At 40.0% G+C, this 107,903-nt stretch overlaps 3 protein-coding genes across 9 annotated transcripts; all 3 read left to right on the forward strand.

Moving 5' to 3' along the window:
- The first annotated feature begins 5,685 nt into the window (after positions 1–5,685).
- Positions 5,686–15,454, forward strand: LOC105026540 (C-X-C chemokine receptor type 2-like). 7 transcript variants are annotated; one of them, XM_020054592.3, is made up of 5 exons: positions 5,686–5,820; positions 5,961–6,148; positions 11,481–11,794; positions 13,118–13,159; positions 13,971–15,454. In XM_020054592.3, exons 4-5 carry the CDS (start codon positions 13,144–13,146, stop codon positions 15,059–15,061), a joined length of 1,107 nt encoding a protein of 368 aa, XP_019910151.2. In that variant the 5' UTR covers positions 5,686–5,820; positions 5,961–6,148; positions 11,481–11,794; positions 13,118–13,143; the 3' UTR covers positions 15,062–15,454. The 7 variants fall into 7 exon arrangements, with proteins under 7 accessions (XP_019910151.2, XP_019910149.2, XP_019910150.2 ...); XM_020054590.3 differs by having other exon boundaries at positions 5,961–6,140; XM_020054591.3 differs by having other exon boundaries at positions 5,961–6,109.
- Positions 15,455–16,626: 1,172 nt separating this feature from the next.
- Positions 16,627–104,355, forward strand: spegb (striated muscle enriched protein kinase b). Its single transcript, XM_010898053.5, is given in 42 exon segments — positions 16,627–17,822; positions 42,203–42,289; positions 44,446–44,503; positions 45,131–46,782; positions 46,936–47,079; positions 47,337–47,519; positions 53,741–53,907; positions 54,402–54,490; positions 54,786–54,961; positions 55,648–55,908; positions 56,149–56,307; positions 56,707–56,896; positions 64,120–64,349; positions 64,707–64,826; positions 65,410–65,514; positions 65,887–66,093; positions 71,140–71,263; positions 71,559–71,731; positions 71,980–72,092; positions 72,299–72,467; positions 76,000–76,099; positions 78,869–79,069; positions 81,069–81,126; positions 82,390–82,467; positions 82,625–82,797; positions 82,888–82,914; positions 83,189–83,341; positions 83,430–83,472; positions 83,653–83,721; positions 83,810–86,561; positions 86,815–86,967; positions 87,241–87,357; positions 87,486–87,653; positions 90,229–90,351; positions 90,818–90,982; positions 91,311–91,903; positions 91,905–92,137; positions 93,124–93,363; positions 93,887–94,110; positions 95,637–95,712; positions 95,978–96,127; positions 102,410–104,355. Coding segments are annotated over 42 exon segments (10,974 nt in total). The 5' UTR covers positions 16,627–17,395; the 3' UTR covers positions 102,654–104,355.
- On the forward strand, positions 103,789–106,134 carry spegnb (SPEG neighbor). The gene is made up of 4 exons (XM_034286769.1): positions 103,789–103,875; positions 105,244–105,284; positions 105,720–105,814; positions 105,908–106,134. Exons 1-4 carry the CDS (start codon positions 103,789–103,791, stop codon positions 106,132–106,134), a joined length of 450 nt encoding a protein of 149 aa, XP_034142660.1.
- Positions 106,135–107,903: the final 1,769 nt, after the last annotated feature.

Below are 107,903 nucleotides of genomic sequence, written 5' to 3' on the forward strand. Positions count from 1 at the left end.
AGGGAAGGCTTTGGCCTGTGAAATACTTAACAACGTGCTTGACTTTAGAGGAAGGTGGTTTATTGTGGTGTACTGCAATCTCCACTGGCAGTGATAGGAAATGCTGCTTGTTTTGAATCTGTGGTCACTGGGGATTCAATAGGTCTGCAGTTTGGCATTTTAAAACAAGTTGCATGGATGACCATATTTATTACAAGAAATGTTACATATATTATAATGCACATTATAATTAGGGCTGGTTCCAAATGTTGGTACTGAAAAGACTTATCAGCCAGGCTGTATTAGCTCTGCAACTAGTACTAACCAGTGTTGTATAGAAAGCCATTTACCAACACTGCTCTGGTACTACCTAGCTGAACAAATTGGTCCTCGTCGATTTGGCTAGCTACACTAGGTTTACCTGACCAGCCAGCATGTGGTGTTGCTTTGAAGTTGGGTAGCATTTTGTTGAATATAACACAAATCCAACCAATGCAGCTAACATTTTCTTCCAAGAATGGCTGCACAAGGAATTTAACATGCAGGAGAACTAATGTCTGACTGGCTGTGTTAAAGTGAGAACGCGAATCCCACTTCAAAAGCCTCAAACAGGCTTTGTTGAGTTTCATAGCTGAGTTATGAATCCCTTAAAGCATTCGACCACAGTAGCAGCCGAAGATGGTGGTTTTTCAGTGTATGTTTAAACTGCAACATCTGGCCAAGACGTCCGATTACAGCTAGCAATGTGTCGTCTGAACGAATGGTCTTGTGGGTGAATTTTGTCTCTGTGCGTTTCATGCTTGGATATAATTCTAGCCTACTTTTTCTGCTTTACATGGAAGATGCGCATGTTTCGTGGTTCTGGAATGATTTATATGCAGCTCGATCAAAGATCTGTTTGGGAGCCAAATGACAAGTGTTCAGGTCAGTGGTTCCCAAACCCTTTTCATTAACTACCACCTAAAGAATTTTAAGGTGCACTAAGTACCCTTGAAGTACCTATTTTTGAGCATTTTACTAGTTAGCCAATGGTCTCATGAGTCTTCTTGAGTACACCTTGTGGATTAGCCAAGAAGGCCTACCCCCAGGGGTCAACGTACCCCTGGTTGGGAACCACTGATTTAGGTAGACGGAGCCAAGAGCCGACTCACCATGAAGAGATTGTGGCACAGAGTTATGATGACTGGAACATTTTCTGACCCCTGCACTTTCTCCACGTTTTGTTACAGACTGAATTTATTATTGATTGTAAATTGTTTTTTTGGCATCAATCTAAACAAAATACCCCATTAAGACAAAGAGAAAATATTATTTGAAATTCTTGGCCAATTTTTATTTAATTTTTTTCCTTTTATTCAGTAACTTTTCTTGACTCAAATTCAGCTTTGATGCATCCTGTGAATTCAGTTGATAACACATGATTCAAAAAAGCACTCATCTGTCTACAGTATGTTATGTCCCACGCTTCACAGTGTATGTTAATGCAAAACCAAGCCATGAAGTCTGAAGTACTCTCTTTAAACCTTCTGAGACAATAGTGTGGAGTCCTAGATCCAGGTAAGTTTTAAAAAAATTGCTAGATCATTGAAGGTTCCCATGTGCACATAGGGCTCTATCATGAAATGGACGATGTTGGGAATCACGAAGCTTTAGATCTGTTCGTCTGGCTAAACTAATGGGGAAGAAGTGTCTTGGTCAGGGAGGGGACCAAGAACCCAATGGCCACTCTAACAGCTTTGGAGTTTCTAAGCAGAGATGGGAGAACGTGTCAGGACAACCATCTCTGCAGCACTCCATCAATCAGGCCTTTATAGTAGAGTGACTAGATGTAAGACACTCATAAGGGCATATGACAGGCAAAGGAGTGCCTAAGGCAAACGACTAATATAGAATAGCCAATGAAGTAGTTAATATTTTCTGTTTTCTAAAGGCATCATGCAAATGAATTTCTGCAGGACCGATTAATAATATATATACTACCATTTAAAAGTTTGGAGTCATCGAGAAATTTCCTGGATTTTGAAAAAGGACAGTTTTTGTCCATTAAAATAACATCAAATTGATCAGAAATACAGTGTAGACATTACCAGCCGACATCACTCCTGTGTTCCAATGCCATTGGATTTCCAATGGCACGTTTGTTTGCTAATCCAATTTTAGCGTATTAAAAGGGTAATTGATCACTAGAAAAAAAAATTATATCATGTTAGCATTGCTGAAAACTGTTTTGCTGATTAAAGAAACAATAAAACTGGCCTTTAGACTGGTTAGTGTACATTTATGTGCTGTATGTATACATAGTTTACATTTTGCCCTAAATTCATAGCAACTGAAAAAAGTAATTGATAGTTACAGAAATAATAATAACTGTCCTGTTTCTTTTAACAGAAAATTGGTCCAAAGTGAAATGTAAGATATTTTTATTTGTCTGTTTTTAAAGTGACTCCAAAAAAGGTGATCTTCAAGGTTTTGACAATGGTTTGGTGATCACTAGACTGTCCACTGGCCTACTAATTTCCTCAAAAAAGGTGCAGGTGCAGCGGTCTGGACAAATCCACTGAAATTGTGCAAAATGTTCTATACATAAGCATCAGCATTTAAGCATCAATACTATACTCTGGACAGTTACAATCTAAGTCAAGCTATTATTTCATTGCATTTCATCTTAATAGCCTATCAAGTACCTCTGAACAAGGCTCGACATGGAATCAGAAATGTTATACCCACCAGTGTGTCTTTAAAGCTGTGTTACGTGACATGTGAGGTTTGTTCATGGGAACACCATGGCAGGAAATGTGAGGGTGGGAGGCTTGTGTGTAAACACACTGGTCATGACCCAAGAAGTTCCTCAAAAGATCTTTTGAGGAAGATTCGTCTGTGAACGAATGGTCTTGTGGCTAAATGTTGGGAACCAAATTGTGTCAGTAAAAAAAGTAATGATTAGCTTTTTTTCAGACGAATTGGAGAGAGTATTGGGTTGTATGCAAACATTTCCTGTAGCATAATGCCAGGATAAAAAGCAAGTACGATTTTGCCTCTATTTGCGTTTCATACTTGGATATAATTCTAGCCTACCTTTTCTGCTTTACATGGAAGACGCCCACGTTTCGTTGTTCTGGAATTATTTATATGCAGTTTAATCAAAGAGCTGTTTGGGAGCCAAATGACAGAGCGTTTAGTTCAGTGGTTCCCAACCTTTTTCATTAACTACCACCTAAAGAATTTTAAGGTGCGCTAAATACCCTTGAAGTCAATGGTCTCATGAGTCTTCTTGAGTACACCTTGTGGATTAGCCAAGTAGGCCTACCCCCAGGGGTCCACATACCCCTGGTTGGGAACCACTGTTTTAGGTAGACGGAGCCAAGAGCCGACTCACCCTGAAGAGATTGTGGCACAGAGATGTTATGACTGGAACATTTTCTGACCCCTGCACTTTCTCCACATTTTGTTACAGACTGAATTTATAATTGATTGTAAATAGTTTTTATTTGGCATCAATCTTAACAAAATACACCATTATGACAAAGAGAAATTCTTTGCCACTTTTTTTTAAATATTATTTTACTCTGAATTCAGTTGATATCACATGATTTAAAAAGGCACTCATCTGTCTACAGTATGTTATGTCCCACGCTTCACAGTGTATGTTAATGCAAAACCAAGCCATGAAGTCTGAAGTAATCTCTTTAAACCTTCTGAGACAATAGTGTGGAGTCCTAGGTCAAGGTAAGTTTTAAAAAATTGCTAGATCATTGAAAGTTCCCATGTGCACATAGGGCTCTATCATGAAATGGACGATGTTGGGAATCACGAAGACTCTAGATCTGTTTGTCTGGCTAAACTAATGGGGAAGAAGTGTCTTGGTCAGGGAGGGAACCAAGAACCCAATGGCCACTCTAACAGCTTTGTAGTTTCTAAGCAGAGATGGGAGAACGTGTCAGGACAACCATCTCTGCAGCACTCCATCAATCAGGCCTTTATAGTAGAGTGACTAGATGTAAGACACTCATAAAGGGCAAAGGAGTGCCTAAGGCAAACGACTGTAGCGCTCCAGCCCTATACTACTGTTAAAATAGTACTATTCAACTTGCTATTTACCAAGAGGCTGAGCCCCTAGTAAGTTAGCAGTTTGTGACATAAACAACTTTCATGCAAAAGTATAATATTCAGACTTTACCAAACTTAAATGAATGTGTCTGCACATTAGCATAAACACAAAGGAATACAGTGGGCCCACACTCACGCACTCGACTCTCCCAACCCTACGTTGCAGGCCTGATGGGCTACTCCGGTGCGCAGCCACTTAAGTCCCGGTAAGTCTTCGCCAGAGGAACCCTGGGTTTTTTCCCCGGTCCCTACAGGGCGCTATCTGGTTGTGGATTCGCGGAGTCGGTGCTCGTCACAGCTGGCTGAAGCTAGCTAAACTATAGTTCCAACTTCTCCTCGGCTAAACTTCTATGCCTAGCCCAACGGAAAGTAACCCACTAACCCCTTTTGAGTGGTTACTAAATACAAAACAGAAATTAGAACAGCTACATCTGGTAACACACACCTAACTATAACTTATAATAATATAATAATTCAAGTAAAACCTCTCAAAGACAAACTCATCAAAAATCTAATCAACCGCCGAAAATCTCTCCACTCCTCTCTGTCTCTAATCTTCCCTCTTTTTCCCAATCCCACCTCCTACGTCTGTCTCCGTACCTGATCGACAGGGTTTTGACCAATAGTAAATTAAACTATTGTTCCTAATGGAGTGGGTATGCTTAATCTATTTTATAAAAATTAGATCTCCTAACACAAACTATGTAATGAACCTTTTAAACACTTGTATATATAAAAATGTATATATATTTTTATACAACTTATATTAATTTCCATAATACATTTGAAATGGACTATTATCTTTCTATATTCATATTAACTAAAATACTGTTGTTGTTTTTTTGTTGTTGCTTTGTTTGACAAGTAGTAGATAGTACACCTGGCTACACCCTCCCCTGTTTAAAGGTTTAGATGTCCTCATCAAACTTACACCTCCTAGAGAGTTCTTATTCTTCAGACATCAGAAGGTGTTGTGGGTGAACACAACACATCTGGCCCTTGCATGACACCACATAGTGTTACAATGACTTCTCTTTTCTTCTAACACTGCATAGCCCTTCCGCCATGTATAATAGCTACTGGCTGATCAGTAGGTAAGCCCAACTCATCATAACTCAGACGAAGTACAGGTTTTAACTCTCTTCTTGGACGACTTTCACCACTAATCATTTCTTTTTCCACCGAGGCCAAAGGTACTACCTCTTCCTCTCCTAACAGTTGTGGGATTTCGGTATCTGCTGGGTAGGGCATCATCAACTAGGAAGCCAGCCTCCCCTGTCTCGCACAGTGTTCCATCCCACTTATGTTCGGGGTTTCCACCCTGTTCTCCAGGATCCCTCTATAGCGAAGCCTCTGTATCTTGCTTGTGAGCTTCCTGTAGCAGGTAACTCTGTTCACATTCGTTAGAAACTGAACCTTCAGCGAGCCTTACTGGCTCATGAGTCCAAAGAGCTCCGGGCCAGCTTTTAAGTATTTCAGTCAGCATTTCTTTAACCAGGTTGTCATCCTCCGAATCAGAAGTTATTTCTCCACAATCTTCATTATCCGGACTGATTTGACGGTCCTGTCTCTGTTTAATGGATGTTCGTTTCTCTGGTTACATTGTCACATTTGGTCTTCCCTTGTCATCAGGCAATAGGTGATTTTGATGCAATGTCTTCACAACTCCAATCCCTCTCTCTGGCTTCACCCTATATGCGGGAAGATTGGGCATTTTACCGACCACAACATATGGTAAGGCTTTCCATTTATCCTCAAGCTTGTGTTTTCCAGTCAGTCCTAGATAACGAACTAACACTCGATCACCTTCCTCCAATGTCTGGTCTTTCACTCTCTTGTCATGTAATCTCTTGTTTTTCTGGTGATTCTTATAGGCTGCCCCAGATGCAAGCTGATGAGCTTTCTTCAAATCCAATCTCAACCTTGAAATGTACTGCTGGTAGTTTGCTTCTCCTTTACCATCCGGTGACACACCAAAACATAGATCTACCGGGAGTCTGGCTTCCCGCCCAAACATGAGAAAGTATGGGGAGTAACCCGTTGCCTCATTTCTGGTACAGTTGTAAGCATGTACTAACTGACTAATGTTTTGACTCCATTTATGCTTCTTTTCTTAGTTCAGTGCTCCCAACATGGGAGCACTGAACCCATGTCCCAACAGAGTGCGATTGAATCTCTGCGGTTGTGGATCCCCTTCAGGATGATAGGGCGTAGTTCTTGATTTTCGAATTCCCAGCATATGCAGTAAATCTTTAATCAAACGGCTCTCAAAATCCCGCCCTTGGTCCGAATGTATCCGGGCAGGTAGACCATAGTGGACGAAGTGATCTGTGACAACAAATATGTTAGTGGTTCCCCTGGAGTCTGGCTCCAGAGACAATAAATCAATGCATACTAAGTCTAAGGGTCCACTACTAGTTACCTGATTTAACGGGCAAGACATCTGCCGCAGTTCTTTATATATTGTTCGATTTCGCATGACATCTTTGGCCAATAAAAACAGTCTCTAATGAGCTCTGTTGTTTTGTCGACTCCGAAATGTCCCGCTTCATCGTGCATTGACAGTAAAATCAATGAATGATACTTCTGTGGCAGAACAAGTTGTTGCCGTTCGTTGTTTGTGAGTTTCTTTGTTACTCTGTACAACAATCCATCTTTCATCAATAGTTTAGAATTTTCTCTTTGCAAACACACAATCTCAGGATTTTCATCTTTAGACAAAGATGCCAATTTTCCATGTTTGATAGCGTGTTTCACAATTCCAATGGATGGATCAGAATCCTGTGCGCTCAGGAGGTCTTCCTTACTCCACTGCTCCAAATAACCACTCTCCAGGCATGTGGGAAAGGCATAACACTCTGGGATTGCATCTGGAGATACTCCCAACTGCTCCGCATGTTTGTGCTCCCACTTGCTTGCTACGTGCCTGTATGCTGTGGGGGGTTATCTCTGTCCATTCTTTTGTATCCTCCATTGAGAACCAGTTGCAATACAGCGAGTCAGCGTCAATGTTGTTTCTTCCTGGCCGATACTGTATGTTGAAATCGTAAGTGGCCAAAGCAGCAAGCCACCGGTGACCAGCCGCATTGAGCTTTGCGGTGGTTAACACATATGTGAGGGGGTTGTTGTCGGTCCTCAGAGTAAATCTTGCTCCATACAAGTAATCATGTTACTTGTCTACCACCGCCCATTTGAGCGCTAGGAACTCAAGCTGGTGGACGGGGTAATTGTGTTCAGATGGTCTTAACTTTAGACTAGCGAAAGCTACTGATCTCAGTCCCTCCGGGTATTTTTGGTTCAAAACCGCCCCTAGTCCATGAAGACTAACATCTACATGCAGAATGTAGGGCTTGGCGGGGTCGGCAAAGGCTAACACAGGTGCGCTAGTAAGGCATTGGATGGTCTTCTGGAAAGCATCCATGCAGAACTGATCCCATCGCTCACCAAAAGGCTTAGACTCTTTGTAATACTTGCTTTTGACTCTCAGTGCTTTCTTTCCATGCTGAGTGGGAGGATAACCCTTGGTAAGTTCAGTGAGTGGTCTTACAATAGAAGGGTAACTGGCTATAAATCTATAATACCCACAGAAACCAAGAGACCTCAGTGACTTCAGGTCTGTGGGTTGTTTCCACTGAGCTACTGCTTCCAATTTGCGGGGTCTGTAGCAATGCCCTTCTCGGATATTATGTGCCCCACATACTTCACTTGTGGCTGACAAAACTGGCATTTGTCAATTGAGATATATACATATTTATACAACCTATATTCATTTCCATAATACATTTTAAATGGACTATTATCTTTCTATATTCATATTAACTAAAATACTTAGTACACCAGGCTACACAACTAATATAGAATAGTCTATGAAGTAGTTAAGATTTTCTGTTTTCTAAAGGCATCATGCAAATGAATTTCTGCAGGACCGACTAATAATATATATACTACCATTTAAAAGTTTGGAGTCATCGAGAAATTTCCTGGATTTTGAAAAAGGACAGTTTTTGTCCATTAAAATAACATCAAATTGATCAGAAATACAGTGTAGACATTACCAGCCGACATCACTCCTGTGTTCCAATGCCATTGGATTTCCAATGGCACGTTTGTTTGCTAATCCAATTTTAGCGTATTAAAAGGGTAATTGATCACTAGAAAAAAAAAATTATATCATGTTAGCATTGCTGAAAACTGTTTTGCTGATTAAAGAAACAATAAAACTGGCCTTTAGACTGGTTAGTGTACATTTATGTGCTGTATGTATACATAGTTTACATTTTGCACTAAATTCATAGCAACTGAAAAAAGTAATTGATAGTTACAGAAATAATAATAACTGTCCTGTTTCTTTTAACAGAAAATTGGTCCAAAGTGAAATGTAAGATATTTTTATTTGTCTGTTTTTAAAGTGACTCCAAAAAAGGTGATCTTCAAGATTTTGACAATGGTTTGGTGATCACTAGACTGTCCACTGGCCTACTAATTTCCTCAAAAAAGGTGCAGGTGCAGCAGTCTGGACAAATCCACTGAAATTGTGCAAAATGTTCTATACATAAGCATCAGCATTTAAGCATCAGTACTATACTCTGGACAGTTACAATCTAAGTCAAGCTATTATTTCATTGCATTTCATCTTAATAGCCTATCAAGTACCTCTGAACAGGGCTCGACATGGAATCAGAAATGTTATACCCACCAGTGTGTCTTTAAAGCTGTGTTACGTGACACGTGAGGTTTGTTCATGGGAACACCATAGTAGGAAATGTGAGGGTGGGAGGCTTGTGTGTAAACACACTGGTCATGATCCAAGAAGTTCCTCAAAAGATGAGTGAATAACACCAATCACCCACATATGACCCTCTTCAAATTATCTATGATGAACCCGAATCACAAAAATTGTAGGTTCATGCTATTATATATTTCATGCTATGTATTACAACATATAAAGTAACAGGTTTATATTAAAAATATTTAAGGATGGTTTTCCACATGCATATTAAGGCTTTTTTACACACCGCTCAAAAAATGAAGGGAACATGTAATCATCACAGTATAACACCAAGTCAATGAAACCTCAGGGATATCAATTTGTCCAGTCAGGAAGCATAAGCTTTTGTAAATCAATGTCATCAGTTTTAATGCAAATGAAAGTGACAACAGGTGCACTGGAGAGGCAACAGCAAGACAACCCCCAAAAAGGGAATGGTTTTGCCGGCGGTGGCCACAGACAATTGCTCTCTCCTTTTCCTTCCTGATTGATTCTTTAGTTTAGCATTTTGTTAGTGTCCTTGTCTCTACTGGTAGCATTAGGCGGTGCCTGCAGCCCATTCAGGTTGAACAGGTGGTGCACCTCCTCATGGATGGCACATCCATATGTGATGTCGCAAGAAGGTTTTCTGTGTCTCCCAGTACAGTCTCAAGAGAATGCATGAGACTCCAGGAGATGGGCTGTTACACAAGGAGAGCTGGACAGGGTCGTAGAAGGGCATCAACTCAGCAGCAGGACCAGAATCTGCTCCTTTGTTTGAGGAGGTATTAGATGAGTAGGGTAATAACTTTGAATCTTCAGTTAACGTGGTATATCTGTTAAGTTGGAAATGACTTCTCTGACTGGTACCACCTGTGGTCATTTCCACAACATGGTGTTCAGTTTTGGGAAAATCAAACGTTAAGTGCAAGCTGAATATACTTTCCTCTCAATAGCTTTCATGTTGAAATGTATGGTTTTGAAACAAACTTGTAGTGAGGGTAGAGACCTAAAGTCATCCCCCATTGTTAATAATTAGAACAATCTTGGTGTTGATGCATGAATGTGCTGATTTTGGTTTTGACAGGCCGCCACTATTTGGAATAACTTGGACATGCATCAGAGTTGGAAAAATTCCCTAAACTTCAGGAGGTTAATTGAGACATGATGTTTGTGTTGTCACAATGTAGTTTGGCCATTGCCTGTGGAAAAGTTAATTTAGATATATTAATTTGGGAGTAGTTTCACTGAGCAAGACAACTTTGTCAATAGGTTATATGATTATAATTCCTTCCCACGACCGTGGAACATTTGTTGTTTTTGATTTTGTTTGTGGATGTTGTTTTTATCATTTTCACATTAGTTTTTTCTGAATATCCAGTTTGCGACTCTTTACGAATTAAAAAGATACTTAAAAGAGTTACATGAAGAATTGAGTTTTCCTGTTTTTATAGTTATATTAGAAATAGTTATATCAGAAAATCTCTTAAGGCCCTTAGTAGCTAATCAGAGTGTTTGTCTTATTTGGGTTTTTGGAAACTGTTAGTTTGATGTAAAATCTAGCATGGTTATGGTTGAGTAGAATACATCTAACCATTTTGCTATGGTTTTGCTGAGAAAGAACTAATTTGTTGGGATAGTGACTATGAGAATGTGACTGTTCAGTTTGTTTGTCTGATATTTGATTAGATGTAATCATATTAATCTCATGCATTACGGAATAAGTGAGTAAAAAGGTGCAGGGAGCATGTTTGCTAAGTTTTGTTATGTTTTTATTGAAACTGAGAAAGTAATTCTGCATTTTTTCAGCAAATAAGCCAAATTGACACTGGGTTGAGACTTTCTTTAAAGTAGAGATTTTTAAGAGAAAATGTTAACTATTACTTTGAGAGTTTATCTAGTACAGACGAGAGTTGAAGAGTACAAAAAGATGTAAATTGCATCTGGATTCCTTATTTCCCTGTGTAAAAGTGTAAGATATTTATAGATCAAGATTGGGTCACTCACTTTTAATCAAAACCCTCACACCCTGTTTCAGGACAAGGTCTGGGGAGACAGGACAAAAGTGTGTGGGGGGGGGGGTGTGGGGTGTCATGATTTATGACAGGATTACAGAGTGTCTTTGATATGCTAGGAAAAATAAGAAGAGACTTGGAGAATTTCACATAAACAATTCTCAGTTTATCATCTAACTAGATCTCAGTTAATATATATATATTAACTGAGATCTAGTTAGATGATAAACTGAGAATTGTTTATGAACTACTCTTTGAGAGTGATACTTAAACGTAAGCAAACTATCTTAACTGATGATGAGTAAATGGAACAGTAATAGGAAATTGTGTTCTTCTGTTCTTGTAGTTTTTTTATTGATTTGTTGTTAACCCAACTATAGAAAAGAGTGGAATTGTTATTTTTCACTAGCGGAACAGAAGCACCAGAAAGGTTAAGTGTTTCCACCATACTGTTACAGTTTACAACTGTTCAAATCTATTTAGACAAAGGAAGCAGAAAGACATTGGATATTGAAGTTTAAGTGTTTGGTAGGACTGTGTTTTAATGCATTAACAAGCTAATTTAATGGACATATTTCTGATAGTGTACTGTGCAGTTGCAACTAATCTTCACAAGAAAAATTCATTGACAGGTACAGGACACTTGAAAGCAAATCAGCAATAAGACTGGTTGGAGATCAGAGACTGATTTTGGCTTAAAGGACAATTGTGAGGTGGGCTGAGATAAGATGGATCACACACACACGGACTGTACCGCCACTGCAAGCGGATTCTACTCCCGGTGTGCAGTGCGTCTACAGTAATGGCTGGTTCCTGACTAATTCTAGTCCTGGCAACCCCCAACTGACGGGGGGAGGCTAAGGAAAGCTCCAGTTCTGGACAACGTTTGCTGGGGACGGAAGACCAACTGCACGACATCATGCCACGCTGGTTGGGTCCATACCAGGTAAATCTCATCTGCTGTCCAGGTAGCTGAAAGAGGAACCTGGGGTCGATAACACATGCTACCGGAGGGCTTCAGCGTTTAAAAATTAGGCACGGTGAAATTAAGTAAGGCTAAGAATTGTATCCTTGGAGTTTAAGAATACATGTTATTGGGCAGATTGCCATTTTCTGCATCAAATTATTGAAGGTATTAAACCCAATTTTCCATTTATTAAAGTATTTAATCAGATTATTGAAAATATTGAAATAAATTCCGCATTGGTTTCTCTCAAGGGTAAATGTAATGTAATACTATAAAATCACCCTATTATGAACCGCTTAGCATCTTATTTTTATACTTTGTTTCACTTTCAGTCTTACTGTGGTCACATGTGACAGCTGTCTTGAATGACTCAAGGATCTTGAATGACTTGTCTCATGACCTGGCGTGTATGCGTTCGGGCACAGAAAATATTTTAGTTGCATAACAATTTTTTCTAATATTATGTCTGTTGTGCCCTACCTGGATTAGTCCAATATAAACTCTGTTTTATTTACTTACTAAGTAATTTAGGGGTGCTCTTATCCAGAATCTACAGTATAAAGTTCCATACTTGTCCGTAGGAATCAAACCTACAACACTTGCGTTGCAAGTGTCATGCTCTAGGATCATGCTCTACGAAATAAGCTGGACTTTCGTGGTCTGATCATGCTCAGAGCATTTAGATGGAATTCCCCCTCAGGTAGTAAAAAAACTATAATAAACAATTTTAAATGTTTGGTAAAATAGGTTTCTGTTGTGAAGTACCCAAATATGTCTGTTTTATAAAAATCAGAACATCTGATGTCTGTAGAAAAAAAAACAGTGTTCAGTTCATGTTTGTAGAGTTTAGATATAATGTCCATTGGATAGATCAAATATAAAGGAATTTAACTATTTAAAATACATACTTATTGTAGAAATCGATCACTATAATTAATTAAATGAAGCAATATAATATCCATGTCTCTATTATTTAAATACTGCATGGTTGGTTGAACTTAAAAAGTGAATCACACTGATCTTTTCCAGAGCCTGCAGATTTCCTTTAATATGAATGGTATCTATACACCAGGCACTGTACAACATAAATAGCACTTTTGAAATAAAATCTTATAAACATTGGAGCTTGTTGTGAACTATTCCCTTAAGTTTGTTATTGAAGGGTAAAGCTTGTCACATCATTTACAGTAATTCTAGTTTCAAAAATTTGCTGTGTGTGTGTGTGTGTGTGTCTGTGTCTGTGTCTGTGTCTGTGTCTGTGTGGAATGGGGATGTATTATTCTTGCAACTCTCTTTTGACAGACAACAGTTCATCCATCAAGTGAGATATGATCAACATGACTTGTAAGTGCTTTAGTTCATTCCTATGGCACACGCACACATTTTTAGTGTACATTTTGCTTTGTACTTATCTGGGCATATTGCTGTGTGGTATCTGATGTCAGAATAATTTGGAAAAAAAGTTGTAGCCATTGTCCTGACACTGAATTAACTTTTTAATTAATGCTGTAGAATAAGGATGATGCTCATAGAACTTTCTCAGGCATTTTAATGTCTTGTACAGTGCATTTGGAATGCAATCAGACCCTGTAACTTTTTCAAAATGTTGTCATGTTACAGGCTATTATAATAAATCTACACAATACCTTATAATGGCAAAGCAAAATTATAAAGAACAGAGTTCATACACAATTTCACTGCTAGAATGACCAATAATTGATGGCATTTATCTATGTAGGTATATGTGTGTGGGTGTGTGTTTGTGTGTGTATATAATGTGTGTGTGTGTGTGTGTGTGTGTATAAATTAAGAGACCACTGCAACTTTTTCTTCCCTTTCCAAATACAGTCGAAAAGGAAGGTTTTGAGTGAGGAACAGAAGGGTTAAAATTAAGAGACCAATGCAAATTTAATGCTTCTGTTCCTCACTCAAAACTTTACTTTTCCACTTTTTCGGAAAGGAAATAAAAAGGTGCAGTGGTCTCTTAATTTTTTCTGTAGATATATATATATATATATATATATATATATATATATATACCTTACAACCTTATATATATATAGGTTTTATTGGACATGTATGAGTAAGTGGACAGATAAATTGAATGTGTGGGAAAATGTTTATCAATAAATCTTTTTGTATATCTTTTTTTCAGACCCAAATATTTCCTATCAATTCATTATTGATGATTTTGCTGATTTTTACAATGAATTAAACTACAGTGACTTAAACACAACGTATGAGTTGGACAAAAGTACCCTAACGTGCCAGGCTGCCCCCGTCTCCTCATTTGTGATCATGGTGGTATGTGCCTTCTACATCTTAGTCTTCCTCTTGGCCATCCCTGGGAACCTGTTAGTGGGGCTAGTGATCAGCTCAAGCAAGCAGCCGTTGTCTCCCTCCGACTTATACCTCCTCCACCTGGCAGTGGCCGACATCCTGCTGGCTCTCACCCTACCATTCTGGGCCACCTCTGTGACTGTTGGCTGGGTATTCGGCGACCCCATGTGCAAACTTGTCAGCATCTTCCTGGAGGTCAGCTTCTACACAAGCATCCTGTTTTTGGCATGTATTAGCGTGGACCGCTACCTGGTGATTGTATGTGCCAAGGAGACATCCAGGGCTGCTCGTCGACGATTAGTAAGCTGGGGCGCCTGCGTTGCAGTTTGGTTCATGGGTTGCCTGCTGTCCCTGCCCGGGTTCTTCAACGGAGCCTTCATACCGGATGGCGAGAAGGTAACAACATGCTCCGAGGTTTATACAGTGGGGGACCCTGAAAATTGGAAGCTAGCCACACGGGGGCTCCGGCACATTTTAGGATTTCTTCTGCCATTGACCATTATGTTGGGGTGCTATGGGGTGACGCTGGCTCGACTCTTGCGAACCCGGGGCAGCTTCCAGAGGCAGAAGGCTATGAGGGTGATTGTGGCAGTGGTGGTAGCTTTTCTGCTGTGCTGGACACCCTATCACCTGGCGGTGATGGCAGACACCCTACTCCAAGCGAAGCTGGTGAAGGACGAATGCCAGGAGAGGAGGGCAGTGCACAAAGCCCTATTCGCCACCCAGAGTCTAGCACTGCTTCATAGCTGTGTAAACCCGGTTCTGTATGCTTTTGTTGGTGAGAAGTTCAGGATTAAGCTACTTCAGATGCTCCGGAAAGCAGGGGTGATGGAACCGCGAGCGTCTGTGGCCAGGGCGAGTCGATCCACCTCTCAGACTTCGGAGGCCACCTCTATGTTCATGTGATCACAAAGGGTTTTCCCCTGGTTGTTACTTATGGCACAGGATGTGGACTCACAAGTGCTGTGTGCATGTACAGGAATACAGTTTCACAACTGACCACACGAATGTCAACAATCTGGTATTTTAAAACTCTGGTTTTATTATTATACCTTTATTTTTACAGGCAAGTCATTAAGAACACGTTCTTATTTACAATGGCGGCCTGACAAGTGGAATAACCACTTAGAGGAAAAGGGGAAGTAGAGTTAAAATGACAACAAACATTATAGATACTTACAAGTTAGCAATTACATAAATACAATTGCAAACTCAACACAGTAGACAACAGACCACTTTAACCAGGTGTGTGTATATAGAATTGATAAATAGCTCTACATAGAACTATTTGCTCAAAAAAAAAAAAAAAAAAAAATCTATTTGTGTATTATTATAGATTTTTCCTTTTTCTTTTCCCTTTCCTTCCCAATCCCTTTTTTTTTTATTTTTATCTTTTTCTTTCCTTCCTTTCCCCTTTTCTCTTCTTTCCCCTTTCCTTTCTCCTTCCCCCCTTTGGTATGTCATATTCCTGTGGATGACCGCATTTGTCTATACATGTATTATTTTTGTAGGGGAAGTCACGCTTTCGATCTTCTGCATATTTATGGAAACAAACATTGTTAGATAAATAATACTTTTAAAAATACCCTTTTAAGGCATTTGTATGCTTAGCTTAGATTGACAAGAAAGTTTCTGCTGAACAGCTGTCCTCTGGATTTAAATCAATGCTGCATTAGTACATGTTGGCCAGAGCCAAATCTTAATGTATATATTTATATGTACCTGTATCTGATTCTGATAAATGCACTTTGATAGGGGTAATCCAATTCATTAGCAACTTGTTACTGTGTTGAAGGTGAATGTGGCAGAAAGCTATGAAGAAATTTGATGTTTTTGCTCATTCCACTATGTAGAACATTTCAGTGGAGATGGACTTCAGGTAAAACAGTAAGGTAAAAACATAATCTAGGAAGAGGTAGAGGGCCATTTAGAGGCTCTTACCACTTGTTGCTTTCCTCCTCTTCCTCTAGTATAACTGTTGAAACTCTTCAACATAGCCTAGTAGTACATTCAAAGCATAGTTTATTAAAACTGAATAAGATTGAGAAATGCATGCATAGCATATACAAGCAATTATTGATATCTTTGGATTGATACCTAACCCTAACCCTAACCAAACATGGTTTAAATTGTAGTATTACAGTCTGTCTGCTTGTTACACTTGTATTTAATACTATTTAAATAAACTGGATACCTTTGTTTATACTCAACAGATTTTATTGTGAATGTTACTGCTGTCTACAGTACATTTCTGAGATTTCCTTTGTTTTGGCCCTGTGGCCTGTGAGCTTCTGAATTTGACCTACAAATCAAATGCAATCAACCCCTTCCCCCGTGGTCACTGTGGCATTGTCCAACATGCTCTGGAGAATACATGGTTGGTCAAAAATGACAAGAGGCGGGAGCTAAGGGGAACGGCAGGCATATCAGCATGCAGCTGTCATTTTGATGCTTTCTAGTTCTGTGGCGGTCACTGCCTCTAAGGACTTGCCTGGCAGAGCTGGGGTGAGATCATGAGTGAGAAAGCTTAGCTCTTTTGGGACAGAAGGCAGAGTGATTTTGGTGTGACTGAGCGTGGTGCATAACTAACTGGAAATAAGACATGTTCGTTAGAAAAATCTAATCCTAAAGGTCAAATTGCAAAGGGAATAGGCTTTAACTTATTCTCAACGTGTTCAAGCCAAAGACTGGCTCAAGAGGGCTAAGAAGCACAAGAAACCAACCAGGAAACAGGCAGAGACCAGCAATTTCCAAAAGGCAATACTGGGAGCTGTTAAAGCAACATGATACTGTGGGTCTTGTCCTAAAAATACTGCTGGGTAGGAGTGCATGTACTAGGTGTATCTGATTGCTAGGTAATGATACATTTGTTTTTCCTTTTTTCCCCAATTGGACTTCAAAAGCTGTGTAAAAAAATGTGCAAGCTTGGATACTTTGACGGTAATCCAATCCAATTTAATTAACGTTCATTGGCTTTATGATGTTGATAGCAGAAGACACATGGGTGTTCTTAGCAATACACAAGCCAATTCAAAATACCTTAAAATGTTAAGATATCTTTGAAAGTTAAACAATTGTTAGAATAATCAACATTTTATAGATGGAAACCTACTTGTAACCAGCTCTCAAATCACTCCAGGTCAACTATCTAGTAACTAAAGAAATTAAAGTGCCTAGGAACCATTGGGACACATTTTAAATACACAATTAATGCTATTATAAGAAATCAGCATTGTGACAATGAAGAAGACCGAGATACAAATGACCCTGAAGAAGGGTGCGGATGAGGGAATGCGCAGCGTCCCAAGCCCAATCATCCCACCAAAACGGGCCAAAGCCAACCCTAACCACGGCCAGCCGGCCCCGGACTCGGTCGCCTATGCGTTCCCCTCCCAGACCCCTCCGATTTTTGTACGCAAAATGAGGAACGCTGCTGTGGGGACAGGCTGTGACATCCGCCTGAAAGTGGCGGTGGCTGGAGACCCGCAGCCATCCCTCTACTGGTACCACAACGACGACCTGCTGAATATGGATAACCAGGAATACGGGGGACTCTGGATCAGGGACTGCAAGCCCAGTGATGCCGGCCTCTACACCTGCATCGCCAACAACTACCTTGGGGAGGCGCGAAGTAGCGCTGTGCTTGCCGTCCTGGACCTGGGAGAAGGTAGGCCTAGTAAAGAAATATGGTGAATCGTATTATGTTTTTTGTTAAAAGCTATAAGTTCTTAAAATGTCTTCAAATAATTTCTACCCAAAACATGTACACCCTTTACCAATCTAGGGCATTTTTGGAGTCATGCTTTGCCGTTCCCCCAAACACAACCCCCCAACCTTTAGCACACAACCTATAGCACACAACCACTTGTTTACACTAACACAGACAGCAACACATACTATGAACACAAGCCATTCACACAAATAAGTATTGATTTAATAATAAGTAACACACTTATTTTCAACTATTTAAGTTGTATACCTAAAGAAAATACATAGTGGTTTTTCAGCTGCCCCTCAACTAAAAGAGATTACACCAAATACCAAAATGTTTTTACGGGAAGTTACAAAGGGTACTTCTAGAGAGACAGCTGAAGAACACTCCTGGGGAAAATATTCTGAGATTATATAATTGACCTATATCATTATATTGTATCAAAACAAAACATTTTACATACTGAATTTCTCAATGTCCCAAATAATTTGAAATAAATTGCATTATCCATCCTTTAAGTCATGATATAGCATTAGATTTTTTTGTTTGCGCTAAAACTGCTACACCTGAGACACACTAACTCACAGTAACAATGTGACAATTTTCTCTCTGGAGAGATAGTCCAAAAGGCTTGTGATGTACTTGTAATGGTGGATTTTAGGAAAGTGTTAAACAACACTTATTTACAGCCTGCAGTTACAATGTATTATGATGCAATTATAATAATTTTTACTGTTGACTATATTACCCGTTTATAACCCCTTTATAGTGTTATTGTAGTGAACCTGGCTAACAAACCATTTGGAGTCAGTTGAAATGTTGATTCAGAGACATGACATCACCATGCTTAGAGCAAATCCAGCATTATGGACATGAAATTAAATAGGAATTCATCTTTTGGTTCCACGTAAATGTTGACACGGACACGGTCTTGAATTGAAGGAAAAAGGTTAAAAAAAAGAACACAACAGGACTATTACAGATTTTAAAAAATCCCATGTGGAATCATACTGATAATGTTTACTTGTGGATAATTGTGACTACAAAAACAAGCTCTGCAAGCTCTTTCTATTACATATTATTTGACAATTGGTCACCAACATTCAAAGATCATGAACTTTCCTACATACACCTGCAAAAAAAAAGTCTGAACTCCAGTTGTACTGTGGTTATGTGCATTATTAGCCCAGGTTACCCGGTTTCACCCCGACTAAATCTTAGCGCTTTTTTCATGCCGACAGCAGTGGTAGAAATGAGTTAGATGGACTTTTGGTTGCTTTGGATTGTGTTTCTTAGCTGTTTTAGGTTGATAAAGTAGTAGTCTACTAATGAATTGACCTGTCTATAAGGTTGAATAGAATTATGATTGTTGCATGGCTATGTCTTGTTTAATTTCTTAGCTAAACACATTTTACACAAAAGATCCAAATATCTAAAATCGATGTTCAAGTACACACTAGTCTGGCATAGTCTTAATTGTGAAATCGCTTAGATGTCATGTCGACAGAGCTTGACGAGGCTATGCACTCATTAATATAAACTAAAAATAAAATAAAACTGCTCTATGACTGTTGATGACATCATTAGCCTTAGACAGTCCAGCCTCCTTCTGTTAGGTTGGGCCTAAATATGCATCCATCCTAGTTCCTGAAATTGTTCTGAAAAGTACAATTTGGTTCATATCAGGGTGACAATGTGAAAAGGGCTTGCTGCTTGGTTTTAAAAGCAACAAAATGCCTAAATATGCATAAGCCCTTGTCTTTTGGTTTGAAGCCTGGCCCTATTGTTATATCATATATCAACGCATACGGTGCAGGCTGAAAAAAAGTATGCACCACATCAGAGGAGTTACTAAGATCTCCTGTTCACAATACAGATGATTTTATTGCCCGTATCATATTCTATTTTCTAGGCAGTCATTTTAACAGTTGAAGTTGTTTATGCGGAACAAGAATTCAATGAAACGTTATTATACCTCCTGCCTCGCTCTTGTGATTGTATTACATAATGTGTGACTCGAGTTTCGTGGCTTTGTATGGAAACTACAGAATGTAATTCAAATGTCACATTTGAATTACACTCCGTCCCTACTGCGACAAAGTTATTTTACTCTGCACTTCAGTCCATGACTGTGCCTAGCCCACAGCTGTCCTATCAGTCATTGGGGCAGCCTTAACCCTCTCCCTCTCTTTCTGTCCCCGTCACTGACAACCACCTATTTATACCTAGGAATGTGCCAGGCCTCAGATTTTTGTGATGTTAATGGGCCACAGTCTCTCCAATTACACAGGAAGACATCACAGTTAATAATAGCACCACCCTCTGGGTTCTATTATCAGAACCTGAGTCTGAATGGACAGAGAATGAGCCAACTTTGATTTCAAACCTACGCAGCCTCTCCAAACAACACTAACCAACATCAACGCCCTATTTCTGCCGATGGCGTTTCTATATTTTGAAGATGCCCACTCGGCACCGTGGGCATCCACTATCAGCCTACAAGAGGGAATTTGATTTTAGTTGGTGAGGGTTGGGATGACCGAGGAGCATAAATTCAAAGCACTTTTAAATTTGGCTTTGATAGCTGTTGGCTCACTCCTATCATTATAACATAATCAGTCTCAAAAACCATACCCTAGACCTCAGTGACTAGGATTTAGTTTCAATAGTGGACTCCTTTGGCAACTTTGAGGGAGACAAGCCTGAATGTCATTATTCGAATCCAAAGACAGCAGGCAAAACATTTAAAGTGGTTTAATAATCCTGGATCTAGGTTAACTAGCAAGTTCTTAGATATCAAAGCAGAGAGAGCAGAAGACAGACATGCTAGTATTTGATCAAATGCATAACTTCAGAACTGTGGCTGAGGTAGAAAGCTAGCTAGTAAAAATGTGTATCCATTGGCCAATTCTCATGCTTGCACTCTCCTCTTGTATCTCTTGTTTTATATAATTCTTTACATATTTTCCTACTTCATTTGACAAGTAGGAAATTATATGGACAAAGATTTTGGTGGAAGATCAGTGGGCTGGATTGAAACAAGCAATATACGCATTGACTCACACTATTGGATCACTCTACACCCCATTACCGCTCTCTGCCTCTTTCTTTCTCGTCCTCTCTCTCTTTCTCCCTCTACAAAATTGGAACTTCAGTTGTTGTCGCCAATAGATAGGCCCTGGCAAGGTTTCAATTCTCTTGAATATTTTCCCCTCCATGTCACCTTTTTTTATGTCCACCAATCTGAGAGGACTTGACAGGTGTGTCTAATAAAATAACGTGGTGGAAATCCCCTATGCCGTTATGACATTTGTCCAGTTCTAGTGACGTGAAGTTAGGGGGGAAAAGTTATACTGTTTACTGTTTCAAGCAGGAGGAAGAGCCAAATGTTAATCTGGAAGATACTTGTACCTTGTACGGGCGGGCCCTTCTGTATGGACACAGAACCAAGAAATTGTATTCCTTAACATTATGTTGAATGGGTTAAAACTGAGTTACTACTAGCAATATGAATCAGGCAGAAGACATTTTGAACAGTTAGTCTGGCTTACACTTATACCTGACTGCTGGGAAGGGTATTTTGATATTGATATTTTGATCCGCAAAAGGCACTGAAAATGAAAGGGATGCACACTGCTGGTTAAAACTGAACAAATCATTATATATATTTTACCTATATATAAGTCATGCAAATTGATGAGAAGCTTGCAGAGTTGAGCATACAAATAGCTTTTGAAAATGAATCAGTCAACATTTTCAATAATTTTCTGAGCTAATATTGTACTTACAATAGGCTCCTGTCCATACCAGTGAGTCATGTGGGTCGTGTCAGCCAGACTAATGGATAATATGTAGAACAAATTTCTGACATTGCTCTTTAAAGGTATCATTTAGGACCTTTCTCTATACAGTTAGATGCACTGACTAGCAGACCCTAATCTCTTTTCTAACTAATTCATTTATAGTATTTGATTGATAATGTAATTTTTTTAATTCATAATATTTAATCCCCACACCCATTTTTGCAATTGTCCTCCTGAATGAAATCTATTCATACGTACAAACATGCATACATCCATATGTACGTCAGAAGCAAAACAAAACTGGCTCCATTTTGAATGTTTGGCCAGATTGTGCCAATATAAAATATGATTTGATGGTTTAAGTGTCTGCCTTTGAACACCCATTAAGTGTCCTAGGTCTGAAAGGTTCACCTGGGGCACTTCATCATTCATCAGAAATGTATTTTCAGCTGAAATGTCTCACCTTGCAAACAAATCATTGGTTTAGAAGACAAACTGTGAGTGACATCTGATTGTCACCTATTAAAACAGAGAGCCATGCACCCCATCCCCAAACAACATGCTGCACACCAAAACCGTGTTTTGATTGGGATTGTAATTGGTGGTGATATAGTATGACCTAGAGAAGATGTTTTAAAACAGTCGGTTTTTGGAAAAGCGTGGAATTTTGATGGGATGATCATGTGACTGGAATGCACCATTAAACTGTCCTTGATGATATGGGAAGATGAACAAAGCATTTGAAGTGGATTTAAGGTGTACAGCTGTGTCACTGTTACCAGAGGTTCTTGACGTGGTATACTGAGTGTCCAGGGGATCCACAGAAGACAATGAAAATGGGCTAAGAACCATCCAAGGTTGATGGATAAGATGTTGGACAGGGATGCCTTGTCTTTAGCAACTCTGGTAGGTTGATTGGTGGTGGCTGGCATGGTAATACGCTCTCCTCCCACTGATTTGCATCATCTGTGGATTAGATTAGAAAACAACATGACCTCTTTTAAAACAACATGACCTCTTTTGATCAATTAACAATCTCTAGGTAGGGTTTGGCAAATAAACGAATAACAATCAGTCAAAGATATACACTACATTTGATTCAATTCATTCTTAATGACCAAACATTGATGCTATAACTGGCACATGTTTATATATCTTGATTGGTTTGATTTAATTTGGCACACATGCTCAGGGATTTGAGTCCCCACAATATACCTCAGGCTATCCTTACTTGTATTTCTGATTTGCATAAGGTTGGCATTATAGTAATCAACTTTATATATGTTAGCCAAACACAATATCAGAAACACAACTGACCGGATTTTCTCAAAAATATCAGACTAATTGGCAAAATTAGACTAATTGGCCACAGCATCTTTTTCTGGTGGCTGCAGTGTTCATCTGAGTACTTGATTCACAGTTTGTTTTTTAGGTTGTGTCAAGTGTTCAGTGACTGAAGATACAGCTGATACAGTACATGACTGTATTACAATAATAGCTAGGACTGAGGTGTGAAAAACAAATCTGCGGCAGAAGCCAAACTGCAAATCCTAGACTCCTATTTGTATAGCTTCTGACTTCACACGGTCACCATGGCATGGCATTCTAAGTTGCCCACAAATTGCCCTGCATGTTAAATTAAACTTCCAGTCCTTATCCCATCTATTTCTTAATAATATTATTTCAAGCTTTTTGTTCTGAATTACAATTAGTCTACACAAATGTAGAAACGTCCCCTAATCCTGGTTAGGTCATTCTAGATTTCATGCATAATTCTGGCAACTGTGGAGTTGCAGGATGTGGGGCAAGTTATTGGATTTTCACCACTGAAAATGAAACATTTGAATCACAATTCACATGACTAATTTCTCGGCTATACCTCTATGAAAGTGTGCAAAGAGGTTTATAGGCATAGTCCTTATTGGACCTTCAGATTTGCTACAGTATGTACTTTTTATGTACTAAATTGAGAATGCTTACTCTGAATAAACATTATAAAACAAAAGTATTTATCTTACAAAACAGGGATAAAGACATGGATTAATACAAAAAATTTGATTCTTTGAATACCAAAATCAAATCATTTAATCATTTTAAATGGTGTGTGTAATTACATTTTTAATGGCCTGACTACAGTGATCCTGGTGCTACTGATCAAAATTGTATGCAGGCAGCAACAAATCTACAGCATCAATACACATCCTGTGAATAGCTATATTTCAGTAGGAAATATAGCTCTATGTGTATAAAACACGTTTGGAATGATTTATGACATTTTTGCATCTGTGAGCTACAAGTACAAGAGGATCAAAACTATTGTAAATGCTTTACAATGCCATTACTCTTTCATTGAAGATGTTGTTCAACCCCTTTTCAAGGGGCAATATGTATGATTTTCACAGTAATAAATACAAGCATAAATTACTAGAAGACATCTGCAGTTAATGTTTTAAAACAAAATTTACAAAATTGTTTAAACTTTAATAGTATTCCGGTTAAATTTGTTAAGGGAAGAGGAGGATGGAACTAGTTGTCTTAATGTTTAAATTCAGTCTTGTTAACCCCTAGGATTCTACACAGTACCCCTTTAAGTTGACCCTAGCAAGAGACTTTAGTTTATCAGGTTATATAACTGTTCTGTGTAATTTGTTCTTTGTGGTAAAATGACTCTGCTTTAGGGGCATTTGCACGTGTCGTGCTTTCTGAGACCAGTTCATGTGACATGAGGCAACATGGTTGTGGCATCCGAAGCCAGTCTGCACAAGGGGAGAGGGTGGGAGATTTCTATCCCACTGCCCGGATTCCACAGCACATAAAAGTGGGACAGACAAGGAGAGGGAAAGAAGGGCGACAAAAAGTTTGACCCTTTTTTTAACACCACATAAACAACAAATTGTTTCTACTAAATATTGTTATACTGTGGAAGAAAATACAATTACTCTTAAAAAATAAAATGTGTCGGTTGAATAAGTAGTGTTAGTTGGATAGGAATGCAGAGGCAGCATTTCTTACGCACGACGCTCTTCCACGCTGCGATATTAAGATCCTGGTCAATGACAACGACAAGTCATCCTACAGGGAGGAGGTCAAGCGCCTGGCGGCATGGTGTGCTGATATTCAACCTGGCCCTCAACGCAAAGAAAACCAAGGACCTCATAGTGGATTACAATAAGTCTAAAGGCTGCAGTCACACCCCAGTTCTCATCGATGGCACTGAGGTGGAGCTTGTCCAGCTTCAAATTCCTGGGTGTCCATATCTCCGAGGAGCTCTCCTGGACCCTCAACGCCTCAGCCCTGGTCAAAAAGATGCAGCAGCATCTGTACTTTTTGAGGAGGCTGAAGAAAGCCTGTCTGCCCTCCAGGATCCTTGTGAACTTTTAACGCTGCACTATCGAGAGCATTCTGACAAACTGCGCCACAGTGTGGCTTAGCGGCTGCTACGCCCTGCATCACTGGTGCTAAGCTTCTCGCCATCGTAGAGCTCCTGCACACGCAGTGTCTGCGCAGGGCACACAGGATTATCAGGGACCCTTCACATCCATGCCATGTTTGCCCTCCTACCATCAGGCAGGTGGTACAGGTCTCTTCGGTCCCGCACCAGCAGGCTCAGGAACACTTTCTTCCCATCTAGTGTAATGCTGCTGAACTCTGTGACTTCCCATCACTAACTATGCCCACCCTCTGCACAAGTTCACGTGTCATTGCTGCTATTCCTGTATTTCATTTGCACAGGCCGACATACACCTTAACCCTGGCCTCACTGCACATTGCACATTTAGAACTGCCACTTGCATTTTCAATTGTTTTATACACATCTAGCTTGGGAACCTCATTGCTGCTGTCCTTGCAATTCAGTTGCACATACTACTCTACTCCTTCTATTTGCCTCGATTGCAAATTCAGAATGCCATTAAGAATTGCCACAACTATTTATCTCATTTGTAAACCTGTACGTTGTGGAAAATGTTTCTCAGTCTGGTATAACAGTTGATTATTTCAAGTTTAATTATGTGGATCCATGGGAACAACTGCTTTCACAAAACAGAGTGCAAGTACAGAGACCAACAGAGTAGTGTCATAACAATTGTTCTGATTAGATATTATGGCTTCTAGCTCTTTATACTCCTCCTTGTCAGCTGGCAGAATATTATCTCTAATGCTATGAGATACATACAAAAAGTTGTCATACTAAATTGGAAAATAAGATAGAACCCTATACTGCCATGGCAACCATAGTTCTAGGTCATAGTTACCAGACCTCCTGATCTGAGCTACCCCTAGTGTCCTACACAAAAGAATACAGAGGAGACACAGGCAGCTTTACCTTGGTGCCTACTGAACATGGGTCGTTGATAATACAGGGTTGAGGCCTGGCGCCTTGGTTGTGGCCCAAATCACTTCTAAGAACAGGGCATGCTGACCTAGGTCTTCTTCTATATGTGGCAACCATGAACAGTCTAAAAACAATTTCAGATAGAATATGAATAGGATAATAAATTGGTCCTTAACAGCATTTTTTGTAGATTTGTACATTTTCCACTGCACATTTAGAATTGCCAAATGTAATGCATTTGCATTAATTGCACACCTATACATTCTACTTGTACATTCACATACTTGTACATTTTTCTGCACTCTATTTGCACTTCTGGTTAGACACCAACTGCATTTCATTGTATTGAATTTGTGCTGTTCAATGACAATAAAGTTGAATATAAGAAAATCATTACAAGAAATGGCGTCTATTGTGTATTAAAGCAAAGAATTGTTTTTGCAGAAAGGCAACAAAAAAGTTGTAAGAAGGGTTTCTGAATAAATTAATTTCAGTGGCTAGGAAAAACTCCCTAAGAAGGCTGAATTTTAGGAAGAAACCTTGAGAGGACCCAGGCTCAGAGGGGTGACCAGTCCTCTTCTGGCTGTGCCGGGTGAGATATAAAGAGTCCAATTTGTAACGTTTCTTAGGTAGGAAGCAGAGGCAAGTGCAATCAACAATAATTTAAGGGAAAATAGTCCAAAACAAAGACTTGTCAAGCTTAGAAACGGCACATGAAACAATAATCCACAAACAGTCCTTGAACAACACTGGCTAAATACCATACTAACAAGGCAACTGGAAACACCTGTTCACAGTGCTCTGGTGCTGATAGCACAGAGATAGGTAGAGGACTTGTAGCTTGACTATAACACAGGACAGGACTGAATGTAATAAGAGCAATAACAACAAAACATAACTAGTACTCCGGGGAGGATGAACGGTAGACAGAGGGGATGGCAGGGGTGGTCGTTACACAATTAGAATAATAAATACATTTCTCTGGGCTAAATCCAGAGTATATTTGATTCTAGACTAGTTCAAAAGTATGACCAGGTGGAAAATATATATGTCGGCATATCAGTTTCCGGTTTACTTAAGGCGATCACCCGCGTCGCCAAAAATTTCAGTTTATAGTAGATGTCTCCAAGACCTGCCTAAAATAAGCATTAGTGGTGTCCATCGAATTGTTGATGCCTGGTCCCCTGCTCCAACAAGAAAGCGGAAACAAGGGATTCAAACTCTACATAACGAGTAATCTGCACAACTGCAAGCGTAAGTAGTTTACTGTGGTGTAAGCTAGTTAGCGATGTGTTCCTTTTTAGTGTAGTATTAGGCAGGACAATAAAGCGCATAAAAATTCACCCTAGCCTCAAAAACGGCAAAAGAACGCTGGCTGAGCTGGAACGCTGGCGCGTCCCCATAGCAAGTGAATTGAAACAAACCTTCGTTCAGCCTCTTCTTACCTGAATTAAGCTTAAATTTCCATAGCCGCAAAAAAGCACCAAAACAGGTCTCTTCTTTTATTTTACTACTGTAACCTCATTTCACAACGAAACTGAAAAATAACAACTGGCATAGGAAGTAAACATCTGGTCCTATACGATATTAAGTGTGCTTAAACCTGCGTTACGTGGAAGTATATAAAAAATGGCAGTTTCTGACCATTTCTAGTCTAGCGTTTGAAGTCATTGAATGGCGCATGCCATATTTTATTAAGAAGAGGACATTCTCCTGATTAAAATGATGCCCCACTTGTACCTTGAAAATTAAATGAGTCACGTACATTATATATATTTTTTCTTTCCGTACAACAGCATCACTCATCTTGTTGTGAGTTCAGAGGTTTACTAATGCGGATGAGTATTAGTAAGTAAACCGGAAACTGCAATGCAGACTTCTAGACAAAAGCGGAAGTTCGTTACTACGCTGGTGCACATAGCCTATTCCAACCATGGATACTGGAACAATTAACACCGACTTTTGTTTCAAATGGGGTTAAGGTTGATGGGCCCTTTCCATAACTACGGAACAAAGCATAAACAAAGAAAACAGCTAAACCAATCAAAACATAATTTGGGCTATCTATTGCATTATGCATTGCCATAATTCAGAGACTCGTTGACGCGAACATGAAACCGTAATTGTGGTTGCTATAGCTAGATGGAACAATAATATGCGCACTTGGACCAGTTTGCACAAGGCTTAATCTAAAAGGCAATATAATTCTTCTCAGCAATATTCACTTATGCATAAGGTTTAGTCAAACAACCCACAGTGCATGTTTTGTTTTAACGTTATGCAGAAAACACCAGGTTGTAACACCTTTTTCCAGAAAGAAATGGAATCAAGGTGTCTGCTCGGACACAACTAACACGTTAACTTATTGTCTCAACCAAAGACTTTGGAGAAACTTCCTAAAACCTATCTGCGCTCATACAAATAGAATAAACAAGAACATTGAATGATTCTCTGCGTAGTATTGTTGTTTCTCTGTCATCATCAAGTATACACAGATTTCCTTGACTATCTAGCCAACTAGCTAAATGAGGCGATCTAACCGAATTGTCAAGTAGAAAGTTAACTCTGCATCACTGTTCGCACAAATTCAGCTCTCGCCATCAAATGCAAATTGTACCCTCTTTTGTGTTATGTTCACGTTCCTTCCGTATATTTTCGTTTCTGGAGTACTCAGTCTCAGTGTAGGCTACATGAACCCAAACAAAGCATTTCATTGGCCTTCACCTCACATACCTTCAAGGAAGTACACGCATAGAAACCTCCCAGCCTTCTACGTTTTAATGCAACCATGGCACTGGGGATAGTGTCAGTCCCTACAAATCTGCCAGAGACTGTTTTTAACGTTAACTGATGGTATGTAACGGTTATAATCGGATATTTAAAATGTTAAATTGCTGCATAAGTCACCTTTAAGACTTATTTGAGCTTGTCTTTGCTGTGAATTTCCTCTCCTCAGCAGCAACACAGAGTGCCAATGTTTTACAGCATATTTGTGTGCTGTGCACAGAGCATGACACTGTTTTAATTGAGCTCTTCTCTGTGAGCTTATTCTGCTCAATAGATTGATTCACAGAATAGAGGAAAGAAAGTGAGAGCTTAGGCAAGTGAATTGGGTGAGCTGTTTGCACGTACGGCACTAGCCTGGTATGTTATTATCACTCCAAAAATCCCTGCCAGACTAAATTATTCATAAGGGTGTTTGACGTTAGATACAATGTTTTTTTTTTTTTATATTTCAGCCCATGTCAGGTGTGAGTGCAAACCAGGTCTGTGCATGTGCGCATGTGATCAATGACTATGCGCTAGGGAACAAGATAGTAACAATTGTTGCCCAATTGTTTTTTGGGGGGGCAGGTCCACGCTAGGAAAAACGTGATTTCCAGTTTAGGGATTTGGTTTATAGAAAAACTTACAATTGGTGTTCGTTTTTGGTTTAATAATTACAGGTTAGGTTTAAGGTTAGGCTTTAGGGGTAGGTTAAGTTTAAGCTTATAGGGTTTGGGATTTTGGTTAGGTTTACTGCTAATGGTTAGGCAACATGCATGTCTGGGGTTCGGATTCCCGTAAGGATTGAAAAAAAACGTGTATCTGTGCGAAACCCATGGGTGTTTGTTTCTATGCGCGTGGTGCATGTGCTTCTTTGAATAATACATTAAATCAATGTAAAGAACTGACTATCACAAATAAAGTGGAAAATGTGAAGTGTTTTATCTGCTCAAATAGCAAATGTACTGGTTACAAAACTGGCTAAAGAGCACCAGTAGCCTACATATGGAAAATACAGCCCACGGCTCATTTGATGTCACATTCAATAGTTCATCAAGGATGCAGAACAGGCGTGAGGAGGGTCATTACTGGCATCCCCTTCCATGCTTCGCTTTTTTCCTGCAGGACACAACACTGCCTCATTAAACTAAACAAGGGTTGTTATCTAGACGGAGTCCTGAGGAAGAAATGAAGAAATAAAACAGGGAAAGAAATGTCAACCTACGCTTTTTCACAGCGCTATTCTCTTGAGACGCTGATTCACTCCCAACGCAGCATCTCTGCCTCTCTTTCCTCGTTGTCTATGTGGTGGGAGACACGGCGCGGGGGGGTGCGCTTGCTGTCGCTGACTACTGTCTTGAGCTGAAGCTTTTTCTTTATTTAAACTGATCATATTTTGTGCTTCTGTCTTTCGAAACGTAATTTGGTCTTTACAGAGGTGGCATTACTTTATCGATCTAAATCGATCATCTGGAAGATCAGAATGAAGTGATGTGAGCTCGGACCCTTGCTAAAATGATTATGTAATAACCCCAAGTGCCGTAATGTCTGTGCTTCTCTGCACAGGGATTGCACGTTGGGTTTTCAGTTATTGAATGACATTCAATTTATTGACCAGTTCTTGCAAGTTCATTAACGGGGTATGGTTTCTTATGCAAGTACGGTTCTGTTATATTTTGAACGAGAATTAACTGGGCAGCATCAAAAGTGTAGCGTAGTGAAGAGGATATCCTTTTTCTACATGCAACACAAAAGCTGAAACCCAACCAAAAAAATGGTAAAGGAAAGACCTAGAGCCACCATAAAGAAAACCAAGTCGAAGAAATGCCTTCAGGTAAGTTCCAACTTCCTCTCTGTTAACTGTATCTTCACTTGTCCTGAAACATTCTGACAGGATTTCTCTTTGAACCCTATCAGTAATGATGAAATTAAACAAATGATTTACCCTCATTGGTATTTTCCCATACATGGCATATTGCAGCATGCTTTATGCCATAGGATTTGATACGGATTTAATGCTGTTATATGATGGCATGATATCTAAATGTATCTTCAGAAGTATTCTGCAAAATCAATTGAGTTTCAGCATTATCCTGTAACAATATAGGCAGTATGTAATGGTGGGTTTAAGTCAAGATGACAGTAGAAGTTATCAAGTTGATCCACTAGTAAGGATTGTTATTCTCACAGTCTGGCAATATGTTTATCCACAGTGGACCACTATTTTGGAAAAGATCAGCAGTTATCTGGAATGAGCAATCCTCCATCAGCTACTAGCATTGCCAGACCATTAGATCTTTCATTTAGAAAGTGTAATACTTGCTACACCCAATACGTGCACCAGCTTTAAAGAGCACTGATAATGTAACCTGTTGATCATGTACTGTAGTAGATAGTGTGCAACTTTGGAGAAGGTTATTTTGTAGTCCTGTCCTCCCTTGACTTTAGATATGTGAAGAGTAACCAGACAAGTATGTGGCTGGTCGCTTTGTATATCTGTCATTTAGTGATAGTGTAACAGAATCCCTTAGCTGCACTCTTTGCTACTGAAATGCATGTTCCAGAGGGTACCGTTATGGCAGAGTTGTCATGACAGCTTCACATCTTCACAAGCCCGGTGGCGTTGTGGCCATACATTCTGGGAATCTTTATTCAACAGCTGTATGCCACAATCCCTGCCACAACCTAAAAAAAGTCAAGCGTCACATTTACATCAGCCGTCGGAACAGAAAATACATTACCCTCCGCTTACTCATCTTTTCTTGCATCAAACAGTGCAACATGATTCATGGCCCTCCAATAATGCATGTGAGCAAAATAAAATACTGTATGTAATTCCCATGATTGTTATAGCACTAAAACCTCTTAACATTGAGTTCAGTGTTTCTCTTTTGTCATTAGTGTTTCTCCTTTTAGAAAGGTCGCCACTGAAAGCATTATTATTATCAACTCATGGTCTGTTTGGGGTTAGTGAGAGTTTATAGAATGATACCAGCAGCTGGTATGCCTTTTTAAAAGAAAAAGGAGATCTGATATTTGCTTATTCGTTGTACTATTATTTCAGTATTGCAATGAGCATTTTATCACCATTTCAATGTCTTTGTTTAAAAATATATTTCATAGGCTTTCACCTAGCTATATAAATTGCATATGTCTAAATAAAATCATCAAACATGGAACCGTAGTTAAGAACTGTGTTATTGTATTAATTAAACCCAAGTCTAGCAAATCAGATGAACATCAGAGGATCAGTCAGATCCATTCCATCTCAGTCACTGAGCTTAGAATCTTGTCTTCCCACGTTGAGGTGGAAAACATCATGGTAGCTGCTGAATTAAGGTACTGATGACTCAGTGGAGTTTTATTTTAAGTCTAAGCTGTACACACACAGGGGTTGTGGTGGAAATGTATGTTGAAAGTGGTTGAGAGCCTGAACAGCTCTGTATTACTGTTCATATGTTTAGGTGGTGCTTTTTATGTTTTTTTTAATGTTTTTATTTTTATGTGCAATTAGTTGTTGAAGGTTGTATTCAGTGAGTGGGTGTGCTCCACTTCAGTTAATGATGGCTGTGAGCCACACAAGTGTTGTCCAGTATCTACTGGCTTCCTGGTTTCTGTTTTTTTATTAATTACTGCTCAATGATTCTTAGTTCCATTTTGACTGTATGACTGTCTTGCAATTTGAAATTAAATTAAAGTTTTGTTGACATAAACAACGAGAAGTAGGATTTTTTTATGATTACAAACAAACTCAACTGATTTGCAACAATGAAAATGTAAAAGTCTTTCCAGCATGCTGGTATAGGTTTAAAAATGAATAATTGCAATTATAATTATGCTAGATGACGACTGAAGCTATACAATTGCTTCAAAAAAACATCCACGGCACTCTTTTCCCCGGTTTTAATCAAAAAGCCTTTAAATCAATATTATGGCAATAAAAAAAAGCACTAATGCCTTCTTCAAGGTGCACAAAACAAACATGGTGTACAGGTGACTTAAATCAAACCAAAAAAACGAGGTGTGGACAACATTCAAATTCAAGAGTTAATCTAGGAGTTGTATATGTTTTAGATTTTGTACTAATATATTATATATATATATAATATATATAATATAGGCCAGGAAATAATTGGACACTGACACAAGCATTGTTATTTTGGCTGTTTACCAAAATATACTCAAGCTACAGATAAATAATGAAAAATTGGAGGAACTGCAATTACAGTTGCAATTGCAGTTGAAAATGATGGAGAAGGCTTGTAACAGCTCGTGATCTGAAGCATACCACATCATCTGTAAAACACGGTGGAGGCAGTGTGATGGCAAGGCCATGCATGGCTTCCAATGGCACAGGGTTTTCAGTGTTTATTGATGATGTGACAGAAGACAGAAGCAGCCGGAGGAATTCTGATGTGTATAGAGATATATCGTCTGCTCAGTTTCAGCTAAATTCAGCGAAGTTGATTGGATGGCGCTTCACATTACAGATGGACAATGACCCAAAACATACCGTGAAAGCAAACCAGGAGTTTTTTAAGGCAAAGAAGTGGAATATTCTGCAATGGCCGAGTCAATCACCTGATCTCAACCTGCCGCATTTCACTTGCTGAAGACAAAATTTAAGGAGGAAAGACCCACGAACAAACAACAACTGAAGGCTGCTAGCAAAGCATCACAAGGGAGGAAACCCAACGTTTGGTGATGTCCATAAGTTCTTGACTTCAAGCAGTCATTGCCTGCAAAGGATTCTCAACAAGTATAAAAAATGTACATTTTATTTATGATTGTGTTAATTTGTCCAATTACATTTGAGCCCCTGAAATAAGGGGACTGTGTATGAAAATGGTTGCAATTCCTAAATGTTTCATAAAATATTTTTGTTGCACCCCTTGAATTAAAGCTTAAAATCTGCACTTCAATTGCATCTCAGTTGTTTAATTTCAAATCCATTGGGGTGGCGTACAGAGCCAAAATTATGAAAATTGTGTCAGTGTCCAAATATATCCGGACCTAACAGTACAACTGTTGTATTTATTACCTAGCCGCTTCTAATGTGAAAACGGTAAATGACCGGAGGGCGGGACTAACATTCACCCTCTGTAATGTGAAAAGTTTGAACCAGCCATCAAGAGAGGAAGATCATACTGGAGGACATATGACGGCATTGTAGTCCGTTATGATATTCTAACAAAAAACACCTGGAGAATGATTCTCACTCTAGACTTGTAGATGGAGAGGTAAAAAAATATTATTTTAACTCTCCACTAAGGTGAGAGGCACAACATTCGTGATACTGAAAGGTATTCCCTTTCAACAGACCTTTGAAAAATAGACGGGGGGGTCCGGCGACACTGTGGCCCTACCCAGGGAAGGACCCGGACAGGGCCCCACATTGCCAAGCTTCAACCAAAGGGACACCCACCAATCGCAACCACCCTGAATGGGGGCCAAGTATTGCCAGTAGAGTACAGCCCAATTGCACAAGTGCGCAACAGAGAGACAACAACAAGCCAGTGACTCTTCCCCCGAAAGGCACTGGAGGGAGGGCATCCCAGTGGGGACGAGAGCCCACCTGGCAAGACAGCAAGGGTGGACAGTATCAAGCCTTCTGGTCACTTTCACGCCCCTGGGCCAGGCTGCTCTATATAGAACCAGCAATATTTGATTACTTGGAAGCTACAATATATTTTTTCTTTGAAACCAATGACTCGTACACATTTCCATCATTTACAGAGAGAAAGCTTTAGGGAAGGCTCTTTCATATAATTGCAGGGAATTTGCAGAAAGTTAACTGGGCACAATTATTTGGAACTGGAAAAACAAATTCCCTAAACTGAAAAGGGGGAAAGCAGTAGACATATTCAACATAAAAAAAAAAATATATATATATATCCTTATTGGAATACAATTCAAAGCAAAGCAAAAAAAATATATAATATGTTGGCATCAGTGTCAAAAATTACTAGCTAGAAAACTGTCAAAAGAATTAAGTGCAAATCTCAATCCAAAATGTCAAGGCTGTTACTGGGGAAGTGCTGTCATCTCCCAAGAACAATAATAATTGATTCCATCACTTTATGAATCCTTATATTCAAGTTAAGTAGATGCTAATCCTTTAAATATGGATCACATTTTGGGGGACTCTAATCTCCCCTCCCAGAATCAACATTAATATTCAGAAAAAATCTATGAAAGCTGTACATCTGACCCTCGGGGTCTTGCCACACTGTCTGTGTATTTCCCTGTGGATTCTAAGAAAATCTACAGTATGTTGTCTTCTCACTACAAGTCTAGCATACATTCTGGCTCACATGCTGGGCAAAATTGTTCAGTTAGATCATACCCGGTTCATTCCAGAGAGCAACATATTCTTCAGTCTCAGGGGCATTGCTTTACTATAATACATTCTTCAGGATTGTCTAATTTTAGTCTAGCCTTTGTATGTCTTGATGCATAGATTGCCTTTAACCAAGTCAAATGGTTCTATCTATTTGTCCTGTATAGATTTTATGTCAGATATGGATACCTTAAATGGATAGAATCGTATTCCAATGCCGGTGCAGAAGGGCATTCAATAATTATCACCTCGATAAAAGCTTCTTAGAGAAATTAAACAGGGTTGCATGTTGTTGCTTCCCCTCTTTGCTTCAGCCATCAGATTGCGCTTAATACTTGGTTATAATACCAACATTTAAAATATCTCTATACAGATGATTCCCTCTCAGGGCTGCCCAATCCTGTTCTTGAAGATCTACTGTCCTGTAGGTTCTCTCCCCAACTCAAATTTGGCACACATGATTCCAACGATTAGCTAGATGAAAAGCTTAACCAGATTAGTCACAAACTGGATTGAAGAGAAAACCTACAGGACAGTAGATCTCCAGAAACAGGGTTGGGCAGCTCTGCTCTATATTAAGCTTGATCAATCTGTGTTATCCATATGGGCATTAGTTACATAATTAAACTACGATGCCTGTATGAATTAAGTGCCTCCACTTCTTATGAAAGTCTCCTATATACAATTTCCGAAGAGAAATGAAGTACAGCTTGTTATGCCGGCCTGAGTGGGCATTGGCTTAGCGATACATCATCTGTTGTTGAGATCATTTGTACCACAGTCTTAACATTTTCTCATATATGGCAGCCTATTGAAGTTGGTCAGTGTTCATTCAAGTTGATAAGGTACTCACTCAGTCTACTTGGCCTAGTTGGCTTAGCATGCAATTGCTAAACACACCCACTACCCCAGCCTCCACTTGTTTGGTTTAATTTCCCTCTGTGGGGTGGGATTAGTACCACATACCATGCTCATTTCCATAGGTATTGCTATTAGTAATATTACAATGTTAATGTATTTGTAATTCTTTTTTCAATATCCTATCTTTTTGATGGGAAGAGTTAATGCCTGTTTTTTGCGGACAGGGTGGGGGTTTTACCCCACATATTTCTTGGTGGTTTACCCCACATATTCTTTATCTACAAACCTGATTCCAAAAAAGTTGGGACACTGTACAATTGTGAATAAAAACAGAATGCAATGATGTGGACGTTTCAGAATACAACATAGATGACATATCAAATGTTGAAACTGAGAAAATGTATCACTTTAAGGGAAAAATAAGTAGATTTTAATTTTCATGGCATCAACACATCTCAAAAAAGTTCTGATCGCTGTGTTCTGATCGCTGGGGAGAAGTGGGGATCCACACAATAACGGATCTATACTTAGAATGGAAATTTGCCTACTTTGATCAACTAAGCGAAAGTGTAATCATCCAATAATGCATCTCAAAAATGACAGACCATCTGTGTTTGATAGGTATTTCCAAATGTGCCCAGTATAAAGCAAACATACAGTACAATTGAAAAGTTTGGATACACCTACTTATTCAAGGGTATTTAAAAATATATTTTCCACATTGTAAAGTAGAGATGAAACGTTATGAAAATGTAATGTCACGATTATAGTGACCAAAATTACCACGATTATCAGTATTATCGCAGTATTGTTAAAATGTGCTGGAAATTTTCAAAACGTACTGATACACACACTGAAATAATTTCACCAAGTATTATATTGAAATCCAACAAACAAACATACAAAATTAGTAGCACTATGCACTTTTTTGTGCACAAACATTAAAATAATAACATTAACATTAAAGATGGCACTATGTGGCCATGAGATGTAAAGGTTTCCCTAATGCAGGTTTTAATGAACAAAACCTTAAGTATGCAAATCAAATGTGCATATAAAAGCAACAGAACTAAATGTAAACAAATCCAATGTGCAGGTGTTGACATTAAAATAACAACACAAAATATGTAACAAATCAAATTAATAGCACTAATTGGTTGTCCGTTCTCTCCTTCATAAATAAATACGGTGCTTCTGTCCAAACCACCCAGTATGTATGCATCTTTGTTCACTTGAGATTAAAATGTTGAAATTTTAGCATATTTACTTTGTCCAGTGTAACTAGCATTCGCTATAAATTAGTGGGTGGTGGTCACGATGACTAATGATATATGAAGTGTTGTTTTAAGCAAATTTTCCCCCCATATTCTGTGGACACGGTGACCATCTTTGGTTAAGTTTCCCTCACCACTCTTGTGAAACACAAAATACGACCATACTTCAGATTTGGTCCTCTTAGAAGGCTGAAAAATCTCCTGAGCGCTAGGCTTCCGCCATGTTTTCACACAAAATAAAACCCACTTTGCCTGCTGCGCCTGCGTCAGACTGTTGCTAACTTTGGTTGATGCTGGACAGTATTTAACGTGAGTTATTCAATCTGCGGAAATCAAACACGGTTTTAATGATAATTTACATTTGAAACAGTAATATTAACCATCAGGAATTTGACAGTGGTTTATTGTGAAACCGGGAATCGTCAACACTATGAAATAACACATGGCATCATGTAGTAACTAAAAAACTGTTAAACAGATCAAAATAAATTTCATATTGTAGATTCTTTAAAGTAGCCAGCCTTTTCTTTGATGGCAGCATTGCACACTCTTTTACCAACACTTTTTTCAGCATGAACATTACTGGATGATTCTATTCTCAAATTGGTGGAAATATTTGAATAGCGTGGGTTCATTTTTTTCCGTAATTCAAATCAAAAAGTGACAACTTCATATACACCCTCCATTCTAGATTCTTTACACATAAAGTGAAACATTTAAACCCTTTTGTTTCAATCTTGATTATAGCTTACAGCTCATGGAAATAAAAAATCAAGTATCTCAAAATATAATCTCAAAAATATTTACAATACAGAAATGTCGACCTGAGAAGAGCTGTAATCAGCTAATTGACTCCCCGAGTCTTCAGTACACACAACCACAATCATGGGGAAGACTACAGACTTGACAGTTGTCCAGAAGACATGCATTGACACCCTCCACAAGGAAGGTAAGCCACAGATGGTCAATGCTGAAAGGGCTGGCGGTTTGCAGAATGCTGTATCAATGCATATTCATGGAAAGTTGACTGGAAGGGAAAAGTGTGGTAGGAAAAGGTGCACAAGCAACAGGGATGACTGCAGCCTTGAGAGGATTGTCAAGCAAAACTGATTCAAGAACTTGAGGGAGCTTCACAAGGAGTGGACTGATGCTGGAGTCAGTGAATCAAGAGCCATCACGCGCAGACATGTCCAGGAAATGGGCTACAATTGTCGCATTCCTAGTTTCAAACCACTCCTGAGCCAGAGACAATGTCAGAAGCATCTTACCTTGGCAAAGGAGAAAATGAACTGGACCGTTGTTCAGTGGTCCAAAGTCCTCTCTTTAGATGAAAGTAAATGTTGCATTTCATTTGGTAATCAAGGTCCCAGAGTCTGGAGGAAGAGTGGAGGCACAGAATCCAAGTTGCTTTAAGTCCAGTGTGAAGTTTCCACAGTCAGTTATGATTTGGGGTGCCATGTCATCTGCTGGTTTTGGTCCACTGTGTTTTATCAAGTCCAGAGTCAATGCAGCTGTCTACCAGGAGATTTTAGAGTACTAGTAATGCGGTTGTAATTGATTTTATTGGACATATACAAAGCATTTGAAACAACTCAAATGCTATGTATATGTCCAATAAAATCAGTTACAACCGCATAACTGGCAATTAGAAGGAAAACAAATCAAACTTGTGTGAAGGTAATAACTCTTTTGTAGCTAGCAACATTACAAATCTTGTAGGAAATCCATATCAAATAAGGCTAATGGAACATAGCAGAATGTTTTGTTTAAAAAGTGGATATACCATACAATTAGGCCTACTCATTAATTTTAATTTTAAATTTAGCACAGTGTTGTTCACAGTACAGTATGGATATGCGTGTAATTTCCAAAATATAATTAGCAAGTAGTAAATGTGTACCGTACACGCAGTATTGTTCAAACAGTTTAATTGAGTTAAGTGTAAGAAATTAAGTGGAGTTAAGTGGAGAGTACAGAAAAACAAAACAAAAAACTTTTAGATAGTTGACAAATTAGTACAACCACTTCTCCAGGCACTAAACCACAAGCTTTATCTGTGCGTATATATTGGGATTATGCACTTTCCGAAATCTTTTGATATTCATAGTACCTGTAATTTGTACCAGGAGAGTAGCCATAATGAACGCAGTCAAACCTTTGCTGCCAGATTAGTCATTATATTTGGAACATTTTAAGTAATATCATTGCGACATTGGGATGATTCATGCTTTTGATTGGGCAAAAAATACTTAGAAACTCTCTTTCGTATCCAGGTTAAAATAGTTGTAGTTTAATTATTGTGTTCTTGAACTTTTTAGTCAACCACTGACAAACTGGTAGTTCATGAATATTTTCGGCACTATTTGCCGGACCGCGTAAGTGGAGCCGGCCAAGAAGAGCAAATGTCTCTTACTGACTGACTGACTGCCTGTATATACTTTGTTGTATAGCGTAGTGGTTAGAGAAGCAGACCTGGGAACTATAGGTCTTGAGTTCATATCTCCTCGGAGGTGATGCCAAATATGCATTATGAATTGTTTCGTATAGACAAACATTTTCGGCTAAAACCTTACAGTAACTATATTATCGTAAGCCTGAAATAAAACCATTTACAGTCATTTTGCAACTGTTTCTGGTGGATTTTCGAAGTACGCATCCATGCAGATAGAGGATGGTCAGGATAGACAAACACATTTGCTGGCTACACCATACAGTAGTTACGTTATGGTAAGCTTTAACTGAAACTGTATACGGTTATATTGCGACTGTTTCTGGCATGGAAAAGTTCATCTTCAGTCTCGCAAGCAATTTCTGAATTCTTATGAATATTCCTAGGAAGTTAGTAGATCATAGTAAGCCTATTACTGGCTAATAAGATGTTAAAACTGCCAGTGGCAAAAGCCACAGTTCATAGACACTATGGTGGAGGAGATAAACTTAATAAGAAATGTTAGTCAGTTTAACACAATCCTCAGTGGAGTCTAGCGACTGCTAATGCGTATAATGCCGTGGCGTAGAGGTTAAAGACAGTGCCTCTCATGTGGAAGATCTGAGTTTGAATCTATTGAGAGTAATGACATGTATTAATTATTTCTGGTATATTCTACAATTCTCTTGTCTTTTCACTTGATGAAAAAGTTAGTTATCTTCACCTTTATTGAAAGTTATTGTATAGATGTCATTCACAAATGAAAAAATAAGTATGTTGTTTTGCCATAAAAGAAAAAAATACGTTATTATGCCATGAAATGAAATAGCTGTGGCAGACTCGCTAGCAATTGTCTTATGACTATTCCAGTAAGTTAGTAGATACCGGTAAAGCTTATTACTGGCTAATACGCACGTTTTAAATGGCCTGTGGCAAACGCAATACATAGCCGCTATTTGTGGTGGAGGTACACTTAGTAATAAACGTTAGTCAATTTTTCTGTATCAATGTCATTCACAAATGGCCAATTAACTATTAAAATGGCCAATGGCTAGAGGATTTGTGCAGGATAGAGACAAGAAGCTATACTGATTCTCAACAAATGTACAGCTCTGTGGTGTAGTGGTTAATAACACAGCTGTTCTCATTGGTCGACCGCGGTTCGAATCTCAAGGTGGCAACATTTTCTATTGCAGGCTGGCTGAACTAGGCTTGCCTGCTTTCTTGTTTTAATACTTTTTCACGGTTGACAATGTAAAATAAAATATGAATCAAAGGTTATTTGATGTTGTTATAAATGATAATATAGAATTTTCCCCTTTTACACAGTCTGGAATATTATTATGTTGCAATAAATTGGCACCATTCTGCCCACTATTTTTGACTACAGTCAATATGTAAATATCTAAATCTGACCAAATATAGCTTTTTTGATTCAGAAAATACAGTTTTCCTTTAAGGGAGGCGTTTTCCCCCAAGTTACCCTATATTCTGTCTGTATGACCATCATATGTTGATGATATCACTCTATCACTCAGCTTCCTGAATTATCTTTCAAAACAAAATAGGAGAGAAACTCCACTTTGAAATTCATATGTTGGATTGGGAGGATAGTTTGGGAAATATTCAATACATGGTCAATGAACTGTAGACACTGTTCATACAATTTTAAATGTTATATAGCCTCCTAAGACCTGAGCTTTGATAATGAATGCATTTTTTATTTCTCTTCGCTATTTGGAATTTGTCTTTGATTAAGTAGAAGTATGATGACATTGGGTTTATTTTCATACACAACATAATAAAGTCACCAATGTGTAACAAAGTAGAAAACATCAACACTCTTTTCAACATAAAATGAACAAATTTGCAAACAGTGTGAGTGAATATATGTATGTGTGTGTGCCCTAAGTGTGTGTGCATTTCAATGCAACAAATAAGGGCACAACTGCTAATGACATATGCAGTCAGTGTTTTATTTATATACTGTACATCATAGTTTATGTTGTATTTGTCAGTACTAGAGAGGTATTCAACGATCAATAAGTAATTCAGTTAGGCAGAATGAAGGACATGGTAGAGGAAGGCTACAAAATAGTGTCCTTATATGAGGACACAGTATCTCAGCAGTTAAACTACAGGACTGCAAGACTAAGCTCCGTAGCATATTCCCTGATTCTATTCCCATGTACGACAAATTTCATACACTGGGCCACACATTTTTCCTGTGACTTAACCTGTGCTGCTCCTTGGTCTGGAATCATTGAAATCCTCTCTGAATACCTGAAGGTTCTGGTTGGACTGAAGCACCTGCTGATTATCTTGGAAGTCTTGCAGACTCTTGATTTATATATGTCTTTAAGGACTTCTATGTTCTTTCTGTCTTGCTCTTATCTGTTTATTCAATATGTGTCGTGTTCAATGAAAAAACATTTGAAGCATATTGTCGGGCCCCTGGCAATTCCCAGACCTATTTTAAGACCACTGTTATGTACAATATGTGAATATAATTTCCTTGTTGCTATTTTAGACTCAGAGACCACAGAAGATGAAGGTGGAGACCCCGTTGAGACCAAAGAAGGAAGCAGAGGTCTTCAGGATCAGGCTTTGCATTCAGGTATTGTATTTTTACTATAGTCATTGCAATCTCAAATGCATGAAAGAGAACCTGTGAAACAGCATGTCACAGGTTTGGTGTGGTGCAGTTGCATGTGGTCAGATATTGTACATTTTTTTAATTTTTTGATTGATTGAAGGGAATTGCCTCTAAAAGTCTATACTTTGATAACAACTGGTCAGTATTCACTGTGCTACAGCTTAGACTTATAGTTATCATGTTCTCTGTTGTTAATATTGTAGCTTATTAGAATGTATACCCACAGTTTGGCCAAGGCTTCTATACAGTGAGGCAAAAAAGTATTTAGTCAGCCACCAATTGTGCTCCCACAGTTCTCCCACTTAAAAAGATGAGAGAGGCCTGTCATTTTCATCATATGTACACTTCAACCATGAGAGACAAAATGAGAAAAATTATTCCTGAAAATCATGTTGTAGGATTTTTTGTGAATTTATTGGTAAATTCCTCTGTAAAATAAGTATTTGGTCACCTGCAAACAAGCAAGATTTCTGGCTCTCACAGACCTGTAACTTCTTCTTTAAGAGGCTCCTCTGTCCTCCACTTGTTACCTGTATTAATGGAACCTGTTTGAACTTGTTATCAGTATAAAAGATACATGTCCACAACCTCAAACAGTCACACTCCAAACTCCACTATGGCCAAGACCAAAGAGCTGTCAAAGGACACCAGAAACAGAATTGTAGACCTGCACCAGGCTGGGAAGACTGAATCTGCAATAGGTAAGCAGCTTGGTGTGAAGAAATCAACTGTGGGAGCAATTATAAGAAAATGGAAGACATACAAGACCACTGATAATCTCCCTCGATCTGGGGCTCCACGCAAGATCTCACCCCGTGGGATCAAAATGATCACAAGAACGGTGAGCAAAAATCCCAGAACCACACGGGGGTCCTAGTGAATGACCTGCAGAAAGCTGGGACCAAAGTAACAAAGGTTACCATCAGTAACACACTACGCCGCCAGGGACTCAAATCCTGCAGTGCCAGACGTGTCCCCCTGCTTAAGCCAGTACATGTCCAGGCCGGTCTGAGGTTTGCTAGAGAGCATTTGGATGGTCCAGAAGAGGATTGGGAGAATGTCATATGGTCAGATGAAATCAAAATAGAACTTTTTGGTAAAAACTCAACTTGTCGTGTTTGGAGGAGAAAGAATGCTGAGTTGCATCCAAAGAACACCATACCTACTTTGAAGCATGGGGGTCGAAACATCATGCTTTGGGACTGTTTTTCTGCAAAGGGACTAGGACGACTGATCCGTGTAAAGAAAAGAATGAATGGGGCCATGTTTCGTGATATTTTCAGTGAAAACCTCCTTCCACCAGCAAGGGCATTTAAGATGAATCGTGGCTGGGTCTTTCAGCATGACAATGATCCTAAACACACCACCCGGGCAATGAAGGAGTGGCTTCGTAAGAAGCATTTCAAGATCCTGGAGTGGTCTAGCCAGTCACCAGAGCTCAACCCCATAGAAAATCTTTGGAGGGAGTTGAAAGTCCGTGTTGCCCAAAACATCACTGTTCTAGAGGAGATCTGCATGGAGGAATGGGCCAAAATACCAGCAACAGTGTGTGAAAACCTTCTGAAGACTTACATAAAACGTTTGACCTCAAAGGTCAACAAAGGGTATATAACAAAGTATTGAGATTAATTTACCAATAAATTCATAAAAAATCCTACAATGTGATTTTCTGGATTATTTTTTTCATAGTTGAAGTGTACCTATGATGACAATTATAGGCCTCTTTCATCTTTTTAAGTCGGAGAACTTGCACCATTGGTGGCTGACTAAATACAGTTTTGCCCCACTGTAGATTCAAAAACAAAAAATCATAATTTTATAACCAGGACTACAAAATATGTATATCATTTGTTATTCATATTTAAAAAATATTGTGTAGGGGCAAAGTATTTCATAATACTATTTAACAATATTGTTTTCATTTCTGAAGCTTATATCAAAGTCATACATTGCTTTATTTACTATGCCAGCTGAGGTACACTTACTTTCTGGATTATGTCAAATATATTGTTTATTATAAACTAAAGTAACTCCATTAGATATTGCCTGAAATATCAGGGAAACAGAAACTGTTGTTATTTAGATTTTTATTCATGTATATTCATATCCTACAAAAGAAGACAGAATGATGGACAGCTGGGGTGAAGGACTTCAAGAAATCTCCAAGCCCACCAGGTAAGAAAGCACCAACTTATGATTGGAGGAACATGTGTTCATTTTCTAACCTGGCTAGTTGGGGACTCCAAAGAAAGTGTGTCTATAGCTAGCAGGTAATGTTGCCAAGGCATTTCAATATTGCCCGGGGATCCTATAAAAATTGCAAATTGCCTCTGTCTCATTCGGGTTGGATGAGCGTCCTTGTCTTATTAAGCTCTGGGGATGTCTGTCGTTGAGAGTATTTCAATTTGTCCAAAATACCACAATTTCCTTAGCCAATGTTTTATGCAGATGAATAATAAAACAATTATCACACTTTTTCCATTTTGACCAACATATTACTCATTAAATGAAAAGGACACAAGGGTTAATTTCTTCATGCAAGAGAGCAATTATTTCTACTCCAAACATTTAAAGAATTTTGGGACTTCAAATGGATGCGCTTTATGTCAAATGGATGCGCTTTAAGTCATTCACAGCAATGTTTGCAATTAATTGTATGACTGAGTTTCTGTATCATCAACTACTTTAGTTCTCTGCTGGTTGAAATGCTTGCCATTGTTGAATAAATACCTTCATATTTCTCAAACTGGCTCAAGGTATAATTTAGAACCCATCTAACTTATTATAACCACCTTCTTTCAGGAGTAAATCAGAAGATTTCTTGAGGGAATCTCCCCCACAAGCTCTCCCACCTCCCTCCCCAAAAATTATAAAACGCCCCTCTAACTCTCCTATGCCAAGCCGCTCCGGGTCAGCACCAAACACGCCCCTCACACCTCGCAAAAAAGTTGTTGTGCCAACTGATTACCAAGACACTGTCCCTAGTGAATTTGAAGAAAAAGTGAAACATCCAAAATCATCAGCCATGTCTCAAAGCAGCAACCAGGACTCCCGTCCTCAGACGCCTGTTAGTGTCACTGAGTGCTCACGCAAGGAACACCAATCTAGGCCATCCCCAAAACTGACCAGAGCAAGTTCCAAGATCTTTGAAAAGGTCCGCGGTTTTGAAGAGAAAAGACGAAGCTATGATCATGAAGGCTCCATCTCGGGACGGTCTTGGGCTGGGTTCAATCGAGCAGGGTCTGTTGATTCAGATGATGCAGGGAGCCGGTTAGGAATCTCTAGAGAAAGTTCAAGGGAAGACTTACGAGAGGCTTTGAAGGAGGAAGCTGCTGAGCGGAGGTCCATGTTCAAACAGAGGGCTGCGTCCTTAGAAGACTGCAGGCCCCGTACCACCCAGAAAGTCCAGGAAATCGAGAACAAGTTCACTGAAGAACTTCAACGAATCAAGAAGCTTGTGGGGAAACCTCACATGAAGAAGTCATTCTCCACTGAGCAACTCTCACTTAGAGCAAGAGGCAGACAGCCTTTGACGAAGATTGAGCCCCTCCCACCTCAAATTCTCCAGAAGCTCCAGGAAAGAGAGCGTGCCAGACAGGAGAAGGAGCAGAAAGAGGCTGAACAGCCCATAGAGGTAGCACCACCAAAATCACCAAGAACACCCCTTCAAGAACAAGCACGACAGAGGCAGCCTTCGCCTCTACCTGAAGAGATTGAGCATCCCTCTATGAGTAGCATAACGATTAGTAGATTAGGAGAAGTAGCAGCCACTCCAGAATCTATGCAACTGGCTGACTTACCAGGACAGCGACCTACAAGACAGGTAAATCAAGTCAGTCCAGTCCGGGAGATTGTTCAGAGGTCTCCATCACCAGCAAAGATGCAAATCCAGAGAGCTTATGATCTTTCAACAAATCGCCAACAGCGGGCCGAGTCACCAAACAGAAATGTTGTGGAGATGACGTTACGCAAAGTTGAACGCAGGCCGGAAAGCCCACTTGTCCAGAGGGTATCTCGTATGCAAGAATCTCAAGACATCCAGGCATCTCCTGCCCAAAAGGCTCCAAAGGAAGAATTGTCAGGAAGGAAAACACCTGTAGAAGTAGCTCTAAGAAAAATAGAGCATAGACCTGAGAGCCCATTGATACAGAAGAAGGCTACCATGGTACAAGAGCGTCCGACCCAACCTCCGCAAAATCCTCCACGACTGGTTACTTCTTCTGCCAATGTTCCAGTCCCCCAAACTGAGGAGAAAATGGAAGTGGAGTTGACCAAGTCAGCCCCCAGGCAAGCCCCGAAGCTAAGCATACCTACCATCATTGTTGAAGAAGAGCCTATGGAAGGAGTTCCTATAGGCCCTGATATGTCTAAGAAAGCAAACGGTTCAAAAGGTGGCCAAACACAGAGGACCAGGGGGAAGGGTCGCCGTACTAGGCCAATGTCTCCAGACTTAGGTGGGAATTACATTTCATGTGAATTTTTATTTGGGTTCAAATGAAAATGACTGTCATGTATTTTAATTTCCTTTGTCTTTGCTAAGTTAATCACTCATGTGTAATCCTTTGCTCTGAACACGGTTCAAACATTAAAAACTGAAATCTGTGCAGATTCCTCAGATGACTCTTACGTGTCTGCTGAAGAGGACCCCTTGGAGGCCCCATTGTTCGAGTTCCCTCTTAAGGACACTGTGGTTACTGCTGGTACTGAAGTCCTGTTGCGAGTCATCATTGTTGGCACCCCTCTCCCAGAAGGTAAGTTGTTTTTGAGCACAAATATGGGTCCTTATACAATCTCAGTATTATAAGATAAAATGGGACATATGCAAGAACCCTTCGAAGAACTCTTTTACCCACTTTAACTTTCCTACCCAATTGGGTTCTTCCTTTTAATTCACCTATTAGGGCAGGAGACCCTTTTTCTACCAATGTAGTCACCACCTTGATACGTTTTGTTTCTTCACCATTTTTTTATATCACCCTGACTATATATTTTGTCTGTCTATCCCTAGTTACCTGGCGAAGAGACAATATCGAGATCCTTAACAGCCCATACTATGCGGTCAAAGTTGAGGGAGAGCAGTATTCACTTCTTATTAAATGTACAAAACCCAGTGATGCTGGAATGTACTGTGTGACAGCTGCCAATGAGGCTGGGAAAGCATCTAGCAGTGCCACCCTTTCAATCATACCAGGTGAGCATAATCTTTTTGTTTTACATTTTCCTTGAAGTTGATTTAATAATAATATGATGTTATTACTAAACAAGGAAGGTTAAAAATCTTATTTATTTACCCATACCTATGACCAGATCATGCTGCTTGATGTCATTGTAGCGCAGATTATAGCCTAAGGCATCTGACGTTAGTAAAAACCTGCAAAGGGTTCTTTGGATTTTCTCATTACAGTCTCACGCATAGGACTTAGATGAATAGTGCTTGTTTGATAAAGCTAGATCAAAGCTAAATGAATGTCTGTAAGATAACAGAGAGATCACAGTATTCTGCATATCCAAATGGAATATAATTAGACGGAATTATGCTACTTTAGAATAAGCCACTACCATACTCAATCATGAATGTTATTTCAAGTTTCAAGTGAAAAATCCATGCAGCACAATTCTGCATTGTAACAATATTTTATCTCAATAATTTTCTAATTATGGAGATATGTTTAGTTGAAGATCTGAGTTATGTTGTTGTTTTGAATTATGTAAAGTTGTTCTGAGCAGTTAGCTTTTTGAGATTTTGTCTGTTTACGTTTATGAAATCTTTCTGAGATTTTGTATAACTGCTTGGATTTGTTTTTTAAAACACTCAATTCACTATGAAATAATGACCTGAAATGACTTGTTGATTAATTAAATAATTTCAGTCGCTTCACTGATATATGTAATAGTGACAACCAAAAAAAGTGTTTAATTGCTCATCATTAATGTACAATACATGTTTCTTTCCTTATATAAAAGGAGCACCATGTGGCTGAGTAGAGAATAAAGGGAGTGAACACAAACCACTGTAATCCCTCACACAGATCCATAAATATTGTGCTAAACATTCATTTTCTGATGTCATCCAGTGAATCATTAATGTGGAAGTTTTTCCAATCAGATCAAAAGGATGTGTTTTATTATTTCTTTGTCAAGTTATCTTCTCCTTTTTCTTTATCTAGTCCATCTTTCTTAATCTCTCTCTCATTCTCTTTCTCCCTCTTTTTCCACAAAATGTGCAAGCAATGTATTTCAGCTGAGCTCACGTATAGTTACCATAGCAACAACGAGGCTAAATTGAACCAATAAATTGTTAAGAAAAATGTTTTCATTGCCATAGAAATAGACTATAAAGACATCATGCAGGACAACTAACATCTTGTCTAGGGGTCATTACATCATTACCTTATTTAAGGTAATTTTTATGTAATATGAAGCATAGTTAGTTTAAAAAATAAAAATACCACCCCTAAAAACACATTGATGTCAATTTTGCATGTTGAACTTGTATTACTGAAATGATAAGCCTAGATGATTTTCTCCTGGAGCTATCAGGATGGTAATATTCTTCTCCGGAGTACAAATTAGTAATAATATAAATTATTGCAGTGCTTCCTCTGGAAAATGTTCTTGCTGTGAGGTGAAGGGTATTGGGGGGGTGGGTGGTTCGGGGGCTGACAGGCACATGTAGGTAGATAGATGCCTCATCCTTTCACTCCATCTCTTCTTTCTTTTCTTCCTTTCTCCTCTATTCCTCTTCCATTATCTTCATATTTTTTTATCTCCCCTCTGCCTTGGTACTAATCAGTTTTTCCTAATTAATAAGGTTATTTAGGTATAAATTAAGACTTTCATCAGAATAGCTAAAGTTACCTTTCACTATTGTCCCTGCTCCTGATTTCTCTTTTGCTGCAACGAATTAAAACATTTCAACAAACACAATTTAAGAAAGAAAAATCACATCAAAAACTGATCCATTTGCCTCACAATTAATGCTGGATGAACAACAAGTTAGCATGGAAAAATAGTACTGTTAACTAGAAAAACGTACTTTGTCTTATGTCTTTGTTTTTCAATATAACTAGAAAAAAGATTTTGCCAGGGCGGGATGCCATGGTAAAATGCACCCAACAGAATCACTGAGTGGTTGTATTTGAGGAGAAAGGATAATTAATCACCATTAACAGCGGAGGTGAACAGCAATATTATTGTAAATCATTTGTCGTTTGGACTTTCCCCTACTTCAGGCATTCAACAAAGTACCCTGTGTTCTCATAAAAGACCCAATTACAGAATCCCTGTTGAATACAGCATCATACTTTTATATAAACTTGCAAGTAGGGGTAATTGAATATTTGACATTTAAACTTTATTATATAACATACTAATGCCTGAAAACCTAAACGGCTGTCATGTTTATAGATTATGTTTACAAATAAGATACACATTTATGAATAGTCATGTCATACTTGCAAATCCTTTATTCCTGTATTAAATTGAAAATAGTACAAAGACAACATATCAAATGTTGAAACTGAGAAATGTTATTGTTTTGGGAGAAATACATGCCCATTTTGAATTTGATGCCAGCAATTTGAAAAACGTTGGGATGGGGATGTTTACCACTGTGTTGCATCACCTTGTCTTTTAACAACACTCTGTATGTGTTTGGGAACTGAGGAGTCCGATTGCTGTAGTTTTGAAGTGAAATGTTTCCCATTCTTGCTTAATATAGGATTTCATCTGCTCAACAGTTCGGGATCTCTTTTGTCGTATTTTTCACTTCATAATGCACCAAATGCTTTCAATGGGTGACAGGTCTGGAATGCAGGCAGGCCAGTTTAGCACTCAGACTCTTTTACTACAGAGCCATGCTCTTGTAGTATGTGCAGAATGTTGTTTGGCATTGTCCTGCTGAAATAAGCAAGGCCTTCCCTGAAAAAGATGTCGTCTGGAGGCACTGGCGAAACCACGTGGTGACAAGGGGTGGCAGCTGCCACACTTTAAAAAATTCTTGCCATCCTAGCTGTCAGGAGTGTCTGCTATAATGTATTGATATTTAATTTTATTGAATGGTATTATATTTTTTCTACTTTAGTTGTTTATCTCTATGGTTACCCATACCCGTTCCAATATCTTTCAATCCCCCATTTACCCGTAAAATGGTTGAGTCCCGTAGTCCCGTGCTGCTCCAGTTCCCTTCCAGTGAATGCACTGGGCATCGGTCCATGATACTCTAAGCAACTAGTGCGAGTCGTTCAGTAAAAAGCATCTTGTCGAGTTGTTAAGTAAAAAGTTTTGTCCCTTTGTGTCAGTAATGCATACAGTCTTTCTTACTTAGGCAAAGGCTTGGTGTATGATTTCATGTGTTTATCATTACAATCAAAAATCTGCTACTACATTAAACTAATTATTTTAGATCTAGCATGTGTCCAATTATCTGTTACAAACATGTCTTTATAATGCTACTGTCTTAAACAATTTTTCTTTGTGAAAATAAAACTAACAGCGTATTCCACGATTGAGCAAGTCACTAGAACCAATTACTTTTGAGTCCCAAGTTACAATTTTTTTAAATTCAAAATAAACTAATCGTTCACGAACTGCACATCACTATAAAGCAGCAGTCAGGATCGCTCTAGATTAGCCTAGTAGTAATGAAATATGGTACTGCTGCACATGTTTACTAAATATACAGTACGATACAAAATGTAATAATTGCATTAGCAGCAGCCTTTATTATAGTTACGATAAATTACCAATAATATAATTTTTGATTTCATCTGTGGAGAAAGTTTAGGTTTATCTACAGTCATTCTAAATAAGATGTCTCTGGACATCTCTATAACATCAACAAAATGTGATGTTTGGGCATATGTGATTTACTGTTGTAATAAAAAAATGAAAAAATATTTATATATAGTTTGGTATGGTATGAGTCTTTTAAATGTGCAAAATCTCTGCATGTTGGGAGTTCCTGTGTGGCAATTTCATCGATCAGAACTTTTAAAGGAGTAAGGACAGAGACAAAATTCTCTTGCACAATTTAATAGTTTATTTGCAAATAGAGCGACAAGTCAAACGAATAATCATCTGAGGAGTCTCTAACTTAATACATGAAAATCATCAGTACTTATAGTAAAAAAAGGTGTGTGGTAAGATGCTGCCCATCTGTCTTGTGTCACATAGGTTTTACCCAATGGGAGGGCTGTCCACCCACCTTATCCTTCCTGCCATAATGTTTACTGATGTGTTTACCTAAACAGGCCTTACTTCCCCCCAAGGACCACATTCCTAAAAAACAAAGGACTGATAACCTTCTTGGTCTAGGCAGAAGAACAGATGGTCTGAGTACCTAGTAATCCTCTGATATTATACAGACATGTTTGTCACAATCAAAGAAAATAGTTACATACCAGGCCATAGAAAGGCAGACATTTCTCAAATGCATCTTAGTTAAGAATTTCCATAGCATTCCCTATATGAAACTTAAAATGAATGCCATCAAAATTCAGAACATGTATGGTATTTATTAGCAAGACATTACACTGTCTGTTTTCAGTAGCTGGATTTGTATAAAAGAAGTGGACATAACCGACAATAGAGTGATATGCCACCTTTGAATTTTAACTTGCCACCCCATGTAAAATCTTCTAGGAAAGCCACTGTATGGATGGCAGCCTATGTTGCTCCAAAACCTGTACATATTTTTCAGCGCTAATGGGTCTTCACAGATTACCCATGCCATGGCAAGTTACCCATGCCGTGTGCACTAATGCACCCCAATACCATCACGGATGCTGTCTTTTAAACTGCATGCTAATAATAAGCTAGATGGTCCATCTACTCTTTAGCCTGTTGAATATAGTGTGTCAACCCTGTTATACCTGTTGTTGATTTGGATGTTAGCTAATGTAGGGAACTCGTTTTGACAAACATGGAGGTTTGACTAATTGTTTTAACAATGCTGAACACTCTGCACACGTATAGCTTAATGGCGTAGTGGTTAACAACACAGCCTGTCACACAGGATAGGGCAACAACATTCATTCCTTCTAATCGCAGCCTGGCCGATCTAGGCTTGCCTGGTTCTTTTTCTTGTTTTGAAATGTGTCACTGGCATCAAATTCAAATTGGGCATATTTCTGTCAAGAAACAAAATATCTCAGTTTCAACATCTGATATGTTGTCTTTGTACTATTTTTTATTGAAAATACATTTTATTTTCAACAGGATTGTACATGATGTTTACAATTAACAATGATTTCTTATGAATTAATACTGAATTATTAAACAACATTGATTACATATACATTTATTTTACCTGTCAGCTCAACTGAACAACTCTGGGTTTTCTGGAATGCAAGCTTAGTTACATGTGTTGATATATTCTGTGCATGTGCAATTTCCTCAACTGGCTACTTTGCTTTCGGAGTCTCTGGGCTGCTGCTCTTTGCTCACTCCTTGACTCTCCTGCCACTTATTTTCCAGTAGAATTACAATTATCCATTGCAAACATAAGCCTGACACTACAGGCATGCCTTGCAATATCACATAATTTTTTTCAGGTGGCGAATAATGCTAGATGCCCCTATTTAGTAGCCTATGCAACATATCTAACAAGCAACATACATTATATATTGGAAGTCTGTATGTTTGCTATTGCATCCTATTTTCAATTATTCTCTTTTTTTTTTTAGATCAAGTCACATGTAGGGTGTAGGGTTAGTGTAGCTGTAAGTGGAGACCATGTCACAGCATCTATTTTTTTTTTACCATATTTTCACCATATACTCTTAAAATACAGTGGGAACAAGTCACATATAAGACTCAACACAATAATAGTCAAGCCTTGTTCACTTTTGCATGCAGTTTTTCTTGCTACTGGGATTACAAAATGGAAAATAAAGTCTACTCTTCATCTAATTACTATCTATATGAATTATGCGCTGTAGCATGTATAAAAATGTTGAGCAGGCCCAGTTGACCTCGATTTTGGGTCAAGGTGGCAAGAGGAAAGGATATAAGTGACTTTAAAAGAATGTTCATTATTGGTTCTTTTCCAGGATGACAGTAACCCTATCCACAGGACACGAGGGGTTAGGGAATGGTTTAATGAGTATGAAAATCATGTGAGTCATATGCTACAGCCTTTGCAGTGACCAGATCTCAACCCTATTGAACACCTATGGAAGAGTTTGTTCTGACGTGTTAGACAGCGCTCTCCACCAACATCATCAAAGCACCCAATGATGGAATATCTTTTGGAAGAATGGTGTTGCTTAACTCCAGAAGAGTATCAGAAACCCCTAGAATCTATTCCAAGGTGCATTGAAGCTGTTCTGGTGGCTCATGGTGGCCCAACATCTTACTGAGACGATTTAAGTTTGTTTTTACCCTAATTTCAACACTGTATGTATTTGACAGAGCCTGTGCAGGAGCCACAAGGGAACCTGGGTGTTCCCAGAGACATCAGTAGCCCTATCACATCGGATGAAGAGTACCTCAGCCCACTGGAGGAAGGCATGGACTTTGGAGGGTCCAATTCCAGGGAGATAGTCGACACTCGATTCAAGGAGCCCCCTGCCTTCCAGGTTGGACTGCATTATGTTCTCAAGAGGATCTCTTCAACGTATTGTGTCTCCTGGCTCTCATTGACTTTCCATAACACAATAGGCACTTGTGAGAGACTTAGGCCTAGGGTCAAGGGATTGCTGAGGATTTAGCTATTTTTTTTATTGAGAACACTGAACATGTATTTAATTTTGAAATATCCTTTCAATAAATCTCAAAACACTTCATTATATATGGTTATTCACCTCATCCAGCATGCATTGGGTGTTCGCATTTTAAAGCGGGAATCAGCGGTTGAAAAAAGAACAGCCCACATCTCCTTTTCCCCTGTTTCTGTAAAAAGCTGAGGTGCTGGGATGGAGACATGGAACTGATCTCATATTCATAGTTTAGATTTAATGGTCCTAAATGTTTTGTAGCAACTTCAGATTGCCCGTTTTAATGTGAATGCATGGAATTACGTTTTTGTGCTCTCAGCTCCCATTTCAAAATGGCTCATCCTCCGTTTTAACAGGTAACTATGAATGATCAAGCAGTTATTGAGGGGCAAGAGGTCACCATGTCTGTTCGAATAAGTGGGCAGCCCAAACCCATGCTTTATTGGTAGGTTTCCCGACGTCATCATATCCTTAACTAATCTGCATTGTGTTTATGTCATCCTAACTGACAAAGCTTAACACAAGAGATATTGCTACAATATCGAGAAACACTAGTCACACATCTTTTTCTTCATGTTTTGAGAATGCTCCACATCGGCATGGTTCACATTGATAAGACAATGGTTGCTAGGTTTTTGTGTCACCTTTACCTGTAGTCATTATGAAACCAGTTTACTGTTCTTCACAGTACATTGTTCATCTTTAATTAGTGCTAAATACAGACCTCTGTCTTTGTTAAGGCTGAGGGACAGGGTCACAATAAAAACAGACTTGCGGCACACTGTGCGTGAGGCTGAGGACGGCACTTTTGAAATGACCATCAAGTCTGCTCAGAAGTCGGATACGGGAGTGTACACCTGCAAGATCATCAACGAGTATGGAACGAAGCAGTGCGAAAGCAAACTGGAGGTGAAAGGTACAGGCAGTACAGTTGTTGGGTGTATATTTCCATCCCCTTAACTTATTCTGAGCTAATCAGATAATGTAAAACATTGAATAACAATAATGTATCACCTTTAACTATCTTGTAACACTGCTAGTCTAGTGATACGTGTAGTAAGAAGCTATGAACTATGCACTCAAGGCCTCTCTGTGACACTTTTTAAACAAACCTTAAAATCCACTTCAAAATAATTTATTTTATGTGGAAGACATGTAACATGGATTTTAGTAAAATAACAACAAATTCTGCTGAAATAATAGTTTTCATTCCAGTAAATGCAGCTGTAATAGCAGTAGTGGGCTAGAGGCAAAATACAGCTCCAGAAAGAATTAAGAGACCACTGCACACTTTCCTTTCCAAAAAAGTAAAAAAGGAAGGTTTTGAGTGAGGAACAGAAGGGTTAAAATTAAGAGACCACTGCAAATTGAATGCTTCTGTTCCTCACTCAAAACCTTTTTTTTCAGATTTTTTGGAAAACTATTATTTCAGCAGACTTTGTGGTTCTTTTACTAAAATCCATGTTACATTAGTCCTCCACGTTAAATATACAGGTGATATACTAAAGTAAATACCTTAGTAAACGACTGACCTGTGTTGACTGACAGATAACATGAAACATGATTTACAGAAGAGTCGTTTTTGTCTTGTGTATCCTCTAGTGCCCTCGTTTGAGCCGGGCCTGGCCATCATCCGTCCAGTGAAGGACATCACAGCGAACGCAGGTGAGACGGTCTTGTTTGAGTGCTACATAATTGGGCCAGTGGACACGGACGTCGATTGGTTAGCAGATGGAAAACTGATCCAGCCGGCTCTGCTCAACTGCAAGATGCATTTTGATGGAAAGAGATGCAGGCTGCTTCTCAACTCAGTGCATGAGGACGACAGTGGCACGTATACTTGCAAATTGACCTCGGCAAAAGGTATGCACTTTCCTTTTCATTCATGAATAAAAAATTAAAACATTTTTAGTCATCTTTCTTTTTAAATCTTAAATCACACAAGGGTATCTTTAAGCAATGATCGACTTTCCTAGAATGATACTGGTGCTATGGGAATTGCCTGAGTGGCAGTTGAATTATTAAAAGCAATACTGTTTATTTTAACTTGTAACATTTTCCAGATCATTTTCAAGTTTGTTGCTCTACTTTGTTTCGTTTTAGAGGAGCTGACCTCGAGTGGCCAACTCAAAGTAATCCCTTCTATTGAGCCCCTGTTTACACGTAAGCTGGACGTCTTAGAGGTGATTGAGGGACGCAATGCCCGTTTTGACTGCAAGGTCAGCGGAACACCACGTCCCAGAGTCAGCTGGGGACATTTTGGTATGAGAACCATTATGTTCAAGTCTGGTTTCAGATATGTTTGTACAATTTTGGCAATAAACATTGTAGTTTAAAGAAAGCAGATTTTGGACCAGGTTAATTCATCACTATATAACATTGCGTTCCAGTATTGCGTATTGCTATACGGGAAAACACAAATTCTTCAGCTTTTCTGGGGGTATTTTACAGGGTTGTTAGGGGTCCATGTAATTATCTATACGTCTATACACCTGTTTACTTAAATTGATATTTACAGTGCAGTTACAATATCTACATACTAATTACCCCATGTTTTGTACGTTTTCAGCGAGCATGCACAAGGTTTTGCTAATTAAATCAAGACAATGTCTCAAAATCACGACAATGTCTCAAAATGTGCACATCCTTTTCTCTTCATAGACCATACATTGGCAGAGAGTGATGATGTGCACATCTTACAAGAAGGCGGCCGTCACTCCCTCATCATTTCTCATGTCACCAATGAGGATGAGGGCTTCTATACAGTCATTGCACGCAATCCGCATGGTGATGCCGAGTGCTCCGCCGAGCTCTACGTCCAGGAGCCCAGACCTGCTATTTCATCTCAAATGTATGAACACACCACCTCAAAAATTATTTCAGTAAGCTACATTTCTGTTCCCCATGATGACCTCGGAGAGGAACAATAATTCTGCCTTGGTGCGTGTGAATGTCACACAAAATTTCTCATAACCCACCATGCCTTAGTTAATTGGTGAGTGTTGGCATTTACTAAACTACAATGATAAAGCAGTCAAAGATATTTGATTTGTAACAAAACATGTTGCAAATATTGTCCACGGGGTGAGAAGTGAAGTTTGGTAAACATCTCCAGGGATATTAGTCTAGCTAATCCACCTGATATATCAGTTACCATTGGCCTGATTTTGACTAAACTTGCACTAACTAGGGTAACACTTTACATGAAGTACAGTGTCATAACATGGCCATGACTTAGTCATAACCATGTAATAACATGTCATGTCAGCTGCCATAACATGTCATGTCAGCTGCCATAACATGTCATATCCTGTCATAACATGGTCACGACACTGTAATGACACATATTTTGAAACATTATGACACAATTATGATACAAGTCAAAACAGAACAAACCGTTCTCAGTTCCAAGGTGTTACGCTGCTATATTATTGTGCTGGGGGATATGAGGAATGCACTATTAACTTTTCTCAGTCTCCTCCAGTTTTAAATTTTAGGAGGAGATGAGGTCCTGGTCCACACCTGCGGATTACCTGGGGGGCCCGTTGCTGTCCCTGTCCTTGTCCACCTGGTCATACTTCTGACCTAGTCTAAAATCAAATAGACTCTGGATTTAGCCCCAGAGAAATGTATTATTCCAATTGGACTCTTAATATCTCACCCGGCACAGCCAGAAGAGGACTGGTCACCCCTCTGAGCCTGGGTCCTCTCTAGGTTTCTTCCTAAAATTCAACCTTCTTAGGGAGTTTTTCCTAGCCACTGAAATTCAAAACTATTGTTGTTTGCTCCTTGGGGTTTAAGGCCGGGTGTCTCTGTAAAGCACTTTGTGACAACTGCTGTTGTAAAAAGGGCTTTATAAATACATTTTATTGAAATTTGATTGGTTCTGTAGCACCAGTCTTCTTATAAACAGTATTTTTATATTACATTTCACTATAAATGCTACATATCAATATAATTATGCAACGAAGTGATGTCAGATTTTTGCTTAGTTTCTCATGACGAGGATGCCGGCAGTAGATTTCAGGAGCAGGAAATGACATCCTCTTTGTACACTGATGACCAGCATAAGGGCATGTACAGCTACGTGATAGGCCTATCTGGTTCCAATGATTATTAGGTTTTGATTGATTAGATTCAACTTTGTCATTGAACAAGTACAAATGAAGTGTAAATAGAAGAGGGCAGAAAATGTAAAAGTATTAAGTATATGTATATTGCAAGTGGAATGTATAGATGTGAAATGAAGGCAAATGCAATACAAATGGCAATACTACATGTGCAATGAAGGCTAACTGAAGATGCCAGGTTACGGTTAGTATAAAATGTACAAGTATAAAGTGTATTGTATGTTACAAGTGGGATAAATTGTTGTGCGTGTACAAATGGCATTCTAGATGTGCAGTCGAGGCAAATTATGGTCATAATGCTTCTTTTATATTGTCATAAACTGTACTTCATGTGGCATACAGTAGGCTGGTCATAATGCTATCATGACATTTTCATAAACTGTAGTTTGTCACCTTCCCCAATGCTTTGTTTCTCATGAATAGGATGCCAGCACTAGTAGATTTTAGGAGCTGGACCTGACATCCTCTTTGTGAACAATGATCAACATAAGACATCCTCTATATGACTAATCACCAACATAAGGCCATGTACAGCTAGGTGATAGGCCTATCTAGTTTTGTATGATGTGACAAATAGCTAGCATGAACCCTACTTGGCAAAAATTCAGACAGCTTTGTTTGCACAATCTGTCTGTTCCCATTAATTACCGGGATCAATCAACAAAACAGTGAACACCTTTCACGGTTCTAGATTTCCGGATATGACTGGATATTTCCGGATAAAAATGTATATACTTTCAATTAAAAAAATACAATTATAGTATATAATCTCATTAATATAATATAAGTCCTAATTGTATTTAATTATATACTTTCTATATAATTTAGGCTATATTTTTTATGTGAAACAGCCACCTTGGCCTACTTGATGAACTACTTGGGTGATTTCAAAACATTTGGTTCAAGTGGGTACAGTGCAGTGACCATGTTCTGATCTAAAACGCAGATTGATACACCTTTAGGTTTCTTAGTAGAACCCTTTATATAGTGTTCTAGTTAGAATCATACACAGGGATTCTTTTTGAAGAAGCCTATATTGAACCCTCTGCAAAGTGTTATTTATACAAGGTTCCATTTAGAGGACATATTGAGGAACCCTATAGGTTTTACTAACTTTCTTTTTAGTAAGAGTGTTTTTGATTATCAGTTTTTTTTTGTTATGTGTGTAAGTACTAGGGTAGAATTTGAATCAGGTTTGTGAGCACTAGGGCAAAAATAAATCCTTGCACCCCTTTATAGAACCAGGAAACTCTGACTAGCATGTGTTGGAAGAAATGCAGTTGGGTTATTTTCAAAGCTGTTTTATTGACCAGTCCTAAACACAGCTCACAAGCTCGGAGTTTGTATAGACCTGTAGCCTATGTCGATTAGTTTTGACCACTTTAAGATTCAGATCTTTTTCGAATCGTTCAGTAAAAATAATGTATTCATTTGTTCATTTGAGTCAGTCAGTCACTCCCCCTGGGGAAGTCTAGCACTCCCTCAAATAGCTGTCTGCGTCGGGCAACAATTCTTATAAAGATGGGAATAGGAAGGAACTGTAGTACTCTAACTAAGAGTACATGCTATACCATACAGCTATCAGCGAAACCATGTTCATTATGTGTATTATTAGAAGATTTAAAAATGAATTATTGTACAAAAAAACGCACAAGCGCAACTCATTGTCCACAGTCTAAATCAAGAGGCAAGATAAAGGTTCAATTTAGATCATTACATCTTTTAAAATGTACACTACTTTTTAAATCTATTTTAATCTAATACATGATAATAGACCAAATACCTTTTTCTCCTTATCTTGCCTTAGTCATTGTCATTCCTTTCTGGTGATTGTGGGGTGGAAAGGACCATGAGAAAAGGTTTAATCGAGTCCTGATAGTTACAGTATTACCAATAGATCTGTATATAATATAATCATTTGACAGGTGAATAACAGCCTGCTGTCCTAATATCTATTGTAGCTAACGTTTCTTACTTTGGATCATTAAGGATGATGATAAATGAGAGACTCAGAGATCCAAAAGATTGAAAGACTTATTTATTATATACGACCTCATTAGTCGTTCGCCTTCCTTCGTTCTCAGGTGATCCGAAGTGCTTAAAGATCCACTGATCAGCTTTCATTTCATTCATCATTCCTTCCGGTGAACGAGATTCGAAGATCCGTGGATCATCATAAATTTCATTCAGCGTTCCTTCCAGTGAACAACAATCGAAGATCTGAAAGAGCCTTGGATCACCGTTCATTTCGTTCATCATTCCTTCCGGGGAACGAAAATTAATCTCTATGGTAACCCATTCCAATATCTTTGAGTCCCCCCTTCCCTGTAAAATGGTTGAGTCCCTTGCTGCTCCCACTCCTTTCCAGTGAACACACTGAACAGACCAGGCGTTGGTCCATGTCATGATACTTTTAGCAACTGACCAGTCAGGGTCTCACCAGACTAGCCTAACAGTAATGAAAGAAGGTACTGCTGTAAATTTCTACTAAATATTCGAAACAAAATGTAATCTTGTACATTAATCTTGCATTAGCAGCAGCCATATATTATAGTTAAAATGTGTCTGATAAAGTATACTAGCAAATGTAATGCAATCGTCAATATTATTAAGTTGGCTAACTAGTTGTAAAATGTCAAAACAATACCTTTTCTAATCTAAGAATGTTAACATTGTTTACAGATTTATCATAAAAATATATGTAGTTTCAGCCTGTGTTAAGCAGTGGACATAGTGATCCTGGCCTCAACTAACCATGGCCATTTGAGGCTTCATTAGCGTTATTTTAGCAGCAGGATATTATGATGGCAGCACTCAGATTTTCTTTATCACAATAAAAGCGTCATTGAAATTTATAAGGCAATATAGTTAACAATCTAGTCTGTGAAAAAGAACAGACAAGAATAACATTGGAATGGACATTAAACATAAAATGTACAGACTAGATTGTCGATTGAATTGAGATCTGGGGAATTTGGAGACCAAGTCATCACCTGGAAATCGTTGTTGTGTTCCTCAAACCATTCCTGAACTATTTTTGCTTTGTGGCAGGGTGAATTATCCTGCTGAAACAGGCCAATGGTATCAGGGAATACCGTTGCTATGAAAGGGTGCACATGGTCTGAAACAATACTCAGGTAGGTGGTACGTGTCGAAGTAACTTCCACATGAATGGCAGGACCCAAGGTTTCCCAGGAGAACATTGCCCAAAGCATCACACTGCCTCCACCGGCTTGCCTCCTTCCCCTTGTGCATCCTGGTGCCATGTGTTCTCCAGGTTAGCGACACACACACACCAGGCCATCCATTGCGCTGTGGTCCAGTTCTGATGCTCACATGCCCATTGTAGGCGCTTTCAGCAGTGGACAGGAGACCCTGACTGGTCTGCGGCTTTTTCAGCATTTTGAGCTACAGTAGCTCGTCTGTTGGATCAGACCCACGGGCCAGCCTTCACTCCTCATGTGCATCAATGACCCTGTCGCCGGTTCACCGCTTTTCCTTCCTTGGACCACTTTTGATAGGTACTGACCACTACAGACCAGGAACACCCCACAAGGGCTGCAGTTTTGGAGATGCTCTGACCCAGCCGTCTAGCCATCACAATATGGCCCTTGTCAAAGTCACTCAGATCCTTATGCTTCCCCATTTTTCCTGCTTCTAACACATCAACACTGAGGACAGAATGTTCACTTGCTGCCTAATATATCCCACCCACTGACAGGTGCCATGATAACAAGATTATCAGTGTTATTCACTTCACCTGTCAGTGGTCAGAATGTTATGGCTGATCGGTGTATAAGTGTGTGTGTGTCTGTGTATATGTGTGTATGTGTGTCTTATACATTATCTTTAGGCCAAAGAAGACCATTCTACTCATGCAATTGATGTTAGTGTAGATTTTGTGCCATGACCTTTCTGTCATTTTCTTTTGAATAAATAAATATACATTGTGTCAGTTTACTTCAACTGAGAAAATACGCTTTATGTTAGCATTATGCTCATCCTGTGTCACTTTACTTGAACTGACAAAATACAGTTCATGACAATACAAAAGCATCATGACCGTAATCATTGGAACCAGATAGGCCTATATCTCCTAGCTGTACATGCCTTTATGTTGGTCAGACACAAAGAGGATGTCATGTCCTGCTCCTGAAATCTACTGGCATCCTAGTCATGAGAAACAAAGCTTTGGAGACGGTATATATCTGACATCACTTCATGCATAATTATATTGATATATAGCATTGTACTTGTCACTTTACAAATACTTTGGGTGCATTCACAGTTTGGTTTTACTGTGTTTTGTGTGCTTTTCTTCACCAAAAAGAAACTAATGGTGAATCGTCATTTTGGAATAACGTTTTTGTGAGCATTAACAAAAGATGATTAAAATTAATTCTGTTGTGATCATAGAAAATCATAGATGAATCATGAAAAATTATCACTGAGAAAGTTACACAGAGCCACACCAACGATAGGAATTGTGACATGCATCTCTTATTGTTGCCTTTGTAACTTTCATACTGATTATTATTCATGATCCAGTCATTATTTTCTTGATCCTGACAGCATCAGAATAAATTTGCAAGTAATAAAAAGCTTTATGCACATTTAGAAATACAATTACCTTAGACATATTTCAGTTACTCATTAGGATTGCATTAGGAACCCTGTTTGCTACTGCCAAAAGCAGCAGCTTCTCTTCCTCGGGTCCACAAAAAACATCAAACATGAAATATTATACAACATGAATAGACAGTTACAGCACGAATACAGAGCCTGAAGACATTAACTGCAATGCATTTTTTTTCAATAGTGGGTATGAAAGGACATAGAAAATTATGAAATGTGAGACCTTTTCAGAATATATGTTATGGGGCATAGGCTATGCCTGCAATAACTAATTGACAATGTTCAGAGACAGCCAAAACATTTGGTGTGCCAAAATGTGAATGTTTGGAACCTTAAGAAGATTAAAGAAAGCACTGTTGAGTTCAGAAATAGCAAACACACTGGTAGACAACCAAAGAATGCTCACCATAAAATAAAATTTTCTCAAAAGATCTGAAACTCTCTTCAGGAGGTAGGCATGGATGTGTTAGCCAACACCATCTGCAGTGAACTCCACTAGCCGAACTACAGAGTCTTGACTGCAAGTTGCAAAAGCACGAGCTAGCCTCAAAAACAGGATGGCTTAAAAAAAACGTAGTGTTCTTGAAAATGGGACTATGGACAGAGGAGGCAGGATTAAGCTGTACCAGTGATTATAAGAGGAATGTGTGGTAGAAAATAACTGGCATGGCACCTTATCTGTGAAATATAGTGAAAGGGGTGTTTTGAGCATGTATGGATGCTAATTGAACTGGCACACTTTATTAATGAGACAACCGCTGATGGCAGCAGCAGGAAACATTTTGAAATGTACATAAACCTCCGATATGCTTAGATAAACCAAATTCCCCCAAACTGGATAACGCTTAATTTTGCGGAAAGGAAAATAAATGATACCAAACACACTATAGCTATTGGGGAGTTTTTCCAGGATAAAAAAATTATTCACCTGATCTGAATCCACCTGAGCATGGTTTAACAAGACAGTACTAAAGGTGAATGGTCCCTGGAACAAGCAGCAACTAAAGTTGACTGCAGTGCAGGCATGGTAGATCATCACAAGAGAAGATGGAGACTTCAGGCAATCATTGCATGCAAAGGAAATTGAACCTATCACTGAATATGGAGGGACAATGTAAAAAGTGCATTCATTCGAAATTTATAAATATCCCCCCAAAAATACCTTAAATATGACAGTCTGCACTTAAACACCAGAGTTCATATATCATTTCAAATCCACAGTGCTGGAATACAGAACCCACATTTTTTTGTCATTGTCCAAATGCTTTTGGAGGTCACTATATATAAAAAAAATGACCTCATTCCAAAGGGCAAAGCTAGAGAAGATGCCGTCCATCCCAGAGGAGCCAGAGATGCCGGACAATGAAGTAGAACGCTTCACTATGCCCGACTTTGTCAAACCTCTGTACGACCTGGACGTTATCGAAGGCAAGGAAGCCGTGCTTAAGTGCAAGGTGGCCGGCCTTCCATACCCCACCATCATGTGGTTTCACAATGGCAAGAAGATCGAAAGCACGGAGGACAGGAAAATGACACAGTGTAAGTTGATAACTACTTCATGGGCTGATTTCACAGACACAGATTAATCCTAGACTAGGCCAAAAAAATCTAGGTCAATTGAGAACATTGGCCTAAAATGCACTTAGTCTATGACCCCAAAATTGGCCCTTTCAGTCCAGCTCTGTTAGTTCAACATTGTTTCGTACGACACTAGGTCATTCAATATTTTTGCAAACTTTTCCATTCACTTTTCATTACACAGACAGTGTTCATACATTTGATTAATCTGTTTCAGTGTAACAGTGTGTTTTGGGGGAAATTAACATGATGTAATAATTGTCTTAGTTCTACTTAGGAACATGGGAATCTCATCACTGCTGTGTTTCTCTATTCCAGTCAGAGATATCCACAGCCTGGTCATTCGTTCTGTTTGCCACACCCACGGAGGGGTATACAAGAGTGTCATCTCCAACAAGGTTGGCAAGGCAACCTGCTACGCCCATCTTTACGTGACTGGTGAGGAATCCAAGAGGGATTTTTCTAATTCTTATTTTCAATGCTAATTGTCAAATGTTTATAAAACAGTTATAATAAAGTAAAGTACCTGTCATGTATGCGCCTCAAACTCTACATTCTTATTTAGATAATCTGATTTTTTTTAAACAAACACATCAGTTACATGGGTTTGCCTAGGGCTGCCTCAACTGCGATTTTAACCATATTATTTCATCCAACTGTCCAGCTGCTATTATATAGAGGTTTCCCTTGGGTTTTGGGGCAAGGGGTCTATTTGAGATGGAATGCTCAAAAAGGTGATTTCATCTTAGTTTGAGGTTAATGATAGGGCTAGGGTAAGGGTTATGTAATGAGTTAGGCTAAAATGTTAGGGTTAAGTTAACAGATTTTTTATTTCAGCGTTTTAAATTAAAACATCAAATTTTATGGAATGTCAGTGTAGCATTTGTAATTCAGTAATACGAGAACATTATCTATGGGTCAGAAAACCTTTTGAAGGCAACGTATATAGTACACTGAACACTTAATGTTTTGAAAACAATTGTAGCGTTAACCGAATCTTTTGCCGTTTGGGTTTTTTCAGATGTTCTTCCAGACCCTCCAGATGGGCCCCCAGTGATAGAGGCTGTTACTGGGAAGACTATCACCCTGAGTTGGAAGAAACCGCGTTGGCTGGATCCCTCTATTGGTACTTGTCTTTTTTACTAGAATTGCTATCAATCATATAATGTGGACTGTGAAATCCCTGTATTTTAAGAGCTAGAGCTGCTTGACAAATTTAACACCATGCAATAAAATAATAAAAAAGTGAAGAATGATATACAGTGCAGTACACATTTGATACGCTTTCCTGTCTTAATTTAAACACCATACCCTCAGGTGGAAGGCACACAGTACAATGGACAATCATTGATTGATTGCGTATTGAATAAAACTATTTGGTCGAAATGAATACACTTGAATTCTGTTTGAATTCCATCGAGTATCTGAACAACCTGTCAACATCATGTCCTATCCAGGTGTATTCACACATACTGAAAATGTATGTATGTCATTGCAGATCCCAAAACGTTAATGTATGCCATCCAACAACAAGCTCTGGGCTCGATCCAGTGGACCATCATAGCGTCTAGTCTGAAAGAACCGTGCTACACAGTGACCACCTGCTCCAAAGCAGTCCGATACATCTTCAGGGTTCTGGCAATCACTGGCAAAGCCTTTAGCAAACCCTCTCCTGCCACAGATCCAGTGCAACTTATTGACAGAGGTATGAGCCATTAAACAATGGCATCATGAGTTGATGGCATGATGCTTTTATTCGAATGAACAGTCCATCCTCAATCTAGATGTTACATAGTTAACCTTAATCTGGGACAATTGAATGAATCATGTATGTTAGTTTTGGTATGGTTACGTAAGTCAGAATGTTAAGCAAATAAACAGTTTGGGTGGATGAGATAAGGCAACTGTCTAGCAATCCAGAGGTTGTATTATATATTTTTCTGCCAACTTTCTGGAAACTTTGCAACTGCTCTGAATTTTAGCTAACAATTTTTATAACTATCATCTCTTGCTCTAACTTAAAACTTCAATTTAAATTGCTAAACTTAACCCTAACCCCTTGCCTAGCTAACACCTAAACAACTAGTTAATGTTTGCCTTATCTAATAAAAATCTATTACATATCATAAAGATTGTAAATTAATTTTATATTGTAGTATTGCAATTTTTTAAGTATTATACACAGCACTGTGCAAAATCCTTATGCATCTAAAAGTTGAAAGGGAGTCATTTATTTGGTAACTGTGTTTAATGAAAGCATAAAATGTACCTTCTCCAAAACTGCTGACAGCAAGAAAGCAAATATATAAGTGTGTATAAAGTGGGGAGAACAAGTATTTAATACACTGCAGATTGTGCAGGTTTTCCTACTTACAAAGCATGTAGAGGTCTGTATCATAGGTACACTTCAACTGTGAGAGACAGAATCTAAAACAAAAAATCCAGAAAATCGCATTATATGATTTTTAAACAATTACTTTGCATTTTATTGCATGACATAAGTATTTGATCACCTACAAACCAATATCAATTCCGGCTCTCAAAGACCTGTTAGTTTTTCTTTAAGAAGCCCTTCTGTTCTCCACTCATTACCTGTATTAACTGCACCTGTTTGAACTCGTTACCTGTATAAAAGTCACCTGTCCACACACTCAGTAAAAAAGACTCCAACATCTCCACAAGACCAGAGAGCTGTGTAAAGACATCAGGGATAAAATTGTAGACCTGCACAAGGCTGGGATGGGCTACAGGAAAATAGGCAAGCAGTTTGGTGAGAAGGCACCAACTGTTGGCGCAATTATTAGAAAATGGAAGAAGTTCAAGATGACGGTCAATCTCCCTCTGTCTGGGGCACCATGCAAGATTTCACCTCGTGGGGCATCAATAATCATGAGGAAGGTGAGCAATCAGCCCAGAACGACACAGCAAGACCTGGTCAATGACCTGAAGAGAGCTGGGATCACAGTCTCAAAGAAAACCATTAGAAAACACATTACGCCGTCATTGATTAAAATCCTGCAGCGCACGCAAGGTCCCCCTGCTCGTCTGAAGTTTGCCAATGACAATCTGGATGATCCAGAGGAGGAATGGGAGAAGGTCATGTGGTTTGATTAGACAAAAATAGAGCTTTTTGGTGTTTAGAGAAAGAAGGATGAGTACAACCCCAAGAACACTATCCCAACCGTGAAGCATAGAGGTGGAAACATCTTTGGGGATGCTTTTCTGCAAAGGGGACATGACGACTGCACTGTATTGAGGGGAGGATGGATGGGGCGATGTATCGTGAGATCTTAGGCAACAACCTCCTTCCCCCAGTAAGAGCATTGAAGATGGGTCGTGGCTAGGTCTTCCAGCATGACAACGACCCGAAACACAGAGCCAGGGCAACTAAGGAGTGGCTCCGTAAGAAGCATCTCAAGGTCCTGGAGTGGCTTGCCAGTCTCCAGACCTGAACCTAATAGAAAATCTTTGGAGGGAGCTGAAAGTCCGTATTGCCCAGCGACAGCCCTGAAACCTGAAGAATCTGGAGAAGGTCTGTATTGAGGAGAGGGCCAAAATCCCTGCTGCAGTGTGTGCAAACCTGGTCAAGAACTACAGGAACCGTATGATCTCTGTAATTGCAAACAAAGGTTTCTGAACCAAACATTAAGTGCTGCTTTTCTGATGTATCAAATACTTATGTCATGCAATAAAATGCAAATGAATTACTTAAAAATCATACAATGTGATTTTCTGGATTTTTGTTTTAGCACCATAAAAAACACTTGATTTGCAGACTCTGAGAATAGAGAAGCGTTGATATTTGCCTCACTCACCTAAATGATTATTATGAACACCATACTAATACTGTGCATTGATTGAACAAGGTGCCGAAAGCATTCTTTAGAAATGTAGGCCCATATTGATAGGATAGCATCTTGCAGTTGATGGAGATTTGTGGGATGCACATCCAGGGCACGAAGCTCCCGTTCCACCACATCCCAAAGATGCTCTATTGGGTTGAGATCTGGTGACTGTGGGGGCCATTTCAGTACAGTGAACTCATTGTCATGTTCAAGAAACCAATTTGAAATGATTTGAGCTTTGTGACATGGTGCATTATCCTGCTGGAAGTAGCCATCAGAGGATGGGTACATGGTGGTCATACAGGGATGGACATGGGCAGAAACAATGCTCAGGTAGGCCGTGGCATTTAAACAATGCCCAATTGGCACTAAGGGGCCTAAAGTGTGCCAAGAAAACATCCCCCACACCATTACACCACCACCACCAGCCTGCACAGTGGTAACAAGACATGATGGATCCATGTTCTCATTCTGTTTACGCCAAATTCTGTCTCTCCCATCTGAATGTCTCAACAGAAATTGAGACTCATCAGACCAGGCAACATTCTTCAACTGTCCAATTTTGGTGAGCTCGTGCAAATTGTAGCCTCTTTTTCCTATTTGTAGTGGAGATGAGTGGTACCCGGTGGGGTCTTCTGCTGTTGTAGCCCATCTGCCTCAAGGTTGTGCGTGTTGTGGCTTCACAAATGCTTTGCTGCATACCTCGGTTGTAACGAGTGGTTATTTCAGTCAAAGTTGCTCTTCTATCAGCTTGAATCAGTCGGCCCATTCTCCTCTGACCTCTAGCATCAACAAGGCATTTTCGCCCATAGGACTGCCGCATACTGGATGTTTTTCCCTTTTCACACCATTCTTTGTAAACCCTAGAAATGGTTGTGCGTGAAAATCCCAGTAACTGAGCAGATTGTGAAATACTCAGACCGGCCCGTCTGGCACCAACAACCATGCCATGCTCAAAATTGCTTAAATCACCATTCTTTCCCATTCTGACATTCAGTTTGGAGTTCAGGAGATTGTCTTGACCAGGACCACACCCCTAAATGCATTGAAGCAACTGCCATGTGATTGGTTGATTAGATAATTGCATTAACGAGAAATTAACAGGTGTTCCTAATAATCCTGTAGGTGAGTGTATATATATATATATATATATATATATATATATATATATATATATATATATATATACAGCTCCAGAAAGAATTAAGCGACCACTGGACCTTTCTCTCTTAATTTTAACCCTTTTTTTCCTCACTCAAAACCTTCCTTTTTGACTTTTTTGGAAACAAAAGGAAAAGGTGTAGTAGTCTCTTAATATTCTCCGGAGATGTGTGTGTGTATATACAGGTGCTGGTCATAAAATTAGAATATCATCAAAAAGTTGATTTATTTCAGAAATTCCATTCAAAACGTGAAACTTGTATAATGTATATATTCATTCCACACAGACTGATATATTTCAAGTGGTTATTTCTTTACATTTTGATGTTTATTACTGACAACTAATGAAAACCCCAAATTCAGTATCTCAGAAAATTTGAATATTCTGAAAAGGTTCAATATTGAAGACACCTGGTGCCACACTCTAATCAGCTAATTAACCCAAAACACCTGCAAAGGCCTTTAAATGGTCTCTCAGTCTAGTTCTGTAGGCAACACAATCATGGGGAAGACTGCTGACTTAACAGTTAATAGAGAGGCGAAGGGAAGGAAAAGATGTGGTAGAAAAAAGTGTACAAGCAATACGGATAACCGCACCCTGGAGAGGATTGTGAAAACAAAACCCATTCAAAAATGTTGGGGAGATTCACAAAGAGTGGACTGCAGCTGGAGTCAGTGCTTCAAGAACCACCATGCACAGACGTATGCAAGACATGGGTTTCAGCTGTCGCATTCCTTGTGTCAAGCCACTCTTGAACAAGACACAGCGTCAGAAGAGTCTCCCCTGGGCTAAAGACAAAAAGGACTGAAGTGCTGCTGTGTTATGTTCTCTGATGAAAGTAAATTTTGCATTTCCTTTGGAAATCAAGGTCGCAGAGTCTGGAGGAAGAGAGGAGAGGCACAGAATCCACATTGCTTGAAGTCCAGTGTAACGTTTCCACAGTCAGTGATGGTTTGGGGTGCCATGTCATCTGCTGGTGTTGGTCCACTGTGTTTTCTGAGGTCCAAGGTCAACGCAGCCATCTACCAGGAAATTTTAGAGCACTTCAAGCTTCCTGCTGCTGACCAACTTTATGGAAATGCAGATTCTATTTTCCAACAGGACTTGGCACCTGCACATAGTGCCAAAGCTACCAGTACCTGGTTTAAGGACCATGGTATCCCTGTTCTTAATTGGCCAGCAAACTCACCTGACCTTAACCCTATAGAAAATCTATGGGGTATTGTGAAGAGGAAGATGCGATACGCCAGACCCAACAATGCAGAAAAGCTGAACGCCACTATCAGAGCAACCTGGGCTCTCATAACACCTGAGCAGTGCCACAGACTGATCGACTCCATGCCACACCGCATTGCTGCAGTAATTCAGGCAAAAGGAGCTCCAACTATGTATTGAGTGCTGTATTGAGTGCCTCATACTTTTCATGTTCATACTTTTCAGTTGGCCAACATTTCAAAAAATAACTTTTTTGTATTAAGTAATATTCTAATTTTCAGAGAAACTAAATTTGGGATTTTCATTATTTGTCAGTTATAATCATCACAATTAAATGAAATAAACATTTGAAATATATCAGTCTGTGTGTAATGAATGAATATAATATACAAGTTTCACTTTTTGAATGGAATTACTGAAATAAATCAACTTTTTGATGATATTCTAATTTTATGACCAGCACCTGTATATATTTTTTTTTCTGAAATTTGAATAAACTATCCCTTTACATTATTCAATTTCTCCCAAGGTCCCTATGTTCAGCAGGCTCCAGTGATTATTGATAAGCCAGACATTGTCTATGTGCAGGAGAATCAGTCAGTGACCATCACCATCACTTTGAACCATGTCAACGCTTCAGTCATCTGGAAGAGGCAAGTCACAGGCTGGATGACTACACTAACTGACCCTCTATAATAATTTACTGTTGCTGTAAAATGTATTGGGGCCCAGGTACGATTTACAACACAGTTACAATAAAACAGAAGATCCTTCTCTGTTAGACCTGTATAAACATTTTAAGAAGATGCTTTTAATTTCAAAACAAAAGTTTAATGATATTAAGTATGTATAGCTTGTGCGGGTATTAAACCTGCAACCTTCCACAACTAACATACCGGCGCAATGACAATGGGATATCTAAGATACCTTCTGGTTCTCTATGTTCAGGAGGGGAGTGACCCTCCCAAACAAACCTGGGCTGTATGAGCTGAGTATGCCCGATGACGATCAGCACTCTCTAACTATCCTCAATGTGAAGAGTGATGACTTGGGGCAGCTGATGTGTTTGGCGTCCAACAGGTTTGGCAGCGACTCCTGCCTTTTAAGTGTGGAAATGGCTGGTACGTTCAATAATGACTGATTATTGTAATGGGATTTAGGTGTACAAGTTTACGTTTGTGTTTTGCATTGTTTGGAAGAAGATTATAGATTATTAAAGTCAGCTTCTTTATCAAAATGTGTTGCTGTAGCAAGGTACTTAAAGATATTCAGTTCACTTCAGGTTTTGTCTCTTTGCCCTGATCAATATCGCAATAATGAGTACTGGGACAAAATTATTTAACAAAACTCTCTTGTTCCCTCTCTGAAGCACCACCAAATTTTGAATCTATTATGGAAGATGTGGACGTGCAAACAGGAGAGACGCCTCGCTTCGCTGTAGTTGTGGAGGGCAAGCCCATTCCTGACATCCTGTGGTTTAAGGTGCATACATGGAGACATAAATATTTGATCATTCATTGTTTTAAACCTTGCCATGTGGTTACATTATATCTTACTTGTTTGATGTGGGAAAGTGTACATATTACAAATGCAATGAGTTTCAAGTAAATTTTGATTGTTTGTAGGGCTAATCGCATGAGTGCTATGTGTGTGGATTCTAATGATAACCAATCATTGCTTGGTTTCAGGATGATACATTGTTGTGCGAGAGTAGCCACATCACATTTGTGTACGATGACAACGAATGCTCCCTTGTGGTGGTCAACACCTGTCCGGAAGATTCTGGGGTGTATACCTGTACAGCCAAGAACCTGGCTGGCTCGGTGTCATGTAAGGCTGAGCTCACCGTGCACACAGGTAAGCCTTGAGAGAACCTTTCAATCAAATAGGCGTACTAGTTGACACAGAGGCATAGTTATGTAAGACAGAAAATAAAATGGAAGGGGCCATTGACCATGCAACAAAGTTTTTTTTGGTCAGACCTCAAAAATCCTAAGCCATCAATAATATCTGTGGCCTAAGCCTGCTGCCTCCGGTACACACATGCCAGAGCAGCATGGTTTTCAATCCAGTACCACTGTCTCTCCTCTATCCCATGAAGCAATGAATGCCAAAAATGCACTCCAAAAAATTATATATATATATACATATATATATATATATATATATATATATATATATATATATATATATATATACAGTGGGGAGAACAAGTATTTGATACACTGCCAATTTAGCAGGTTTTCCCACTTACAAAGCATGTAGAAGTCTGTAATTTTTATCCTAGGTTCTCTTCAACTGTGAGTGACGGAATATAACACAAAAATCCAGAAAATCACATTGTATGATTTTTAAGTAATTCATTTGCATTTTATTGCATGTCATAAGTATTTGATACATCAGAATAGCAGAACTTAATATTTGGTACAGAAACCTTTGTTTGCAATTACAGAGATCATACGGTTCCTGTAGTTCTTGACCAGGTTTGCACACACTGCAGCAGGGATTTTGGCCCACTCCTCCATACAGACCTTCTCCAGATCCTTCAGGTTTCAGGGCTGTGGCTGGGCAATACAGACTTTCAGTTCCATCCAAAGATGTTCTATTGCACAGGTGTCAAACCGGTTCCACAAAGGGCCGAGTGTCTGCAGGTTTTTGGTTTTTCCTATAAATTGGTTCCTAGTTCATACCTACACAACCAGGTGAGGGTAGAAACTAACCAATCAGTGACCTAATTAACCAATCAAGTACAAGGAGAGAGCAAAAACCTGCAGACACTCGGCCCTCCGTGGAACCGGTTTGACACCTCTGTTCTATTGGGTTCAGGTCTGGAGACTGGCTAGGCCACTTTAGGACCTTGAGATGCTTCTTACGGAGCCACTCCTTAGTTGCCCTGGCTGTGTGTTTTGGGTCGTTGTCATGCTGGAAGACCCAGTCACGATCTCAAGATCTCCCGATACATGGCCCCATCCATCCTCCCCTCAATACGGTGCAGTCATCCTGTCCCCTTTGCAGAAATGCATCCCCAAAGAATGATGTTTCCACCTCCATGCTTCACGGTTGTTCTTGGGGTTGTACTCATCCTTCTTCTTCCTCCAAACACGGCAAAAGGAGTTTAGACCAAAAAGCTAAATTTCTGTCTCATCAGACCACATGACCTTCACCCATTCCTCCTCTGGATCATCCAGATTGTCATTGGCAAACTTCAGACAGGCCTGGACATGCGCTGGCTTGAGCAGGGGGACTTTGCATGCGCTGCAAGATTTTAATCCATGACGGCGTAGTGTGTTACTAATACTAGTTTTCTTTGAGACTGTGGTCCCAGCTCTCTTCAGATCATTGACCAGGTCCTGCCGTGTAGTTCTGAGCTGATCCCTTACCTTCCTCATGATCATTGATGCCCCACGAGGTGAAATCTTGCATGGAGCCCCAGATTGAGGGAGAACCGTCATCTTGAACTTCTTCCATTTTCTAATAATTGCGCCAAGAGTTGTTGCCTTCTCACCAAGCTGCTTGCCTATTTTCCTGTAGCCCATCTCAGCCTTGTGCAGGTCTACAATTTTATCCCTGATGTCTTTACACAGCTCTCTGGTCTTGTGGAGAGGTTGGAGTCTTTTTTACTGAGTGTGTGGACAGGTGACTTTTATACAGGTAACGAGTTCAAACAGGTGCAGTTAATACAGGTAGGTCAGGACTACAGTATGACTTGGTCAATCCAAAAGACAAATCCTTGTTCTCCTGAGTCATTCTTTGGTAGATTTGCTTGAGTGCTTTGGGTTGTTGGACAACCCATTCTCGGCCCAGCTTTAGCTCCTTGACAAATGGTGGGATGTTCTGCTCAAGAATCTTCTGGTACACCTCAGAATTCATGGTTTTCTAGCTTTCTCCAGACTGATGTGTTTTCAATGCCCTCTTCCTGTTGTCATCTGCGACCTCCTTTGTTCTAAGCATGGTGCATTTTGAATTAATTTGAATGGGTAACACCGGACTGACCAGGTTTCTTATCTCACCGATCAGCCATAAAATTATGACCACTGACACGTGAAGTGAATAACACTGATAATCTTGTTATCATGGCACCTATCTGTGGGTGGGATATATTAGGCAGCAAGTGAACATTCTGTCCTCAATGTTGATGTTTTACAAGCAGGAAAAATGGGGAAGCTCAAACATCTGAGTGACTTTGACAAGGGCTAAATTGTGATGGCTAGACGACTGGGTCAGAGCATCTCCAAAACTGCAGCCCTTGTGGGGTGTTCCCGATCTGCAGTGATCAGTACCTATCAAAAGTGGTCCAAGGAAGGAAAAGCGGTGAACTGGCGATAGGGTCACTGATGCACATGAGGAGTGAAGGCTGGCCCGTGGGTCTGATCCAACAGACGAGCTACTGTAGCTCAAATTGCTGAAAAAGTTTATGATGGTACTGATAGAAAGGTGTCGGAACACACAGTGTATCGCAGTTTATTGCGTATGGGGCTGCGTAGCCACAGACCAGTCAGGGTGCCCATGCTGACCCATGTCTGCTGAATGTGCCAATGACAATGCTAGTAACAATGGACATGTGAGCATCAGAACTGGACCACGGAGCAATGGAAGAATGTGGCCTGGTCTGATGAATCACGTTTCCTTTTACAGTACATCATGTGGATGGCTATGGGTGTGTGTGCACTGCTTATCTGGACACAAGGCACCAGGATGCACTATGGGATGGAGGCAAGCCAGCGGAGGCAGTGTGATGCTTTGGGCAATGTTCTACTGGGAAACCTTGGGTCCTTCCATTCATGTGGATGTTACTTTGACACGTACCACCTACATAAGCATTGTTGCAGACCATGTGCACCCTTTCATGGCAACGGTATTCCCTGATGGCATTGGCCTCTTTCAGCAGGATTCTGCTCCCTGCCACAAAGCAAAAATGGTTCAGGAATGGTTTGAGGAACACAACAACAGGTTGAAGGTGTTGACTTGGCCTCCAAATTCCCCAGATCTCAATCCAAAGTCCAATCCATGGAATCCCCACCTTGCAACTTACAGGACTTGAAGGATCTGCTGCTAACGTCTTGGTGCCAGATACCACAGCACGTCGAATGGAGTCCATGCCTTGATGGTTCAGGGTTATTTTGGCAGGGGGGACCTACACAATATTAGGCAGGTGGTCATAATGTTATGGCTGATCGGCGTAAAATCCGTTGCTAAGACTGATTTATTACTGCATTGCATTGCATATCAAACCAGCCACCATGTACTAGAAGACAACAAAACTCAAATTGATTGGAGGCAGCAACACGTCAAGGCAGATATGATTAAGCCAGGCCCGTTACACCATGATAATACAATTACACTAAACTACATTGTAATTGCGTTTCTCCACTTCCTTGCTTCCGTGCAGTTCGAGAAGACACTGAGGACCAGATGCAGGACGAGGAGACTATTCTCAGGAAAATGCGCCGATTGACTGATTACTATGACATCCACAAGGAAATCGGGAGGTGAGACAGTCATTTCTGGCTCCAACACAAGGGGGAGGCATATACTTTCATTTCAACACAATAATTTCTCAAACACAATACGTTTTATTGAGTAGTACAACCCAGTTTCCAAAAAAGTTGTGACGCTTTGTAAAATGTAAAGAAAAACAGAATGCAATGATGTGCAAATCATTTCAACCCTATATTCAATAGAAAATACTACAGAGACAAATATTATTGTTTCATGAAAAACATATGCCCAATTTCAATTTGCCAGCAAATTGTTTAAAAAAAGCTGGGACAGGGGCAACACATCTCTGGAAACGTTGTGTAATGCAAAATAAATGGTAGAACATCACACAACTAATTAGGTTAATTGGCAGCATGTGAGTAAAATGACCAGTATAAAGAGAGCATCCCAAAGAGAATGTGTCTTTCAGAAGTATAGATGGGGAGGGGTTCACCACTCTGTGAAAGACTGCATGGGCAAATAGTGCAACAATTTAAGAATAACGTTTCTCAATGTAAAATTGCAAAAGTTTGGGGATCGTCGACGGTACATAATATCATTAAAATATTCATTGAATCCAGAGAAATCTCCGAACTCAAGGGACAAGGCCTAAAAGAAATATTGGATGGCCGTGATCTTCGGGCCCTCAGGCAGCGTCGATGCATCCACAAATTCAAGTTAAAACTCTACCATGCAAAGAAGGAGCCATATATAAACAAGATCCAAAAAAACTGCCACCTTCTCTGGCCACGAGCTCATTTAAGATGGACTCAGGCGAGGTGGAAAACTGTCCTGTGTTATGACAAATGAAATAATATTTGGGAATCATGGAGGCCGCGTCCTCTGGACTAAAGAGGAGAGGGACCATCCGGCTTGTTATCAGCGCACAGTTCAAAAGCCAGCTTCTGTGATGGTATGGGGGTGCATTAGTGCAAAAAGAATGGGTGACTTGCATATCTGTGAAGGCACCGTTTCTGCTTAACAATATATACAGGTTTTGGTGCAAATTATGCTGACACCCAGACAATGTCTTTTTCAGGGAAGGCCTTTCTTATTCCGTAAGACAATGCCAAACCACATTCTGCATGTATTACAACAGCAGGACACCATAGTTAAAGAGTCTAATGAAAACATTTGGGGGATAAAGAAACAAAAAATATGACAAAGGAGACCCCGAACCCGGGGATAAATTATTTGCACATCTTTGCATTGTGTTTTTATTTGCACTTTATGCAGCATTCCAACTTTTTTGGAAATGGGGTTGTATGATTTTTTTCTGCAAAAAATAGGTTTCGAAAGTATTGCCACTGATAATAAATATTTAAAATAAAAACCAAACAAAGCGTTATGGAATTCTATGCTTTTTGGTTGGTCTCAGTCTCCAGGCAGTGTAATGATGCCTTTCACTGGTTAGTTTTTGCTTGGGGTACAACTATGAGGTTGCTTGCATGTAAAAATCATTTTGTCATCCATCACCATAGGTAAAACAAAAGAGCCTTGCGGTCAGATTTTACTTTTTGGCTAGACACACCATTGGTAGCTGTGGTGAAAAAAGGGGACTACATAAAAGGAAAAGCACCTAAGACAAACTTGTTGTGGTGCTGTTTTGCTTTTAGTGGTCTAGGGGCTGTTGTTAAGATTGATGGTATAATGAATTCCAGGATATTTTAGCTCAAAACCTGGTTGGCTCAATAAGGAGACTTGACTGTGGATGGACTTTTCAACAAGAAAATAACCTGAAACAAAAATTTGAAATTGTTGTCAAGACCACAAAATCAATGTTTTGCAATGTCCATCTCAGTCTCTGGAATCCAAATTAAAACATTTTGTCTGAATTGCAGAGGGCAATACACAAGCGGAAATGTATGACCATTAAGAATCTTTTAATGTACTGCAAGGAGAATCCAAGGTTCTTCCAAAAGTGTGCGCCAACCTACAGTAGTCTGACTTTACAGGAAGATGTCACGCCCTCCTCATCCACCTCCTCAGAGTCCGGGCCAAGCTTTCTCTCTCTCTTGTCTGTCTGTGTATGTGGGGCTTTCCCCCACTGCCCCTCAAGTCTCCACACCTGATATTCATTCCCTCATCAGCCTGTCTATATATACCCTGGTTTCCATCTGTCCGGCGCTAGATCGTTGTTATTCACTACTAGGTAGTAATGTTCCCGGCCGCTCCAAACCATAGTTTGAGCACCCAGTTTAGTTGTTCCTTCCAACTAACCCTGTTTATTCCACGTTACCAAGATCCACCTTACCCAGCCTCCAAACACCTCCAACTGCCTGCCTGTCAGCCACCTGCTCTGCCTACCCGCTGTCCTGTCTGCCTCGCCCTACCTACCCACCTGCCTACCGGCCCAGCCCCAACCCCTCCAGCCTGGCCTTGGTCCTTACATCCCACCCACCATTAAAATACCCTTTTTGTTTCCCTGATTGTGTCTGGTGTCGTGCGCTTGGGCCCACTTGTGGCTCCCCTCGTAACAGAAGAGGCTAAGTGTTATTAATCACTCCAGGGAGGTTTCAGGAAATATTGTAGGCACGCCAATAATCTTTTTCTTAAATGATGTTTTTTCACAAGAAATATCAAGATACTCATTAAAATGTTTTGAATTTGAGCAATGATTGTGTTAAAGTTCATGTTCATGGCTACCTCTTCTGTTGATATATTTTTGCATAAACTTTTGCTTTGTCTCACGAATGGGGCCAATACTTTTTAAGTTGACTTAATTCCCAGTTTAGATATTGTTTCTTAATGCATATTCATGAAAGTTATGTTTTTCACAGAGGTGCCTTCTCCTATGTGAAGAGAGTGATGCAGAAAGTGGGTAACATGGAGTACGCTGCCAAGTTTATTTCTGCCCGAGCCAAGAGGAAAGCATCTGCCCTGAGAGAGATGAACCTGCTGTCTGGGCTGGACAATGAGAGAGTCCTGTATTTCCATGATGCCTTTGAAAAGAAGAACGCAGTCATTATTGTCACAGAGATGTATCCTTTAGGAACTTAATACCAACTGGTGCCTGTCCAACAGTCATTATTTTAAATAAACATATACAGAACACACACACTAGCATTCCAACACATGAGAGCACACTCAAACAAAATGGATATATTTTACTACTACTTTATATGTTTTGCAACTTTTACATAATTTTCTCCTAACACACAACATTTTTCAGCAAAAGCTACATTTTAAATGTGTGGCAGAACAGAAAAAGTGTTGGAGTATAGTTGCACCCCCCTTAAAAAAAATGAAGTATATTTAAAATCAAATTTCTTCAACAGTTTTTTTCACAGCATTTTTTCTGACTCAGTGTGGTAGTTTTTAATAGGGTCACCAAAGCAAAGTTTAGGATTATGGCTCAATCACAATATCCACACACACAGACTCACAGACCCGTTCTCGCTAAGTCTGTAAGGGCTTAGGGCTGTCCCACTGTCATAGCGTCAAGTGCGCGAGGGCTCTCTCGCTGACATTTTGAGCCCTTTATGCACACTTTTCGTAAGTCCACATTTGTGTAGACTTTGCCTGAGGGAATTGCCCACAGTTCATAGCTTTGTGACGGGAAACATGGGGGTTACCAGGTGAAGCCCGGAAGCGTGAGAGAAATCCCGGCAAACCCACCTTATAAGAGAAGAAGAACAGGCAGTCGGTCTATTAAGTGCCTTGGCTGCGAAGAATGTAAAATACATTAAATTAGAAGTCCCAAACACACAATAGTGTACAACATGTTTCAGTGTCATCAAAGTAACGTGATAAAGTCGCAAAGTGCTGTCCCATTACTATTTATAGCATTTAGAGTCCATGCAGCCTCTTGCACTCAATCACTTTCCAGGTGACATCAGTTAAGTCTGTGAGGGTTCAGGGCTTAGGGTTTAGGGGGGACATTGGAATTGGACATATTTCCCCACTGGTTTTCTCTAAAGAGTTTTTATCTACAGGATACATTTACAGGCATTTAACTACACTGCACTCTGTAGGACAGGCCATCAGGTTAAGATAATACATATATGTTGACCTTCTTGTTTATGTCTGCACTTTGCCTCCTACATAAAAACTGTGCATTGAACAGAGCCCTGGGGCAGTCCAGTGGTCCGTCACCGGTGCATAGATACTGCTGCAGCCTGGGTTTAAATCTGGCCTAGCACTCTTTTAGAGAAAGTTCTCTCCACTATTTCTAGTATTTTGCTGTGCAATAAAGCATAAATATCGCACATTTCTGCTGCGAGGCATGATTTTACAGTAACAATGAGCTTATACTACTAAAAATAATAATAGGTATACTGTACATTTTATTAATGCTGTTTTTTGTTTCATTTAGGTCGTAATGTTTTGTCATTTTGAAAAAGTGAGATGCCTAAACAACTTTAACAACTTTTTTCTGGGTAGCAATGACAATTACGACTGGGCCGACAGGTAGCCTAACGGTAAAAGTTAGTCAAAATGTTGCTAGATTGAATTTCCAAGCAGGCAAAGTGCTAAACTGTTCCTCTGTGCCTGAGCATGGCAGGTAATCCTATTTGTTAATTAGTGTGACAGTTGGACACTTTTTCCACCAAACAAAAACACACATACACACAATGGTTTCACTATACATTTATTGACCAACAATTTGATTTCCACAAAACACTTTTTTACTTAATCCTAACCTTTACCCAACACTTAACCCTAAACCCCCATTCTTTCTCTAAACCCAAATGTAAGTTTAACCTAATTCCGAACCCTTAATTATAACCCAAGTTCTAACCCTGACCTTTACCCTAAACATTGAAAAAGCCTTTTTTCTTTGTTAGGAACGGCCACTTTCACATGTTTTACTATACTACGGGATTGTAGTACCCACAAGTATAGTAAAACTACACACACACAGACAGTATGAATACATACTGGTAAAGTAAATGTCCTGTGTCCATTATCCATCATCTGTTCAAATGATGAAGTATTTCCAGTGTCACACTTGTATTTCTCCTTGATCAGTGCAATAAGATGCAATGAGGAGCTGCTAGATAGGTTTATAAAGAAGTCCACAGTGATGGAATCCGACGTGAGTATTTTACTTTGTACTTGGGTGACAAAATCTGTTAGGTGATATTGGTTTTGTGTTTGGAATTATATGTTAGAAAAAAAAAAAAAAGGAATATGTTACTTGCATATGTTACTTCAACCCCCACACATTCATATTTGGTGGAGCCACCAAGAGCTTTCATTTATTTGGTGAATATGTACCATCATTGCACACTGTGTCTGAGGGATTTTGGGCAATTCTTCTTGGAGATTTGCTCCAGGTTTTTCAGGTTGGTTGGAATGATACTTGTGGATCAACATTTTTAAATGTTGCCACAGATTCTCAATTGCATTGCAATAAGGAATTTTACTTTACCGTTATGTTTGTGGGCCACTTCAATGTTGCTTTGGCCTTGTGCTTGGGATTATTGTCCCGCTGAACAATACATTTCGTACCAAGCAGACTAAATCAGGTATATGCAGTATTACCCTGTATTTTGCTCCATTCCATCTTCTTTCTATTTTAACAAGATGTCCATTCCATGTTGTTAAGAAGCATCCCCACAGCACAATTCTGCCACCACCATACTTCACTGTAGGGATGGTGTGTTGAGGCATGAGTAGTGTTAGGTTAGAGCCACATATTACACTTTGAGCTTTGGCCAGAAAAACTTTTCCCATATCACAGCTGTGTTATTCTTATGATTTCAGATGGTACTTTTTGAGTAATAGCTTCTTTCTTGCCACCTTCAAAATACCGGCTAGTTTTTTGCAGAGCTTTTGATATGATTGATCATATTTATCATAAACTCCCAGCCACGGAACTTCTTCAAAGTGATTTTTGGTCTCTCTGTGACTCCTTCCAACAACAAGTCTTCTTGCTTGAGTGCTGAGTTGTGAGGGAAAGCCTTTTTTTGTGGGGAATGCAGGTGTACCTTCTGTAGAATACGTTTTTTCCTTTTCTTCACAGCCTGACCAAGGCTCCTTCAAAAGTTTATTTTATTTTTTTATGCAGAAAACGACTTCATGACTTCAGTGGTTTGCAGTTTGATGGTAATGATAACATAATGGTGTCCTCATTAGCACAATTCATTTTATTTGTGTGAACTGGGAGATTCCAAAGCACAGAGTTCTAATGATTATGCAAATAACTAACATTTTCAAATTTTTCTTATGAATGTTTCCCAAGAAAGGCTCAGTAAAATTTGAGAATTGGTCAGGGGTCTGAATATTTTTAAAAGGCACTTTATCAACAACATGTAACAATGATACTAAAGTGTCCTTCTGTTATGCATACCTACAGATCCGGTCCTGTGTGCGACAGGTTCTGGAGGGTGTGGACTACCTCCACCATCAAAATATTGTCCATTTGGATATTAAGGTAAGTCCAAATTCAGTTATACTGTACAAACTTTCAAGATATTTGACAAACATTCTTTAAAACATTACTATTTTTGTTTATTATAAGGGTGAGTTGAGACAAGGAATATGTTTTGTTCTTTATTCTTGTTCTTTATATCTTTGTTTTTCTCCCACAGCCTGATAATATCCTCCTTGCAGACCCTCACGGTGATCAGATCCGCATCTGTGATTTTGGCAATGCCATGGAGCTCACACCTGATGAAGCTCAGTACTGCAAATATGGCACTCCAGAATTTGTTGCCCCAGAAATTGTAAACCAAACTCCTGTGTCCAAGGCAACTGACATCTGGTAAAATGCTGCAGGGCACAAAACATTGTTTGATAGAGGTTGGTTCATATAAAAAATTGATTCTCTCTAATTCATTGCTTTCATTCCCAGGCCAATTGGAGTTATTACATATCTATGGTAGGTACACATTATACCTGTCTTAATTTGGTGTCCATACCATGAATACAAATTAAATCAGTGATTTACACAATCATATTAACAATTTAAACATTTAAATTATGAATTAAGCACACTTTCCAAGCTAAGGATACATAAACAAAACATATGAAGTTGTTCTTTTGAATTTTTATATCTATTAGAGGATCTGTAAAACAGATTAGCTTTCTGACGGTCTTGTAATGATATTTAAAGATGGGTCTAGAAATCAGGAAGTGGTGTTTCTGTGTTTTAGCCTGACTGGAGTGTCTCCGTTTGCTGGAGAGAATGACCGCGGCTCAGTGCTTAACATTAGGAACTACAATGTGGCTTTTGAGGAGAGTATGTTCGCTGATCTTTGTCGTGAAGCCAAGGGTTTTATCATCAAACTGCTGGTGGCAGACAGACTGTGAGTGGCAACTATAGATTTAAGGTCAACAAATTGACGTTCAGTGTACTTATTTTTTAAATAAAATGATGTTATGTAATCCCTTTAGGAGGCCAGACACGCAAGAGTGTCTCCGTCATCCGTGGTTCAAGGTGAGACATTGAGGCAGTGACAGTTGACTGTTTAATGATGGATAACAAATATAAATTGCATTTGAGCTCTGTTCTGAATTGGGATTTCACGTCATTTAAATCGTTAAGGTAGTTAGGAATGTCAAAGTGATGGCGTAACTCATAAATGTAAGTTTTTTTATATTCCTTTGTTTAATCAAGATGCTTACCAAGGGGAAGGCCATCAGCACAGAGGCCCTTAAGAAGTTTGTTTCTCGCCGAAAGTGGCAGGTAAGGGAACTGCCTTCCAAATGTTCATTTTATTTTACAATCATTTCATTATAAGAATTGCTTGAATAACTTGTGGTCACTGTTGCAGCGATCTCTTATCAGCTACAAATCAAAAATGGTCATGAGGTCCATCCCAGAGTTGCTGAATGACTCATCCAGTCACATCTCCATTGCTGTGCCCAGACAGCTTAAAGAGGGCTCACCCCCACCATCATCGTCCTCTGACTCAGATGAAGATATCGATGAGCTGCCCTTTATTCCAATGCCACTCACCATGGAGTTCTCTGGGTCAAGAATGTCTCTAAATGAGATCCAGGAGGATCAGGAGACCTCAGGTAAACCAAATGGCCCCATGGACAAGACAGAATCAGCAGTCGCACAAGGCGAAGAGGTTATGGATATTGAATACACAGGGAAAGAGAATGAGACTGGGGATTCTGCAGGTAGGGGCCGCACCAGGAATCGGTTGACCCAGGAAAAAGCCAAGTTGTCTTCGGATGAGGAGCCTCCCGCAGAATTGGTGCAAGTATCAGAGAAGGCAAAAAGGCCCTTGCGCAGAGGATCAAGCTTGGAGATGGACAAGCCAGAGGGAGGACCTAGAAGGGGGCCCCTGCGTAGAGGTGGTTCTGCTGACAGTGCTCTGCTACTTCACATCGTACCAGAAGAGGGCACAGAAGAGGAAACTTCAGAGAAGGGCCGGCGCGTTCTCAAAAAGACAGTATCCATGGAGCTGCCGAGGCGAAGCGTGAGCCCAGGGCCTCTGAGTCAGGAGGACTATGCTCTCAAACTGGAGCTGATGAGGCAGAGGCTGCTCCGAGGTGGCTCTGTGGACAAGAAGATGAGTGGCTTGCGAGGACCCCTGCTGGAGACGCTGGGTATGGACGATGGGAAGCAGAGGTCGTCGTCGCTGGAGCGCTATGCACGCGGCACCCGCTTAGGGGTACCGCCGTTAACTAGAGCGGCCTCCAGCGATGAGCCTAGGGAGGACCTTCCCAAACCCAAATTGCTTCGCAAGAGCGCTTCCTTCAGTCAAGGAGATGATGTGGAACCCATACCCCTCCACAGACGTTCTGGGGCACCCCTGGAGATCCCACTGGCTCAGGTAGAGGAGAGAAGGCTTAAGGAGGCCATATCAATGTCTGCCCTCACTGAGCCATTCAAGAATGACTCCCGACCTGTGACTCCCAGGGAACCCTCCCCTAAACATTCCACACCAAGCCCAGATCCTGGAATTCAGGAGACAACAACCAATATGGAGGATGAGGACTCGTCAACCGACAAGGAGATTAAGACTGAGGAAAAAATTGATGGTGTGACCACAGACAGTAATGCAGACGAAAGATCGAGCACAAGTGGATTTTCAGAGAAGGACATGAGCACGTCAGAAGAAGCAATGATTGAACCAGAGTATGTGCCATCAAGGGAGCGTATACCTCCTTGGAGGGGGTCTAGCCCACCTGTGAGGGGTCTTACATTAGAGGAGCCAATGGAGGAAGAAAGAGAACATATCAATGAAAGGGAAGCTATTCCTGTTGCTGAACCAAAAGCTGGAGAAGTTGAAGAAGTTCAGAAAGAGAGCCAAAAAGACGTAGAAGAAAGAGAAGAGGAAGTGAAGGCACCAATGAAGTCATCTGAGATGGTCATTACTACAAGTTCCATTAGGGTCACGCCAGCACCTGCATTTTCAAAGCCTCAAGCAAATGTGATGGGCTTTTCACCTGCACACCTGACTACCTCTCCACCTGCCCTGACAGTGCTCCCAGACGGTAGGACTTCTGCTTATGCTAGCATAATGCAGACCATCATGGTTCCCTCGCTTCAACCCCTAGTTAGCCCCCCATTAGCAGACTCAACACCTGTAGTTGTTCCAGGCCCTACACAAGCTGCAGCATCAACAGTTACACCTGGCACATCAACGCCACTCATTCTGCCATCAACGCCGGGAGAGCACCCAGCCGTCTACTCAAGGGTTGCATCCCCTGAGCCCCTAGAACCAGGTCCACCCACTGTTTCCACGCAACCAACATCCCAGCATGAGCTATCGCCTGGGGGACAAAACATCCCGGATATCACGTCAGAGGAAGTGTTTGAATCTCGCTTTAAAAAGCGCGAGTCTTCACTCACGCGAGGTCTGAAACTTCTCAACTGGTCAAAGCCTGAGGAGAAACCAGTAGCCTCTTCAAACACTGCAGAGTCAGGCGAAGACGTATACCGCCACGTGCCTGTTGGAGAACCACTGGAGTTTGTCCCCAGGAGAATGGAGGAGAAGTCCAAATCAGTGCTGGATCTCCGTGAGGCACAGAAAGACCAAGGCTTTATGAGAAGGCTCTCCATGCGCCTCAAGAGGACTCCATCAACTGAACGCAAGGAAGACAATGACGAAGAACTGGTTACCCCCAGGCGTCGTCTCTCCTGGGCTCTTCCTGGTCGAAGGGGATCTCAGTCCCAGGAGAAGAAGGAGGTGGAGATGATGAGGATGGATGGGGGAACGGAAGCACAGGTGGAACAAGGGAACAGTGAGCCCAAAAAGCCCAACGAGTCGCCAGTAATGGCAATGCGCAGGAAGATCGAGTCGACGGTATCAGGAATATCCATGAGGATCCGTAGTGCCTCGGAGGAAAGGAGGGCAGCGGCGGAAGAGAGGGAAGCCAACAAGCCCGAGAGCAAGAAGACGCCCCTGTTCTCAATTTTGCGCAGGTCAGCTTCAGAAGGACGAAGCCTAAAGAGTATGAGTGGACCCAGTGTCCCTACGAACCAGCTGGCTACTCAGTCGGGCACCGGAGCCTCTTCAGAGTCCCTGGATTCCGTGTCCAGTGTCAAGTTGGAGACAGCATCCAAGGGTACAACACTTCTTCCCCTTGAAAACATATCAAATATTTATTTTCCGTTCAACTGACAAGGTAATATGTTTAATTTGACAATGATTATATAGATTACATGCTTCACAGTAGGTATGATTACAGAATTAGAAAAGCACATACAAGCACGTACAGTCTACCTAAAGACGTTACCCTATGTGTGCTAACCTCACCCTTTTTCTTCGTTACTATTTCTGTTGATTTCAGTTTGAGTTTTATTTGTTCCCTACGGCAGGGGCAGAGAGCGAACGTAGGTCCCGATGGGACCGTTGGGGCATAACCAGAGGCAGCAAGAAGGATAAGACGGTATCACAGCCTGACATCCCTGCTGCCATTGCCAGAGAGAATGGCTCCCTGCGCTCTCGCTCATACTCCAGACTGGCATCTGGTAATGCTCAAACCCTACAGTACATCCCTACCTGAGCTTTTGGTTCTGCCAAGTATGGTCTCTTTTAGCTTGAAATCCCTAAATCTTCAGGTTTCTGCCGCATTAGCTAATGTTATATGCATTATAAAGATACTGTGGCTATGTCGGTGCATTCATTCTATTTTGTAGATTGCTTGATTCACCTGATTAAAGGGCTACCTAGCAAACTGTAAAAGCCATATGATGCCTTTTTTCTTAATTCTTAATCCCCTTCCCAACTTGTCTCTCCTCCAGACTTCCCTCCTGTGTTCCACATTAAGTTGAGGGACCACGTTCTACTAGAGGGAGATCCCATCACTCTTAGCTGCCTCCCAGCCGGCAGCCCCCACCCACACATCTCCTGGATGAAAGGTAAGAGTAGAACATAATGAGCTGAATATCAAATTCACCTGTAGCCTTGAGTCTTATGTGACAATACATAATAAAATTGTCACATTGCATTGTACTCGTTGATTTTAGGTTTACATTTTCCTCCTCAGATAAGAAGCCTCTACAGATAGATGCCAGAATGAATATGATCTCCTGTCCGGATGGCAGACAGCTGCTGATGATCATGACCACCACAAAGAAGGATGCAGGGCTGTATGAGTGTGTGGCCACCAACCCTCTGGCTTCGGTGTCCAGCTCCTGTACCCTTTCCCTCGCTCGTAAGTACGAGTTACAGTCCAAACAGAAATAGAGAAAGGTTGTGTGTGCATGTATTCCTGTGGCCCTATATAAATTAAGAGGACAAAGCCAGTCTGCTGTACCTGCACTCATGTACCTTTTTAAGTCCTTTAACTGACCATTTTTATTACTTTTCTACAAGGCAAGCCAATTATTCAGAACAAATTCTTGTTTATAGTTACAGCCCGGCAAGGGCATGGGTAAAAGGGACAGAGATTTAAAAATGTGACAAAACAGACAAGAAGACACACAATGAGAACATGAATGCAACAGAAAGAAAGACTAACATACCACAAAACCTCAATATTCCACTGAGAATCCCTACCACATGGCAGCCACACATTCTGGCAACAACACATTCTGGCAGCAACACAGCACAACAACCAAACATGGCAGCAACAGAGCATGACGACACCATGGCAGCGACACAACCTGGCAATAAAACAATATCATAGTAACACAGCATGACAACAACACAACATGGTAGCCGCACAGCATGAAAACAACACATGGCTGAGTCCCAGAGACCCCATAAAAAGTGTGATTTTTCCCCCCACAGTTGCGTGTATTTGTCTATGCTCTAACCTGGTATTTAGTGTTTTACAATTTTCTTTTCAGGACCACGAATACTACATGCAGATCACAAAACAGTCTGACAGAAGCAGTTGACAGATGTACAGTGGGTGTAGAAAGTCACCATCCACTTTCAAAATGTTCACCTTTTGCTGCCTTACAACCTGAGATTAAAACACATCAAATCAGACTTTTTCTGGTATTATTCACTCAATAATCCACAATATCCAAGTGAAATAAAATTGTGCAAAGTCAGTAACTGGTTGTAATTCAAACAAAAGGTGCTTCTACCAAGTAGTCAGGGGGTTGTTGACCTATAGGATATTTTGCTGTTTTAATTGTAATTCATTTTCAGACTTTTTTATGAGAAACAAATCATTTCAATATTGTGGGTTCCTGTGTGTAAATAAACCCAGCAAAGTTTTGATTTTATGTATTTTCAATTCAGGCCATAAGGCAACAAAAGGTGAACATTTTGAAAGGGTCACTTTCTATAACCACTGTAAATACAAAATTAGATTAGCAAAACTGATCTAATGAAAAAAATATATATAAGAATTCTGTAAGACGGTACAGAAATGGTTTGCTCAGTCTGAATTAATCTCCAACAAATCATTGGTAACTGTGAGGAGTTCTGAGTTACTGACAGCAACTTTGTGAGCCTGGTTCAATATTATAGACACACTTTCCAGAGATTTCTTATGACATTTTACTATAGATGAACTTACATTATGATTACTGTTGTGTGGGTTGCATGCCTCATTGAGCAATGGATCACATGAATGGTAATTGCGGCCAGGAATTTATAACCTGGTCGCAGCATATTGACAGTGTCCGGGGGTCCCATAATGTACAGTGGGGCAAAAAAGTATTTAGTCAGCCGACAATTGTGCAAGTTCTCCCACTTAAAAAGATGAGAGAGGCCTGTAATTTTCATCATAGGTACACTTCAACTATGAGAGACAAAATGAGACCAGGACGACTGATCCGTGTAAAGGAAAGAATGAATGGGGCCAGTATCATGAGATTTTGAGTGAAAACCTCCTTCCATCAGCAAGGGCTTTGAAGATGAAACGTGGCTGGGTCTTTCAGCATGACAATGATCCCAAACACACTGCCCGGGCAACGAAGGAGTAAGAAGCATTTCAAGGTCCTGGAGTGGCCTAACCAGTCACCAGATCTCAACCCCATAGAAAATCTTTGGAGGGAGTTGAAAGTCTGTGTTGCCCAACGACAGCCCCAAAACATCACTGCTCTAGAGGAGATCTGCATGGAGGAATGGGCCAAAATACCAGCAACAGTGTGTGAAAATCTTGTGAAGACCTACAGAAAACGTTTGACCTCTGTCATTGCCAAAAAAGGGTATCTAACAAAGTATTGAGATTAACTTTTGTTATTGACCAAATACTTATTTTCCACCATAATTTACCAATAAATTCATTAAAAATCCTACAATGTGATTTTCTGGATTTTATTTTGTCTCTCATAGTTGAAGTGTACCTATGATGAAAATTACAGGCCTCTCTATTTTTTTTAAGTGGGAGAACCTGCACAATTGGTGGCTGACTAAATACTTTTTTGCTCCAATGTATATTGCCCATTGGCTGAGCACCATGTGTGGGATCTAGGACAGGGCTGCCTTGTCTTGCACAAGCCACTCCTTGTGGTATGGTGGGCACTTGTAAACTCTACAGTGTTTGTTCCCGGGGAATGCACTCTCATCCCAGTGTTTTCTTGCCAGCCAATATTTTCTGATTGATAAGGCAGTGCTAAGTGTACTACAATATCAATTTTGGGTGATGTTATGTCCTGCAAAACATTGATGAATTTGTATGATGTCTTAAACATCATATTAGTAAAATACATTTCAAATTTGTTGTGCTTATGATCCTGTTACTGTAGTTTGAAATGCATTTAGTGATTGTGACTAAACATGATTTATAAAGACAACAATATAATTCCTATACTTCTCCGCCCTCACAGAGCTTCCCAATCGCCCTGGGACTCCTGAAGTTCCCCAGCGCTACAAGAACACTGCCCTTGTCCTCTGGAGGCCCTCAGACACTATGGCTCCCTGCACTTACTCTCTTGAGAGAAAAGCAGAGGGTAGGTCATGGAGTATTTCATATTTCACTGTTTTCATTTGAATGTCTGAAAGTATAGCTGCAAACCATGGGAAGATGACTATAAGAGCAGTATACTCATTCAGTTATAATATCTTCCTTCCCTGCTCCGTATATTATATTTTTTGTATATTCTGATGGTAACATCATTCTCTATTTAGTACTACTTATTGCACAAATAAATGTGTACTGTGTTGATTTTTTGGCAACCAGGAAATGAAGGACAAATCAAGGAAAAATAGCCCATACGTGGCAGCTTTAATGCTATGCTCTAAATGCCATTGGATCATACTCCAACTGTCTGTTGTCAAACGTGTTAATTCCCTCTTGCAGTAGTTTTTAACTTTTGCTGAGTCCTTTAAGTAACACCTTTCATTATGTTATTCTCTGAAATGTCTATTTCAGGAATAAATATGAACACACATTCAAGTGTAGTCTTTCTTCCCCAGGTGAGACGAACTGGCTCATTGTGGCCACAGGAGTTGCTGATTGTTACTACAATGTGGTAGACTTGCCAGTAGAGGGAGCCTTCAGGTTTAGAGTGGCGTGTGTGAACAAGGCTGGCCAAGGACCCTACAGTAATCTGTCAGAGATGATCTCCCTGGAATCCTCAGGTACATAATACTTGTTTGAAGACATAATAAGTATAAATAATTCTGTGTTTGTCATAGGTTACCATTCTATGTGATGACAAACTCCTGTATTATTAATCTGTCCATCAAATATAAATGTGCTGAAGATTTGTGTTGGCATTTTATGAAAGGGCTCAGTTACATAATAATTATTTGCTGATTGCATGTACACATACCCAAAATTGTACTTGGTGTACAGGCTCTGTTTGAGATAGTTAACGTGTAGGGAAAATGTGCTCAATATTACACAAAATATTGAGTATATATTTAAAAATGTGAGACCAAAATCAGTACTTTCATGAATCCCCAGCGCCAGCAAACTCTAGCAAATCAGTTGTTGTCAAGACGGTCCCTGTAGCACCAGCGGTCAAAACATCATCGATGATCATCCCCTCCATGAAGCCTGCACCTAGTAAAGTGCCACCACAGGGCTCATCTTCTGCCCCACTCACGCAGACCCCAACCCCCCAAGTGTCTGCTCCCTCTCCTCCTGTTCCAGTGGCCAAGTTGATCGCTTCATCAAGCCCTGCTTCTAAACCTGTTGAATCCAAGCCTTCAGTCCCTCAGATCCTAACCAGCACCAGCTCCGCGCCCATTGTCGTTAGTGCAGCCTCGTCCACTCAATCCACTTCCGAGACGCAAAGCCCACCTCTACCTCAGTCCGCTCCAACCCCGACTAAAGCCAAGACCACCATCAACATCAGTGTCAAGAAACCGACACCATCTCCACCGGCAACTGTAACCAAGCCTGCTCCCCCAGCCGTTCACCCCAAACCCCAGAGTCCCATCAATATTGTCTCACCCATGATTAAGGTCCCGCCCCCGGTGGTGGTCCCCCCCCCCCCCTATCGGCAAACCGATTTCGTCGGTACCCATGTATACGCCTGTATCGGATGCCGTCACGCCTACCTCTCTGTCCCCTGTCATCTCACCCCCGGTGGTGCTGGTGTCCAGCACAAGTCCGGTAGGAGAGGGGGGGGTTACGCCCGCACGTCTGACTCCATCTGGGCAGACAACCTCCTACGGACGTTCCACCCCATCAGGACGCAGGACACCCTTGGGCGGACGTCCTGGTGAGGGATCCCTGCGCCAGGGAGTGCCCCAGAAACCATACACCTTCATGGAGGAGAAGGCCAGGTACAGGATGTCGTGTCCACAATGCTAGCACTGTGTAATTCTTACCACTGTAAAGTAACATGTAATTAATGCAAACATCCTCCTAAATTTTTCTTTGCACCACTATGCTGTATAATATTATAATGTTTTATTATGAATGTTGAGAAAACAGTAAATATGTAGTTGTTCCATTTAAGACCCATAAGGTTTTCACGGAAGCCCTGAAGCCCAAGCTGTAAAAAAAAATGTTGGGCCCAGAGACTAAGTTTATCTTGTTTGAACGACTTAGTATCTCGTTTGAACAACTTATCTCGTTTGAAGGACTTAGTAAAAAGAAATATGGAAATATAAGTGTACATTGTTTTTTTACTACTTATTTATTTTTGCTAAGTCATTGAAACAAGATGATCATTAGTATGTCTAATTAGGCCAAATTCATTATGCAGCAGCATTACAAGGCCATGTAATGTTTGTTACAGCCCATCGTTCTTTGATTCCATCCATTGGTTGGTCTATATTATTGTTCATTTATAGTTATTTGAAACCTTAAAGCAAGGAAACCTATGAACTCCAGAGCATTAATACAGAACAGTGAGCAATTGGCTGAACAATAGCATGTTGGCATAAGGTGAGGACGCATCAAGTGTGCCATGACATTTTGCTGAAATTATAAAACATTGTATGTTATACAAAACAGGATTGTCTCATAATTCGCTCAAACGAGATAATGTGGGCCCAGAGACTACGTTTGTTATTTTACTGCATGGGCTTCAGGGCTTCCGTAGGTTTCCCATAACTGTGGAATATAATAATATAGTATGTTATTATAATCTTTTTATCATTATCAATCATTTTAATGGGCTTTTTAAATTATAGATTTTGCTCTAGTTCTGTGTGTCAGACGTTTATAACATAAAGGTGAAGGCATTTAAAGGTAATTTTCTAAATACCTGCAAGCTTTAATTAGGTTTCACTTCAAGGTCACGGTCTCTTTGTTTGCCTCAAAGGGGTCGCTTCGGCGTGATCCGAGAGTGTAGAGAGAATGCCACCGGCAACCTGTTTATGGCTAAGATCGTACCCTATGAGGCCGACAATAAACAGACGGTGCTGCAGGAGTACGACATCCTTAAGTCTCTCCACCATGACAAGATCATGGCACTGCACGAGGCCTACGTCACACCCCGCTACCTGGTGCTGATCTCTGAGTGCTGCAGTGGGAAGGAGCTCCTCTACAGCCTCATCGACAGGTCAGAAGACACAAATCCTCCAACTAAACAGCAATACATTCTCAATGTCTGTGGTATATGTTGTCGTACATGGTAATTGTTTTTTTCTCTGGGCTGGGGTTGGGGTCAATTCCATTAGATTTTTCAACTGAAAAGGAATTTACTATCAAGGACCACTTTGGAAACGTGTTTCAGTGAATGCTTTAAAGTGCCATCCTCCAGGGATGCAGGTCCTATGTGGTTTATTTAGTAGAGCATGTCATTATGGGTTCACTTCAAACATGGGCGCCAGAAAAAAAAGGCTGTTAAATGTGTTTAATTTTCTATCTTGTGTAGATGTTTTGTTCTTTTTATTTTTACCAAATTTAATTCAATTAAAAAATAACTATAATAATTAAATGCACATCTGGTGGTATACATTTGTTTCTCAGATTTTTTTAAACATTCAAGTTAAATCGATGTCATTACAATTTCTTTAGTTTTTCCTAATGAAATGGAATTGTCCATAATCTATTCTCTCCTATGCTGTCCCTGTTGTTCCTAGATTCCGTTACTCAGAAGATGACGTGGTGGGCTACATCATTCAGGTCCTGCAGGGTCTGGACTACCTCCATAACCGCCGCATCTTGCACTTGGATATCAAGCCGGAAAACATAATTGTCACCTACATGAATGTAGTGAAGATTATCGACTTTGGCAGCGCCCAGACCTTTAACCCACTCTTCCTCAAGCAGTTCAGCCCACCAGTTGGAACTCTAGAGTACATGTGTAAGTCTTGAGGGTGATCTAAATCGAGGTGTCTCAATCCATCACTGAGGGTTGAAACACAGGGGGTGAACGCTTTTTTAAATGTTTTTTCCTGTAGCTGATCTGATGTTAAGGCTACAATGTGGTTAGAGTGAGCCTCAGACAAGAGCTTGCACACCCAGTAGCTTGACTGGCATGTGGTTGACCACCCTTGATATAGAAAATATAGCAACCATACAACCAAATCAGGACTATAACTATGAGGACCCCGAATTTCTGATTTACTCAAATCTTGTTGCTAATGAACAAATCTAGCTCAGTGACAATGTTATTGGGTAAGGTAATATTAGATTGTTCTTTTATTTTTTAATAACAACATGAAATTGTTGTGGCTACTTGTTATGGATAGGAGAGAGAAATCCTCTGCAATGTTTTTGTTTTGGTCAGACTGCTCGGAGTTTGCATATTTATAGTTATAGGGATATTTAAAGGAAAGGGTGCAGATTTAAATCACTGGTTTAAGAAAGCACCTTATATCAATATTTTATGTAAAGACATATTCTCAAAAATAACATTTGGGATCATTACTACATACATAGGACTTGAGTGACTGATTAGCCTACTTCCAATATACAGCTCCGGAAAAAATTAAGAGATCACTGCACCTTTTTCTTTCCTTTCCAAAAAAGTTGAAAAGGATGGTTTTAAGTGAGGAACAGAATGGTTACAATTAAGAGACCACTGCAAATTAAACACTTCTGTTCCTCTCTCAAAACTTTCCTTTTCAACTTTTTTGGTTATAATATGTAACACATTAAAATAGTTTCATAAATGGAGGGGTTAATGAATAGAGATCCAAACCTCTTTAATCAGTTAATCATACACTACAATTAGAAAATTGGGTTCCCTTGTTTTTGAAAGAAAAGCAATTTTTTGTCCATTTAAATAACATCAAATTAATCAGAAATACAATGTAGACATTGTTAATTTTGTAAATGACTATTGTAGCAGGAAACGGCAGATTTTTTATGGAATGTAAAATAGGCGTACAGAGGCCCATTATCAGCAATCATCAGTCCTTTGTTCTAATGGCACGTTTTGTTTGCTAATCCAATTTTATCATTTTACAAGGCTAACTGATCATTAGAAAACCCTTTTGTGATTATGTTAGCAATGGTTGTGCTGATTAAAGAACAGAACAGAGGAAGAAGTGGAATGTATTGTATTTGTCCTCTTGCTCATTTGTGCGTTGGGGCCTCCCACTCCTCTTTCTATTCTGGTTAGAGCCAGTTTGCACCGTTCTGAGAAGGGAGTACTACACATTGTTGTACGAGATCTTCATTTTCTTGGCAGTTTCTCACATGGAATAGCCTTCATTTCTCAGAATAAGAATAGACTGAACTGTTTTGTACGTTAATATCAGGCATATTCACATTTTTCCTAGTTGTGTCCATTCCTGTGTTTTCCTGTGTTCTCCTATGGCTGAAGGCCTGAATGTTATAGCTATATAATTTGCATAAGCGCTCTTCACTCACCTTTCCCTAAAGGTCCCGAGATGTTAAAAGGGGATGTGGTGGGCCCTCCGGCTGACATCTGGAGTGTGGGCGTGTTGACCTTCATAATGTGAGTATGACCAAGGTTTTGGACTAGTTTATTCAAGTACCATGTATGAGTTAAAATTGCCTATACAGTTATCTAATTTATTCCCAAGTAATTTCCCAAGGCACTCTTTACCAGACAACAATGAACACCTGCTTAACATTAATAAAATGTCTTCATAGTGCATTTAAGAAATGTTGTTACACAGTACTGTTTTTGACATTGTGAGAAGTATCTTGTTTATTTCAAAGCTACTGCATTTCAGTCCCATTTCATTTGATGTTTTTAGGCTGAGCGGCAGGTTGCCCTTCATGGAGAATGATCCACATCAGACTGAGGCCAGAATCCTGGCAGCCAAGTTTGACTTGGGAAAACTATACCAGAATGTGTCTCAAAGTGCCTCCCTGTTTCTGAAGAAGATCTTAAGTAGCTTCCCATGGTGAGTGCAACTGACTGACAAGTTCTGTGCCTTTTACTTTGAGAAATTATTCAGTTGGACCATGAATGGTTCAGCATTAATTCTCTGTAATGCAGTGAGTTGTGACACTGAGAGACCAGGGACGTATACCGCTTGTGTATTAGAGAAGATGTCCCGTGGAGGGCGTTGCTGTTGGCCAACGTTGTCTGGGTTTGGATGTTTGATAATTGACTAAGGCTGCCTTGCCTGAATGCACTCTAGCAACTCCTTTTGGTGGCTTGGGAGCCTGTGAGCTCAATCGAGATAGAAGGCTGGCATATTGGGCTACGTGGACATGTTGTAGCCTGGTTTAAATCTTATTTATCTGAAAGATATCAGTTTGTTAGTGTAGATGGCATATCCTCTGACAAGTCAAAGGTATGCTTTGGTGTTCCTCAAGGCTCGGTTCTGGGCCCATTATTGTTCTCACTATATATGTTCCCTCTGGGCGATGTAATCCGAAATCATAATGTAAATTTTAACTGTTATGCTGATGACACGCAGTTATATATTTCAATGAAGCATGGAGAAACCCCAAAACTAGCTACTTTGGAAGCATGTGTTTCAGATATTAGGAAGTGGCTGACAGAGAACTTCTTGCTCTTAAACTCAAGAAAAACAGAAATGCTTGTTTTAGGACCCAAGAAACAAAGAGCGTTGTTAGCTGATCTCACTGTGAACCTTGACGGCTGCATGGTCGTATCCCAAAAAACTGTAAAAGACCTCGGTGTTACCCTTGACCCTGACCTCTCCTTTGAAGAACATATAAAATATGTCTCAAGAGTTGCTTATTTTCATCTTCGAAACAGAAACAGAAACTTTCTATCAAAAACAGATGCAGAAAAATTAATCCATGCTTTCGTTACTTCTAGACTAGATTACTGCAATGCTCTTCTTTCCGGCTACCCTGACAAATCAATAAATAATCTTCAATTAGTGCTGCACACGGCTGCTAGAATCCTAACTAGAACAAAAAAATTTGAACACATTACTCCTGTCCTAGCGTACTAACACTGGCTGCCTGTTAGGGTTAGGGCTGATTTAAAAGTTTTACTGTTAACCTATAAATCAATACATGGACTTGCTCCTACTTACCTTGCTGAAATGATCCAGCCATACATACCTAAAAGTAACTTATGATCGCAAGATGCAGGCCTTTTAATTGTACCTAGAATTTCTAAACAAACAGCTGGTGGCAGGGCCTTTTCTCATACAGCACCATTACTGTGGAATGATCTGCCAATTAAGGTTAGAAATGCAAACTCAGTGCAAACTTTCAAGTGTCTACTAAAAAACTAATCTCTATAGCATGGTTTATAATTAGGTGTAGCCTGGCCCGGGGGCGTGAAGGTGACCAGTAGGCTTGATACTGTCCACCCTTGCTGTCTTGCCAGGTGGGCTCTCGTCACCACTAGGATGCTCTCCCTCCAATGCCTTTCGGGGGAAGAGTCTCTCTGTTGTCTCTCTGTTGCGCACTTGTGCAATTGGGCTGTACTCTGCTGGCAATACTCGGCCCTCATTCAGGGTGGTTGCGGTTGGTGGGTGTCCCTTTTGTGGTTGCGGTTGGTGGGGTCAGTTCTCCTTCCCCACAAAGTTCTCCTTCTCCACTATAAATCGATGTTGATATGATTAATGCATTTTCTGAATTTTCCCAGTCTTCTCCTGTTTTAAACTTTAGGAGGACATGAAGTCCTGGTCCACACCTGCGGAGTACCTGATTTGGGTGGCCCGTTGCTGTCCCTGTCCTTGTCCATCTGGTCATACTTCTAACCTAGTCTAATTTTTAATAAACTCTGGATTTAGCCCAGATACATTTATTAATTATGCCAATTGGACTGTAAATATCTCACTGGTCACCCCTCTGAGCCTGGGTCCTCTCTAGGTTTCTTCCTAAAATTCGGCCTTCTTAGGGAGCTTTTTCTAGCCACTGAAATCCAACACTACTGTTGTTTGCTCCTTGGGGTTTAAGGCCGGTTGTCTCTGTAAAGCACTTTGTGACAACTGCTGTTGTAAAAAGGGCTTTATAAATACATTTGATTGATACATTTTATTGATATGTATTCCTTCCTCTGTGTACGAATTCCGGTCTGGACTTTCTTGTTGAACAAAAAGAGTGACAAGAAATAGAAGGACATCCTATACACTTTGGAAGACCCATGTTTCGACATTGACTGTCTTGAATACCCTGGGAGTTGCTGTGATGAAACAGGGGCTTAATTACTTAATTATAACTGTATATCACAAAATTTAGAATGTATATCATATATCATTGCATTGACATAAGACATTCTTTTATTTATGCAAACAGAGTAGGGGTGCAGCTACATTCAAAACAATGGCCACAAATTCTAAATCGTGGCAACATTGTCTCTATTAATTGATTCCTCAGGCACCATATCTTAGCTGTGATAACTAAAAAACTATTTACCAGGTCACCATGAGCGGACATAATTGCTTTACGGATACAAAACAAACAGTATCCAAGGAGAGTGATTGGACAATACACAGACAAACGTAAAGAAAAGGGCTCAGACATGATTTTGGACAAAGGAACAGGGCAGGGGCTTTGGGTAGGCATGTTTGAACAGATGAGGCGTGAGGCAGTGGATGAAGATGGTAACAGATTCAGAGTCATTGATTGATTGTGGAAGAGAGTCTCAAAGCCTTGGAGCAGCCCTAGAGAAAGCCCTGTCTCCAAAGCTCTGTAGCTAAGACCGGAGAATGATGAGGTGACCAGCTGTAGCAGAGCAGAGTGACCGAGAGGGTTTGTAATGGGGAATAAGAACAGAGAGTTGGGTGGAGCAAGCTGATGGAGAGCTTTATAGATGAGCAGAATAATTTTATAATCAGTGCGCTGGGGGACGGGAAGCCAGTGGAGTTCCGAGAGGATGGGGTGATGTGCTGACAGGACTTGGTGTGGGTGAAAGGTCTGGCTGCTGAGTTTTGGACCATTATGTAGTTTATGGAGAGAAGAAGAGTAGATGCCAGAAAGAAGAGAGTTGCTGTAGTCTTGGCGGGAAGAGATGAACGCATGTATTAAGATTTAGCTAAGCAATATTGGGAGGTGAATAAAAAAGGATTTGAGTGTCTGTATATAGTGTTCTTCAAAGCTGAGGGAGGAGTCCAGGATGATGCCTAGGTTGCGCGCATGGGGAGGAGAGACAACAGTGTCGTCAGTGGTGAGACTGAAGGTGCCAGTTTTGGTGAGTTTGGGTTTAGTGCCTATGAGTAGTAGTTGCGTTTTATCACTGCTGAGTGTGAGGAAGTTTTGCTGCATACATGATTTTATTGCTGACAGGCAGGATTCAGTGTGGACCACGAGTGGGTTGGTGAGAGATTTGGTGCTAAGGTAAATTTGAGTGTCGTCGGCATAGCAGTGGAAGATGAGTTTGAAGTGACGGAGGATCTGACCAAGTGGGAGAATTTAGATGATTAAGAGCAAGGGGCCAAGAACAGAGCCCTGGGGGACACCCTGTGTGACTGCAGCAGAATCCAAATTATGGCCATTGAGGGAGAGGTAGTGCTTACGGTTGGTGAGATTTGAGTGTAGCCAGGAGAGTGCAGTTCCCTCAACGCTCAGAGCTTCCAACCTGGTGAGGAGGATCTGATAAATAACTCTGTCAAACGCAGCACTCAGGTCGAGGAGGATAAGGATGTGGAGGGCACCAGCATCAGTGAGATGAGGAGGTTGTTCACAACCTTGAGGAGGGCAGTTTCAGTACTGTGGAGTGGTCGGAGCCGAAGATTGAAGAGGCTCGAATAAAGTGTTATTGAGGAGGTGATATTGCAGTTGGGAGGCAACAGTCCTTTCGATGGTTTTCGCAAGTAAGGGGAGGTTGGAGATGGGGTGAAAGTTGGTGAGGTTCAGACCAGGTTTCTTTAAGATGGGTGTGACAGCAGTTTTGTAGTTTGAGGGGACAGTGCCGTGGGAGAGACAGAGACTATTTGAGTGATGTAAAGACAGAGCACATTGCATCAGAGAGTTTCAGGGGTTCAACAGCTTTTGTATTGTGCAAAGAGATGAGACGTTTCTCAGGATTGTGGGGTAGGTTTGAGGAAAAAGAGCAATTCAGGATCTTGTGGTCAGACAGCGGGAACAGTGAAGGGGTGATGTGGGTGATGTTGTGGCTAACAGAACAGACAAGGTCAAGAATGTGGCCCTTTATATGGGTGGGGAAATGAACATGTTGAGTGATATTAACCTTTTCACGCGTGAGTTTCAAATATTCCTTACCGACCCCCCAGCGTGAGTTTTTTTGCACGTGACTTCAGTACTCTGCAGCATTTGAACTCATGCCAGCATTTGAACAGTCACCTTGCTAGGTAAGGAACACTACATGCATTGCATTGCAAGCTTCTCTCGTTGACTCGAATTCTAAGAGCTGCAAAAGTTGGTTGATTTATTACTGTAGCTAGCTAGAAAACGTCAGCTAACCGCTAGCAAACGTCAGCTGCCTGCTAGCTAACAAATCGTGACCAGTTATTCAGTGCAGTGAAAATGAATAAACTATATAAAATGCATACAACGGGGAACGTAACTTCTAGAAAGTTTTTGCAATGGTTTTGATCGGTAGTAGTCGCTAATATAATTCGTTTTTGTGCATTAGTGTTGGCTGTCTGTTGGTACGTAACTAACACTTCTTGTCCCGATTTGAATGCTTTCTACCTGGTTAATATCATAGTATGGTCTTGAAACAATTACAATCAGGAAATAAAGTTATAAACACTGTTTGAGCTAAATGTGAGTAAATAATAGCGCGGTTTTACCAGCCATTGTTACGTTACTTGTAGCTAGGTATGCTAATGGTGCGTTCTAAACATGACGTTCTAATCACACCGGTGTGATCGTACGCTCCAGGGACCACTCTAGATTGATCACACCAGTGTGATCGTACGCGCCAAAGGGTTAAAGCAGTCCAGGACAGCAGTCCAATCAGAGTTAGGTTTGGAGTTCAGAGAGTCGATGTGGATATTCATGTCATTGAGCAGAAGAAGGAGGGGGGGACCTCCCATTGACTGCTGCTGCTATACTGTACTTCTCCTCTTCTAAAGCTTCAGCTACTTAGAACATATCTAAAACTTTGTTTTCTCCTTTCCTGCTAATGTTAAAGCATTGTTGTGTTAGGTACAGTATATATATTTTTTTTTCAAGACCTCTTATGGCTAGGTTGTTGGTATCCGATGTATGATTTTTATTTTTTTTCTATTTTTATTTTTTATTTTTTTGTTATTTTTCTTAACATTAAAGATCTCACTGTTGTATAAACATTAAAACATGTTAATGTTCACACCCCTATAAGAAACAAAGTTTCTGTGTTTTGCCATGTACATACTGGGCTGTTTAATGCATTTCTATTCACCATAGCAGTAAAGGAGTACTATTTCAATGTCTTTAAAAAAAAAATTAATGCATACATAGGTCCTAAAACTCAAAATTTAATTGCTAATTGATTCATGGTATGGTCACCTTGAAACGATTCCATATGTAACCTTAAAAAATATCAAATTTAGGGGCTTGGACCTTAATTCAAGTGGTGAGGATACGTTTTTTTAGGTTTGGGATAGGGTTTAGTTATTCCAAGAAATGAAGGTTAAGGTTAAACAAATCATATACAATGTAACTGACTAGAAATGAACACAACTCGTTGTTGCTGGAGTCCGAAATACACACTAATCCACTGTCTCTATTTCTAATGCTGTGAGCCCACTAGATGTTAATACGTGCTCATGTTTCTCCTATTGGACAGTTATAGTACCATTTACAATATGCAGTACTAGTCAAATGTTTGGACACACTCACTGAAGGGTATTTCTGTATTTTCAATATTTTCCACATCGTAGAATAATAGTGAAGACATCAAAACTATGAAATAACACATTTGGAATCATCTGGAAGTGTTATAAATACATAAATAAATACAATATAAATACATTTATATTTAATATTTTTCAAATATTAGCTTTGACTTAATGACAGCATTGACTTAATGACAGCTTTGACTTAATGACAACGTTGCACATGCTTAGCATTCTCTCAACCTGTTTGTGTTGTTCCCACATTAAATTCCACAAATTAACTTTTAACAAGGCCACACCTGTTAATTGAAATGCATTCCAGGTGACTACTTCATGAAGCTGGTTGAAAGAATACAAAGCGCGTGCAATTTGTATATTATATATCACATTCATGTAACCAATCTGTTATGGGAGAGTTACTGTTTTTGTGCTGGGTCTGCTTGACTCTGGGTGTAACCTCTTTTTCAGGGCCCGTCCTTCAATCAAGGACTGCTATAACAACTCTTGGCTCCAGGATGCCTACCTGATGCGGCTGCGGCGGCAGACCCTCACCTTCACCACCACGCGCCTCAAGGAGTATCTGGACGAGCAGCAGAGCCTTCGGGCCAGAGTGGCCACTAGGCACAAGGTCCTCCTCCGGTCGTACCAAAGCTCGCCCCAGACCCCCACCAGCCCTGTACCCCCCACACACATGACGCCGGTCACACAGTGAGCACGGCTTCATGTTTCAAATGCATGAAGGTTGGAACTGTTGCTGAGAGGTTCCACCGGTCTATATCAGGCCAGTCGTAGGACAGAGCCCTGAGGAACCTTTATGGTGACATGAGGCGGGAACTTTATAGCCAAACAAAATCACAAAATCCAGCACCGGTTCTAAATATTGAGAACCTAACCTCTCTGCCTCCAACATAGAGACTCCATACTTAACCTACAGGAAGCCACAGAGAGAATGTTCTCGCATTGAGACAATTGCAGTGGTTCTTTGTTTATTTCATGGAGTGAAACACATTGTTCAAAAGGCCGGCTCATTTCCAAACGTCTGCTCTCTTTTTGATACAAATAAGACCGTAATTCATTGCAGAGCTTTTGTGTATACCAAGTCTGTGTATGGTTTACAAAGGCTGCCAAAACCTCAAGTACAATCATGGTGACTGATAGTGACTTACGTCACAGATTAGCATGTGGAAGGGTCTTGCTGTCTGTTACAAGTGCCCTTATTTAAATTCAGAATGAACATTTTGATACATTTGATTGTAAAATGTAAATGAAGAGGGAGCAATGGGTGACATAGCCTACCGATAAACAGGACCTCTTTGACTGTAAGAATGTATGCAAATAAGTGTTGGTTTTGCGGACATTGCAAAATGGTTTCTTATTCAAGAGAAAATGTGTGTAGATGCATGTTACATCGCATCCACGCAGATGAAGAAAATGTGAACTTTTTAAACTATGTTTCACTGAAATTTGAGAATTGTGTTATTTGATAATATTTTGCTATCGTCATCATCAATAGTCAAACAAAATATATATAGAACAAACACTGTATGTAACAGTGTAGATATGTTATGTATTTATTGTGGTAATGTCATGAAGTGATGCAGTTAATGAGTTTCCTGAAGTTGATTTTACATTACATAGTATTTAAGCTTTTAGGCATCGGTGGTTTTGTTATAAAGTATTTAAGCAGGATTCTTCTAGTTGAATTCCACAATCAAGTATGTGATTGGTTTAATGACTGCTTGTGTCTCATGTCATAGTTTTGTAAACCAATGATGACATGCTAAAATTCTTGGAGGAAGGGCTACTTGGGTTAGGTGTACAGTACGTAACAGACTGAATACGTCTCAATGGATTGTGTTGACAGCCTGATTATATCTACAGAGAAAGTGAATATGTTGTTTGATGACCGTGAAGGAACGAGCAAGAGACCACAAGTATGTTTAGTAAAGCTTTTTTTTTTTTATGGAACAGTTTGCAAGGTTAAAAATGATTTTAGTCGTGAGTTTCGTATCAAAGTTACATGCAGTATCTTGAATGTCTTGCAGTCTCTTGTGATCAGTATAAGGTTTAACAAGAGTTTCTTTGGGGTGGGGGTTACATAGCTTTTTGTGTTTTATTTGTTTATTTATTGATTGAGTAATCCATCTTGATGCAGCTTCTAATAATGTTTTGTTTTGTGGAACCTCTGGCATGGAATAGGCATGACAGTTAAGAATAATAATAAAAAAACACAACTTAAACCCAGTATAGTAACTTTGTGTTATTTCAGTTGAGCTTAATGTTTTACAAGTACTTCAGTCTAACTGAATCAATCTATTCTGAAACAAAATACTGCTGTATTAAAACATCTGTCATGGATTACGTAATTGAGGTTTTCAAAATGGAAAAGTTGTAAAAATAAAATATTTGTAAAGAATTGCAATGGGATTGCTTTTGTTTACATAATTGATGTTTACATTATTCTGTGTAACAACAAAACATATTTGTATGCAAGAATTGTTTTATCAATACATGCTGATTTATCATTAACTTATCACCATATATTATCTAAGTTATGTTATCTTATGCCTTTTTATGAGATGTATTTCCGGGCATTTTAACACTACAATGTATAGAACAGCACAAAAAGGTAGAGGAGATTTTTTTGCTGAAAGATCAGTGGGCGGCCACATTGAACACACTGCTGCAGCATACAGGTTCAACAGAGACAGCTGCTTGGACCCCTGGACCTCTACAGGCCAGAAAATGAATTACATCCATCATACAGCATTCTAACTGCCTTAATATGTAACCACATTCAGAGACATGAATAAACTATTTACTATCTGCTGTTCCATCAGGAGATGGCTGGGAGCTGGTAAGACAACAACCAGGCTGAAATAAGTTAATAATTCCACTTGGGCTGAGCGTCACAAGTGTTTAATTAGCTGTGTCTGTCTACGGCCTACTCAACTGAGGCTACCCATTCCCCAATCTAATCCCTACCAAGACCTACCTGTGTCCGCACCTTCAACAGGGAGAACTTAGGTTTCAAGCCCTTTTCGTCTGACATTCAATAAAGCCATTAGGCCGCCTATTATGTACTTGAAGCATTCTCTGGGATATTCACCCAGATTGCTATATAAGCTTATACTGACCCCTATCTGTTGAGCATCTTTTATCAGCCAAGCCTGCCAAGCTTATCTGAAATGGAAACCCAAAGAAGGACAAGACTTGGTCTAGGAATGTGATGCTCCTAATCCAACTTGGGCCTGAGAGGCCCCCATGCAGCCCTGTACATAAAGCACAGAACTCATCCTCAGTCAGGAGAAAGTGACTGGATACTTCCTGGAGCCTCACTAGGGTAAGATGATTGGATAGATGTTCAGGTGTGGTTTAGTATTGTATGGTCTACTGTATGCAATTGTGTTATTAACATTGGTTTATACTGCTAAAACCATGTTTCCAAGAAATCCCAATGCTTTAGAAATTCTTTGGTTGAAATTGTTAAGTCATTCTGGATTACAGAGTCTGCAAAAAAATGTAATTGTAAACTAACCAAAGCTCCTATCAGATTGTGATGCAATTTTTTTTCACAAATTCACATGGTAGCTTTTGTTGTACGTCCATTTCATAGACATTCTGTGAATCTAGAATAGCTATATTTATTTAAAAAATGGTATTACTTCATTTGTTTTAAATACCTTAAGTTATACCGTTGAAGATTGAAAATGAAAAGTTTTTATCTATCTAATAATAAACTCAACTAAATGCAGTTTGTCTGTTCTCCTCTGTTCAGATGTCTAAAGCTAATACTGCTCCCCTTCGGATTCACTCTGGACATCAAAGATAAACACGTTCAAGATGCTGCTATTCACATCCAGTCATACCAAGGTCACAAAGTGAACAAAAAAACTAAGTGAACAAAAAAATATTATTAATTACAGTGACTATAACGAAATCAACTTTGTGATGCTGTTCATTCAGATCATGGAAAGGAGCTACGGGAGAAGGGCCCTCCAAAGATCCTACAGGTGCTTAAGGACGTGGTGGTCCTGGACGGCAGCGCAGCTAAACTAGAGTGTAAGGTCAGCGCTTTCCCGACCCCTTTATGGTGTGGTCCAAGGATGGCAAAGAGCTTAAGGATGAGCCAAAGTACCGCTATGTGTTTGAAGACCCTGACGTGGTTGCCTTTGTGGTGCAAAACAAATTAAGATACCACTCCAAATTGAACGCTTCAAAAAAGGTGCAATGGTCTCTTAATTGTTTCCGGACCTGTAGAGTAATGTTAAAAACAAACCATTATTCAGCTTTGCCTCAGTCAGTAATTAACATTATTAGCATTGTCTAGGTTCATGAATGGAAACGGTGCGTACCACCTAGTTGTATTGCAAGTGGAAAACTGCTCTAAAACACTAAGTCTAAAAATTTTGTTAACCTAAAAGAACATGACAATGTTGTATTTCTCTGTTGTATTTCTCTCTCTATTTCTCTAACAATATAATTCTCATTTCAAATAAATGGGTACTTCCTGCGTTTACTGGTTAGTTATGTTCACAATTGTATCAATCCACACATTCAGGAAAAGTGTATCACAGTAAAAAAAAAGTTAGGTAGAAACCTATTTCGATGTTGATATTCACCTTGGACAATCAAACTTTATTTGCTTGAGAGAGAAAGGTAAATACATATATATTATGTCTGACTCTGAATATGAACAGGAAGAACACTTTTCAGGGAATGGAGCCTTACTTGTTCTAACCAGAATACACAGAGGATGAATTGACCGACCTAGATGCTCTGACAGCAGCTAATGGGGGCCGATGGTTAATGGGGGTTAGGGTTATCACGTTAATCCCCAATCCATGCCCAGAATATCCAGAGGCAATGTGTACTTTGTGTATTACAAAATAGCAATCGGAAGTACATCGCTCAGCCATTACATTTTGCACCTTTTGGCTCCTGTCCGTGGGCAGCAAGTGAACATTCTGTCCTCAAAGTTGATGTGTTAGAAGCAGGAAAAATGGGCAAGTGACTGGGTCAGAGCATCTCCAAAACAGCAGCCCTGGTGGGATTTTCCCAGTCTGCAGTGGTCAGTACCTATTAAAAGTGGTCCAAGGAAGGAAAAGCAGTGAACCGGCGACAGTCATTAGCGGTCAAGGCTCACTGATGCACGTGGAGAGTGAAGGCTGGCCCGTGTGGTCCGATCCAATAGACGAGCTACTGTAGCTCAAATTGCTGAAAAGTTCATGCTGGTACTGATAGAAAGGTGTCAGAACACAGTCCATCACAGTTTGTTGTGTATGGGGCTGTGTAGCCGCAGACCAGTCAGGATGTCTACGCTGGCCCCTGTCCACTGCTGAAAGCGCCTACAGTGAGTACGTGAGCATCAGAACTGGACCACGGAGCAATAGAAGAAGGTGGCCTGGTCTGATGAATCACATTTCCTTTTACATCACGTAGATGTTCGGGTGTGTGTGCATCACTTACCTGGAGAGCACAAGGCACCAGGATGCACTATGGATGTATACCAGGATGCAGGCCTTTTAATTGTACCTAGAATTTCTAAACAAAGAGTTGGCGGCAGGGCCTTTTCTCATAGAGCTCCACTCCTGTGGAATGATCTGCCAATTAAGGTTAGAAATGCAAACTCAGTGCAAACTTTCAAGTGTCTACTAAAAACTCATCTCTACAGCACGGTTTATAATTAGGTGTAGCCTGGCCCGGGGGCGTGAAGGTGACCAGTAGGCTTGATACTGTCCACCCTTGCTGTCTTGCCAGGTGGGCTCTCGTCGCCACTGGGATGCCCTCCCTCCAATGCCTTTCGGGGGAAGAGTCACTCTCTGTTGCGCACTTGTGCAATTGGGCTGTACGCCGCTAGCAATACTCGGCCCTCATTCAGGGGGGTTGCGGTTGGTGGGTGTCCCTTTGGTTGATGCCTGGCAATGTGGTTGGATTGATTTCCTGCCTGTTGGGCCCTGTC

The sequence above is a fragment of the Esox lucius genome, chromosome 16 (genome assembly GCF_011004845.1).
Source record: "Esox lucius isolate fEsoLuc1 chromosome 16, fEsoLuc1.pri, whole genome shotgun sequence".
In the NCBI taxonomy this organism is placed as follows: domain Eukaryota; kingdom Metazoa; phylum Chordata; class Actinopteri; order Esociformes; family Esocidae; genus Esox; species Esox lucius.

Excerpts from the sequence above, each read along its gene's own strand:
- spegnb (XM_034286769.1), top strand. The coding sequence starts at position 103,789 with ATGGATTGTGTTGACAGCCTGATTATATCTACAGAGAAAGTGAATATG. Across the intron at positions 105,285-105,719 it reads CTTCCTGGAGCCTCACTAGG|ATGTCTAAAGCTAATACTGC; the intron begins GTAAGATGATTG and ends TCCTCTGTTCAG. Across the intron at positions 105,815-105,907 it reads TCACATCCAGTCATACCAAG|ATCATGGAAAGGAGCTACGG; the intron begins GTCACAAAGTGA and ends CTGTTCATTCAG.